Consider the following 144,179-nt stretch of genomic DNA (forward strand, 5'->3'; position numbering starts at 1 on the left):
AGATAGATGGTATTATAATAGTTTGTAAACTTTGTTTTTTTCTTTTAATTTTAGTTTCACTTATGATTTTTATGTTTTAAAATTTTTACATTTGAAATACTTATTTATAATTTTTTTTTATATACTTAATTTCAATTTTATTTTTTTTAATTGATATATGTTTTTATACCATATCCTTGAATTAGATGGTAGTTTAACAACTGAGAAAAATAATATAAATAAATGAAATGTTCTAAAAAAAATAATTTCAACAACATATATACAAAACAAAATATTTATATGAAGAAGACAGTTTTAACTACAAATCATCATCTAATTTGTATTTGTAATAAAAAAAAACGTATGAACCTTCATACAACATACAAGGATGACTTTGTTTAAATTTTTCGACATATAAGTTACATATGGTGGCAATTTTTAATAACTATTGTCGTGTGTGTATATATATATATATATATATATATATATATATATATATATATATATATACATACATACATGAAAATTTTGAAAAAAATCGTCGTTGAAATGAACACATATGATGATGATCTAAACTTTCATTAAAAATATATATTTTTTCAACAATAGTTATAAAATCATTGACAAAATGTGATTAGAATTACCTTTAAATTGGCCTTTTCTAATAGTGTAAATGTACCAATAAAACATTATACAATAAAATCGTAAAATTGATCCAACCCAAATTGCACAAAGGGGTTTAATTTTAAATTTTTTTATGTTGAAACTAAACTAATTTGAAATGCATATAATTTTATGTTTTATTCAAATATATTTTTAACAATAAGGAACTGAAATAAATCGCACTATGAACACCCCTATCTATTGATGTACAGTCTCTCAAGCGAGAGCAAAGATACTATCAAATGTGGTAAAATACCTATAAATAGTGTTGCATTTATATCTTTCAACCAAAAAGTTCTAAATAACCACAAATCCTACTTTAATAATGTTTTGATACATATTTCATCTCATCCTTCATCTGGCTACCCTTGTAATCCATTGTATATTATTAGTTGGACATATGTTTTTATTCACCTTCTTGACTATACTTATCATCAATTAACTTTGTAATTAAGACCTCATAATATAACTTAGAAAATAACATACGTTGACATGAATTCTAACAATTCTCGTATGCCTATCTAACACCATAACCCTCTTCATTGATACATCTCTACATAACATCCAAATCCAAAGTTAAATTGTGTAAAATTATATAATAAGTATCCAAACAACACTCCTCAAATATCACCTAGCAAACGAGAAGCCAAAGACAATTTTCATCCTATACCAACTACTCTATTTTCTTTATTAAACTGTAATAGAGTTAAGTACATAATCTTCTTTCATAAAAGGAGTAATCTAAAAAACTATATAAAAAATGGTTAAAAATCCATGTATGAGTTGAAAGTCTCACATTAAGTAGAAATGAGAAAGATGAGTGACATATAAAGAGAAAAGATTCGCAAACAGATAACCTTAAGGTTTTGGGTTGAAGGTAGTAGCGTGCTAGCTTATATGACAACTCATAACTCGTTTATGTTAAATCTTCCAATTTTATCCCCTATGAAAGTTTTCTAATAGTGATATCAGAGTTGATGATTTTGTCTTGGTGACTGGTGACTGGTTTAGACAAAGGTGATCATGTCTTTGGTTGTACAAATCCAACAACAGTTAAGGTAAGGAGAAATATGTTTACATAAATGTTGAGACAAAGTATGTCTCGAGATAAAATCAACTCATATTTGAGGTGAAAATTATTAGAATTCAAGTATAAGTTGAAATTCTCACATTGTGTAGAAATAATAAAGTTGAGTGACATAAAGAAAAAAATTCAATAAACACATCTTTAAAGTTTTAGATTTAATGTGGTATCATATTAACTTATAGTTCATTGATGTTAAATCTTCCCATTTATCTCCTATGAAAATCCTAGCAAAAACAATTGTGTGTATTAAGCAATAAAACATGTTTTACAAAGGAGTCCATTAATCTATTAGTTTTTCTTTATGAGTATTGTTTTCTGCATTCTATAAATACCATTGTCTATTTGTTTTTATTTCAAATTACTTATTTTGAAACAAAACAGTATCAACAAAATATATTTATAGGTATAGAAAATTGGAGCCAAATCAAAATGACATTCAAGAGGAGGAGGAGAAGCATATCCACATCATGACCTCACTTGGTCTTTACACACCACAATAATGGGCCTAAACCATTCCTTCCACATTTACTATGTGGGCCCTCCCAACCTTCATCCATCACCTTGACTTTTATTCCTGCACCCCCATGTTCTCAAGTTTCACTCCCATGTTGAAACTCCGATTTTACCCTTCTGAAAATAAATTAACATGATGGGCATTGGGCGCGTTGATGTTTGAGTGTTTGGGTTTGTGTAGTGCTCGGTGGTGTAATTTCAGGTGAGTTTATTATTTTTATTTTTTAATTTTAATTTCAGATTGTGTAATCTAATAATTTTATGGATTAAACATTTCAAAATGTTAAAAATAATAATTTTTTATTTTAGAATGTAGATTATTATAGAATACATAGTACATATTTGTATATATGGGGTGCACGGGAGGAAGAAAATGAAGTGGGAAAATGAAAAGTTAGAACAATTTTAGCATTTGACCACTCTATGATATTGCAACTTGAAACAATGGGGTACAGGAATAAAAGACCCCATCACCACCTATCTAAAAGGGAAATCTCATTTGAATTTCGGAAACTAATTTCTTATGCAATCAAATCCATATCTAACCAAGTACTTGATCATGATTCTCTTAGAAAAATATCGTGTCAAATGGTGAATTACACTAACAACACAATAAAACTTCAGAATTGTGAGAAATTTAGTGAAGTAGCAGAGAGAATATATAGGTGGCAGTGATGGACGTTGTGTATGAGATAAAGTGAATCCATGGAACACGTGGCAACCTTTTAGAATGATGAGGAATTGTGATTAAGGAACAAACAATGTGGTAGTGGAGCCTTCTCTGCCAATGGGGGTGGTGGCAAATGGCCCACGATGTAGAAATTTGAACCACAACACCCTTCATTTTATGCTTATTTATTTAATTGCTCCCATCAAAACACGACAAACTAGTTTCTATAGTTGCAGCTGTGTTGCGTTCCTTCGCAATCGCCTAAATCCACACCACTTTGCTGTAACGTTTCTTTGCCTCATCAAATCAAACTTCCCATAGTGCCCAACAAAACTATGCTCCAACAAATATCAATGCCTTGTCCTTGCTATTTACACACAAACACACTTTCACAAAACGCTCACATCATTATATCTCACTGCATTCGCATACCTCTCAAACTGCTCCAAATTTTCGATTTTCCAATAAACATATAAACACAATATATAAATCGATTTTACGAAAGTTAGACTTAAAGTCCAACTCTTAATATGATATCAGAGTCTATCTTAAAAAATGTTTCTGTTAGACCTATCGTGTCACATGTTATTGAATCACTTATAATATATAGTTCATACGCAAATTGATAATCTCGACGTGAGGTGATATGTTAAAAAATCCAAAATGAATGAATACTGTCTTATAAACTTCATTACATAAAATTATAAGGAAAAAATATTTGACTGCATGTTACCTAATGATACTGATTAAGTAACTTTAGTTTCACATGTGTGTACGTTTTAATAATAGAATGTTCTATGGAAAAAACAAAAACCGATTAAAATATTCGTAAGTAATTGTGTTTGTTGGATTAATCACTTATCATTAGATAAAAGTGACAAATGTTAGATCCAATTATTGGTATCATATTTTAGGTCACCAATTTGATTCACCACTGGATAAATAACTGAATGATATTATGACAGGTTTATTAACTGAATGATATCATATCATTTTGTAAGAAAATCATATTTATCTATTTTTTCTATAAGAGTAATGTTATTATAAACCATTCATGATTCTAACAAAAATATATTTTGACTTTTAGATACTTGACACGTAGCATAAAAATTATTAATAAACTTTATTTATGATCGAGGTGAAAAATACTAGCTATGAAATATTTCTTAATTAGGAATCAATATCTTTTATTGATTGATATAATTATTAATACTCTTACACATGATCTTTAACAATTTGTCTTATTTATAGATAAACTTTGCCATCACAAATATTTTTTTTTCTTATGTTTTACTGGATATTTTTCAACACTGCCTTCTGCTAAATTGAATATATATTTCATACTTTAACTATGTTTACTTTATTCTTGCCGTACATGGTTGATACACAACTACTCATAATTAAAGGTGGCATAATTAGCAGTAATTATAGATGTGAATGAAACAATTTAAGAGAAAACACATGAATAGAAGGGAAGAGATTAGTTAGAGTTTAAATTAAGGTTGAATTAAGGTTGAGTGGGGGAAGGATTTGGTGCTGAGAATAAGTGCTGTTTTAGATAAGCTAATTTTGATTAGGATGGATCAATTCAGGTACCATCATCAAAATTCCCAACTGCTTTTTTCTCCTTATCCTATTCCTCATTCTAAAATCAATTGAAATTTAGTTTCAGTAACATTACCTATACATAAAATTTTATTTAAAATTAAAACCTTGCCTTGTACATGTCATATCTAGCTGCAATAATATTGATATAATAATAATAATAATAGAAGGGGACAACAAAGAAGCTGTCTTGCTTTTCACTTCCTAACATAATATCTATGTCCCAATTGCTTCTGGAACTCTGAAACACAAACAACAAACCACTTCAAGACAAAAACAACGCTTCATAATATCCACACCTTCTTTTGTGTCACAAAAAATTTAGTCTCTTATTTTGTGCTCTCAAATAGTGTGAAGAAAAACTCCAACCATTCCAGTTGGAAAACATCACAATTTCACAAGCCCGGTAAGACCAATTAAAATCTTCCGCATGGTCATGGTTTGCATGATGATGGCTTTGGTCTATGAAAATTTGAATAGACATGCCAATAGTGATTTGAGAGTCAGAGATTGATTTTGTGTGCTTCTATAACAAAGTGGTTCTGGTTTTCAGTCTTCATCCTACAAAGTCTTAGATACTTTTAAGTATTCAGTATTCACCACCCCATTTGTGTTTTCCTTTTCCTTGTAACCAAGAGATGCTTCTCTGAGAGCCTTTATCTAGTGGGATTCCTGACAGATATTGCCATAACTCAAAAAGGTTAAGGTCCTTCTCTATTTCTTGTCGATAAGAGAAAAAAATAATTCAGAACTTTTCTTGCTTGCTTCAGCAGTAGTACTCTTCTCTGACGAGCATTAAAATTCTTCTGTCTTCAACACTCAAGTAACCATCCAGTGCAAGGAGTGTTACATCACAGAAAGGTTTTGACACGTCCGAGATGTTTCAAACCTCTATGTGCCTCTACTTTATTCTAAATTTCCAAGCTCATTTCTCCAAGCTTTTCAAGCTGCAGAGATAGATACTTCAGCTGAAATCAAAAGGGTACACAAATTCAGAGTTTAGCACTTGGAATTGTTGGTGTTTTTGAAGAGGTCGACACAGATAATGGCTCTTCATCATCGCTTGTTGCTTGACACAAATTCAAGCACGCCTGCACCAAGTAACGTGAATAGGACAAGAGAGACTTTCACAGGTGATGCAAATTTTGACACCAACATGGTGATTATCTTGGCTGCGTTGCTTTGTGCGCTTATATGTGCTTTGGGACTCAACTCAATTGTGCGATGTGCTCTAAGATGTAGCCGCAGGTTTGCTTTTGAGACCCCAGAGGAGACTGCCGCACGTTTGGTAGCAAAAGGCCTAAAGAAGAGTGCATTGCATCAGATCCCTATAGTTGTTTATGGTTCAGGTACTGTCGGTATTGCAGCCACAGATTGTCCGATTTGCCTTGGGGAGTTTGTGGATGGGGAGAAAGTAAGATTGTTGCCAAAATGTAACCATGGATTCCATGTAAGGTGCATAGATACATGGCTCCTCTCACACTCCTCTTGTCCTAATTGCAGACAATCTTTGCTTGAGCAACCGACCATTTCTGGAGCTGTTGCTGCTGGAACCAGTAACTATGCAGGGAATGCTTTAGGAGGACATGAACATGTGTCTTTAGCAGTGGCTGTGGAAGAGGTTCGTTAATTGCAAACTTAGCCCTCAACCAAGGAACGGATGAATAAATGGAGACTAGTTCGTTTTAGCCTTGAATTTGGAAATTGTTTTTTATGTTTACTGTGCATTTGTGTGGTATGAAAAATTGAAGATATTGGGGGTAGATATTAGTGTGGGAATACTGCATGTTTGGATTATAGTTTTAGATCTCAGTCTGTGTTTGTGCATGTTTTCCTGACATGAGAAATAGTGCTGAATCTTAAATGCTTGTTGTCTGCAAATAGATTGAAAAGCAAGTGATGCACACACACTTGGACACATGGATCAATGACATTGTCTCCAGAAAAAAAGAAGAGAAAAAAATCTTGTTAGTGAATGACTAGTTCAAACTTGGATCCATGGATGGCATTGTCTCCAAAAAATGGAAGAGAAAAAAACAATCTTATCACTGAATGACTAGTTCTAACTTTGTTCAACTTTCTTGACTCTAAAGCATTTCCTTATGATCTGAATAGAGCTACAGTGGGTTTCAAAATTAAATAAAGTATTTAATGCATATTTAGTTCATGATAAGCATTCTGATTGTAGAACTAACTAAATATATAACTGAATCTTTTAATGGCTTGCGACTTAGCAATCAATGTCAGAAGACATCAATCAAACATCCCATGAAAGATCACTTATTTTCTCTGCATGTCAAAGCAAACATGGATGCTCTTTTCCACTTCCATGTGAGTGGCATATTCTTTGATAAAGGGAAATTCACACGGTCCAAAATATTTCAATCGAAATAACCTTAATTAGTAGAGAAGAACAACCTTAATAAACACAGAGATTAACCAAGTCCTGAATAAGCACATCAAAAGGTCAGAGTTGGAAATCTGATTCCAAATCTAAATCGGAAACTTGTTAATAAGAAATAAGCATAAAAGAAGCGAGAACTTCTTTTAAATTACTATCTTTCCACGTTGGTACCATGTGCCAGGCACTTGTCAATTATTACTCAAAGTTTTTGCTTAGATAGATAGTTCTTACACCTTTTACGGTTATTATGCATTCAATATTTAAGAAAAGTTCAAAATTTGTTATTATGAATCCATGTGAATAAGAGATAAGGTTAATTTAGACTATACAAGTAAATGAATCTTCATCTTACATCGAAAAATTTACAAATATTTAATCTCATATATCAACTAAATTTATCTTATAAGTGGAGGCTATCCTCATCTTACATACACCAACATCTCTTATCATTTCACTCTACTTAGTCTATACACTAACATCCTTTGAAGTACAACATGCATTTCGTGAATTGAATCAGGATTCAAGAGCATGAGAACCAAAATGATGTCATGCTGATTTCATCACAATTGATAATTTGAAACCTGTCTTTATTCTTTTATAGTACTCTTGTCAATCAAGCAAAGCTTTATTTAAATTCTCTCATTTTAATCCACCGCTTGCAGGCTGAAAGACTTGGGCATTTATCCCAATTCCCATGTGTACATCTTCTTTAGTATCCACTACATATCGATGACAAGTATCATGTCACTAGATGAGTAGGGTACATACTTTGGTCAAGTTCTCTGGTCTTCAACTTCAAGGCTAGTAACATTAGGAGGTGGCTTAGAGAGAATGAAATAACAGATTCACAACAAGATTGTTTACACTTTAAAGCACATATTTTAGATGCATAATTTTATACATTTTGTGTTTCTGTCTTCTGATACCCTTTCATGATTGTTGTATTGCTGAAGCAATTGACATGTGTTCATTTATCACCGGGGTAGAAGTGAAGGGTAGCTGAGATGAGTTAGGCCTATTACAAACTCAATTTTATAAGAAATTGAACTTACAAATGCAAGTAACTCAAGAACAGATTTGAGCTGCTTCTACCAATCTAACTTATGTTTGAGATTATACATTTCAATTAATAGTTGAAGTGACTGTGCAAGGTTGGATCATTGGATGGTATTAGATGATCTACATTAATTTCAAGTGGTCTAGAGTTTAATCTTGCTACTCCTACCATTCAGATGCTATCATCACCTTAAACTTTTTGGACATCTAGTTTACACAAGTCTCTTGTTTAATTATGAGATAAACTAAATACCTATTCAAATAGTTGGAAAATTAAGTTTCTGTAGATCAAATGAATGAGACCAGAACTAGAAAACCTTTTACTGAACTTAGAGTTCATAGGCCATCATAGTGCCTACATGGCTACATGGGTTTAATTAACATATGGTCTACTCCAACATTAAAACCTTATTGATTTTAGCATGAATCATGATATGTGAACATTTTACCTACACAAATACGTTGAGTGGAAAGCAAATGAGAAGAAAAGAGAATCATTGACCAAGTTAGTCATTAGATAATGAAGAGTAGTTTTGCCCATTTATTTAGCTTTTTTTCCTTTCCCTGTTTGATTTGAAGGGCAATTTGAGTACAAGAGCATATAAAACCAAGTAATCATGATTGTTCTTCTGTTCACAAAAGGGAATAATCTCTCTTTCTTCATCCGCTCTAAATAAATATCCTTTGTGGGCTACTTGGACCCACAGTTTGAAAATAAAAATCCATCCCAGCACTAACCATGGATTGCAACCAATCAATGAGAAATGAGATACTCTGCAGCCTGAAATTGAAATTGAATTTTTTTTGGGCACTTCTCAAAGATACACCACTCACCAAATTGAAATGAGTTAATTTTCCCTTCTTACGTTGTGTTTGGATTCAAATCCTAAACGTGCTTATCCTAAGTTCGGAAAGAGGGTCCTATGGCCTGCATTAAGCATAGAATACAATTGATACAAGTTCAAATCCATTAAGTAGGTTAATTATTTACACGAGAAAGAGGGTTGCACGCGAAGGTAACATCTGTTTGCTTATGTGGAGAGTTGAGTGCAAGATTGAAACGAGGAACTCAAAGTAGAAATCGATTAAACAAGGCTCCATGACACCATGTTTTGGATTTGGATTTGGAACTTTACATGATTGAAAAGTGGAAACTGATATATTTTATAGTCTGTATATTGCAGTGAGATGGACCTTAGTATTCTGCATTATATAAAGACGACATACTTTACTTTTTCTTTACTTTAGGATATGTTAGTAAGTTGTTTGTAAAGAGGAATACAAGAGAACATAAATGTTCTATTTTTTGTACCATGTAGTGTTTACGTGGCTCATGATCCAGCTCTGCCGGGTACTAATTAATCTATGGTTTTTCATTTACTATACTATTGTTTTAAGCATAAAATCACGCATTATGTAATTAAAATTGATCCATAATTTATGGTAGATACAATACTCTTATTTATCTTTTCTTAAAAACCATAACCAAACCTTAATAAGCTTACTTAAAAAAAACTATCTAAGAAAATAATTAGTGAATAACTTGGTGCGTTGATGTAATGGTTTCACACGTTGCATTATAAGAAAATAATTAAATAATAATTAAAATTAGAGATAAAAAATAATTAATCATATTAATTAAATTAAATATTAATTTAGAAAAATTTAGAAATTAAAAAATTATTAATATCTAATTTGATTTTTATTATTAATAAAAAATATTATAAAATAATTTTTAAATTGGTATTTAAATTAGTTACCAAAATTTTTTAACTAATAATATTTTATATTCTAATTAATTTTTAAAAGTCTAATAAAAACTAATTTAAAACATAATAAACTGTTAGTAAGTTGATAACTAATAGTTAAATATTAATTTAAAAATTATATTATAAATTTTTATTAATAATAGAAATTATTTTATATATTAATAATTTTTTAATTTATAAAATAGTGTCTATTCTAATTAATATATTGAATAATTATTTTGATCTCTAAAATTAATTTATATTTAATAACTTTTTTAGTATTATATTATAGAAAAAATTTATGTATACAGAACGTGGATTCTGATTTTCACCTTCTGTAAAAATTTACCTATTTGATCCTTCACCAAATTTTATTTTCATTTCCATAATTTCCTTTTCTATTATAAAAATTTCCACTTTATTCTGAGTTATATTTTTGCATAAAAAATCTTTTAAAGTTATATAATTCAAAATTAAAAATAATAAAATAAAAAAATAATTTTCAAATTATATAATCTTGAAACTTTGTTTATTTCTGTATTGTATTTTTTTTTTTTTACTTTTAGATTGTTTAATGTAAAAGTCATTTTTTTTATGTTTTTTTTACTTTTAGATTGTGAACTTTGGAAGTCACATAAAAAAAGTTTCCATATTATATAATTAAGAAGTATTTTCTTATAAAAAAAACTTCAAATTATGAAATAAGAGAATTTTTTGGTTTGCAATTTTTTTTAAATTTTAAAATGTATAATTTGAAAGTCTCTTCTAAATTACATACTTTAAAAAAAATTATAAAAACATAATTTTTAGATTACATAACTAAATTATCTTTTTGGCTTAGACAATCTAAAACATTTTCTTATTTAAGTCCACTCATAACACATTACATAAACACAAAGGGTAGCACAATGGCAAACAACAACATATTAAAATAACTACTAAATAACCCATAAAATTAAAATCCAAATAGGAATCCTACATAGCTCAATAAAATCCTAAACCTTAAACGAAAACTAACCTCCAAAGAAGCCCCAAATCGCACGCCCACCAAATGCCAACCCAGATTGAAGGCGCAATCTCCCTTAGGTAGCAGCCGCCACCACCGAATTGAAGGCGCAAGAATCTCCGAACCCACAAGAATCTCTGAACCCAGCAGCACACGATAAATGAGGAAAAGAAGCTTTTGAAAAAACGCATATACTGATTTTTATTTTTTTAAGAAAAGGACAAAATTGCCCTTGCCATGTCATCAAATTTGCCACATGGAGAGGTTGTATACAGGCGCAGCCAGCTGTCAGTTGTTCACATATCACTGCTCTGACAGGAAAATGATTGTTTGAAATCTATCATTATGTTTGCGCTTGTATACAACCTTCTTACGTGGCAAATTTCATGACATGGCAAGGGCAATTTTGTCCTTTTCTTAAAAAAATAAAAAACAGTATATGCCTTTTTACGAAAGCTTCTTTTCCTCATTTATCGAGCGTTGTGGGTTCGGAGATTCTTGCGCCTTCATTCTGGGTTGGCATTTGGTGAGCGTGCGATTTGGGGCTTCTTTAGAGGTTAGTTTTCGTTTATGATTTAGGATTTTATTGCATTATAGTAGCTATGTAGGATTTCTATTTGGATTTTAATTTTATGGGTTATTTAGGGTTCCATTATGGATTTAGATTTTAGGGTTCTGTTTTGGGTTATCCAATGAATTTTTTGAATTGTTCGTCAATTCATCCGTTCCACAATTTCACAATCATTAAAGAAGACGACCAACTCTTTCCATTCTTCCACTCCCACATCCTACATCGTCATTCTTAAACTTAAACTTGAAAACTGCATGCCCCTCGTTTTTACCACCATCACTATTGCCACTCACATCTCTATTTTTACCATACTTTACATGCATCGAATAAGATAACCCAAAACGAAACCCTAAAATAAAAATCCAAAACGGAACCCTAAATAACCCATAAAATTAAAATCCAAATAAGAATCCTACATAGCTACTATAATGCAATAAAATCCTAAACCCTAAACGAAAACTAACCTCCAAAGAAGCCCCAAATCGCAGGCTCACCAAATGCCAACCCATATTGAAGGTGCAATCAACCTTAGGTAGCAACTGCCACCACCGAATTGAAGGCGCAAGAATCTCCGAACGCACAAGAATCTCTTAACCCAGCAGCGCTCGATAAATGAGGAAAAGAAGCTTTTGGAAAAATGCATATACTGATTTTTATTTTTTTAAGAAAAGGACAAAATTGCCCTTGCCATGTCATCAAATTTGCCACATGGAGAGGTTGTATACAGGCGCAACCAGCTGTCAGTTGTTCACATATCACAGCTCTGACAGGAAAATGATTGTTTGACATCTATCATTATGCTTGCGTCTGTATACAACCTTCTTACGTAGCAAATTTGATGACATGGCAAGGGTAATTTTGTCCTTTTCTTAAAAAAATAAAAATCAGTATATGCGTTTTTCCGAAAGCTTCTTTTCCTCATTTATCGAGTGTTGTGGGATCGGAGATCTTGCGCCTCTGGGTTGGCATTTGGTGAGCGTGCGATTTGGGGCTTCTTTGGAGGTTAGTTTTCGTTTAACGTTTAGGATTTTATTGCATTATAATAGCTATGTAGGATTCCTATTTGGATTTTAATTTTATGGGTTATTTAGGGTTCCGTTTTGGATTTTGATTTTAGGGTTTTGTTTTGGGTTATCCAATGAATTTTTTGAATTGTTCGTCAATTCATTCTTTTCCCCAATTTCACAAACATTGAACAAGACGACCAACTCTTTCCATTCTTCCACTCCCCACCGGACCACACAACATCCACCTCCTTCCGATTCCCACTCCCACATCCTACCTCGTCATTCTTAAACTTAAACATGAAAACCGCATGCCCCTCGTTTTTACCACCATCACTATTGTCACTCACATCACTATTTTTACCATACTTTACATGCATAGAATAGGATAACCCAAAACGAAACCCTAAAATCCAAATCCAAAACGGAACCCTAAATAACCCATAAAATTAAAATCCAAATAGGAATCCTACATAGCTACTATAATGCAATAAAATACTAAACCATAAACGAAAACTAACCTCCAAAGAAGCCCCAAATCGCACGTCCACCAAATGCCAACCCGGATTGAAGGCGCAATCTCCCTTAGGTAGAAGGTGCCACCACCGAATTGAAGGTGCAAGAATCTCCGAACCCACAAGAATCTTCGAACCCAGCAACGCTCGATAAATGAGGAAAAGAAGCTTTCGAAAAAACGCATATACTAATTTTTATTTTTTTAAGAAAAGGACAAAATTGCCTTTGCCATGTCATCAAATTTGCGACATGAAGAGGTAGCTGTCAGTTGTTCACATATCACTGCTCTGACAGGAAAATGATTGTTTGACATCTATCATTATGCTTGCGCCTGTATACAACCTTCTTACGTGGTAAATTTGATGACATGACAAGGGCAATTTTGTCTTTTTCTTAAAAAAATAAAAAATAGTATATGCGTTTTTTCGAAAGCTTCTTTTCCTCATTTATCGAGCGTTGTGGGTTTAGAGATTCTCACGCCTTCAGTCTGGGTTGACATTTGGTGAGCGTGCGATTTGGGGCTTCTTTGGAGGTTAGTTTTCGTTTAGGGTTTAGGATTTTATTGCATTATAGTAGCTATGTAGAATTCCTATTTGGATTTTAATTTTATGGGTTATTTAGGGTTCCGTTTTGGATTTACATTTTAGGGTTACGTTTAGGGTTATCCAATGAATTTTTTGAATTGTTTGTCAATTCATTCCGTTCCCCAATTTCACAATCATTAAAGAAGACGACCAACTTTTTCCATTCTTCTACTACCCACCGGACCACACAACATCCACCTCCTTCCCATTCCCACTCCCACATCCTACCTCGTCATTGTTAAACTTAAACATGAAAACTGCATGCCCCTCGTTTTTACCACCATCACTATTGCCACTCATATAACTATTTTTACCATACTTTACATGCATCGAATAGGATAATCCAAAACGAAAACCTAAAATCAAAATCCAAAACGGAACCCTAAATAACACATAAAATTAAAATCCAAATAGGAATCCTACATAGCTACTATAATGCAATAAAATCTTAAACTCTAAACGAAAACTAACCTCCAAAGAAGCCCCAAATTGCACGCTCACCAAATGCCAACCCAGATTGAAGGCGCAATCTCCCTTTGGTAGTAGCCGCCACCACCGAATTGAAGGCGCAAGAATCTTCGAACCCACAAGAATCTCCGAACCCCTGCAGCGCTCGATAAATGAGGAAAAGAATCTTTTGGAAAAACGCATATACTGATTTTTATTTTTTTTTAAGAAAAGGACAAAATTGCCCTTGCCATGTCATCAAATTTGCCACATGGAGAGGTTGTCTACAGGCGTAGTCAGCTGTCAGTTGTTCACATATCACTGCTCTGACAGGAAAATGATTAATTGACATCTATCATATTGCTTGCGCCTGTATACAACCTTCTTACGTGACAAATTTGATGACATGGCAAGGGCAATTTTGTCCTTTTCTTAAAAAAATTAAAATCAGTATATGCGTTTTTCCGAAAGCTTCTTTTCCTCATTCATAGAGCGTTGTGGGTTCGGAGATTCTTGTGGGTTCGGAGATCTTGCGCCTGCAGTCTGGGTTGGCATTTAGTGAGCGTGCGATTTGGGGCTTCTTTTAAGGTTAGTTTTTGTTTAGAGTTTAGGATTTTATTGCATTATAGTAGCTATGTAGGATTCCTATTTGGATTTTAATTTTATGGTATTTAGTGTTCCGTTTTGGATTTTGATTTTAGGGTTTTGTTTTGGGTTATCCAAAGAATTTTTTAATTGTTCGTCAATTCATTCTGTTCCCCAATTTCACAATCATTGAAAAAGACGACCAACTCTTTCCATTCTTCCACTCCCCACCGGACCACACAACATCCACCTCCTTCCCTTTCCCACTCCCACAACCTACCTCGTCATGCTTAAACTTAAACATGAAAACCGCATGCCCCTCGTTTTTACCACCATCACTATTGTCACTCACATCACTATTTTTACCATAATTTACATGCATCGAATAGGATAACCCAAAACGAAACCCAAAAATCAAAATCCAAAACGGAACACTAAATAACACATAAAATTAAAATCCAAATAGGAATCCTACATAGCTACTATAATGCAATAAAATCCTAATCCCTAAACGAAAACTAACCTCCAAAGAAACCCCAAATCGCACGCCCACCAAATGCCAACCCAGATTGAAGACGCAATCTCCCTTAGGTAGCATCGCCACCACCGTGTTGAAGGCGCAAGAATCTCCGAACCCACCAGAATCTCCGAACGTAGCTGCCCTCGATAAATGAGGAAAAGAAGCTTTCGAAAAAACGCATGTACTAATTTTTATTTTTTTAAGAAAATGACAAAATTATCTTTGCCATGTCATCAAATTTGCCACATGGAGAGGTTGTATACAAGCGCAAGCATAATGATAGATGTCAAACAATCATTTTCCTGTCAGAGCAGTGATATGTGAACAACTGACAGTTTGCCATACAACATCCACCTCCTTCCCATTCCCACTCCCACATCCTACCTCGTCATTCTTAAACTTAAACATGAAAACCGCATGCCCCTCGTTTTTATCACCATCACTATTGCCACTCACATCACTATTTTGACCATACTTTACATGCATCGAATAGGATAACCCAAAACGAAACCCTAAAATCAAAATCCAAAACGAAATCCTAAATAACACATAAAATTAAAATCCAAATAGGAATCCTACATAGCTACTATAATGCAATAAAATCCTAAACCCTAAACGAAAACTAACCTCCAAAGAAGCCCCAAATTGCACGTCCACCAAATGCCAACCCGGATTGAAGGCGCAATCTCCCTTTGGTAGAAGGTGCCACCACCGAATTGAAGGCGCAAGAATCTCCGAACCCACAAGAATCTTCAAACCCAGCAACGCTCGATAAACGAGGAAAAGAAGCTTTTGGAAAAACACATATGCTGATTTTTATTTTTTTAAGAAAAGGACAAAATTGCCCTTGCCATGTTATGAAATTTGCCAAGTGGAGAGGTTGTACACAGGCGCAACCATCTGTCAGTTGTTCACCTATCCCTGCTCTACATGAAAACTATGGGGAGTGGGTGTAAAAAGAAATGGCATGATACTTGTATGCAAACAAGATTAGTACCTTCTGCCCAACGAATATAAGAAGACTAGTAATTTTGTTTTATAAAAGTAAAACTAAAATAGTCAAATTAAAACATTAATTGAGGCCGAGTTTCAAATATTTTTTAATTGAAAGTATTATATAACAGATTATTTTTCGCATGTTATTGAAATTTTTATATTATCTACTAATTTTTATTTTTTTTATAAAAGTCAAACATTTTAATATGTCACATATATGATTAAATGACAATGTATTTATGCATTCTAATTAAATTTTATATAGTGTTTATAAGTTGAAAAAATAGTAACTCCTTAATTTTAGTCAAATCTGACTTCATAAAATCATTATTTCTAATAAAGTAAATAAATAAAAATTTGTGACCTTATAATCCGAAAATCAAAAGTACTTAAACATACCTAAAAAAATGCGTTATTCAAAAGTTTCATTAAATATAAAAAAAAAGTGTAATTTTATTTAAAGTTAAACCTACATTAACAGTGGGCTGCTTCTTCCTGCACCTCCATACAATTTTTTGGCACCTCCATACCTTTTTATCATTATGTAAAAAAATAAATTAACATTTAAAACTCTATCTCTGAATTATATAATCTGGAAGATATTTTCAAGTTTGAAAGTGTTATCTAGATTTATAGAATCTGGAAGCAAATTTTTAAAAAATATATATTCTAAATTATATAATCTAGAAGCTAATCTCAAATTCGAAAATAGTTACCAGATTATGTAATCCAGAATATATTTAAAAAAAATGGTATTCTGGATTACAAGTTTGGATTACATAATCCGAAAGTATGGATTTGAGAGTAGCTTATGGATTATGTAATCTAAATATATTCTGGATTTCATAATCCATTTATGTAATATGGAAGCTAATCACCAATCTTAAAAAAGACTTCTGGATTACATAATCCAAAAGTTAATTACAAATTTGAAAAAAGACTTATGAGTTATAAATTCCAGTATATAAATTACACTTTTAACTTTTTTTAACAGAAGAATATTTTTGGAATACAAAAATTTGTAAGAATAACACAAGAACGTATGGATGAACTTATGGAGGTGCATGAAGAATCCGTCTTAAAAAGTGTAGGGTTTGAATGGACTTGAATTTGAGTTGGGTGTAATGAGAAACTTTAACCCAATTTGCCTTTAAGCTTGATTAGGCTAAATCAAAATTTAGGCTACACTTGGAATAAGAGATGACTCATTTAATAGTTGGGACATATTTTCTTAATTTTTTTTTATAAATTTTAAATATTATTTTTAACTTGTATCTAAACTTATTTTAATTTATAAAAGAATTAATTTTCAAAAAGTTCTATAAAATACTTATAGAGAAATTTATTGATAAATACTAGAACTATTAATTAATCAAGCTTTAGATTATTTGTTCTTTTCAAAATAAATCTCGACTTTAGAATACTTTGTTTGAAACCATGGAAATAAAGTTACGTTTGTGGATTTCTATGTGAAAAATGGAATGATAATTAAAACCTACATTATATATGCTAGGCTATTAAACTGATTAGAAAAAAAATTCCAGTCTCATTACATGTCTATAAATAGTAAGTTATTTGATTAATTTCATGCATCCCAAGAAAGAGAGAAGATAAAAAATATTAGTTGATTGGTCTATGCAGCTTATACTTAACTCAATACATCTCAGTTGATTGGTCTTCTGCAAGTTTGGATTGGTTTATTTTAGAGAAATAATTAATTTTTTTAGGTAGTTGAGGGAGTTAAAAATTTATTTTATATAGAAAAAAAATTATATATATACAGAAGAAACAGAATTAAAATTTATCCAACTATACCTTTAAACTATAGAGAATAACTTGAATGGAGAACCCAAGGTTCAATATCTTTTAGGGCCAGTGGTTGCAAATTTTGGTTTTGGGTAGTCTTCAAATTATGTGTAAAGAAAGTGCTAAAAACTCAATTTGTAGTGTAGATGTTGATATATTGTGTTCTAACCAGACGAAGAATAAGCATACATAGAAGACTTAAAAATTTGGTAAGTCACAAGATTAACATTATTCAGAAGTAGAGATCCTCAAACATTGTGTGAAGAAAAATTCAATTACTACAACTTAACAATACAAAACATAACCCCATGATTACACAGTGCAAAGTTATGTTCACTTGGAGAGCTCCTCAGAAAAAGTGCTAGCTAGAGATTGAATGGTTGTGGTGGACACTGCCGTTGAGCCACCAATATACCATTTCTTGATGGCCTCCACCACATTGGCATTCTCTAACACAAACTTGGAGTCTTCTTTCCCCTCCAAAGATACCACAATCTGCATAATAAATTCAATACAAAATCAAGCCCTTTTAAGTAAAAGGTTAACTCAAAGGTAATCAGCAATAAGTTGATAACAATGCTTTACCTCAGCAGTAGCAGAATCTGCTGGGAAATGGTACGTGATGACTGAATGCTTCTTGAAGTACTTAGACTGGAAAAATTCAATGACTTTTTCCAAAGCCTCTTCTTCTTCCTCCTCATATTTGTCCTCAGCTGCCAACCTATCCCTCACAGCACTCTCTATCTGAACCCCATATTGTGCACCCTTGATCTCTTTGATCACCACAAGTCTAATAAACTTTTCAACCGGAGCTGTATATACATACATACATTGGTCATTCACTACAACTACTTAGCATTTAGAAATATATCAGTATGAATATATAATATATGCACTAATATGTAAGGTTTTTTACACTATCATTCAATCTCAAACTGTGATGTTTGATAATTTGTTAACCTTTATGATAATTACCTACAAAATCACATTAAGAACGTTTTGAGAGGACTATTAAACCATTTTCCTATTATTTCACTGATGATACCAATTAATGATTAGAAGGCCTCTTATTAAAGAGATATTCGACAGAACTTTAGGACTACTACGGATAAACACTTACCAGAAATGAGAGCATCGAAGAACTCATCATTCTGTTCCAGCTCCTTTGCTGGTTTTCCTTTGAACTGCTGCAAGTGGCTTACTACTTCAGGCTCGAAATAGACCCCGATTGAATAGAATTTCACATGGATAAAGTGGATCTCCATGTCGGTGATTCCTGATCAAAGAAGAAAATCAAGTTGTGTCTACTTGCTACTCATAAATGAACAAAAAATTGAAGTCTATGATCTATATCCCTTTCTGTCTTAAGTTTACTGCTTCAATTTTTAATTTGGATGAAAACATTAGCATACAGAAGAACACTATAAAACCTAAACCTCATCCCATCTTAAAAATGGAAAAAAAATAATTCAGAAGAGCAGAGTAGAAACATAGCTACAAGTAGAGGAAGTTTACCATGACCAAGCAGAGAGAGGGGTTTGGTAGTAGTGATCTTGGAAGGATAAGGGATTTCATCAACCAACACCTGTTCTGTAGCCACTGAAATGAAATTCAGAAAACAAACAATATTTCTTAGACATAAGCACCAACCAACAGATTAAAATCAATAAACAACATTTAGCAAGTCATCGGATTGAAGGAGAGAGATCTTACTAGTTAAATTTGATAGAGATTGGAGAGCAGAAGAAGAGTGGAGATGAACAAAGTGCTGTGGCAAAAAGGGTGAGTTAATTAGAGTGGATACATAAGGCTATTTATTTAGACCCTCCCTTCAAGGCTGAAAAATAAGGTGGTAGGTAGGTTGAGCAACTTGATCTTACACAGTTAGTCAATTACTAACTTTCTATATTATTTAAGGTTGGCTCTTCCCTAAAACCTTTTATCCATACACCATATTATTTAGACCAATAATCTGTATTAATTTGTACTAAAAAACATGTGTTGATCACAAACAAATGAATAATATTTCCATTACATCAAATATATATTTCATTTGCACAGGAGGGTTTTCAAAGAAATTAAACTGTAACATTTTAATGGTGTAGAGTTTTTTTTTTCCAAAGAAATAAAAATGATGAAATGAGGTGAGTTGAAATGGTTGAGTTCAACGATGAATGTTGACAGGTTTAATTTTGCATTCAAATTTGATGCCTTTGTTTGACTAGTTGAGAAGTTCTTAGGCCAGCCACGGGGTAGGTGGCACGAGAGCCACCGTTCATTCTACCACCAACCCATCTGTAAACAATTTTATATTTTTCAGCTTTATTTTTGTACTCTTCTGACACATTTGCATTATGAGTCTAAAGTGCAATTACTTAAACAAGTTGGGTTGGTGAATAACACCACCTTCTAATTACAAAGCCAAAACAATGTTCTAAACTCATTAGATGATATGACAGATTATTATGTGTATTCAATTATATTTTAAATAAAGTCTTTAATATGTCAATACAAAAGTATCAATCATTAATGAAGTTGCCAAACAATTCACATTATAATTTTTGTGAGAAGTTCTTCATATTGTTGGTTGAACATGGGAAGAGGGATGCTACTTTTAGATAACTACTTTTACGTCTTGCTTTGGATGTAAAGATTATATGAAAATAAATTATTTCATGACATTTTAATAGCATAAGATTAATTATTTTAATAAAAAAAAATTAAAACTTACTTCAATATAAAGATAATTTATAATCATACAAATTCAAAGAAAAAACAATAATTTTCTATGATATCGAAGTAAAAATTATATTTACGAGAATGGTTTAATCTCTTATATGAATTATTGTGGAACGTGAAATAATTTTTTTACATTTTTTATTTTAAAATTCCAAGTCAAATTTATCTAAAATAATTAAAATTTATTTTTAATTTATTTTTTTGGACACCTGCGTAATGTTTAATATTGATATGCCGCTTATAATTTTATCTGGAATGTAATCCTCATTAATTCAAGATTAAATTATTAGATAAATCTTTCTGTAAAAAATAATCGATTATAGGAAAATGAATTTTAAAACTATAAATAACGTTATTTTCGGTGTATTAAATAAAATACCAAGTAAATTTAAATTTAAATTCAAATGAATTTAATAAAAAATTGGTTATATGATAGAAAATCTTAATATCCACTATTTTTTATTTTTGACCATGAACCTCTTCAACTTAATTATTAGGGATGGTAATGCGGGGTGGACAATGCATATTGTTACCCAAAAAATACGGGTGGGTTAAGTAATTTAACCTGTCGATTCGTCTTGTTGTGGTTTGTTGGAAATGAAGAGTGTGATTGCAATTTTTTTCTAGGATTGATCTTCAGGGTTTGTTGATCTGGGTTTATGTTTCTAGTTTTTTTACTGGTTGACACCCTTAGTTGTCGTGGGGCGAGTTGGTTGGACTGTGGATTCTTGATGACACTGATTTGCTTGCAGGAAATACACTTTTTACAATTTGTGATTTGTTGAGTTACTCTTGTTTGTATTTATTTTAATTTTTTTGAGATATGTGGACAAAAATCAACCATGTTAATATCGGGAAAGAAAAGTTAAGGAAAGTTTGCTATAGAAATATTGATCGTCATGCTCGTGTGTTTAGGTGGGACACGAGGAGTTATAAAGATATATTTATAACTGTTTTCAACCATGACTACAAGGAAAAACTCTTGACTTTGTCTAGTACAATTTATATGACTTATCCATGAGGAGGTGAACCTCTTAATTTCAAAAGGCTTAAAAGCCACGTTTTTGCTAGCACAACTAACAATCCTTTATGGAAATCAGGAATTTCCACTAAAATTCTCGGAGGAGGTTCTGAACTTACATATTACTGTTATGAGATATTTGTTTTTGGTGGTTTTCGACTGTTTTAAGTCTTGGAGATAGTTATGCCTAATATGCTCACCAAGACGAAGTCTGCTTTCTCGGGGCAATAATGCGTGACTTTATTCGGTCAAATTATATGCACTTATTAATAATGATAGAATGTCATGATTAGTGGATTCCTACATAATTAGTTTGTAATTTGGAGAGTAAGTCTCCATACACTCGTATATATTAACTATACATTGGAGTGATGTAAATATACAGATAATAAAAAATCTTCATTTTCTTACCATCTTTTTATACACAATTTTCTTATAGACTCTTAATCCAAATACGCTTTCATCTAAAAGACATGTTTTTTAGATTCACTTTGAGATAGTGTTAGTGGTTAACATGCACTTAAAATGTTTACAAAATTGTATATCCTAATTTGGCAGGATTTATTCTTGTTCTGAATTGTTGGAAATGAAGAGTGTGATTGCAATTTTTTTCTAGGTTTGATCTTCAGTGTTTGTTGATCTGGATTTATGTTTCTAATTTTTTACTCGTTGCCACCCTTAGTTGTTGTGGGGTGAGTTTGTTGGAATGTGGATTCTTGATGCCACTCATTTGCTTGTTGTAGATACACTTTTTACGATTTGTGATTTGTTGAGTTACTATTGTCTCTATTTAAACCACCCCACCACTGCCACAACCACCACCATCACCACCACTAGACCCTTAGCTGCTGCACACCACCACCTAAACCCTAAACCTTACACTCTAAACCAGGAATCCTTTGTTCGTTTGGGAGACCTGAGAAATTGATTCATATTATATAGGTATGTATATTGAACCACTCCTTAAGTGGTTCCTGTTATTCAATCCTTATTGCTAATAAAAAAAAACCATAAATCCTAAACCCTAAACCACCACCACCAGAACCTTAGCTACTGTTAACCACCACCACCCCCATATCTAATGATCATCACATTCATATCTCTTTAAACCTATCATACTAAACATTTGACGACTTTTAAAAAAGACATATGCGTTAAATATAGATATTCCAAATTCGGTATATAATGTACTATTGTCATTTTTTATGCTTGAAAAGAGAAAAATAACACTATCTATTACAAACTAAATTCCTATGACTTACAAAAGATAATTTTTTTTTTCTCAAACTACAAACTAAGTTATAGAATTTTTTTTCAACTTTCACCGCCTCATACATTCACCACTATACAATATATAGTATACTTCTTTGGTAAATAATATGTCCATATTATGTCATCAACCTCAAATCATGTCAATTTACACTTTGCAGTTATATTTTTTTATATAACATAATTCATTTAATAAAAACAAACAAAACAATTAAACATATAATTTAATATTCTTTATTCTATAAACTCTCACTTTGATGAAAATTCTATTATATGGAACCTCTCTCCTCTGAAAAATATTCTCTCCAAGTTATGTTTTAACCTTTAAAAGTGAAGAAAAATCCAACGAATTTCAATCTTAATAAAAATCAAATTAGTTCAAGTTTACATAATTTTACATAAGTTTAAAATGATTAAATTCAACTATTAATTACTTACATTCCATTCTTCATTCATTTCAATCCAAAATACCCCACCATGATTTAAGTTACACTTAGTTTCATCAAATATTATGGTGAAAACATATCTCATTTTTAAATAAAAGTTTTCATGTGAGACATTACTATGCAACTTGACATCTATGCTGACACCTCAAGTAACAATAATCATTTACCATCACATGAAAAAAGTATTATTAAAAAAGAAAAAAAAAATACAAAAATATGGGGAGAGTAGACCAAATCCCAATGTTAACAAAAATGATATATAAGTAAACTATACTTATTCATAAATAATTCTAAGAACAGACTAGATGGTAGCATATTATACCAATGAAAATATTCTCTATAAATAAATCCTAAATTAACCAACTTATCAGCACACGCATTTCCTTCACAAAAAATATGAGTAACCCTAAATCTGATTTCCTCACAGTAATTAAGACAAGTATTCCATTGATTACAATGCATCCAAAGAACAACATTGGTCCTAACATTAAACGTAGCACAAACCAAAACATAATCACATTCCAGTCAGACATTAGTAAGTCCCCTCTTTTGAGTTTCCTACATATAACATGTATAACCCTATAAAACAAAGTTACAATCTAAACCTTTTACTATAATGCATTAGCATTTTTTTAACTAAATTATTTTACTTAAAATTCTAGCTACTTGGATAAGGTTTCAACAAGTTATGTTTTAACACAGAAAACTCAAATTTGTCCAAAAAAAAATTTCATGGATAAAGATAAACTTTTTGTAAATGAAAAAATCATGGATAATTTTCTCTCTATTAGCAACATTGAGATGAACTTGGATTTAAAAAAATGAAAAATCTCTCCTAAATATAAACAAGATAGAAAAAAAATATTTCAAAAATATAATATTTTTATTAAATTAAATTTCATATTTTTTACTTAACTAATAAAATATTCATATTTTATTTTTCATTTAAATCACTTATAATATTGGATAAATTTAAGATGACCCTATCAAAATGTTATCTTATCTAAGTTATAATTATATTAAAATCTATTACAATTTTTTTACACCAAAACAAAATTTTAAAAAAACTTAAAATATAGTATACATGTTGAGACCCTAAAAATAAAATAAAAATTTAAAATAATTAAAAAAGATTGGACTGAATCATTTTGTTACCTTGTATACAATATTACTCTAAATTTGTTTATCGAATTTTTCAATTTATATAATCCGATAAATACTTTCAAATTACACGACTTATAAAATTTATAAGTTAAATTTAATAAAATAATTATATTTTAAATTGTTTAATTTAAATATAATTTTAATTTATAATTTATAAGTCTTACCATAAAAATAGATTACACAATTCAAAATAAATTTTAATACAAGAATTTACGCTGCTCGAAACAAAAAATCAAAACCCAAACAACTAATAACCTTTAAACTTAATGATCTTCGCCTCAATTCAAATAGTGTGTCAAAATCTACTTCTAAACATCCACCTCTTTCGGTGAGCTCTCCGCACCTATCTCACTGAAAACCAATATTTCTACTCTATTGCCATACAATCCTTTTCACGGGTGCAAATGGAAGTTATGAAGGTGCAAAAAGAAGCATCCCAATAGTTATAATACCTCAACAAAGTCCATCTGTTTAGAAGCGCAAGATCACGATGAAAGAAAAGTCCACGAGGAAAGAAACATAGACACTACTTTTTCCTGAACTCCACACATTCTTGTTTCACCCCATAGATTTTTGTATTCTAAAAAAGTGTCTTTTTTGTAAAAAAAGTTAAAGTGTAATTCATATTTTTGGTTACGTAATCTAGAACTCTTTTTCCAGATTTTTAATTACCTTCTGGATTAACAGATTCGTGATTAGCTTCTAGATTATATAATCTGTAAGTATTTTTTGGATATGAGATTAGCTTCCGTAATATATCCATATCCATATCCATAAGCTACTCTAAAATTCAGAAAATACTTTCAATCTATGAAATCCAAAATACCATTTTTTTAAAGTATAATCTGGATTACATAATCCATAGATTATCTATTTATGTAATTCAGAATATTATTTTTTTTAAATACTTTCGGATTCCTCTAAATCTAAAGAAGACTACTATATCCGAAAATATCTTATTAATTATGTAATTCAAAATATGAAGGATGTGAGACTTTAAAGGTTAATTTATTTTTTTACAGAAGAACAAAAAAGTATTTTCACATTTAGTATGGGTGTCTCAATAATGTATGGAGGTGCAAGAAGAAGCAGCCAAAAATAGATAGTTGAATTATTTTTTTTCCTTTTGCTTCCTGCTCCCCTTATTTGCTAATTGCACCCTCATAGTTTGGGCGAAAAAGTATAAAATGACCATATGAATTTTGTACATTAACCATTTCTTCTTCACTTCTACTGCCATTTGAGTTTTCTCTGTTGTTTGCGAACCACCATTGACAATTTCTAAAAGGAGACATTCTATTGTGGCGCCAACGTCTGCTATCTACTGGATTTTTGACCTTCTGTTATTGATAACATGGTTACGCAGTAGATGTGTTGAAACTCAACTCCTCAATGGTATTTTAAAACTTATGAGGTGCTATTAGCAATTATAAAGTGCAAGAAGCAAAAACGTTTTTCTTTTCTACTGCATAATGTCTTACCATGTCTCTTTCTCTTGCTATAAGTATATGCATATATACATATAATTCTTTAAAATAAAATGTTAAGAAGACCTAGACCCAACCTAGGTCCTTCTTGGTACTAACAAAATTAATGTTTATTTTATATAATAAAAAAATTTAAACATATATCATGTATATTATGAAAATAAAATTAATACTTCTCTAGGTTAATATTTTCATAGTTATAATATGAACTCCTTTATAAGCTAATAAAATACTTAAAAATTAGCTAAACCGAAAGAAAAAGTCATACACCAACAAGAATTGAAACTCGTCAAATTGAAAAAAAATATTAATTTATCTTTGTTTTATATTAAAATTAAGTTTTAACCAGATAACAAATTTAAATCAGGATATTATGTCAAATATTTATCCTAATATGATATTATGTTAAATAATTATCTGAACATCACATTTTACTATATCAGTTCAAAATTTGGTTTCATTTTAAACTTCATTTTATTTTTGTTAAATGAAGGAAATATATTTGCTAATTTTGAGTTTTAAAAATAATTATTTAATAATTTGGTTTGAAAAATAATTTCTTAAAAGAACTATTTACACAAACAGTTATATAGAATATAATAATTTAAAAAATAACTATTTGATGAATTTAATTATTTGCAAAAATATATATTTTAAGAAATATTTTTTTATAAAATTTTGGTTTGAAATTTTCATAGAAAGAAGGAAAGATTTTTTTTAAAAAAAAAAATAGTAAAAAATGTTTATATAATTTAAATTATTGATTTATGAATAATAAATATAATAATTAAAGTATTTATGAATGTAATATTGAAACTTGACTTAAGATATTTTTTAATATAGGACTTGTTTTACATTTTTTACATTTAGTTAATCTGTATTTTATTTATAAATAAATAGCTATTAATATTATTATTTTTTAATTGAATACAAAACAAAATAATGACTTCTCTAAGTATTTAATTTTCTAACAAATTAAATTTTCAAATTTTTAATTTTCTAATTAATTAGTTCTTAAAATAATTACTTTTCTAAATTATTTTTAAATTATAGTATTTTCTAAATAATTATTTATAATATAATTAGTTTACTAAATTATTATTTTTTTAATATATTTATTTTTATAACATTATATTCCTTAATACAATCACCTTTCTAAATTTTTATTTTTAAAATATATTTTTGTACAATTTTACACAAAATATTTATTTTTTAATATAATATTTTTTATTTTATAGTTTTAAAAATGTATTTCCTTTATTTTTAAACAAATAAAAAAAATAAGTATAAAATGGAATCGAGTTATGAACTGCTAAATCATACTCTACTATTTGAGTAATTATTTGACACGGTATATTATTTGGATAAATATTTAGCAGAATATGATATTGAAAAAAATAAATTATCCAAATGTGTTGTTTTTTCAAAATGTTGTAAAAATATATTTAATGGAGTGTTAAAATTATTTTATTTTAATAAATTTGTCTTAAATATATGAAAAAAATAGTAGAAGAGAAAATCACTATCTATATATCTTTATTAAGTTAAAATAAGATTTTTTTTAGAGAAAATTAATTTCCTCTACTCCAATAAAAAGTAGTAAAACTATATTTTTCTATTATATCTTTTATTTTTTCATGTATTACATTAGTATTTTATACAAATTATTGTTATCTATCGAGAAATAATAGCTGATTTTATTTTATAATTTAAAGAAGGGATAAATATAAATATTTTTTAATTAAAACGAGACATAAAAACAAATAAAGTCAGTAATTAAAAAACAGTGAGTAATGTAATGTTGTTGTCTTTAACATTTAAAAGGTCAGATAAACAAGATTTTGTTTTTTTTAAGGTGGATATATACCAAGAAAAATAAATAATAATGCAAGCCTTAATAAAATGTAGTAATTATCCACAGGCATGCCTTTGAAAACCTTTATTTTTTCTTTAATTTTTTTCATCCAGTCATACACTAACAACAATTATGTGTTCAAGAAGTAATAACTTCTCTTTCCATGTCTTTTTTAATGTAAACTCCTATAATTATTGAAGAATCTAGCTTTAAGGAGTTTCAATTAAAAAAAAATGTGCCTAAGAAACATTAAATATACTTTATTATATACCTCTTTCACGTGGCAAAGCTTTATGCAAATATTACTTTTACAGTTTTGTTAGTCTAAAATTTTCAGCACCCACAAATAAAGATACTCTTTAATTTCAAGGAACCAAAAAGTTAAACTTATTGAATAATTTCTCTGAAAGTTGGATACAGATAAAAGTTTGTAATAATAAATGGTTTAATATGGTGTGAAAAGTTTACAATATTAGTGAAATTGAAGTGAAGTGGCAGCAGTGTTTTGATTTGTAGTTTGTCTGGTTTTGGTTTTGTGCAATCAGTGTGAAAGCGTAGGCGTAATTATGTAGAAAATAGAGAAATGAGTGAATGGGATTCATGCATGTTGTGGTTATGATTCAAGTTTTGTCCATTTATGGTTGCCTGCAATGGAAGAAAATAGTTTTTTTCTTTTTGTGTATTTCTTTCTGACCTACCCTTTGCTGCATGCGCAACACAGCACAGGTTAAGCCTACCAATGAACTTATCAACAATAAAGCAATGTTGTAACAGTGAAAGTGTCATTGAATTGCTAACAAAGCTTTTTACTCACAGTAAAGGAGAATATGGTTGGTGACACAACAGTAGTCTTCTTTTGAAAAAAATAACATCAGAAACTGATTAAATGGAAAATAAGCATAGATAAAATATTCCCGCAAATTATATAGCTCTGTCTTTTTTTTTGTAAGTTTATTTTTCTCTCCCATCTCAAAAGTAAAAAACAATTGAACAAATGAAAAACTCCCCCACTGTACTTACATACAATACTCTGATTCTCTGAGTTCCTTTGTTGTCTAGCTGCTGTTAAGAGATCTAAAATATATTTTAACAGCTGGTGATTACTCACTTCATGCCAATAGCATGCAATGTATAAGAATGTTCACTTGATCACCCATCTTCCACACATGACCCACCTCACCTTATATAGTTTTGGTATTTTTTTTTACACCAGGGTCTCTCTTTTGTTTTAGACAATAAAAAATAATTTATTACTAGCTATGTCTTCCTGCCTCATTTTGGTATTGCTTTGAGGGGGGCACCTTCCATAAAACACACATAATGTCCATTTTTTGGAAAAGCATCCTAAGGATGATGGAAAATTTCACAATCCACATCCCTACAATAGCTCTGCTCCACAGGTTTTGTTTAACTTCCTCCTTTTAGCATCAGGAGTACTATGTGAAGAGTTAGCACATGAACCATCATTTGTGTCATCACTTTTGTGGCTGAAGCACAAAGCATCTAACACACCTATTGGGCTTTGGGGTAGGCAAGTGACAGAACCACTTGAATCCTTGACAGAGCCCCTGTTGTTGGATGACAACTCTTGGATCATTTTAATGCACTTCAATAGTCTCTCCTGACAAAATCCAAATGACACAATGTTATTAGTATCAACCAACTAAACCTTCAATTGTATTTATCATTGATTACAAAACAAGTGATAAACTAAAAATGATCCCAGGATAACAAAGTAAAACCCATCATTAGTGTATATGATGTTTGTTTGGACCACCATCCTTACCTTTTCTACGTGTTGAATCAGAACAGAAATTGCTTCTCCTGTGTCAACTGTTTGGGCTTCCCCCATGACATTCATGGCCACTGCTGCTGCAATCTCTGATGGCTTGAATTCCAAGAAGTCAATTCCTGCATTGAATCCACACCATCCAAATTACCATCACTAATTCCACCCATTCACAGTTATTATCACTGCACAGATGAGCCACATTGAGAAAACAACCCAATTGTGCAATGAAGTGTGTGGGGGGGGAAACAGATCGGTACCTCTTGCAGTGTTTGATATTAGTTGGATAGATTGCATAACTGAAGACTTTAATGGACTTTGATCACCATTGATCTTGTAAAGGAAGTAATCAAGGAAGGTGAAAGGAGTGATTGATTGCATTCTCCACTTCAATGTGCTTAGAACTAGAAGCTCCATTCTCTGGATGGTCTTAGCCTCAAATATGAACTTCGATTCACCCACCTGAATCATAGACAACACAGATTATTAGCGTTTAGCACATGCAAAACTAATAATACATTGACTTAGTAGGTACCAAACACTGAAAATAAAATATACAAATATTTTATTCTACCTGTAAATCAAGAAACACTGGGACTTCTGTCTCATCTATTTTGGCTGCCAGAGATAAACACGCCACAGCCAACAATTGCATTGTCCAAACTCTTCCCTTCTGTGAGTGGAAAAAACATCAGATCACAGCCAGAAGACAATATAATGGCATAATAAAAAAATATTCTTTTTTTTTTCAATCTTGGACTTACTGGTAATTCATATGCAGACAGGAATCGATCCAAGTAATTTATAGATAGATATCCACACAGAGGACCAAATCCTAAATGCGATCGGACCTATAAAACAAGAATATAGGTTCGCTGGTTAGATCATGCTAAAAGACAATCGGATAAGCACTAAATAATAATCAGTTCAAGGTAAATCCAAGTCTGATCCTAGTTTTGAACATCTTGAAAGGCATATAATAAAAAAATTTCATTCAATCGGCCTTCAGAACATGCAAGTTAAATCACAAAAGGTCCCAAGGGAATCATCAATTCATCATTAATCACTGAAATGTGAAATTCAAACTAAAATTTCCAAAAGGTTCAGATTTCTTTTCAGGATATAAGAACAGTCCATGTTTCTATTTTTCACAAGAAAAAAGACCAAAACAGGGATGGTTAAAAAAGATCAGAGCTTTGAGTGATTAAGAAAGAAGAAGAAAAAAAACTCTTGAACCCACCTTGTGAATCCAATCAATGGCCTCCTTTCTGGCACCAAGGTCAAAAATTCCAGTCTGAAGCCTATTCAAGTAACGGACACCAGGCCAGAGTTGGCACTCTCTTTCCACCATCATCGCCAAGCACTCATCACTCAGCAATGGCAACTCATCCGGTTCATCAAAGTGGCGCCTCCGGGGACGCCAGATGTCCTCGTACACCCCCGTCATCGTACCTCCATAATGGCTGTCGTCGAAAACGGTGCTGTCCTCTGAGCAAAGGAGGCTCGAAACACAGTCAAAACTGGGTGCCATTGCAAGACCTCAAAAACAAAACTCAACCAACCACCCTCTTGCTCCAAATTCACAAGAACCAATCTTTTTGTTCAGATTATTGATGGGGTCTGTGCGTAAGTGCGTGATGTGTTGAATTTCTTTTACGAAAATTGTTAAAAGGAAGAGATGACAATCTGTGAAAATAACAACAAAAGCATTATAGAGCCACGCAATCCTCTCTTTCTCTCTCACACTCCTTCTTTCTCTCTCTACACTCAACTGAGAAGAGTGCCGCAGTAGAGGGCCTTATGAAGGAAACGAACACCCCTTTTTAGGGTAAAAGGCAGATAGAGAGAGAGAGAGAGGATGAGAGTGGAGTTGGCACAGAGGGGTCCTCCACAGTGTGAATTCTTCTAATACGATTTAATTCATAAAATACCAATGCTAATGCTAATTACCATTTTCTAATCTTACTCTCCAAATACAACTATAACACACACCTCTTAATTTATGAATTAACAAGAACAAACAAATTTATTATTATCAGTTAAATTTGAAGAGAAAAACTGTAATGATAAACATACAAATTGAATCCTCTTTTCTAACAATTTTATATTTGATCTGTCTGTTTCTCACATTACTGTTTTATTAAATTTGTATTGGAATATTTGGAGAACATTTATCAGAGAGACGTTGGGAGGTGAACCTGAATAATAAAGGCAAGTTTGTTATATAATAAATAAGCAATTTTCATTATTTTCCAAAAAACAAAGACGTTACTGTCTGGAATCTGATAAAATTTTTAAAATTTAAGCCTCTGCTGCAGTTTATGCTGTTACTAAATATTAACAGAGAACGTTTAATTTGACCAGAACAACATTCCTTCAAATTCCCAAAGTGTCTTAGTAATTGGTTCCAAAATTAACATTGTATAATGTAATTTCCAAATATACATAATGGTGCAAGTGTTGGTCCAACCACAAGGACATCCATTAATACACTGAAACTTTTGAAACACATTCATCATTTACTTCTTCTTCTTCCTTGTAGTAGTGAATTTTCCCCTGTGATATAATGAAGAAAGACAAAATAAATAAATAATAAATAAAAAATAAAAAAAATGTGTTGTTAAGTGAATGGTAATAGAAATGAAGATAAAAGGAGTAAAGTGTAAAAGTGAAAAGTTGCATAGTGTGTTGTTTTGTCCTGTGTCGACGCGTGTGCTTCGCTGACATTAGGCTAGAACCGGAAGCGTTGGTTTCGTTCTCAAGTCACTTTAACGTACTACATACATACTACAACCTGTCATTTCCCTCCAATCTTACCCGCCAAATATCACTGTTCATTCAATTTATCTAATTCAATAAACCACAATTATACTATCTAATTTCATTTTAATTATCAACAAAATAATACTTTTATTAAAAAAATACATTTTCTGAATTACACTATTTTCTTTTCTTTTCTATTAGATAAAAATAATTTTATTATTTGATAAAAGTGATAACACAACCTTTCTACTTTAAATTAATTGTTTAATCTCTAGACTAAAAAATAATCAGAGTAATTTGGAAATATGTATGTCATAATTTTTATTTTTTTAACATAATTATTTCAAAATTATTTATTTATTATATTTAAAAGATAGTTTAATGAAAATTTATTTTTGAGTTTTAATAAATTTAATTCATGAGGAAAAAATTGTTATCATTAGAAGAAGTGATGATAAAACAGTTAGAGGAATTTGCACGTATTAAAAATCTTGCTTTCATAGCTTGTGCTTTTGGTAGTGGTGGGGTAACAATTAATAATAGTCACTGTGTATAATGAAAATATTTTTAAACAAAAATAACGTTTTCTGATATTTTTAACTCTCTCTATATATTAAAATTATAGACATTTTTTTAAATTGGAAAATATTAATTTATTATTTTTTATAATATAAAATAAAGTGAAATTCTTAATAATAAAAAACTAATTTAAATATACGTGAATTGCTAAAAATTACATCAAAACAAGATCCAAATTTCCTTTATGAAAAATAACTTCTTATTAATTTAAGTTTTAAAAGGAAAAAACAAGTTTTCTAAGATTACAAATAATATATAACTTTTGTTAACATTTTATAGATTTTGTTTTAAAGTTAACAAAAAATAAGTAATTATTGTGTTTATATAAAAAATTTAAAGTATAAAAAAGAGTATAAACACGTCTAACGAAATTATAAAGTTGATGGAAAAGAATGAGTTAGAAAGCAAGATCTTTAAATTCCGAAAATAAAATAAGAAGATAACACTACTACAAGAAAATTATTATATAATAATTAATTTAGAGATAAAAATAACTAGATAATATATTAATTTAATTATAAGTCATATTATTTTATAAACTAAAAAAATATTAATATTTAAAATAGTTTTTATTATTGATACAAATTTATAAAGTAGTTTGTAAATTGGTATCTTATTTAGCCATTGAGATTTTAGCTACTAATTATTTTAAATTCTAAATTAATCTATGATTATTAGTGATTAATTTAAAATATAAAATAATTAGTAGCTAAAACTCTTATAACTAATATTAGATATCAATTTATAAAATACTTTATAAATTTGTATTAATAATAAAAACTACTTTAAATACCAATATTTTTTTAGTTTATAAAATAGTATCTAACTTAGTCAAAATATATATATATATATATATATATATATAAAAGATTATTAGTTGATTAAGTTAATGTCTTAATGTAAGAGGTATAACACCTTAATGTCTTAATGTTTTAAAATACATTTTTTTTTAGCATTACACAAAGCTTTTAGTCAACCAAACCTATGGTTTATAAAAAAGAGAGGAGGGAGGTGCATCTTAGTCCATATGCTAATGGAGTAGAGATCATCATGTATTAAATGGTTTGTAACTGACCAAATTTGACACATGTTGTTAGAAGGTATATGACACCATTTGGAGGCTTTAAAGTGGATGTTGAAATACTTAGATGAAACAATATTGTGATGTGTAGACATTTGCTCATTTTAAAGGATATGCATACAAACGTTATAGAAAAATGTTAATATTAATTGTGTTTTCTCTAATTCTTAGTTGTTTATCTGTATAGAGGTGAATAACCTTTATTTTTTTCTTTGTCTGTTATGATTCTAGTATTTATTGATTGATTATTTATTTATTTAGTTAGACCTAGAATGAGTGTACAACTTGTATATATTCAGACTATTCGTTCTGATTTCAATATAATAAAAGAGATATTCATTCTTATATCATTTGTCTTCCTTATACTCTCTTGTTCATCTTTGTGTTCTCTTTTGTTCATATCTGTTCTATTTTATAATATGGTATCAGAGCTCTGGTTGCCACATTTATATATGGGTGAAGTTGTTGATCCCTCACAAGATCCTTGTTTAGCTTACCATGTTATTCATCAGATAATCGATCATTGAATAGAGTTTGTTTTCTCGTTACACAACAAAAGAGACAAAAAAAATTTGGTAATCAATACAAGACAATGATTACTACTAGCAAAGGAGGTTGTAAAGACAATGCTACGACCTATGGCATAGGTGGTGGATATGGAAGAGGAAGTTATAGAAGAAGATATATTTACAAAATTTGCAATCATTGTGGAAAGACAGGACATACCATTTGATACATGCTATAAAAAGCATGACTTTCCACCTCATTTCAAATTTAAAAATCAGAACCATGATGAGAGTCATGCAGTTTTTCAGAATACAAATTTTAATAATAATGGGTAGAATCATGAAGGTTCAAAGTCAGAAGTGGAGTCTCAACAAATTGGTTTTACTCCTGAACAGTATCAAACATTGTTAGGTCTTTTACAACAGGTCAAATCCAGTGACAATGTTTCTAGTCAAGTCTCTGTTATTCCTTCCAACATGACAATACAAATTGGTAATAACTTTATTTCTTCCTTTAGTTCTTGGATTATTGATAGTGATGTTACTGATCACATTTGTTCATCTTAACTTATTTCCCTTCATATCAACAAATTCATCCTATTTTTGTTAAATTACCAAATGGTAATCAAGTCATTGTCAATTATTCTGGAAGTGTTTTCCTCAATCAAGATCATGTCATAGACAATATTTTATATATTCCTTGCTTCACCTTTAATCTTCTTTCAGTAACAAAATTGATTGATAAACTATCTTATGTTCTTACCTTTGATTCTAATGGCTGTCACATCCAAGACAAAAACTCCTTGAAAATAATTGGTTCTGCTAAGATGCAAGATAAACTTTATATACTCAGGATCCAATCTTACCAGAAACTTCAAATTAAACCCATCAAATCTACACACATCATCAATACTGTTAATGTCAGTGTTAGAGAGATCTAGAAATCCTTTGGCGTTTTCGATTAGGTCATATTTCAAATAAATGTATTGATGTTATCAAGAATAAATTTCCTTTTGTTAAATATAACAAATCTTTTGTTTGTGATGTTTGTCATTTTGCAAATAAAAAAAAAAGACTTTATTTTCCTATTAGTACATCTAAATCAAAAAAAAATGTTTTGATTTGATTAATATAGATATTTGGGGACCATTGATGAGCATATATTTATTCACACTCACTAGCCTTATTATTGTTAATTTTGTGTTTTTTAGAGTAAATTATCCGGAGGAAGCATCTACCTTTTGTGAATGGGCCAAATATGCAAAAGTCCAAGTTGCTTCTTGAACCAAAACAAGAAACAAATTCTAAGGAGAAGAAAGAGAAAATAAAATCTACAATATCTCAGAAACAGAATTGGAAGCAAATCTTCTGCAAAATACAAGAATTCTGGAAAGATGGAAACTTGGAAACGGTTAACAAAATATAAACTACAATATTCTTTCAAGATCCTTAGAGCAAAAAAGCCTATAAAAGGACACAAGCATCAAGGAGAAAAGGGGGAGCTTCATAGGGTTTTCTTAGTTTATTTTCTTCTTTGTAATTCTTTTGTTTTGCCTCCACATGGAAGGCTAAACCTTTTTGGTTGATTCTTTTGTAATTCCCCATTGAGTTCTGAGGTTTCGTTCAATAAAAATTTCATTTTTCAATTCTTTATAGCAGCTATTTTTATTGTCTAATCTTCGGGAAAACTAGTTTTTGTGAGAGGTTGTACTTGAACATGATTGAGAGTCTTCCTTATCTTAAACTTTGGTTTATTAGTTAGTTCGCATTGTTCTAATTAATTTCTTGGGCGCATGATTCAAGAGAGAGGAGATAAGCATTCTCATGGAGTATACGCATGGAACAAAGTGGGCATTGATTAAACTAGTAGATGCATGTTTTACTGGTGAGTTTCAGTTGAATCAGATCGGCGCATGTTAAATCTAGTTTAGCTATGTTGGAGGATTGAGAAAGGATTAATCTTTAGAGAACTTGTGAAGAATTCAATGGTGGAAGAACTTAGAGATCAACCGCTTTTTATTTATTTCAATCTCTTTTATATTTTCTGCATAATTATCTCTACCCCTTTTTATAATTATTGTTATTACTAACTTTTCATTGCTTGTAGATAAATTTTGAATTCGGTTAACTGAATCACTATTGGATTCGTTGGGAGACGACTTGGGATCATCTGACCACAATTATACTATCATCTCTAGTGTTAGACAAGTCTACGCTAGAATCATATTAATTTGACAGCAAAACGGCAGCTATAAAAAAAATGTTGAATATTAGATTTTTTTTAATTTTTAATTTTTTTGTTTTTTTAAGGTATACTAAATAAATAAAAACTAATAAGAAGAAAACAAAATTTAAATATGCAAAAAAAAATTAGGAAAAAAAAATTATGCAGATAAAAAGAAAAACCTGATAACCAAAATCAAATTGGATTCCCCGGCAACGACGCCAAATTTGATAGCTGTAGCGATTTGAATTCTCAGATATACTAAAGGAGCTTCAAGTCTTGGTTTATTTTTCTCTTCCAACACTTTTGCTCATCTAAAAGCCTTTTGTGACAGTGATTGGGGCACTTGCAGTGATTCAAGAAAATCAATGACTGGTTTTAGTGTGTATCTTGGGAATTCTCTCATATCTTGGAAATCAAATAAGCAAGGCATGATATCAAAGAGTTCTTGTGAAGCTGAATACAGTGCAATGACCACGATTACATGTGAAATTCAATGGCTAACTTATCTTCTTCAAGATTTTAAAGTTTCTTTTGAGCAACCATCTCTTCTCAGCAAGATACATTGCAGCAAATCCAGTGTTTCAAGAGCGTACGAAACATATAGAAATAGATTGTCACGTTGTTAGGGAAAAAAATTAAAGAAGGGTCTCATCCATTTACTTCCCATTTCCACCACAGAGCAACTGACTGACATTTATACCAAAGCTTTAAGTCCTCAATCTTTCAAGAGTATTTGTTCTAAGATGGGTCTCATCAATATTTGCACCCCAGCTTGAGGGGAGATATTAAAAGATATGGATACAAACGTTATAGAAAAATGTTAATATTAATTGTGTCTTCTCTAATTCTTAGTTGTCTCTCTTTATAGAGGTGAATAACCTTTATTTTGTCTTTGTCTGTTATGATTTTAGTATATTCAGACTATTCGTTCTGATTTCAATATAATAAAAGAGATATTCATTCTTATATAAGTTGTCTTCCTTATACTCTTTTGTTCATATATGTTCTATTTTATAATAGCTCATGACATAAAAGTCAGTGAAAGTTTTGTAAATGCAAATTATGTAAGGAATGTAGACATGAGAAAATATATTCATGGGTATGTGCTCACATTGTTTGGGACTATATTATTTTGTAAAACCAATTTACAATTAGTGGTAGCTTTATCCACTACCCAAACATTGTATAAATTGAGCTTAAAAATGAGTAAAAAAGACTTTATAATTAGAGAGGATGACAAAAGTTAGGTATCATGCAAAACTACGTGACAGTTTATTATGATAGTCAAAATGTCATACATTTAGTTAATCATCAAGTGTATCATAAAAGAATTAAACATATGATTGTGGATGTAGCTTTGGAGGATAATCTTACGAATGTGTTTACTAAGTTTATATGAAGATTTAAATTCAAATGTATTAGTTAGAGTTGATTAATTTTCTATTTTAAAATAATAGTAATTACAAAGATCTTTATCATTTAGTTTGTAATTAAGGTAAAGAATGATAAAATTTGATTCTAACACTGTCTTTGGATTAGGGGGTGGCACTGTAGTTGAGGACAGATGAAAGGGTGTCACCCCCGTTTGGATCAGGGCATAGATGAGGGTGAGGGAGAGAGGGAAAAGAAAGTTGAGTGAGTGAGTGATCTTCTGAAGGTTGAAGAGAAAAGAGAGATGAGTGAAGATAAAACCACATCATAGTATGTGAAATACCATTGTGCCCTCCTTTTTCTTCACTTTTTTGTTTAGTGAATTGACTTTACGTTGCACCAGTGTCATGCACCAGTGTCATGCATGACACCACAGTTATTCCATTTCAGAGATTCCTGACTTTGGCACTGTGAATCTCTTTGATCGCCATGAACGTGATGAATGTACTGCCTCATTGTTGTTAGCTCATAAATAATGTTGTTCATTCATGAGTTATATAAAGCATGGTTCTGGGATACACACATTGCAATTGAAACAAATATTTCATTCAAACAAACTTTTGCATTGCTTGAGTGGCCTTGGAGAGCTTCGTGAGTTAGTAGAGTGCAAAGGCAGTGAGTTTGTTATTGTATCTTCGATCTCTGGTTAGTCATCGTGTGAGTTTTCTACCATGCCTAATCGATTACCAGTGGAAAAGAACACGACACTTAATCGATTATGTCATTCAAAATAGTTGATAATTGATTAGGTTAAATACATAATCGATTATGTGTTGTTTTTTAGGAACATCATCGATTATCTGATGTGTGTAAATGAGTTTAATTGATTATGTTTGTTTTGTAACTAAAGGCATAGTCGATTATGGTGATGAAAACTCCGGCTAATCAATTAGGTTTTGCTTTTAAAACATATGGTAATCAATTATGTTCATAGTGTTTTTTTTTCAGATTTTTCAATTTGTGTTTTTTTTTAATAAAAAGTGGATTGTTTTCAGGTGTTTTCAAGAAAAGCTTCTTCTTCCTCCCAGTTGTGTTTTTGTTCTGCTCTTGTCCTGGTACGTGTGTTTATTTTTTTAATTTATATTTTGTTTATGTTTTAAATTTTTGATTTAAATTTATATTTTGTTTGCATGTTTTTATTATAAAATTAATTTGTTTAATTTATTTTACAGTAATTACTTATGTGAATAAGTTCGTAATTGACTTTAATATTTTTATTTTATTTGAAATTAAATAATTATATTAATAAATTAATTATCTTCATGTCCTTTGTTATTATTGTATTTTTGAAAAAAAATGAAATATAAGTTTTTATTTTGTTTAACATTATTTTAAATTACAAATTTGAATATATTTTTTAAAATTATTATTATTAATATAAATTAATTTTATCTTATTAATAAAAACTAATAAAATACATTATTTAAAATTAAAAATATTAATATAGTAATCAAATTTATGTTATATTATTGATAATTGAATTCATAAATTAAAAATATTTATTATTGAGAATTCATTTAAATGAATTTTGAGAGTGTTAATTAAATCCATTTTAAATATACAATAAAATTAATGCAATTATTTTAGTAAGAATTCCTTTTAATATTAGTAAGAACACATTTAATTTTCTTTTCTGTTTAACATTTTTTTTAATTATTCCTTTATTTTTAGATTTTTTTGTTTGCATAAGTAATTTTTGTTACATTTAATTGCTTATTGAAAAAAATAATTATTTTATTTAAAATTAATATTTTGTATATAATGGAAATATAAGATGAAACTCAATCCCAATTAAAGCAACTGTCTTGTTTTCTTGTTAATAATTGTTATCACAACAAATTTCAACAAACTTTTATTATTCTGTTCCTTGTGGGTTCGATATTCGTTCTTAGGGACACATTATTACTTCTGACAACGCGGTGGTCTACTTATCGTAAAATGTCATGTGTCGTTGTCTGAGAACAATTTGATTTTTTAGTATAATTTCCTAAATATTGTGAACATTTTAATTGTTTTGATATTTTTATAGTTCTTAATTTTTGTTTATTTTTTATTATTGTGTTTATCTTTGTTATTGTTTTTTTACATATTGGTTTTATTTTGTTTTATTACAACTTTGTTTTTATTTTATTTTATTTTAATTTTCAACTCTACTTTTATTGTTTTAATCTTTATTTTGAATTTATTTCCTGTTATTTATTTTTATTTATTTTCAGACTTATTTTGATTTTTTAAATTTATTTAATTAGAATTTATTTTTTCTGTTATTTTTAAATTTTTGAAAAAATATATTTTATTACTATTAGCGAATCCTTGTGCTAATCCTTAAATTAGTTGTTTTATATGATATTGAGAGGTCAAATTTTCAGAGACCAATTATTATTTGAAGCTGAGATTGAAAGAGCGACAAAAAGAAATAGAAAAACAAAGACAAAGGAGAGACAAGGAAACAATAGAGATGAATCCTCAACTATTTTTTTCTTTTCCCATTAATATTTTTTATGAAGTAAGCAACATGGTAGAAGAGCAAGCACCACCTCCTAGGAGAGTACTTGGAGATTATGCCCAGGGGCCAAGGCATTTTTCTAGTATTACAATACCTGCTACTACCAAGGCCTTGGAAGTAAAACCCGCTTTTCTCACTCTCATCAGTACCCATCAATTTACAACAATGGATCATAGTGTTGAACTAAGTGGTGTTCAATGTTTTAAAGAATCCAAACCCTTTGAAGGATGATGAAGCCTCGGCTGTGCTTGGTGCTGTTGTGCTGTTTTAGTCTTGTTCTGGGGTAGTTCTATGTTGTAATCAACACTTAGATTAAATCTCAAAGCAATTAGCATCTCAATTTTATCAAAGCAAAATGTTTTTCAAACTAAGTTGAAACAACCGATTGTTTACACTTAGGTGTTTTGAGAAAGTTTGAAAACTGTTTTTGAATGGTGTTTTTGTTAAGTAACAAAACAACCGATTGATTCGAGGAAACAATCGATTGTTTGTTTTAAAACCATAACAGAAAAACTGTTTTCTTTGACTGAGCTTTAAATGCTTTAACTGAATACGCTCCAGTCATTAAATGCTTTGACCAATCTATTTTAAATGCAATTAAGAGTTTGTTAAGATTTGATAACAAACTATATTCTTAGATATATTCTGAAAAACAGTTTTAATATATTAAGAATCTTGAAACAAAGTTTTCAACTAAGAAGAGTTTTTCAAAGTATTCTGAGATTGCAAAAGAGTTGAGAGATTGATCAAGGTGCTGAATAGGATTCTCTTGTATTGATTTCAGATATTCATCTGTAACAAGTGTAATCTGTGTAAACTGCTGAACAATTCTGTTTTGTATGTGTTGCTGAGATTGGCTATGTGTTCTTGAGGTGTTCAAGATCAACAATCTTAGTGTTGGCCAAGGAGAGTGTGTTTCTTGAGGTGTTCAAGGTCATTCTCTTGGTTGTTGTTGTAAGTGATCAAGGTGTGGTTGCTTAGTGGATTTCCTCAGGGTTTCTGAGAAGACTGGATGTAGCTCTGGGTTGGAGTGAACCAGTATAAACAGTTATGTACAATCTTTCTATCCCTAACTCTTTAATTTCAGTTTGTTTGTTGTTTGCTGGTATAAACAACCGATTGTTTTTTTTGGTATTACAGTTTTGCTTGCTGTTTTGGCTAACTGAATTGCTGAATCAATTGGTTTCTGAAATAAGTTCATTCTAGCTTTGAAAAGTTTGCGAAAACCCCTTTAAACCATTCACCCCCCCCCCCCCCCTCTAGTTTAAAGCCATCTTTTCTAACACATAGGCTTTCATTCAGATGACCATACCAATGAGCATTGCACTTATCATAGTTCATACGAAGAAGAAGCTCATTATATGGGGAATCAAGGAAGGCAAGGTGGGTTATTCGGAAAAAAAATTCAAGGTTGGAAATGTAATAAAAATCAAGGTTTCAATCAAGGCCCTTTCCAACAACATCAACCACTATATCCTTCATCCCAAGAAAGAATAAACAAACTGGAAGATATTTTAGAGAAATTTATGCAAACAACATTGTCCCATAAAAAAAAATTTGATATTGCTTTCAAAAATTTGGAGACACAATTGGGGCAAATTGCACAATAGTTGAAGAAATCCAGGGGGCAATGCAAGTTAATCACTACTAGAAGCGGAATAGTTGTAGGAAAGAGGATTGGTGATAATTTGATTATTGAGAAAGAGAGAAAAATTGAGGAAAGATACATGGAAAGTGAAGAAGAGAGAAAAAGTGAGGAAAAAAAATAGAGTAAAAAGGAAAAAGAAGAGGAAAAAGAAAAAAACGAGAGCGAAAAGGAAAAAGAAAAAAATGAGAGGGTACAGAAAGAAAAGAAAAAGGAGAAAAAATGAGAATAGAAAAAAAGTGTTCCAGTTTTATATTTACCTTATCCACATGCTCTCTTAAGAAAGAATATATAAGGACAATTTATCAGATTTTATGAAATTTTGAAACAACTGGAGATAAGTATTCCTTTCACTGAAGCTTTGGAATAGATGCTTACTTATGCCAGATTTATGAAGGATCTATTGACCAAAAAGAGAAGATTAAAGGAGCAAGAAATTGTGGTACTAGAAGCAGGATGTAGTGCCATTATTCAGAAATCATTGACACATAAATCTAAAGATCCTGGGAGTTTTACTTTGCCAGTCACAATAGAAAATTTTACAGTGGGTAAGACATTACTAGATTTTGGGGGCAAGCATTAATCTCATGCCTCTATCTATCTTGAAGAAAATTAGAGATGTTGAAATTTTGCGTACAAGGATGACATTGCAATTAGCTGACAAATCAATAAAATATCCACATGGAATAGTTGAAGATCTTTTGGTGAAGGTAGATGATGACTTTTTACAGCAAGTGCACCGCGTTTGTCAGAAGTAATAATTGTCCCTAAGGACGGATATCGATCCCACAAAGAACAGTGAATTATGAATTATCGAGTACAATATTCGCTAAATATAACAACAGAACAATAAAAAAGAGTTTGAAGTGATTATGTTGGCACTGATCAATAAGAAAACAAACAAAGAATTAGTTGCTTCAATTGGAAAAATTGGGATTAAGTTTCATCTCTCTCACTCTCATGTATTTTGATTAGCATGTTAATATTAAGTTCTTTAATTGAAATTGATGCCCGTATAAAAATCATTTATATCGATTCCTCGCATATAAAATCCTTAAGAATGTTCCCTAACTATCGATCCCTCGCATACTTATAAGAACAACTTAGAACGAAGCTCAGACGTTTAATAGCAATTAACATTTCAAGTCTATTCCTAGCACTCAAATATGTTAAGTATTGTTGTTTAGGTCCGAACCCTAAAAATACCTCCCGGTCAGATTTAAGATTCTCAATTTGTCACGGAGAATTAAAAGTAAAACAACAATACCAATAATCAATCAAGAACTGAATATTAATATATAAAATATCACCTCAATACATAAGAGTTTGAGCAGATTACTCCCAATCCCAAAGGGTAGAATTAGCCACGCATACTTCTATCACCTTCCATTCTCCCAATTGGGTTACAATTCACTCTATGGTGTTTTCCTCTCAATCTGGCACACTAAGGTTGAGCCTCTAGCCCTCTATTTATCCTAGTTTTCTAGGGTTAGGTTGTTTATTGTGTCGCGCTAATGGGCTAAATGATAAAACACATAAAAAAGGCCCAAACTTTCTTTGCATCTTTTTCCATTCTGGGACCTTCTATCTTTATCTTTTTAGCTCAAATCATTCATCTTTAATCCAAATCTCCAATCTTCCTTAGAAATCTGCAATTAACACCAAATTTGGGAATAAAATACTCTTATTCAAATAAAGATCATAAAAAATGTAAAAAGGTATAAATTCATAAATTATGGATTATTTTATATGTAAATTAGCAATAAATCCTCATAAGTGCCTATATTTTAATATGAAATATTACTGAAATTAGACACTTATCAGTAGACAAATTTTATTTCCCAGTTGACTTTGTTGATCAAGTGTGATCAAGTGCTTTGAAGAATCCAAATCCAAGGTGTTTGATGAAAGGCTGTTGTTGCTGCTGTGTTTGGGTGGGATCTGGGTAGAATAGAGTGTGATCCACTCCCTTGTTGAATCTAAAACTGATGTGATTTAAAACCTTTTTGAAATTAAGTGTTTTTCCAACTAAGTGAAAATCAACTTGTTGTTTGTCGAATCAACTGGTTGTTTTACTCTTAGGAGTTTTTGAAAAATGTTGAAAGGTGTTTGGTTTGGTTGACTTAACTGTCAAGCCAAAACAATCAGTTGTTTTGTGATTTCAACCGATTGTTTCTTTGAAAATCCTAACAGAATTCAGTTTTTAATGGTGAATCTGTTTTAAATGTTTTTCTAACTGAATATGCTCCTTCATTAAATGATTTGACCAATCTTTGGAAAATATAAATATTTTTTTATGTTTTCAAATATAGATAAGAAACAGTTTTGAGAAATTCATTTTTTTTGACACATTTTGTTTTCTAAGATTTAAAGATTCACATCAAGCTTTGGATTTTCAAGAGAGAGTGAAATAGGATTGCAATTCTATTCAATTCAGATTGTATTGTGATCAGGTGTAATCCTTTCTAAACCTACTGTATTTATGGTGTTGTGTTGCCAAAAAGTATTGTGTTCTTGAGGTGTTCAATATCAATACTCTTGGTGTGGTTTGCCAAAGGTAGTGTGTTTCTTGAAGGGTTCAAGGTCTCTACTTTGGTGGTTTGTGTTTTGTAATTTGGTTTGATTGCTTAGTGGATTTCCCAGTGGTATTATGGGGATTGGATGTAGCTCTTGGCTTAAGAGTGAACCAGTATAAGTTGTTTGTGTGATTCTCTCTTACTCTAAACTCCTTTTAATTCTGTTTTATAGTTTATTTGATATAAACAACCGATTGTTTCGAAGAAACAACCGATTGTTTTTTTGTGTATTGCTGCATAACTGCTTGAGTTCTTGGCTAACTTGATTCATGTTCTGGATTTATTCAAAGAATTTCATTGAACCTGAAAAAGTTTTCCAAAACCCCTTTTAAACAATTCACCCCCCTCTTGTTTAAGGTCATATATTCTAACAGACTTTGTAATCTTGGACATAAAGGTTCTTGGACGTCCATTTATGAAAACTATTAAAATTATGATTGATATGGACGAAGGAAAGTTGAAGGTCTGGGTTCAAGATTAAGAAGTTATCTTTGATGTATTTGAAGCAATCAAACATTTGATTGACCAGACAGATTGTTTTAGAATGGATGCACTTGATGAACTATATTAGGAAAATCAAAGACAAATTTCTACAGATGATTCGTTGATGAAGGCAGTCCTAAATAATAATGATGATTGAGAAGACTGGGAAGATAAGGAAGTCAAGGAATGTTTGCAAGATCTGGGAAGGCAAAAGAAGGATATAGTTGGCTTGAGGTGATAAATTGAGAGGAAAACACCATTGAGTGACTTGTAACCCAATTGGAAGAATAGAAGATGTTAAAATATGTGTGGCTAATTCTACACTTTGGGATTGAGAGTAATCTATTCAAACTCTTACGTATTGAGGTGATATCTGAATATAATATTTTGTTCTTGATTGATTATTGGTATTATTGTTTTGCTTCTAATTCTTGATCTAGAATCTTAAATCTGACTGGAAAATATTTTTATGGTTATGACCTAAACAATAATACTTAACATATTTGAGTGTCAGGAATAGACTTTAAATGTTAATTGCTATCAACGTCTGATCTGAATTCTAATGTGTTTTTATAAATATGCGATGAATCGATATTTAGGAAGCATCTTAATAATTTTATATGCGAGGAATCGATACAAATGATTTTTATACGGGCATCAATATCAATCTAAGGGCACAATATTATCAAGACTAATCAAAATACAAAAGAGTGACAAAGATGAAACTCAATCCCTATTTTTCCAATTGAAACAACCACTTTTTACCTTGTTTTCTTGTTAATCATTGTCATCACAACAAATTCCAACAAGCTAGAACTGTCTTGAGGCGTTGGAACTTTTCTTGTATGGCCCCCTTACCCTCGATGGGGGATTCACTCAAGTGGCGAATCTCCCTAAACCATAAGTCGCCAATCTAGACGTATGGTCTTTGTTCATTCCAAAGAAAGAAGGTAGTGTTCGGTAACTAACTGTTCGCTGGTTGTCTCGTTTCCTATCCAAACCTTCCGAATGGAGGAGTTGGGTTTCTCTGGACTACACTTATGCCATTCATTACCCTTGCCATTAGATCTCATTTCCATTTTTTTTTTATTTTTGCAGAGTCTCAGCTCTTTCCTCGAGCCCCACGGGATCCTCTCAATCTCGCTCTATCACTTATGTCGTTATCAAGAGGTTTGATCGCGTAGGGATTGGATGTACTCAAAGTCCTTTTATCACTCAATTAGCAAGGTTGTTTTATATTTAGTGAATATTTTACTTGATTATTCAAGTGTTCCTTGTGAATTCAATATCCGTCCTTATGGACACATTATTATCTTTGACAACGCGGTGCATTTGCCGTAAAAAGTCATCAGAGAGCACGAGTGTCTTCGTTGCACCTATTTGTGATTGTGGAGATTTTGCTATAGCAACAACTGAAAAAAAAATGTTGGAAGACGATTTTTGGGTTGTCCTAAGTACAAGGTAATATTTATTCAATTAGGTTTGATGCAAACTTAAGAATGTTATTTTAAAGATATTCATTGTTCAATTTTATTCTTTTCTTCAAAACATATTAGAAGTGACATGGTTTTAGGCTGTAATTTTTTCAAATGGTGTACTGAAGACGTTGGCGATGAAAGATATGCAATTATTGTCAGACAACAAAGGAATAACATATGTCTTTTAGAAAAAAGTTTGAAGGTCTCATAAGAAGGATTCAAATGGTTTTAGTGGGGATGTGTTTTCTTTTTCTAATTAACATTATTATGTTCTTAATTTTGTCATAATTTCAAAATTTTGAAGAAATTAACATGTCTTTATCTTTCTCTAAATAAAATGTAATGACATTATATATTTTTGCTTTTAATGAATGACTACTTAATGTTCATCCTATGTTTTAAATACCCATTTAGTTTTTAAAATATATTAATTTTTTTAATAATAATAATGAAAATCATGATTAATATTAATTTTCATATATATATATATATATATAATAATATTAAAATTATCTAAATACAATAATTTAACTAAAAAATAATTAAAATTAATAAAATAATAAATAATAAATCATATTTAATTTTTTAATGTTATTTATTTATTTATTTTAATTTTACATTATTTTATTTTTTATTTATAATTGAAATTTTACTTTATTTTAATTAACTAAAATGTGCACAAAATGAATTGTTATTTATTTTATTTTTTAGTACATAACAGTAAATTTGTAATATTACAATTTATACCATTAAAAATAATTTAAAATATCCTTACAACCATCACATCACTCACATACAAACACTCTCAACTTTGTTCTTAAATCCTCACACTTCCACCTTTTCCACACCCTTAACTTTCCACTTCCCAATCCAAATAAAGCATAAATTATATAATGTAAAAGAGATAAAAGATTGTTTAGTAGGTCAAGCATGTTGTAATAAATCAATTTATCTTCTTTTGTTATTTATAAACTAAACAATTAAGAAATTAATTATTGATTTGTAGTTTATATAAGTGCTATTATTAAGGAATTATCTTCCAATGATCTAAGTGAAATTGAATTTAACATTTATTATAACTTTGTGCATATAAATTTTATTTTTCATTTTATCATTGATATATCTTGTATTTTATATTTTAACGACCATACAAATGTCAAAATATTTTTTCAAATTCATCTGATGCAACAACTTGTTTGATTTATATCATTGTATTTAGGATGTTTGTAGAGCCAATACCATATAATTAATTTTGTTTACAGTACACTCATATAATTATATATTAAATTATTTTAATTCAAAGAATATAGAAATCAATAAATAATACAGAATCCAGAACTAAAAATTTAAAAATAAAATAACAATTTTAGTCAAATAAATAATTTAGAATTTTATTTATTATTACAACTTAAATCGTTTACCTATTAAAATAATTAATTTATATTTTAACAACAACCAAGACTCGTAAACAACTGAGTCGTGAATCTTTAATTAAATAAATAAATCTAATAAGATATGGCATGTTTTTCTTAGTCATATAATAATTTGATTTAATTTATAATAATAATAATAATACATTTTGTATTAATAAGTAGCAATAAATTTAAATTTAACTTTATAATAATTACTTACTGCCGCTGTGTACTTATTAAAGATTATGGCAATGGAATTTTTCTTATCTTTTAAGGAACCAACACACAGTAGTGGTATATTAAACAGACATTGAATGCATTGCACTTGCGTCTCTAGCAGCCTTCACATGTGTTAATATTTTTTTTGGGTCAAAAGCAGAAAAGTAAAACAATAAAGAAATTTCCCTTTTAAATAAGAAAAAGAGTAAAACTATTTTTTTTTTATAAGTTAGAAACAAAACAACAAAAGAATCACAAATTATGATCTGGTATGTTTCAAATAGTTTGATGTTGTTTAAAAGTTAAGATCAATAACATTTTAAATATATATTTTTTTCTTCGGAAACATTTTATAAGAATAAAACTGTGACAACATTTCCTATATCAAAACGAATATTAAATTAGCAAAAAATGATATTCCAAACATAAGTCCCTCCATTTATCTCTTCGAAATCCAGAAAAAGTGAATGAATAATAATTTGAGTGATTGCAAAATGAATATAATAGAATTAATCATAGATCCTCAAATAAATATTCACGCATTAAGATAAAAAAAAAATCGTAACAGTGTGAAAACCAGATCGCGTGTCCTATTGATATAAACTATTGAATACGTGAATAGAATGAAATGGAGAATTCTGTCTTGGGCATTAGTTTGAGTTCAAAATCTCCACCGACAAACTATGATCATGTTAAATATTTGGAAAAAATAAACTTTATCACATATCAGGGTTCCACCTATTTAAGTTGAGGTTAGCTGCTATTATTATACCAAAAAACATCAACAAAATAGATTTAAAATGTCTGTTGAATAAATTAAATTTTGTACGAAGTATGAGAAGGATAAATCTTTTTGTTTTCAATAGGAGGATTGTTTTCTATTTAAGGATAGTTTTGGGTGAGGATTATTTGTTTATAATTTGTTGATGAATTGAAACTTATAATTATAAAATTGTGAGTTGAGCAGAATACATGAAGCGAAAGAGTAGATTAGGGATAATAAAAAGAGGAATAATAGTAATGAAATCCTGAATCAGCCAAGTTACTGTTGGTGAAAAACAATGGTGTGTTGTTGTCTTTTATGTTTGTTCAGTGGGCAATTCACAGAAATCGCAAAAAAGATGTACTTTTACTCTTTTATAACTTTTAGGGGCGTCTTCTTTTGGGATCTAACAATATTGGTTTGCAAGTACGAAGTTGTTGTTAGCATTAAGAATTGACCCTCTTTAGTAGGAGTGTGAGTGTAGGACCGTAACAACGTGAATTACTGAATTCACAAACATGTAATAATTGGTCGGCAAAGCACAATCTTAACTAAAAACTAAAAACTAAAAAATAAAAACCCTTTTGTAATTAGACTTGTATTTTGGCTTAACCATGGTCCACGGATAGATGCATTCCGAGACAATTGCACATTGCATCTTTTCCATGGTAATGAGATATCATGTGTGTGGTGTGTGGGTGTCGTTTTTGTTTGATAGAGAGAGGGGTGGGGTGGGGGCTTCAACATGTTTTTGAAATTTCCAAAGCTAGAGTTTTTTTTAGTATTCAGATCAAACCGATTTTGAAGATAAAGTTGGTCCAATCCAACGTGTTTTTGGTTTCTATCATTCATTCACTCAGATGCGCCTCGACTAGGCAATGCTATAGTTTTTGGTTTTCATATATGCTCTTTGAATATTGTTTGTGGCCAAAGTAATATTTTTTTTTTCTTGGTTGCAGCCAAAACAATATCCTACGTTGGGGTTTTCTACGACAAAGCACCAACACAGAGATTTCAAATATAATATATAAATGTTTCGCTAAATGCATTTCACGAAATTAAAGTTGTCAATTTATAGCCTGTGAATGCAAACGAATGCGCGTACTCAATGATTGAATCATGGTGTCGTCCTTGCAATGAAACTGAAAGAGGGAAATTTGTAAAGCGCGCGAACAATGCTGGCATTCGCGCCAGATCTTAAAATTTTTATTCTCTATTTTGTTTCTTATAATGAATCCAAATCCAACTTCACTAACTTTGTGACCCAATTTCTCAACATATAATTATCTTTTACGAAAATTAAATAGTTTATAGTCATCATCATGTTTTAATTTAACATAAGTTAGTGGTTGATTCTTTTTGGCACCATTGAATTATATTGTAATAAGTAAAAATAATTAAGCCGTCAATTTAAATAAAAGCTATTAAATTAATTAACACGAGACTTGATTGAGACTTGTCAAAATATACGATGGAGTTCGTATTGTGCACTGACTTTGGGCGTATTTGATTTCCTATCATGCCTCAGTTAGGCCTGACTTGGTTCATTCATTATCAGTTCCAACACGGAACTTTTAAGTTAAGGTTAAATAATTAAGCCTGATTAAAAACTATTAAAACCACACTAAACTTAATAATTATGCGCTTGGGACAGGTAGATTTAAGAACAAAAATATCTTTTTGGAATTTATTCTAAACACTAAAAAATATTTTTTTTTAAACTAAAGAGAATCTAAACTTTCTTTTTGTTGATCTAAGACAACAGTGTTTTAGATATCCATCTGCTCCAAATTGAAGTAGGTAGAATAGAGTTTGGGTAGTTGCTTTCTTTGAAATGGAAGCTAGTTTTAAATAAGACCACGAGGTTTTTGGTTCTTTATTGTTTTGATATAACATTATAATCTCAAACATTAACTTTCACTTGGATCAAAATATATTTTATTAACCTTAAACTTTAACTGGAATATCCCTTGATAGCGCACTTCTAACAAGCCAAGGTACGTAATTATTGCTCTTATTTTTTAAAAGAAAAGATCTGCAATTCTTTCTTTATTTTCCTGAACAATTTCTTTAGCAAAACTTTGACTCTTACTATGGTTTTTAGTCACGAATCACGATCACTAGTCAATGTTGTAGGTCGAATTAGAAGGAACAGAAGGTGACAATGTTTGAAAACTTCGACCAATAGTTACTCGAGATCCTCCCTTTAGTGTAAGTGTTGGAAAATTTACATAAGATCCCTCTTCCCTGTTTTGTAGCCGTTTGACCATATATCATCATTTTGGATGAGTAATTATTAACAAAATCCATGGTAAAAATTTGAAATTGAATTGGACCACAAAACCATGGCAAGCTGAGTTTATTTAGTTTCACTTAGGATGCCCATTTCTTGGATTCAACAGGTAACAACAGACGTGTCTAAACATGGATTTCTAAAAAGACACTTTAGGACACAAATTTCTAACCCTTTTAATCTTTGAAATTCTCCTTTTTCTATATACTATATATCTGAATTTAAACTTTTTTCTGCTTTTGCAGTTTCCCTCTCATGTTCGTGCACAACCAAAACACACACACACACACACTTGATCTTATTCCACCTCTGCTTCACGCCAGTCTTTGTGCACATTTCAAAGTCTAAAAAACATCTTAAAGGAAAGAAAGACGTAATTGTGGTTTTCCCTAAACAATATAAGAAGTTACGGGAATAATTTTTAAGCAAATTTTATAATTACACGACAGAACACAAGTGAGGATGATGCTTCTCCTGATGGTTGAAATTCAAAAGAGAGTGTTGTTGACTGTTTGAGATCCGAGCTTAACAGGGTGTCATTCACACCTACTCTTTCGTCTTTTTAACTCATCCCTTACGGTAGTTTCACCTTTCTTTTCTCTTGGTTTCCGTTATTTTTTTTTGTGCATGCCCGAGGTAGAGGCAAATGTCTGTGCATATGATCACACATTGTGTTCCATTCTGACACACATGAACCAAGAACTGATCCACCATCGTGCTAACCAATTCCTTCATGCTCATGGCTACATAATTTTATGCTTATATCTTTGGTGCTTCCCTACTTGCACATCGTGCACAAAACTATTCCTTCTGCCAAAGGATACCGTTTTACGCTTTTGCCTTTGCTTCTTACATCTATACCTTCTCACGTTCAAACATCACGTGGCTATTAATATGCTGTCACATTTTTAAACAAAACTCTGCATCACAATTTGTGACATTGGATCCCACTGGGTGTCACCAATTAATCAAAATTTTAAACCAAATAACATTTCTATCACTACCCATCCACCTTATTTCAAAAATTCTTCTGCATAGATATATAATTTCCTTACTATAGCACACCAGTTTTTCCTTACTTAGTCATGCTTCGGTCCAATAACAGAAAATGATGTGTTATAATTTTAAAGATCTCATATTAACATTAAAGAACATTTTATAGATAATATATAAATGACTTGTAAGTGATTCTAAACTTGTAAATTTACTTTTAATTATAATATCATAATTATTTGAAGTTTATGTTAATAAAGGTTTGTTAGGCTTACACAATTTAGGTTAATTATTAAATCACTTTTAGTTAGTATTGTTCCATAACTGCATCATCTTCATGTATTGGTTTAATAATACGGATTATATGTAACAAAATATATCATGCATGTATAAACAATATATACTTCTAATGTAGAGATTTTATATTAAGTTATGCTAATTTAATTATATACGGTCATACATAGCTTACTTCAACATTTAAAAAAAAAAAATGAATGTTAGAAGTTTGTTTTAAATTACACGTGTTTTCTGTAGCAATTAAGTACAATGTTATTAACTGCGATATTAAATTTTGTTGAGTAAAATAAACATCATAAAATATATTTTAAACATTCTTAATATATATTATTTTTTGTTGTGTATAAAGGTATAAAATATTATGATGTATATAGTTGAGAATCTTTTTAAAAAAAAATAAAATTAAACAGCTGGATTAAGTAGTAATTTTACGATTTCTAAGGTGTGTTTATCATTAAAAATGGATAAAGGTGTATTAAGATGATAATATAGTAACGAAATAACGTAAACAAAATGCCAAATTCCGTGGCACAAGAAAGTAAAGTGTTTTCTAATAGAAGTTTTAGGCTTGACATGTTTGGCTTTATAAAAGGGGTAGAATATATTAATTAATTATTTCTTTTCGAACTCATAATGTTATGTGATGCATTATGGGTTGGATCACCGTTTATATGTGTATTATTTGATGTAATTTTTTTAATTAATGTGTATAATTGGTAGTGTGTTGAGATTAAGTGACCTAGGGTTCATAATCACTACAATATGGTTTAGAAATACCACGTTAGTGGTTCTGAATAGTAATAAGAATAATGATATCTGAATAATCAAAATTTGTTTTTTTAAATGGAATTATATGAATTTTAAAAGTGATTATTAATCAATATAATCACAGATTAAGCTTAATCAAATATAAAAGGAGTAGAATATATTAACTAATTATTTCTTTTCAAACTCATAATGTTATGTGACAACATCATGGGTTGGATCACGTTTATATATAGTAAATTTTTTTATCATTTTAACTTATTTTTAAATAATTATTCTAGATGTATAATCAATGGTCAACTATAATTATTATTGTCATCATTATTTTTCTCATCTCTCGTGTTAACCTTGTGAAAATATATTGTAGTACTATTATAATGAATAAACATGGTGATGAAACTAGTAACAATAACATTATTTTTAAAATTTAAAATTTATATTAATTTTAAAAAATAAGTTGAACACATTTTATTAAATCTATTTTTAGTTGAACAAGATTTATTTAAATTTTGTATCATCGTGTTAAAGATAACATTAGATATGGGAAATGGTAACGCTATGAGTTTGTTAGTAACTGATATGGGTTGATATTAATTATTTATTGTTATGTAATATTGTTTTTTATTGAATTTAAATATATGTATAAATTTAAATTTTTATTATTATTTACTTTAATAATATGTATCCTTATAGTAAATAGTAATTTTAAGTTTTTTTTAATTATTATATTAAATTTGTTTTAGGAAAATGATCGTTTGAAAATTATGAGAGCTATATATAACTTTTGATGTGATGGATTTAAAAATAAATATATATAATAAAAAATAAATTTGTAATTAAATTATATATAAAAGTATTAAAATAATAATATTGAGAATTGTAATTTAGTTGTATAAAAAATTGAAGTTAGTGAATATATTTTTATTTTTTTCTACTTACGTAGTGTTAGTGTTGCTTTCAAATTCTGTTTTTTTGCAAGCATTTAGTGCGCACATTTCATTATCAAAAGTGTTTAGTTGGGGAAAATTTGCGATTTCCAGCTTTATGCATTTATATCATTAAGGGCACTTAAATAGCCACTATGATGGGTGTGATTTTGGTCCTCTCTTGTTTAAAATATTTGGTAGCTGGGATTACACAGAATTTAATTCCCCATCCACAAACATAAACTAATTCCAGAAAGTGGAAGAAAAGATGTGAACTGGGTGAGACAAATCGAATTTGTCTTTCTTAAACAAATGATTTCCAGCTATTCAAACAAGTCCTTCAGATTCATCACCTCATTAAACTACTTACCCACCAAAACCATCCTCATTAGGGACATAAATGAGTATACTAAGATTAAACGAATAAAAGTAATTAGAAGCTCTCAATGAAGAAGAAAAAGAAAGAGAAAAATCCATATTTTGTGGAAACTGGGTTCTCTGTCTTATTCATTTTCATATGATAGAAGTGAAATAATGCAACCAAAGCAAACCACTGCTGCCTCGTTCTCTGCTACAAGCTTCCACAACATATGCCGTATTTTGTGTCTCCACCAGAACCCCAAATCTTCACTCTTTCTCTTTCTACTTCACAAAAATACCTAAACTATGGCACTATAAATTAACATCTACTAATTAACAAATTATTAACATACCACATACCCTTCTTTTTAATAGGATCCCACGTGGACGGAGATTGGGTCCACGCCTTTCATGCATCATCATTTTTTCCAACACTCCTGTCCTTTACTCATGCTTCATAACTAAGTAATGTTAATCACCAACATCATGAATTAAAAAAAAACACTACAATACACTGTTTTAGTTGTTTAATTACTGTTACAGGTAAATTAAAAAAAAATTGAGATATTGTAAGTAAGGAAGACTGTGTTTTCATCTTAACTTTTACTAGCTTTTTTTTTATTAAATTCTAAATACCTTCGTTTGTTAACTATAAATTAAAAATACTTTTTAAAATTTAAATGTCTTATGAAAAAAACATTTCAATTTAACATTTAACTTAAATAATATATACAAGAGATTATTATTATATTAAAATCATCTCAATTTAAACCGTTGGATAAAAGTTACGGAGCACATGTACCGCTAATAAAGGTAACTTTAACACAAAGGAGTTAAATTTTTTAACCACAAAGCAAACAGATATTAAACCAGGCATGGAAAGGTAACCAAACCTATACACTAAATTCAAGTTTACTTGGTGAAATAAAAATGAATCCTACTTGTAATTACAAAATATGGAAAGGAAATGAGACTCTATTAAGTGTCTCTTTTTTTATTCAACTACTTTATCTTTACAATTTGACCTTTCTTTTAAAAATTATAAAATGTGTTATTAACCTCTGCACAACGTGTCATTAATTCTTGAAAATGGTGGAAGTATTTGCAAAAACTTTCTGATACTTAAGTTAGTTTTGATTCTTAGATGTTCATTAATTATTTTATTATTGAATTAAATACATTGTTATTTATACTAACCTCTAATAGACTTAATGTGTCAATTATCTTGTCTTTCCTTCAAAATAAATATGCTAATTAATTTTTATAATTGAAATTTATTTTATAATTGTAACCTTAATTAATAGTTAATAAACAAATTTTGTTATATTTACATGTGACGCTTTTAAGAAACGAAATGATATTAAGCATTATTTGATAAGCCATCCTAAAGGTTATTTGCCCATTGAAATTTTCGGCCTATGAGTTCACTATGTAATAAAAAAAGCTTTGTTTAGTTCTTATCGTGAATATACAATAGGAAAGCAATGATACAAAGGTCTCTAATCTGGTTAAAGACAATGCATGGTTGTTAAAATTTCAACTTCCATAAATAGTTTGAGAAAAAAGTAGAACTGCGTATGTGAAAGTAGTTAGAATCCACAACAAAAATCCATGTTTACACATTACTGTTACCTCTCTTCCATTCTCTTTTGATTTCTCATTGAATGTATAAAGTTAGTTGAAAACAAACAGTAAACATGAATCCTTAAAATCGAAACTGTAAGCAGAATTGGAAGGAACAGGTTTGGAGAAAGAGCAATGGAGGTGGCAAAGTGGTTTTGTCTTGGCTTAAGCATTGTCCTTATCAAAATCCACAAGAAAATGGAAACAAGGATAGATATTTGGTTATTGGCGAGAGAGGGGTATGTGGTTGGGGAATAAGGTGGTTTGGTTCACACTCTGGCTATCTTATTTTTCTTGTCCCCTCCTCTTGTTCTTAATTACATAAACCAATAAACAACTAATCTCTATTATTTTGTGTCTATTAGTCAAATCCAATATTGGGTCACCCCAACTGTGTGGACTGTGGACTACGTATACTTATAATAACAACACATAGAGCATTAGCACAACAATGAAGACAATAAATTATAAAAAAAGAGTGAAAGAAAGTGTCATATGCCATTGCAGTTACCAAGAGTGAGGATCCTCTGCCACATACATCTTTTTATCTTTCTTCATTCTCCTCCTTCTTAACCCTCAAATTCATTATTACTACTCTAATACTTTCTAATTACTCTTTGCCTTCTTCTCTAGATCCACATTTTAAAAGATTTTAAATAAATACATTCTGTAAGACTTTATATAAATATTTATGAGGTTTTGCTTTAATCCTCTCACCTTCTCCAACAAAAAATAAATTATCAATATAAATATTATTAGTCAGCATTAATATCACGATGCATTACAATTTGGGGCAATGGATTTTGGGGGCCACTATGTGGGATTTAGGAGATGCCAATTGCTTCTGCACTTAGACAAATCCAAACATCCTCCCAATCGTTCACGTAAAATGGCTAAAATACCTTATGTAGTTTTAAATAGACGTGAAGAGACTCAAAATGTATTTTGGATTTGATATTTTGAAATACATTTTTTTATTTGAGTTTTTAAAATACATTTTAGATTTTTAATTTTTTTTTGACAAATTATTTCTCCAACTTCATATTTTTCATGTATATCTAATTAATTGTGAATAGTGGATTGAATCATTTTAAATTTTTTAAATAAAATATAATTTTACATTTTTAAATAATTCAAGTTGTACCCCTGCACTTTCATATATTCATTCTAATCGTAACATTTTGATTTTTCTCTAACTACAAATATTTAATTTTTCATCATTTAAATGTGTGAGATGATTAACAAGAAAATTTGTTGTATTCGACGTCCCCCAACTCAAATATGTTTTTAAAAGTTTTGTACTCAATTTTTGCATGTTGTTGATTTTTTTTTTAGGTTTTGTTACTTTCTATTGTACACCACAAAAAATACTTTAAACATCACCAGTCACCACAAACAATCATCACAAATAACCATCACTACTTTAAAATGAAAAATAAGACACCATGTTTTCATCATACTCGTAAAGATGTTGTTGGAATTAAAAAATTAAATGGACATGTTAGAGGAAAGATATAGAGGTGCGAGAAGAATTTGCCAATTCCATTTCTTGCATATATATTTATAGATTTTATTTCTTAGCATTTCTTTTCTAGAATGTATTTTTTCTATTTGGAATTGGACTTTGATTTTTTAAATCCATTCCAAAATTTCATTTTCATGACACAAAAATCTATTTTGGATTTCCTTGTTTAGAATTTATTTTTTAATTTTAGATTTTTATTTCCCTAATAAGGGGCAAATTTGGAATTTCAAAAGTTAATTACATGCAGCTCTAAAATAAGTGGGTGCAAAAAGCAATTGTCTTAAGAGATGGGCAGAATCTTTGGGCCTAGTGACTTTTTTTTCTTTGGGCTTATGTGTTACCTGGCTATAAAATTTGGGGTTTTACGTAAAGAATATATTTTGGTGCGAATTAGCTATGATGGAAAGATTTGAGACAGGTGTCAGAAGAAGAGCTAGATACTGAGCTTGCGAAGGTAAGCAAGTGCGCATCAAGCAAGGGAGCAGGAGGGAGGTTGATAGAGATGCGCAGCAGCATATAATAGCGATTCAATCCCCACTTCCCAAAATGGCTCCCACACTCTGCTCCTCTTCCACCTGTACACCAACAACACCATCGTCCCTTTTCTCCTCCTTCACGCTACGACGTCGTTTGCCCCTCGTCGGAGCCTTTTGCATGCTCAGTTTGGGATTCTCTAATCTCTACACCCCCTCGTATTCCTCTGCCCTCAAAACGGGGTGCGTTCTGTCTCTCTTGCGGTATTCGCTGTTCCGTCTTCGTAACATCGTCCACTTTCTCTTCCTTTCTCTCTCCATTGAGTTCAATTCAATTGCCTCTGTTTCAGATCGAAATTGGGTATCCGCAGCCACTCCACCGTCAGAATGGAAGCAAATAGCACCACTGTCCCCAGCATTGTTGTCTATGTCACTGTTCCCAACAAAGAAGCAGGTACTAGGCTTGGCTTGGAACATGTTCGGTTATTTAAGTTTTTTAACTTGTCTCTTTTATTTTCACGTGCGTTGGTGGTTGTGCAGGTAAGAAGTTGGCTGAAAGCATTGTCACAGAGAAGCTTGCAGCTTGTGTGAACAGGGTACCGGGTGAGAATTTCCCACTTGAGATCTGTTATAATCACTCACAACACACTGCAACTTTGTGTATCTAATGGTTTAAAATTAGTAATATCTGGGAGGGGTTTGGTACTTCTAGATATTAATTGTTGTAACAGAGTACTTTTTCTAATTATGTTATTTTTTGTGATTTTGTCCCTGGATTTGAATTGATTTGATAAATACTTTATTTTGGACAACGAGAACGAACAACAAATGTGCTTGCCATTGCATAACAGTTAACTACTAAGAATGTATTGGGCTGTGTACCGTCTTGAGTTAGATTTTTGTTTTCAATGAAATAGCAAACTCCAGAATAAAAAAATTTGCTTGTATTATGGGTTACTTTGTTTGCATATACCAATGTAGACGTCCCTCTTTTTTTAGGCTTTATGTTCACTTGATCACTTAAATTGAACGTGATTCTATTAATCGAATTTAGTTTCTCTGGTTGAAAATATTTTTAATATTTTTAGTTACACCCTTTGGGAAGCACAATTCTATATATATTTACCTTCACGCGTGGCCAGAACTTCTTTTTGCATTCTTTGTCATGCCACATGTTACATGTAGGTAACCAAGACTTGAATGAATTCCACCACTTGACATTTTTCTTCACTTTTAGCTTATATACTTGTTTCACTTATGGTGTGTGTGACCATGTCCACCAGTGGCATTGTTCTGGTAGGGTGGAAAAGGCCAGTTTTGATATGGTCTTGACTCTCGAGTCAATTCGCTTCCTAACCAAGTTGATTATGAGTCAACTTGGATACACTTCTCAATGCTTATTGAAGAAGAAAATAAATTGAATTTACGAGGTAAAATGAATCAAACTTATCTCATAAGTTAAAATTGCAGTAATACATGTCAACATTTTTAGAATTCTCCTCATTTAATTTCTTATTGGTTGGGATACATCAATTGATTTTTACTTATAAGAGAAGTTTGATTGATTTTACCTTCTTGGTACTTTTTATTTCTTTCTTTTAATTGCTTAGCTTTTATGTAAGTTGCATGCCTCGTCCGACTTTTAAAAGCTGAATGAATTATGCCTTCTGCAGGTATTGAATCAGTGTACCAGTGGGAGGGAAAGGTATAGCTGCAATATCTCCATTGACAATGAATGCTGTTTGAGTACTAATCTTTTTTTTTGAATGGGTGTTTGAATACTAAATTACTAATAGTAACAGAAACTTGTTTTAAATGTTTTCATCCTTGCATTAGAAGTTCTTATTTTCTAGCATGCATTAAAGCTCACCTGAACTTGTTTAAGAAAATTTATTGAATGTATTGTTGTAACTTAATTTCTAGGTTTGCCTTGCAATCTTTAAAGCATGCACTTTGACGCAGACGTGAGTTCTTCACTTTGGCTAATGTGTAAAATATAGGATACTGCGGCTGCATACACACAGAGAGAAAGGGGGGTTGGGAGAAAGCTAATATTAATGTTAATATGTCTGCATTCATTTTAAGGCGTTGACTCAAGTGTTTGAGTTGTATGGAGGTGTCAGTTCAAGTGTGAGAGAGTTGGCAAGCTTTTTTATTAGACACTTATGGTTTGTTCTGTTGGGCGGGGAAGAAAATAGAGAGGAAAGAAAACACAGAAAATAATTTTCTTTCTTCTATCTTGTTGAAGAGAAAGTAGGAAAAAAAGGAAAAGGTGATTCTAGAAACAAAATTCAGTTTTAAACTTCTCGCTTCCCTCGTCACTTTCATTCCTCCCAACCAAACATAGCATTAATGAAGAGTGCCCAACATGTATAAAATAAGAGTCAAAAGCACATCCAACACCGTTACACTTAAACGCTCTTCATTGTTTTGACAAATCCAAATTGCCAGTGTTTAAAAACATTTTCATCATAACATTGTAAGTTCTTATATTCTAGCATGCATTGTTTTATTTGAAACTACTGTTGTAGCCTGATTTTGCTAGCTTTATGTTGTAAATTGACAGATCCAAACTGATTCCGAGGAGCTTCTTATAATCAAGACTAGGCAGTCCCTTCTGGATGCACTGACGGAGCATGTCAAAGCAAATCATGAATACGAGTAAGGACAATAGATCTAGTAAATAATTTGGCCATAAAATTTAATTTTGCTTCATAAACTGTGAAGTTTGAGTTGCATTTTAGTATTTGATCCTAAACGAAAGTTTGGTGAAAGGAATTCTTAGACCATATATGTGCTAAGTTCAAGAACTTGGGCATTAATCCATGTAAATGAACTGGGTGTAATTATGGAAAACAATAGTGTGTATTCACATGCTTCTTACCTCGTCCTTTTTCAGTGTGCCAGAGGTTATTTCCTTGCCCATCACTGGGGGCAATCTTAAATATTTAGAGTGGATTAAAGAGAGCACAAGGGAGTGACTATAAAGTTTATAGCCAGAGTTGTGGTTTCCAGAGTTCTTCTGCTCTTGTGTGTTAAATAAAGCCGGTGGCATGTCATCTATGTAACTAGGCAATGAGAATATTATGTAGAGGATGATATAGGTCTTATCTTGTTGCTAATGGCTGTAATGGGTTGAATATGATGTTATGTGAATAGACCTTTTCTTTGTGATTTTATTCGCATTTGGCATTTTGTTTCTTATTTGTCTGATTCGTGTGTTTCCTGTACCATCCATTTATCTATGCTTGTGGGTTTCAAAATATTTCTTTTAAATTTTCTGCATAAATTATGTATTGGTATTCTATCCACTCTTCAAGCGCTATCAGTCCTTGGTTTCCACAAAACAGTGAAACACTCCTTAAACTCATACAATAGTTCTATGTGAAAAACCCTATATTGAGGTATTTTTTTAGTTTACTTATAATGTATTTGAACTTATATTGTGACATTAGAATTTATTTAAACAATACTGTAATCTTAATCAATTTTGATTTATTATTGTATTATAAGAAAATACATAATTCATGTATTATAAAATAAAATTATAATTTAACCTATAATAACTCTACCATACATATAAGGTGTTGGCTTATGGCAGAAACAATGGATATAACAGAGAATAGTATGTTTAATACGAGAAAAGGAAAAAAAGAAGAAGGAATACTGCTTTTATTCATCAGCTAAGTTACCAATATTTTAGTAAATTTAAATATCCTTAAGGTAGAAATCACTCATTGACAAATTCAAGAAAACATTTAAATCTGTGTGTCTTTAATCTGAAACATTAGATAAAATTTAAACATTGTGCAGTACTGGAGTATAATTAACAAAAGCTAACAAAATTTATTTGTATAAATAGGCAAAACATGCAGTGGCCTAAATTAATTACTCCATATAGGCACTAATAATAAAAAGCGCTAGCTAATAAATTAAAAAAGAAGAAGCACAAAAGCAGCACGAGCATAAAGGTGAAAGGAAAATATCCTGTGTTCATAAATATTACCGAAACTGCAACATTCTTTTAAGGAAAATGGCCATTTGTTAGAAAAGTAAAAACCATTCGTAATAGGAAGTTTGATTCCCAATTCTTAGAAACACATGAGATACTTCATCTTCTTCCTAGGCATTGAATCTTCATGATGGCAAGCAAGGTGCTGGATGCTACCCATAAGAACAGAAAACATAAGCCAGACACAAGTAAAACGATGAGGAAACGCGAAAAAAAAAGAACATAAGAGAAAGACAGAAAAGAAACTAATTTCGCATAAAGAAGATATTACAAACTTACAACCAAAAAAAAACCCTGAGAAAGCAGGTTTATAAAGCAGAAAAACAGAAACCATCTATCAACAGACTGATAAAACAGAAAATCAGAAAACCAAAAAACTATGCCAAGCAAAAACGTAAATGACAAACGGTTGAAGCAGAAGATGTTAGTCATTGTCTGGTGCTAGCGTCTGATGGCTATTGTCTGGTGATTTGTTTTTGTTGAAATTCTGAGACTAATTATAAGAATCATCTTTCAGTCTGCTAGTTTCTTCATCTCTCACTATGTAAAACACCTCTATTATTGGAGGAAGTTTTTCCTTGCTCAAAATCTGAACCTTAACACGGTCGTACTGAGAATTCAAGCCCCACAAAAACCTAAAGAGTCTCTCTTGCTCAATGAATTCAGCGAATGCAGCACGGTCAGCACTGCAATTCATCTTCAAATTTTCTAACCTGTCCAACTCATCCCACAACACATTCAAGCTCTTGTAGTACTCTGTCACGGAGAGGCTTCCTTGTTTAGTCTTGAAGAGCTTGCTTTCGATCTCATAACGTACAATGTGATCCTTCTTCACAGAATATGTTTCAGCAAGGTTCTCCCAAATTTCTCGTGCAGTAGAGAAGAACCTGCAGTTGAAGCCAATTTTTGGAGTCATGGATAACAATAGCCAGGAGATAATAAGGGCGTCTTCAACTTCCCATATTTGGAAATATGGATCAGTTTTTGGTGGAGCATTACCTTTAATATGACTCAACACTTCAAACCCTTCGAGAGTGACTTCAACTAGTCGTGCCCATTCAAGATAGTTATGACCATTGAGTTGAAATGAACCAGGCATGGTTGAGAGGGCATTAGGACTCAGAGACGGGAAGGAAGAAACTCCAGATGCAGCCATGGTGAAAATGGGTAGTGGCAAGGATTAGGGAAGGAACCCTAATGTCAGCAAGAAAGAAAGAAGAAGACAAAATTGAATCTTGTTCAGAATCTTTTCTAGAGTGCCAGCAATGGGACTGGTCTGATTTGTAGGGTAGCGTTATTATAACGTTATTAAAGAAAGATAAATGAAATATCGAAAAACCAATTGAAATATAATTTCATTTAATTCATTATGTATATTATTAAATTATTTGCGCAAACACATTGTGTATATGAATTTTTTAATTTAAACAATACAGCTGTAAAAATATACATTACACAATGCCATATCAAAATTATGGATTATGAAAATTACACAAAAGAAATTAACGTAACAGTGATTTAATCGAGAAATAAAAAAATATTAAATTTATGTTTATAAAAACTAAATTTGACTAATACTCATTATATTAACCCATTTAAATAAATTAATTTTTCTAAAACGAAAAAGCCTATACAATTTTAAAAAATAAATAAAAATACTAAACTTTTTAATACAAAATTAATTATTTTAAAAGATCTAAAATTGTAATTACATAATAATATCTTTGATCTAAAATCAATAGTTTATCAACTCAAAGCTTGAAAATTAAAAATTATGAGTTATTAAATAGTCTAACAAATACCAGTTAAATTACTGCCTATTAGCTAAAACTAATTTTCCTTGTTGCCCATCCATTAACTTAATAGTACCCATTTTTGTTATAAGTTTTAGTATTATACTCTTTTTCCTTAAGTGTAAATGTGATGAAGGACAATTTTAAAGAATTGCTTACTTTTACAATTTTTAACATCGAGTCCATAAAAAGTTGTTTACTTTTTCACTTCCATGTTTTGCCATACAGTAGACAATAGTAAGGCATATGACAATTTGTTGACTTGGGATATTACCATTAACACAATTATTGTTAACTTCTTTATGTCACTCAAACAAATAACGAAAACGCAAATGCAGAATAAGATTTATTTTCATCATATTTATAAATTTTGCTCTTAGAACTCAAACATATTATTGCGGAATCGGATAATTAAACATAGTTTATATTTCAAACAAACTGAGATTTTTAAACATGTTCCGGTTGCACGTTGAGTCAAGGACTTTTCTATACAATTTCAAAAGAATTGAATTTACAAAAATAATAGTATATATATAGATGTTAAGTTATATAAATAAAATTAATTTTAATCTTTAAATATAATTATTTTGTGGAAATTTTAACTAGTACATATTTTAATAAAATATTAATTTTAATTGCTTAAAATTATAATAATTTCAAAATACTTCAGTTCTATCTAAACACAATTTTTATTCTTACTCGACCTATTTTAATAAATTATTCAAACCAACTTATTATACCATGCTCATGCTCATCTTAGCTCCTCTACTCATCATGTTCTTATCCAATTCAAACATGATTGCTTTTTATTAATAATATAATAAATTTTCTCTCCTATGCTTACTCGAGAAGTTTTAAATTATGACTAAACTATCAGGAGGAACTAACATACGATAACTATGATATACATAAAAACAAGATCGAGAGGAATTGTTGCAGTAAGAATTGCAAATATCTTCATATTCTATATACCTCAAAGGAAAGATATCTCCAGTTTTCAGTAAGCAAAAATGATGAAAGTGGTGTGGATGGTGAATCCTCAGCAAATATCAGGAGTATTTTTTGGCATCATTGAAACAAAATGAATTTGATATTTTATGCTTGCAAACAATATATCTGTCAGTGTCATTCGCCATTATGGGTGCAATAAAAAATGTTCTCTCAGAGAATAATGTTGCTACAACGACACTTCAAGTTCTGAGAGGACCACATGCTTGAATGGCATCTGACCCATTCTTTTCTTAAATAGGTCCCACTTAGGAGTTATGACAATATGTGTCGTGGGACTGTGAAAGTAACACGAAACAGTAGGTAAAGCGAAGCGAAGATTGCAACAGATATAATAAATTCGATAACCCATTATACAGTATCCTTTCCAATTTCCATATCATATGACACATAAAAAAGAAGTCTGGTCTCTGTTCATACAGCATTATATCACAGATTGCCAATCATTTTATAAACTAGGGCGATTCTTAATTTAGCACAAAGAAATGATGACATTCAAAGCCCACCTCCATGAGAGGAAGAATACCACCCATCAACCTATAAGGGATATCAGGGCTCATCTAGCTGGTCCTGCAGGAAGTGAAGTATAAAGAAACTCAGATTTTGATATGAAAGGGACAATATTATTAGAAAGAGAAAATATGCTGTAAAGGGTGGGTTGCCTAGTGACATTTACCTGGACATCAGAAGTCCAAAGGGTGAGGTTGTCTCTTAAAAGCTGCATTATGAGCGTGCTGTCTTTGTAGGATTCTTCTCCCAAGGTGTCCAGCTCAGCAATTGCTTCCTCAAAAGCCTTTCAAACATGAAAACCGATACGGTTAAGTGGGTTTTAGAATCAATATAAAGATATTCTCCTGTTGCAGCTACTCAGAACAGTGGAAGTCAAGCATGAATGCAAAAAGAGAGAGACAGAATATCAGAAAACAAGGAATCATGTGAACCATGTAAGCCAATATGGATAAGCCTGGATTGCTAACAGACAAATTGAAGTGTATTCTTCCAGGGGAGAAAATCCCATTCTTGTTTAAAGTTAACAACACTTCCAGGTCGTCCAGTTTGGTACACAACTAATTAACTATATTTTACAATTCAATACAAATACAAATTTGCTGTAACTTCTCTTTAATTTTGGGAGAAGATCCAATTTAGCTGCAACTGAACAACAAAATTACCAGTTTGCTTCAGAACATGATTTTGCAATGGGGGCATTTATCACTGAGAAAAAATTTATTACGAGCCAGATGAAAAAAAAACATGTACTTGCTTCTGACTGAAAGTTCCCCTTTTCTCTTAACAGTTAAATTCAAGTGAAAAACCTAACAAGCTTCATGACCAAAAAAGCTTTACAAATGGGCTATGCAATTTATTGTTCACCCACCTCAACTACCATGAGTACACACACACATATAGGTAAGAACCACGATCTATGTTAGCAACCTTTTTCTGGCTTTCCAGCAAGTACAGAATAACGTGCAAATAAAAATCCTGAATAAATTCAAGAAAACAGATTCTTATAACAAGGCAAACAAGTGAAATTCACAAAATCACCAATCTTCTGACAAGATACATCTACACAACACAAGGCATATACCAAGTCAAACAGGATTCCAGGTAATATAAGTCCTTCCCGAACAAACCAGCAAAGACCAAAAAAATTGAAGTTCTTAATTATCCAAAAATGTTAAATGGAAGGGGAATCTCAGTAAAGTAAAATGATTTATTTGACGAAAGAAGAAAGTCAGCAACGTTGAAATCAAGTTGACCTGAAAATTTCAATGTAACATATCATGATTAACCCTGACCTGTTTAGCCATGGCACACGCTTTATCAGACTGGTTGAGGATTTCATAGTAGAAGACAGAGAAATTGAGAGCAAGACCCAATCTTATAGGGTGGGTGGGTGGAAGATCCGCATGAGCAACGTCCTAACAATAACAACAACCATCAATTGTTACTGAAAACGATAAAAAAATAATAGAGAGAGAGAGAGAGAGAGAGAGAGAAAGGAGGGAACTTGATTACCTGGGCAGCCTTGTAAGACAACATGGTATCCTCAGCGGCGGTTTTTCGCTCATCCCCAACCTTAAATTCAGCGAGATAGCGGTGATAATCGCCCTTCATCTTCAAATAGAAGACCTTGGACTCGGTAGCGGAGGCAGAGGGGACGAGGTTGGAGTCCAAGAGGTTTAGGATGCTGGCGCACACGTGCGAGAGCTCCGTCTCCACCTTGGATCTGTACTGCTTGACCAGCGACACGTGCTCCTCGTTCTTCCGACTCTCTTCCTTCTGCTCGATGGAGGATACGATCCGCCACGCCGCACGCAGGGAGCCGATGACGTTCTTGTAGGCGACCGAGAGGAGGTTGCGCTCCTCCACGCTCAGCTCCGACGCCGGAGTCCATCCCACCACCACCTTGTGCATGAAGTCCACCATCTCCTCGTACCGCTCCGCCTGCTCCGACAGCTTGGCCAGGTACACATACTGTTCTCTGCTCAACCCTTCTGCCATTCTCTTCTCTCTAACCCCTAACTGTTGCTGCTATGCTCTGTTCTGCTCTCTGCTCTGCTATTAAAATGCAACGTAAGTAAATAAAATTAAAAAACCAAAATACTTCTAATGAGATTGAGTTCAGACATGGTGTGTGTAGGATTGAGCTGTCTCCCCCACCCTTTCTGACTTGGAATTCTATTCACCTTTTTCTTTTCATCAAACAAAACCCGTTAGCCCATTCCCTTTTGGGCCTCTATTATATCATTCTCCAGGCCTTTTCTGCATTACATCTTTTTTTTTTTTATGACACAGAATAATAAATTATTTTCATATTTCAAATCGTTTTTAATTAAGTATAACACTACTGTGAAAATGTACCATGTATTTTTTTAAAATTACTATATATTCATAATAAGTTGATAAATATGTAATTATATAATTAATTAAGTAGGAATTTGTATAACAAGCAGTGAGTTGTGTTGTTTGGTGGTTCTCCTTTGTTCAAACCAATATGCATATGCGAGGAAAGTGTGAGGTAGAATCTTCTAACTTCATCAAATTATCAGCAATTTACCGTAGCAGGCACACCTCTTCGCTCCCATGGATATCTCCTCTCAAATTCACCAAACCCGCACAACCCAAACCGGATCCTCCGCCGGAAACCGCCGTCGAACCTCCGAGGAAGCGGAAGTTCATATCTCACGACGGCGCCATCAATTTGATAAAACGCGAGAAGGACCCGCAGCTCGCCTTGAAGATATTTAACATGGTTTCACAACAGAAGGGGTTTCAGCACAACAATGCCACCTACGCCACCATTCTCGAAAAGCTCGCTCGCTGCAACAAGTTCCACGCCGTGGATCGAGTCCTCCACCAAATGACCTACGAAACCTGTAAATTCCACGAGGGTATTTTCGTTAACCTCATGAGCCATTTCTCCAAATCCTCCCTTCACGACAAAGTGCTGCAAGCGTTTTTCTCCATTCAACCAATCGTCAGGGACAAACCCTCCCCCAAAGCCCTCACCACTTGCCTCAACCTTTTGCTCGACTCGAACCGCGTCGATTTGGCTCGAAAATTGCTTTTGCATGCCAAACGCGGTCTAACGCACAAGCCAAACGTTTGCATATTCAACATCCTTGTGAAGTATCACTGCAAGAATGGGGATCTGGAATCTGCTTTTGAAGTTGTGAAGGAAATGAGAAGCTCTGAGTTTTCTTACCCTAATTTAATTACCTACTCGACCCTTATGGATGGGCTTTGTCGAAATGGAAGACTCAGAGAAGCCTTTCAATTGTTTGAGGAAATGGTTTCGAGGGATCACATTGTTCCTGATCCTCTTACTTACAATGTTTTGATCAATGGATTTTGCCGTGAAGGGAAACCTGACCACGCTAGAAATGTGATTGAGTTTATGAAGAGTAATGGATGTTATCCGAATGTGTATAATTACTCAGCATTGGTGAATGGTTTGTGTAGAATTGGGAAATTGGAAGACGCAAAAGGGGTTTTGGCTGAGATGAAGAACTCTGGTTTGAAACCGGATGCAGTTACATACACTAGTTTGATCAATTACTTGTGTAGGAATGGACAAGTTGGCGAAGCTATTCAGTTGCTTGAAGAAATGAAGGAGAATAAGATTCAAGCTGACACTGTTGTGTTCAATTTGATACTTGGGGGGTTGTGCAGAGAAGATAGATTTGAGGAGGCTCTAGATATGCTTGAGAAACTCCCACAGCAGGGTGTGTATTTGAACAAAGGTAGTTACAGGATTGTTCTGAATTCCTTGATCCAAAATGGTGAGTTGAAAAGTGCAAAGGAGTTACTGGGGTTAATGCTGAGTAGGGGTTTTCTGCCCCATTATGCCTCTTCAAATGAATTGTTGGTTTGTCTTTGTAAGGGGGGGATGGCCGATGATGCTGCCAGGGCACTATTTGATTTGGTGGAGATGGGGTTTCAGCCAGGACTTGAGTCTTGGGAAATTTTAATTGGGTTAATCTGCAGAGACAGGAAGTTGTTGTATGTTTTTGATCTGCTTGATGAATTAGTGATCGCAAATACGTGATATGTATTGGAATTCTGAAATGAAGTAATGATATTCTGAGGCAACTGGTGCTGAGAATCTTTCGCCCGAGGGAAAGGATGATATAGAGGTTTTGTGTTCAGCAAGAAATAGGAATGCGATTGATGACGTTAATATGTGGCAAGGCATCCCCTATCAAATTTTTCAAGAGGAAATTTGTGGAATCAGATGTAAGTTTTGGATTTGTGTTTTTCTTTTTTAAGCTAGATCTTCCCAATCCCCACGATAGTAAAGATATTTATTGACAAGCTAATACAAAAAAAAAAAAGCTTCTACACATGTTTGAGAATGTCATAGTAAGGGAAAGAACACTTTTGGAATGATGGCCTATTATACAAAACTAAAACGATGACACTTTTAATTTCATATGCAAAACAGGCAAAACAATTTTTTCACTGGTAAAAGACTCCATAAATCTGACCCGAGAGGGACAAAAGGATGATATAAAGGTTTTGTATTCGGAAAATTAGCAATGCAAATGATGAATTACAGTGTGATGAGGTATTCTCTGTCAACAACAATTGAAGAGGAAATTTGATGTATCGATATTAAGTTTTGTTTTTTTTTTCTTTTTTAGCTAGAACTTTCCAATCCCCGCCATGTAAAGCTAGACCATGTACAAACCATTCATATAAAACATAAAGCCTCTGTATTTTTTAATACTTTAATTGGTTATTCTGCAGAGACACGTAGTTTTTGTACGTTTTTTACCGTTTGGTGAATTTTGACAAATACTTAATATTTATTTGCAGTGAATTGAAGTAATGATTTTCAGAAGCAATTGGTGCTCAGAATCTTTAGCTCGAGGGAAAGGATCATATAGCGGTTTTGCATTCAGAAAAATTAGCAATGCGATTGATGAAATTACAATATGGCGAGACATCCCCTATCAAAATTTTGAAGAGGAGATTTGTTGCATCAGATCTAAATGACATTTATGTGCTCTGTCCTGCATTTTGTGTTAATTTTTCCGTGTCTTTTAATTAAGTTTACAGTCCTTCCTGCATCAGGAAGTAGCCCAATGAACAGTATGCTTTCATGTGGAGCCTCCATGCGTCAAATTTGATGTTGTTAACAAGACCTTACATCGTTGATAAGGGGTCATAATTTTTTCTACAGGTTAATGAAATAATTAGTTTGGAAATAAAGGAAGCACAGACCCACAGGCTTGACATTAATGGAACAGTGAGAACGAATTCTCCAACAAAATTACAGGTTAAGATGAGAATTTTAGCTTGTTTAGCTCTGTCCCAAATAACTCTCAGACAGGTAGATCAGTTGGTCTCTTGGGATTTAATTAATTAGTAATTTATTTTAAATAATTATAAATTAGAATTTATAATATTATGTTATTGAGATTTTACATTTCTCTATTGATTTCTTTTATCATCTCTATTGATTTGATTAATTTTTTTAGTAAACAGTAATGTCAACTAAATATTGGTATAGTTTAAATTTAATATAAAATTCAAAAACCAAACTGGTGTTTTGTGCTTCGATTTGAATCAGTTATTTCTTTGTGCTTCAATTTAATATTGGTATAGTTTAAATTTAATAATAAAACATGTAATGTCACAATTTAATTAAATATGTGGTAACTGATAAATAGTTTAGTAAATAAAACAGAATTGTTTAAAGAAGATATGTTAGCTTGTCTTTTCTTATCTAAAGAAAATTATAGACGAGATAAAGTAAAATTGAGTAAACCAATCCACATTGTCATTTCATATGTTGTGGTTGGATTGAGGAATATGCAACGCTGAGGTACAAACAAAACAGCATGTAAGCAAAGAAAATCAACTCACAAACTTGACAAATACATTTTTGCCCTTCATTTTTTGGGTGCATATAAGCTTTTGCACTATGCAATTGAGAGATTCCATGCAACAAAGACACAAAGAGGGCATAGAGATTCCCGAGCATGCACTTATTTCGTGTTGACCATGGTAGTTGGAGTTTGAGCAATTCAAATTAAATAGGTGTGTGCACATTGAATTTTCACGCTTCCCTTACTTTCTTATTCTCTGAGCTTATTTTTTTCCTCTTAGAGCTTTGTTTCTTCTTCGGAGTATTGGAGATATTTTGTGTGGTAAGATAACCTAAACCTAATTGATTTTGATACTTAAAACATAGTTAAAATAATTGATTTTTAATATCTCCATTGTTGGATAATTATTATGGATTTCTTATAAGGTGCATCATAATCAATTTTGTTGTATATGTATTGCTTCCATCATTGATTTTGTTATACAGAGCCGGTTTTGTTTTATGTTTTCGTAACGAGCATAATCAATTTTTTTCAATATATATTAACTAGGTGAATCGATTTTTTTTAACCCGCCTTAATAGATTTTATTCCCTATGTAATAACAACCTTAATCGATTAGCACTATAATTGATTTTCTCTGAACCTTTTACCGTCTAAACATTTTGTAAAATAAGGGTGGCAATGCGGGCTGACCTACGTCGCGTTTGGCCCGCAAAATGCGGATCAGGTTGGCCCTCCCGCACAAGGAGTGATAGCTCATTTCATTGCCTCTCCGCATAAGAGGTAACCCGCAGGTTTGCGAGCCAGCATGTATAAGGAAAATATTTTTAAAAAAAAATCAAATTTCATTAATTATAAAAAAAACTTATTTATGCTATTGAAAAATTAAATTTTTATTGTTTTAATTCATTCAATGAAGATAAAATATATAAATTTAAGTATGAGGGTTGTTAAAAGGTTTGATTCCCCATTATAACAGCTTTTTTGGTGTACACAAGTTTTTTCCGATTCTATCCTTATTTAATATATCTCATTTTATTAGTACAATAGAATATTTTGTCATTTCATATAAATTACTTGAATTTTTTTTTAATTTTTAAATTGATATTAATGTATAGTTTTTATATGTTGACTTCTCACTCTTCCCTTGATTCCTTATTATAAGGCAACAATACTAAGAGAGAATACTCTCGCACATTTACACACCAAATCTCACATATTAGATAAAATAACCTCCATTTTCAATCACCATCTGCGCTCCATTTCAAGCAACTATATCATTATTTTTTTGTATTTACCATCAAGTCAATCCTAACCTTAACGTGAACATTATCACACTCTCTTATCACAAAACTACCAATGGAAGAAGAAAAAAAACTTGAAGAAGAGAAACTCAAACCGAAAAAGAAGAAAAAAAAGTTTATTTAATCAATTCATCATTTTTCTTTTATATGTTAGCTTTTGTTATTCAATTTTGACTCATCCAAAATAATTTTTGTATGTATGTAAGATTATTTTTGTATGTATATTAAATTTCTATCATCATGAAAGTTGAGTAAAATACAAATACACTGGCGTGTTGCGTTTGTGTTCCCGCTAGTATATTATAATGAAGATGACTACTTTTTTTAACGATTATTTTATTGAAATATCTTTTTTATATTATTTTTTATTAACAAATTTTAAATATAAGACTTTACTTAAAACTAAATTCATTGTCACTCTTAATATTAACTTCTTTAGATGATTAAAATAAAATATTTTTTTTTTTAGTACATTAAGTTTCATGTTTTTAAAATAAAATAAATGTCACACTGTAATAATGAGTGAGTGGGATGAAATATTTTTTTACTCAAAAAATAAAATAATTACTTTTTTATATATGCAAACTAGCGGGCCAACCCGCCCGCCCCACTTTGGCCCGTGCGGATTGTGGGTTATGCGGGACGAGCTTAAGCAGGTCACCAAGCTGAACCATTCCGCATTTTTTAATAAGTTGCAAACCAGCCTACATAACTTACCTCACATTATCATCCCTACCTAAAAGTGTCTTTTTTATGTTCTTATTTTATTTTTATGCCAAAGTTGATATATTTATTTGATTATTAACCATTTGAAAAAAAAATCACTAAGATTACTATAGAATTTGCGGATGGATAAATTCTGTTTTAAAATTACGATAAATAATTTATACTATAATATATTTTTTTTTAAAAAGATTGTACAATATATAATTGCAAAGATGTAGCTAAAATTTATAATAAAAAATAATTTAAATAAATTATATCATAATTAAAATTATTATAAATTAATATTTTTTTATTAAATAGTTATATTCTGATATAATTTTAATTTTAATTAAAATAAAATAAAATTTAGAATTAAAAAAATTGAAAATGAGTGATTAAAGTTAAAAAATAATTAAAAAAACACTAAAATTCAATAAAGGTTTCTTGGGTTCGGAAACATGATTCATGTTAAAAGGAAAGGAGCTTGGTGCTATCAACCTCACTCGTGACAGAGACAAGGCCCTTCAAATACATCCTTTTCCAATTGCCTCATTTTATGGTTGAACCGGTTTTAAGAAGAAAAAAATAATTAATTAATGGAAGCCAAATTATCAAAAAGATGTTATATTTTTCATCATGGACTACAATGTTATATAAAAATCATATCTTTATAATAATTTTATGATGAAAATTAGTTATTAAACTATTACAATGAAAGTAAATTCATGAAATGTGTGGGTAAAAAGTGTGTTGAGTTTAATATAACTGAAAAGAGAAGTGAAAGAAAACGAAGTTGAAGTTTAGATTCTGGAGACCAAACAGACACATACATTTTCATAGGAATTAGCACTACACTAACCACCAACCCGAGCGTGAGCGTGAGTGTGGTGAAAATCACAAAGAGAGCACACAGACTACAAAAACAACTTTGAAGTTCAACAGAGAAAAAAAACCGCTCTCTTCTTCAACAGCACTTGTTTGTTCCATTCTCCCAAATCTCACGCTCCTAACAACCTTAACATGAACCCTTGCTTTAAGCTTTAAACTTTCAACTTTTAACATATATCCCAAAACTATGGCATCATCAATCTCAGGCATTTACACCTCTTCTCCCTCTCTCAAAAAAATCCCAAACCAATCCCCACCGTTGACCCACCCTCTCCGCAAAGATCACGTCTCCTTCCACACGCGCCGCGCCGATCGCACCCTCAGCCTTGCGACGCCGCGCGCGGTGGCTCGGGAGGTTTCCGACGGGGCGGCGGTGGCGGCTGATGGGTTGGAGAAAGATCCGCGTGCGCTGTGGCGGAGGTACGTGGATTGGCTGTACCAGCACAGAGAACTGGGTCTGTACTTGGACGTGAGTCGCGTCGGGTTCACGGACGAGTTCGTAACGGAAATGGAGCCCCATTTTGAAGCGGCGTTTAAGGCGATGGAAGAGTTGGAGAAGGGTGCGATCGCGAATCCCGATGAGGGTCGCATGGTGGGGCACTATTGGTTGAGGGACCCGAAGCGCGCGCCCAACACATTCCTGAAGACGCAGATTGAGAACACTCTCGATGCTGTTTCCAAGTTCGCTAACGACGTCGTTAGTGGTAAGGTCAGTTCAGTAGCTTCTCCTTCCTCTCTTTCTTTTTTTATCTTAAGTGTCTTGGATTTTGTTGAGGTGTTAAGGTTTTGGTGATCAATGTACTTTGGCAGATTAAGCCTCCTTCGTCTCCGGAGGGTCGATTTACTCAAATACTGTCTGTGGGAATTGGAGGTTCTGCTCTTGGACCACAGTTTGTTGCAGAGGCACTAGCTCCTGATAATCCTCCACTCAAGGTATCTATTTCTATTGTTTGAGAAATTATTACATGGACCCAGAACACTAAGGTCTCGACTAATCTTTACCTCACATATATTGATTTTTTTCTCGCAAATTGAAAAGCTTAACTGTGTACTATTACATAAAAATTGGTTAGAAACTTCGATGGTTGGTGGTCTAAAGTTTTCTGATATAATTTTTCACTTAATAAATTTTAGTGCCCAATTGCAAGAATGAGTAATGCTAGGGAATTTGCTCGTCATTCGTCAATTTGGTTTTTTCATTTCTCGCAAGCATTTAATGATGGTGTTGCCTTCTTCTGCTTATCTACAACAGATAAGATTTGTTGACAACACGGATCCTGCTGGAATTGATCATCAGATTGCACAGCTTGGGCCGGAGCTAGCCTCAACACTTGTGATTGTGATTTCAAAGGTTTTGTGGAGATTATGCATTTTTTTTACTATGATTCTTACATCAATGCATGGAATATGTCTTTTGACTTGAACATTTCAATTATCTTTAGAGTGGAGGTACCCCAGAGACTAGAAATGGTTTGTTGGAAGTGCAGAAGGCCTTTCGTGAAGCAGGCTTGGATTTTTCGAAACAGGTTTAATCTCAGGTTTTCACTTTTTTATATTTTTTATTTCCCCATATTATAATACACTATTATGTTTGAAACAGAAGTTCTGATACCTGATGGTATTATGGTGCTGCAATCGTGATAGTTTTAAGATTGAAAAAAACTAGATTGATCTGCAGTTACCAATATGTGGATTCTCAAAATTTCAATTTTCTGTCTCCTATACTTCTATTCTCATAGCTTTGCTTACACTGTCCAGGAATAGCTCAAACTTCCGGAGTTACATTATATTTTTTTTTCCCTAAAGTTGTGGGAAAATTTAAATGCTGTTGACCCTCCATCATTTGCATATCTGCTGTCAGTTCCGTTTCAGTTTTTAAAATTATTAAAATTTTCCAATGTATGCTATAATGCAGGGTGTTGCTATAACACAAGAAAATTCTTTGTTGGATAACACTGCCAGAATTGAGGGCTGGTTAGCTAGATTTCCCATGTTTGATTGGGTGGGAGGCAGAACGTCAGAGATGTCTGCAGTTGGCCTGCTTCCAGCAGCCCTTCAGGTAAGTGGCCATAAATGTAGATTAATTGTTTGTGTATATTCATTTGATATTATGTATTTTCTTACAATTCTTTTAATTTAGGGCATTGATATCAGAGAAATGCTTGCTGGCGCATCATTGATGGATGAGGCAAATAGAAGTACTGTGGTATACATAATTTTTTAATCATCCTTTTTCTTGTTGTATTCCATCTAAATATTAGTTTCAGAATTGTTCTCATGTAATGGAATGATTTTTATGTCTGATAATGCATGAGTTACCCTACGTAGAGCTTGCTTGTACTACTTGATGACTTGCCAATGTCATACCTATGTTACATACTTTTGATTCTTCATGTGACAAATACGTTTATATGTTGCTTGAGTTTGAAGTTTGTTGAAATATGCATGAAACAGTTACAGCACTGATTAATATTTGCATTTCTACAGTTAAGGAATAATCCTGCAGCTCTGCTGGCTTTATGTTGGTATTGGGCTACAGACGGTGTAGGATCCAAGGTGGGAATTATGATCTATCACCATCTGTTGTCTGTTTTATTTGACTATTTCTCAATGTTTACTTTTCCTCTGTAGGATATGGTTATTCTTCCATACAAGGATAGCCTGTTATTATTCAGTAGATACTTGCAGCAGCTGGTCATGGAATCTCTAGGCAAGGAGTTTGACTTGGATGGTAATCGGGTATGTCTTATTCTTAAGTGCATCAAACTAAATAACATTTCTGTGCTCTGTCCTGCATTTTTGGGTTATTTTTTTATGTCTCTTTTAATGAAGATCACAGTTGTGGCTGCGTAAGGAAGTAGCCAATGAACCCTATAGTCTGTTATTTTTAATTCATGGCTTGTGTAGGTGTCATGTATACATTGGCATACTTTCTTGTGGAGAGCCCTTTTGTCACATCTGACGTGACTAACTTGTCCAGACACTGTTAACAACTGATCTTATTTTTCTTTTAACACTGGATCTGCCATTCTGTTATATCAAATTCACTGTGTTTAGATCCCTCACGAGTTAATAATATACCAGAATCGAACTTTTGGATATTGCAGGTTAATCAAGGAATTAGTGTTTATGGAAATAAAGGAAGCACGGATCAACACGCGTGAGTTTTAATGAGTTTTCATACTTAATTTTTTGAATTTTAGTTTATTGATTACTTTCTACTAACACTTACCCCCTTGCAGATACATCCAACAATTGAGGGATGGTATACACAATTTCTTTGTGACATTCATTGAGGTGCTCCGTGATAGACCCCCTGGTCATGATTGGGAACTTGAACCTGGTGTCACTTGTGGTGACTACTTGTTTGGTATGCTACAGGTATGATCTACTAATCGAGCATAATTCCTTACCGAATTTTATAGTTTTGTTTAAGAATGTTGTTAGGTTGCTTTACCCTTCATGCTAAAATTAGAGTTTCTATAGGGAACACGGTCAGCTCTGTATGCCAATGACAGAGAGTCCATCACAGTTTCTGTACAAGAAGTGACACCAAGAACAGTTGGTGCTCTTGTTGCACTCTACGAACGAGCAGTAGGAATTTATGCCTCGCTTGTCAACATAAATGCTTATCATCAACCTGGTAAAATATAATTTATTTAACCTGTCTGAAGTTTCTTTAATTTGGATAAGAATTTTTTTGCCAATGTCTGACTTAGAATTTTACCCTATCTTGTATTGGGGGCGATTCAATGTTTAATGATTTGAAATTGAATAAAGAATACTGAATTTACAATTGGTAGTGTATTATGTTAGCATTCAGCCACATCTAAGTCTGAACTATGACAATGTTTAGGTGTGGAGGCTGGTAAAAAGGCAGCTGGTGAAGTACTGGCACTTCAGAAGCGAGTGTTAGCAGTGCTAAACGAGGCAAGGTACGATGTTTGTTAAGTACCAAGGTTCTTTTGGTCTTAACTGGGATGACCATTTTGTGAGGTATATCACTAGATAATATTTTATATGTTTCTGTTTTCAGCTGCAAAGATCCCATTGAGCCATTGACACTTGAAGAAATAGCTGACCGTTGCCATGCTCCTGAAGATGTAAATATATGATCCCTCCTTATCCCATCTATTAAGAATCATTGGAGAGGTTCAGTAACATTTTTCACTTGTTTGCAGATTGAAATGATTTACAAGATTATTGCGCACATGGCCGCCAATGACAGAGCATTAATTGCCGAAGGCAGCTGTGGATCACCTCGTAGCATCAAGGTTTTTCTTGGGGAATGCAACATTGATGAATCGTATGCTTGAGTTAGACTAACGAAATTCATAATTTCACACTTGGTTGGGTTTGAATACGGATCATTAGAAGAGAAGTTGCCGCCAATAATTTAGTTTCAATGTTGCATCATTAACGGAAGTGGAGATTTCTGTTAAGACATTCTTGATAGTGTTCGAGTTATTTTGGTGTTCTGAATTGAAACTACATGTAACCCAGTGGGGTAACTATAATTAAATAAACTGTTATTTCGGCTGCCTACTTTTTGGTGATGGGATTAAGGCAGCTGTTTGGTGCAATCAACTAGGCAGTGACAATTAAAAATAATGTAACCAGTAGCAGTAGCTGGTTATGCAGATTTAGAGGCATCACCTGGAAAAGAAGGGGATGGTTAAATTTTCGTGCCTGGAATAGTATGAAATAATTTTATATTATTCAATTATAGTTTATTAGTGAATTTTAAGGTAATGATAGCTATATATGGTATGCAAAAGTATTTTATAATGGTAGTTTTATTCTGATCTGGCAGGATAGAATAATGGAAAATGATGACAATTCTTGAAGTTGTATATTAAATGATATAAAAAAATATTAAATAATAATATTGGGAATTTGTAACGTTGTATAACAAAGGTGGGTTCTCAATCACTATCCATAGAATAATATCCGGTACAGAAGATCAGATTCGCCATGAAATAGCTACTTCACTGTAACAAACGTACCCAATGTTCGGTTTCTCAAACAGAATATCCAGCAAAAGCTCAAACCACACCGCAGTCAACTACCAAAAAGATCGAACTCCTAGATTCATCTTCATTTACAGTTTAACGCTCTAATCTCCAGTACTCCATTTTATTTGAAGTCACATTTTAAAAAAAAATTGCATTTATTTAATTATAATTTTTAAAGTTTACGATAATATTGATTAATATTGTTATTTATATCTTAATTTTTTACTGAATTTTTTATATAATTATTCTTGTAATGAAAACTTGTTACCAACACAAAGTTGTAATAAAATATGTGAAAAACAACTTATTTTGTTTTAATTGTTATAATTATGCAATAGAAACACTTTCAATTTTTTTTATCATCACCACTCATTATTAAATTAAAATTAAGAATTTTATTGGTTTCTCCAAAATAATCTAAACGACGCTTAAGAACGACAAAACGTGTAATATTATTTTTACTTTAAGAGGCTTTTTTTAAAGGTAATGTTCGGTATAAGTTTTATAAGAATATTGTAAAAAAAAGTTGATTTTCAGAAATATAAAATACCCGTACTAGTCACAACCGTACATGTTCATCGAAATAAAAGTCACACATAAATATAGTTATTAGAAATAAAATTTTATTCCTCGAAACCAGCTTCCATGAGTTAAGAGTACTAATCACTGAATTTTCATGCGTTAAAAAAATTCTCAAATATCATTTAAGTTTAAGGTAATTTGTAATTTTAGTTTACCTAAGTTTAAAGTAAATAGACCTGTACAGGTATAAAAGGAACTTGGCATATTAAGAAAACCATACAACTAATTAAGAATCGATAATCTCACCGTAAGAAAATATATTTAAAAAAATCGTTCTTCCTGATCTCGGGTCCTTGTTAGAACTTCCGAATCCAAGGGGTTCTCAAACGTGATTTTAATAGTAATATTTACAATGTCAAACTCCATTAAAATCAGTTGATATTTACAATGTCAAACTCCGTTAAAATCAATTGATCTGTTCAAAGAAATTGAATTTGAAATCAGAGGCGCCAAGTAAATTGCAGAAGCAGCGGAACAAGAGTTAAATTACTAACTACATCACAACTTTGCTACAAGCAGCTCGGGCAAATCAGAGAAGCTTCGATATAACATGACAAGAAGTCCAGAATGCTTTAGCTGCAGCCCCAAGAATAACAGGGTTTTGATATAACCTGTAAAGAATGTGAGATGCAAAAATGAAACTATAAAAAAAGAGGAAAAAATTAACTGGGAATGACTTTTTTGTTATACCAAATGTAAAAAACATCTATGATGACGAATAAAGATGAAACACAACGCATATTGAACGTATGGTATCAGACAGAGCAGGTAAATCGACGGGCAAGATATGTCAAGATTATTAATGCAAGTTATTCCTTAATGATGAAAAAAAGGTGGGGAGTTGGAATAACCACTTACCCTATGGCCGTAGCCCCCCACGATGCAACATTATAAATAACCTTGCTCCCATCCCAAGCCTTTCGTAGCTTTCCCTTTTTCTTTTTCACTGAGAATGTCTTGCTAAGCGCTAATAGAACAAACCACAGATAGTCAGAAATTATTCCAATTGTTTTAGCTAACTTACAATGTACTTGTCTCAATCATGGTATTTGAATCCTGAATCAGATAGCTTATATTTCAAATTGTGAATCGTTTCGTATAGCAAATAGTAAGATTCATAAACATTTAAAAATATAACATAAAACATATAAACATGTAAAAATATAATTAATAATCACAATCATGTTCAAGAAGAGTGGTTGTGTATTACTTACCAGATTATGTTAATATTATAATGGTTGGATTGGACTGGGTTATATGGTCCAACTCCTTTGTTAAATGAAAGAAAAAATTGAAATTAGGGTTGTTATAAAACCAATTCAAGTGACCTGACTCGATTCACACCTAAACCCAGAATAAAACTCAAGTTGCGATATGAAACCGTTTCGCGATTCATACAATTCACACGATACAACTGCGACACGGGAGTGAAAACAATTATTCTTTGATTCGTATCATGGGCATCTAGAATCGTATCATATGATTCATATCGTGAATCCTACGATACTTACTACCATGTCTTAATAACATCATAGAAATTTATGTGGAATGAAAAAGGTATATGATAAACAGTTATTTCTTGCTTATCACTCATATATACAGAAGAATAACAAAAGGTATATACTAGGAAGAATGCCAACAAACTCACCGTCCTGGAGTTGGATAGGCGATAAATCCTACAAAGACCAAAGAAATCAATGAGAGAAGAAATTTCAAATGCATTAGGTAGAATATATTTGCTGCAACTAATCGTAAATGGATTTCACAAAACAACATTCTTCACAGCCAAAGAAGAGAAAGACATTCCTTATTACACAAAGCAAGTGATCATGGTAGTCAAAATTGAGATCTTACTCAAGATCGGAGAGGGAAATATGGATCATAAATCAAGAGATCATAACACTTACAAATTTAATGCAATTTATATATACACACAAAATCATTATATCTTACTCAAAATTCATAATTGAACTTCATTTAAGGAAGAGAGGCAGCGATATTTGCACACAATTTCGTGATGTTTCTAGCTAGCCAGTGGCAGTTTTTCACTTAAGGAGGACAGACAGTCACAGTTTCTTCAGTTATGCAATTGGGCTTTGAAAGGAAAAAAATGGGCTTAAGTTTTGGGTTACAAATCAGGTCATGCACCCCAACCCAATAAACAACCTAGAAGCTTTACCCAAAGAACTCTCGCGAGGAGAGTCAAGGCTGCGAAAGGCACCACTGCAAGGTACATCAAGCCCACGAAAGGCACATCCACAAGGAACATCGAGGCCATGAGAAGGGCCGCCACAAGGTACGTTGAGTCCGTGAAAGGCATCACTGTTGTAAGGAACATCGTTGCAAGGTGCATCAAGGTTGTGAGAAGCGGCATCGCAACAAATGTCAAGGTTGTGAGAGGCATCATCGTGAGGAATGTCGAGCTTGCGAGAGGCATCGCTGGAAGGGATTACATTGCAAGAATCGACACAAGTTGTGATTTACAATGGCAATCCATCAAAATTAGGACTTTCAGATGACACAAGATTGGAGAGGGAGAAGAAGATCGTAGACTCGTACACTCCGGATAGTGATTTTGACTACCATGCAAGTGATTGTTACCCAACACATGAATAAGAGATTTTGACTACCATACAAGTGATTGTTACCCAACACATGAATAAGAGACTTTGACTACCATGCAAGTGATTGTTACCCAACACGTGAATAAGAAGGGCTAAAGAGGAGACCATGGAAAAGGCCTCGAAATTAAGTAATTGAGACTTCTTGAGCACTGCCTATCAAAATAGTAAATACCAAGTTGCAACTTATTTCCTAACATTTACATCCTTGTGGAGAAAATATGCATTATATAAACTTAAACTTCATTATTAAATATTAAATCCAGCAGTTTCCAGTTTGATTTTGTAAAGAAATATTAGTGGTATAGGTATATCATATTATCAAGTAGTCATGTGCCTGAGATGGTTCAACATCAGTTTATGAAAACCACAATAAAAACATAGATCATTTTTGCAACCAAAATAGAGTGAGTGTCAAATAAAGCAGTCAACAGTACTGCTAAAAGATAAAAAAAAACACTAGGCCGATGAGAATTCATTAACTGGGATAATGGAATATATATGTATGTATTGGTAAATAACACTCCTTTTATTTATTTAGTAGTTTTTAATCTAAATATTAAAAGACAAATGGAAATAAAAATATGTAAAGTGCCAAAAAGTCCTCAGTGTTTAAAAGGCATAGTCAGAAGGCATCACAAAAATTCCATGGAGACATGACATGTATAGCTAATCTGTGCAAAGAAGTCAAATACATGCCAATTCAGAAAAGTAAAAAAAAAAATTCCAATTAGTATAGTTCAAAATTGGAGTGATTTGACAATATATGAATGAATTGCTTGACTTTGTCATTCCGAGGACAGAAAATGGAGGTTTCTCGGTCAGGTTGCAACAGATTCAAATGAGGCTTCAAAACCAACATGAGAAGCATACCTATTCTAACTAACTTGCAATTATTTTAGTGCAAAAATAAGTTCACATGAAGTATTATTTAATACATATCCTGCTGTATTCGTATCCAATATTTCTTAAATGTTTTATATTCCCATATCACATAAACATACTCGACTTGTCATGATTTGTATACATTTCTACACAACATGGATGGAAAAATATATAAAAGAGAACTTCAAAGATGATTCGAAAAGAAAATTCCCCAAAAGCTTTCGAGGAACATAGAAATCATTTTCCCCAATTGGAATTTGCATATTTGGAGGTATAAGCAGATACAACAAAGCAAAAAAGTCCAGTATACATTGAAGTTTGAAGCAAAAAAAAAATATTCTCACAGTTTTTAAATTATTGCACACGAAAATCATTCAAATGGTATCACAATGAATTAAACAAAGCAGGAGAGAAGTAAAAACATGTACACAGAGTATAGAGAAACTGAACAAGTACATACATATCACATACCTTAGTCTGCTTAATAGATAGCAAATATGCAGCCATGAAGCATGCAATGCCCTCCACTATATCCTCTTGTCTAACAAGGACATAATCTTCTTGGTCTGAGTCATCTCGTTGGCCTTCCCAGAGATCCTTTTCACCAATCATATCCCAAGAATTACCTTCTTCTGCCACAACCAAACACTTTTTTCTTTTATTATCATTCTAAAATTGAAACAATGGAGAGAAAACATTGATTACTTGAAATCACCAAAATGCAGAAGATACCATCTATATACTGCGAAACTGATGCCTGAGCACATTCCAACTTTTGAAGAAAGGCAGGGCATTCAACTCTTGATTTGAGCAGATCACATAACTGCATTGAGACACATGGGATGTGGTGTTAGGAAGAATAATCAGCTGTATTTTATCCATATTACCCATATTGAGGTAGGGCTAAAATCATACTATTAACAATTATTCAGTACCAATATCCTTAAGTCTACAATGAACAATTTTTATAACAAAACTTATATGCAATTATGTAATCGCTTTTGGTGTTAATCTAATAAAAATTAGAGTGACACCTTTGTAACCCACGTAGTAAAGGCTTGTCTTCCCTCATCAGAAACACCCACGGAAGTGTATCTAAGTTTTTGTCCCAACTTTTTTTTTCTATTTTCCAAATACTAATAACTAATTTTATTAAATGTCCCTTTGACCCCGTATAAACACTCCTCCTGCCAAAGCATCCATGACCAAATCAAAATCCCTAGCAACACAACACAACACACCACGGACTAGAGAATCCACTATGATAAAGCGCTCGTATCACTAGAACAGCGGTAGTAAATACATGTAAATTCAACATGTTTTTTTGTCATGAATTCTGTCAACAGCAGAATAGTGATATTGATATGCCCTTTCATATTGGACGATAAGAGCATAAAAATTCCGTACAAACCGAAACCCTAGAAGCGAAAGAGGAACTACCTGGTCGGCATGAGGATCGGTCGACGCAGTGGCCTCAGCTTCGCCGTCAGTCTCGCAATCCTCTTCTTCCAACTCAGCAGAAGCAGAAACAGAAGCAGAAGGAGAAGTAGCGTTAATCAATTCGAGAGCTCTCTGACACTGCAAGAGCACAGCCTCAATGGTCTTCCTCTTGACGCGAAGCGGGTCCGGGTCCGGGTCCGGGCCCACTGAAGCTTTGAGATCCATTTGCGTGGTTTAATGGAGAGAGAGAGGGAGGGATAAAGATTGTTGGTTGGTGTCCATGGGATTTACATTAAATGCTTCCAAACACGGTCTTTGTTTTGGATGGCTGGTGCAGTGTTTTCTGAGGCGGCGACCACCACGACGATGACTACAACGACGACGGATGGCGTCCGGGTTTAGGGCTGTGTATGGTTTGTCAATGAAACCAAACAAAGGATTCCATTCGAATACAAATACAACACAGTTCTACAAATATGGGTTACGTGTACTCCAATTGTTCCCTCTACCCGCTCATTTGCGTTACAACAACAACAATCCTCTTTTCTAATAGTGTTTTCACTTCTATACGCACCTTAATTACATTTATTCTTATTATTTATTTTAATTTCAGTTTTATTTTTATATTCAATTGAATTTTTTTATTTTTTAAAACTTAGTGATATGATATTTTTTACCTCATCAGCAACAAATAGTTAGTAAAAAAATATTCACCATTTTATTTCACAAATAATATAATTTATAATCAACGTGATAGTTTTATTTTAATCGACCAAAAAGTTACAACATTGTGGTTTAAAAAATTGAAAATTTTGAAAGGATTATACTAACACGATTTAAAAAAATTGATTAAACATTTAATGATATAAACCTATAGAAAAAAATTGAAAAAAAATAAAAATCTTAAATATACATTTAAAAAATAAAATGGAGTAGACTCTTTTTTTAACTCACTAATATTATATTATAAATATAATATTATATATTATATCTTTTTGAAGTTGGGGTATGCTCCAAAATGTGAAAATGAAGTCTTCATTTGTTTTAATTGCTGCTGCAACTTTTGATTTACCACCATTCCAAAATAAAGGTTTTTAGAACACATTCTAAAAGATATTTATTCCAAAATTATTCTTTTCATATTGGTGTATCACAAGTAGTTAGTATTAAGGCTTTGTTTAGATTAGAGGGTGTGGAGGAGTGGAAAGTTGAGAGTGTGGGTGAGTAGAAGTGTGAAGAAAGTGTGAAGAAAGTTGAGATTGTTTGGATTGGGGTATCTTAGAGTGGATGTCCGATGAAAGTTTATTGAAATTGGTGAGTGATGTGATGGTTATAAGAATATTATAAATTATTTTGAATAGTAAAAGTTGTAAGATTACAAATTTATCCTTCTATATAAATGAAGAATAAATAATAATTAATTTTTTTTTATATTTTAGTTGATTAAAATAATTTAAAGTTTAATTTATAAATAAATAAAAAAATATAAAATTGAAATAAATAATTAATTATAATTTAAAATTTAAATATAATTTTATTATGTAACATTTTATTAATTTAATTATTTTTTTACTTAAGTTAATTTATTTACATAATTTTAATATTATTTATGATTTTTTAAATTATGTTATGTTATATAAATATAATTATTTTTAATAATAATTTTTATTATTATCAATAAATATATATATTTTTTAAAAATAGATATTTATAACATTAACTAGTTGTCAAAATATATAATATAAAGTTATTACATTTTATCCGAAAAAAGACAAAGACATGTTAATTTGTTTGTAATTTTGAAATTATGTAAAAATAAAAAACATAATAATGTTAATTAGAAAAAGAAAAGACATCCTCACTAATAACATTTTAATCCTTTTTAGAAGTTAAATATTTAAATGAATTTTGTATTCACATTAATAAATCAAAATCTAAATTATTATAATATATAATTTAAAATATAATAATTTTTATTATTATAAATATATAAATATATTTTTAGGTATATTGATATTTTCATTTTATTAAAAACATATTTAATATTTTTATTTTTATTATGAATATATTAAATATTTCTTGGATATTTAAATTTTATTTAAAATAAAATTAAATGATTTTAATTAATATTTATTATCATTATTTAAATATATTTGGAATAAAATATATTTAATATTTTTTATGTTTTATGACATGTGCAATATAGTTTAAAAATATTGGAATGTGAATGGTAAATATTATGAAAGAATGAGGATATATAGGTAATCTTATAGATTTAAGAATACTTCCAATATGTTTATATCCAACTACAGATTCTAAGAAGTTAAGAAAGGCAGGTAAACCTCAAAAACCAAGAAATAAAATATTAATAAAACACAAATTTCGAAACAAAAGCGTTGCACTATTTTTTCTTCGCAAATTTGCGAAGATTTGCGGTGATTTATGAAAAATATGATTAAAATAATGTAAATAATAATAATTATTATTAAAATATTAATAAATATATAAAATGATAATTAAAATAAAAATATTAATAATAAATTTATGAAATAATAACTATTATTAAAAATTATAAATAATAATTAATAATGATAAATAAAATTAAAAAAAATAGTACAACTAAATTAATTTATAATATATTTTATAATTATTAAAAATTTACATAATATTATTAAAATGTCAAAATTACTCTTAATTTATTTGTATAAAATATTTAATAATATTATTAATAAAATAAATAACAATAAAATATATTTATTTATATAATAATATTATTATTAATTCGTATTGGAATAGAAGCGTAATTAAGTGGACGAGATTTTACGAAAAAAATTATTACAATTTATAAGGGAAACCGGCTATTTCGTTTTTCGATGTGAATTTTACATAATAGGGAGGCTGTTTATTAATTATAAAAATAACTATATAAATTAATTAATTATTTTTTATTATTCATATACTTTTAAAAATAAGGGTGTATTTTACATATTTTTAAAGAACTAAAAAATTTCATACAACTATCACAAAATTCAATAAACTTTTCTCACAAATCTACTATAATATACTCCCATCCAAACAACCTCACTTTCCTCTCAAATCACTTCAAATCCACTTCCTCAAATCTCTTCCCCAAACCAAACACACCATTCCTCTCTTCTCTCCTTACTTCTCCGCAACTTTGAGAAGAAAGCCTGAGCCCCCTCTCACACCCTCTCATTTATGGATCCAAACACGGGGTGCACTCTCACTTCCGTCTGCAGAAACAGTGCACCCCCTGATCCAAACAGACACTAAATGACTATTCCATAAAGCTTCAACCACCTTTCCATGATAAAAAAAAAAAAACGAAAAAGAAAAGCTTAAAATAATTTAGAATCATTTAAAAAGTCAATATAATAATATATACAAAATATTTTTTCCATAAATTCAAACTAAAATTTTATGATTTATTTGATACTTAATTTAAATAAATAATTTATTACATACAAAAACAAAAATGTTATATATATATATATAAAAAGACTTAAAATTTATTTAATTTTTTTATTTTCTTCTATTAAGTAGATTTCATTTGAACATGGTTTTTATAATTTATTAAATAAGTTAGCAATTTGATCATAGATTATATGGTTAAATGATAGTACAGAATATATACTGCCAGTTTAATTAGATTGTGATGTGACTGTTTAATTTTATCATTTAATTAAAATAAGTGAATTATGCAACAAACATTTACTCATTCACTTAATTATAAATTATCACACAATAAATACTATTAAATTTTATTATAGTATTTAGTTAATAATGTAAAATTATTCGAGCGGAATATATCAAATTAAACTCATTTATCAATCTCCTAATTAATCTCAAAACAATAAAATTGAATTAAGCTCGGTATTTTATATATATATATATATATATATATATATATATATATATGAGTTTATATTGTCCATTTCAAATAACACTCTACGTAGTAAATAAAATACTGTTATGAATGGGACCTATGGCCAAGGCCCAGTACTTATTTCAAGCCAACAAAAATCACATGTCACTATTTTTATCAGGGCTTCTTCTTCCTGCACCCCACGTTTATCTTCCTGCACCCCCATAACTTTTAAAACTCCAACATTACCCTTGACCTAAAATTTGAAAAGAGCACCTTTCTGCATTTCCACAATCACTGATCATCTTTATCCTTGGATATCAACAACAATGTCAAATTTAAATAAAGTTTACTACAAAACACTACAAAACCTAGTATAATTGTTGACCCAAACACTAAATAAAGTTTAAATATAATACCAAGCAAAACACTACAAAACATTGACCCAATATAATTGTTGTTTACTAATTTGAGTAACACAAACACAAAAAGCAACTCATTATTCCAGACACATCAATCCGGTACAATACCGGATCCATAAATTCGGAAGCTTACCGGATCCATAAATTCGGAAGCTTATCAGAACACGAAATCCGAATCATTCCTGGAATCAGAAATTTGGGATTTTACTAGATCCATAAGTTTGGAATGTGAAAAACTGATTACGGAAACATAAATCCATGGAAAAAACGGATCTGTAAATCCGAAAAACAAAGAAATTTACTTACTTCTTTGTGAAGAGCACTCTAAATCACCAAAAAGAAATGTGTGAGATTGAAAGAAGAATGTTGTGGAGGTACCGTTGCTATGCTGCTGTGGGAGAGGAAGAAAAACGCTGCGCAAATGAGAAAACTGCCTTCATTTTAGGGTTTTTTCATATTAGGGATATGTTTAGAATTTTGAAAACTAATAAGAGTGATTTCGTCTTTGTATAAGAGTGTGGGGTGCAGGAAGAAAAAAGTAGGGATGCAGGAAGAAACTGCCTTTTATCAGTTATCAATGGAGTACAAAAATGAATGACTGTTTCTTCCTGCACCTCCATACCTTCTTCTCTCACCTCCATATATTTTTAAATTTCCAAAACTGCCCCTTTATATTATTCTGGATTATGTAATTCAGAATTCATTTTTCAAATTTGTAATTAGCTTCCGGATTACATAATCTATAAGCCTTTTTTCATATGCATGATTAATTTCTGGATTACATAATCCGAAAGTCTTATTTAGCTTCATAAGATGGATAAAAATGTATTTTCATTTTGTGTATGGAGGTGACAAAAGAAGATATGGAGGTGGGAAGAAACAGTCAAAATGAATATACAAAACTTTTGTAAATAAAAATATTTTTTAATTAAATACATGTGCCTACAATAAAAAAATTAAAAGGGGCGTGTTAAACTCAGTATAGTAAAATTTATATCTAATGGCCAATATCTTTTATATTTTCATTTATTACTTAGTACTTTAAAAGCATTTTTCACCAATACTTTAATTTTCAATGAAAATAACTTGACTTTTCACCAACACAAACACTAAGTAGAATATTTTCGTTGACATTTGGTCCATGAAATTCCTTACGCTTTAGTATTTACTAATTGTATTTTCAGAAACAAATTCCGGAAGATTTTTTTTCCTATTTACTAAGTATTATTAATTTTAATATTTTTAAAAATTCTATTATATCAACATAGTTTTTTCACAAATATTCTATGATTTGTTTAACATAAAATATTTCTATTTTTAGGTACTCTAAATATCTTCTAACTATAAAGAGAAAGAAAAATTTATATAATTGACTGTTTTTGTGATATATGAAAATTTTATAATAAGAATACGAGAGTAACATACAAAACATAAGGAGAGTGATCAAATAATCATTTGTTATTGAAATTTGTGTAATGTTTTCCATTTAATTGGTTCGTGTTTTAAGGTTGAAGTGTCCATGTGTTATAGATTAGTAAGACTCGTTCTCAATTGAGGATTTTTGTTTTTGAATGACCATCCAAACATTTCTCGCCTAACATTCCATTTAGAGAAGAGAGAGAAACACAAAAGCAAAGACAAAGAAAGACACAAATACTATTTTCACTTTCACGTTTTTTCTTTCTTGTTTTTTTCCTCCAACACCTCTTAAGATGTTCTCCTTCTTCAAACTTTGTTGCGTTTGATTGATTCCAAAACCAGGTATGCTACATTATTCATTCAAATCAATGTTTTTTTTATCTTTTATAATTTGTACACTTTTTGTTGTTGTTAATGTATGTGAAGACAATTAATTGAATGTCATTTTGATTAATATGGATGCAAGGTCTGATCAATTGAACGTGGTATTTTTGCTAGGTAAGCATTTTGATACACTTCTGTGATTTTGGGATCACAGATATGACCAACACAAATGCAGAATTGTCTCAGGTAAAAAAAACATTTAATTGTTAATTGTCAATAACTTTAAATGCATGAAAATTTTTATTATATCTTTATTTGAATGGTGAAAGAAAAGTCATGTAATTATTTGTTCATTTTATAGGGAAATGGTAGTGCTTCTTTTTGTTCTATTAACTCCCAATCTGGGTCACAAGACCATCCACAACGTTCTCCAAGTGGCACTGGCAATATGGTAATAGTTATCCTCTACAGACATATGATTTTGTGTGAATTTGGACCAATTAAAAAAATTCTTGCTTAACGGAAGCATGATTGTGGCATTATAAATTTGTCCATGTTGATGATTTACTTGAGTAAAATATTTTGTGACAATCCTTCTTCTTCAAGCTTTTCTTTTATTAGAGTTCAAGCATATTATAATTAAACATACGGTGATAAAAGGCACACAAATTGAAAAAATAAAATCATTGTTGAATTTAGCTATTTTGAAGTGAATAATGTTTCCATGTTCATGTTATCCTTCAATTAATTTTATATAATTTCATTTTTTTGTAGATTTTCAAAAGTGGACCACTTTTTATATCATCTAAAGGTATTTTTTTTCTCTATTAACTTACATATTTTGTTTTAAGGAGCTAAACACTTATGGTTTGTAGTAGCAATTTGGAGCAACTTTAATGTCTTTTCTTTTATGGTATGAATGATACTCATAACTCATAACAAAAATGTTTAACCGTAGAACAAAAATGAGTGTAAAATACGGATGATTATGTATAATTTTTTCTTGTACATATTAAATTACTCTCTTTTTATGTATTTCATATCTTTGTAAACATCACCTCTCTTATGAAAACCCATAAAAAATTTATATTTGTAAATTACAACAATTCCAAAATGTAATTTTGTATTATCTTATTAAATTCAACATCACAAAATGTTGTATGGTGTGAGTTGTTCGACACTCGTCCTCTATCAAGGTCGTGAGATAATTCCTTTTAAGTATGAAATATAAAAATTTGAAGTATTTTACACTTATTGGATAATCATAGTCCAAAACATAATGTGTCTCAATACCACTCTGGTTAAACCATAAAAATTTAAAAATGGTAGCATTTGCTCATAGATGTTTTTTGGTAATGCTAATGATACTTTTGTTTATCCTCATTCTTTGATTAATAAGAAATAATTCATTCATTTGGAACAAATTAATTAATGAACCACATTGTCATAACATTTGAATTTAATATATTAATTACATGTGTTGACATATAGGCTTAAAAACATATAGGGAAGAGATTGCCTTGAAAGTATTAACATGTAAATGATCTAATTAATAGTTTTTTTAAGGCTTGAGAGCATTTTGGATGTAGTTGTAGCATGTTTTTACTAAAGTAATAAAGTTTCATATAGGTTTTCGTTATAAAGATGAGATTTGTATAGTAAAGATGCAAGGGGATAGTTATTTACGCAATAAATAAGCAAAAGAATTCATAACACCACTATTTTCTTTTTAAGAACAAACAACATTAGCCTCTTTTTTTTTTTATCTCTAATGACTCTTCTTTTAATCATTCCAATGTTAAATTTTCATATTTTTATAAAATGTATAGTATTATTGGAATGGAAAACTATATTTATACTCTTGGCAGGTTTGAGGAGTTTCTGATTTGATTATGATATAGTGTGTATTTCTTAATGTATAGGAATTGGATGGACATCTTGGAAGAAAAGATGGTTTATTTTAACACAAACTTCACTTGTTTTCTTCCGAAGTGATCCAGTAAGTAAATTTTTTAGTATCTACTTTGTTCATATTGTTTAATTGGTTTTCTTTGTATTGTGAGATTCATTCAATTTGAGAATAAATACTTACTTGTTGGGTTTAGTTTTTAAAGTTTTAGGTACTTTGATTATGATTATGTTAAAAGATAATAGAAGTAAATTTATTTTTGTTTACATTAAAGTTTTTGGAGTATTTATAATTATATTTATTATGAAAGTCATCATTATCTTATAAAAGTCATAATATTTTATAATTATTTATAAAAAGAATGTTAATCATATTTTCTACATAATGACTTTATATGATTAAATTTTAGGTGCATGTGTATATTTTCTCACCTGAAACACTATTACATTATTAGTTATTCTTATTTGAGTAGGCATAAATCTTAATAGGATTTGCCTTGAGGTTGAAATGATGTCGATTATGATAAAAAAAAAAGTAGAATGTTAATTAATTATGTATAAAGTTAGAATTTTGAATTTTCTTACTATTTTTTTATAGGGTGATGTAATTTTGCTTTTACTATAAGATTTTGTTATGATTATGAACATTATTATATTTCCAAAAATTCTTTATATCATTTCATTATAAATTGTTTTAAGTGAGTAGTGTGAAATAAAAATAAACCTTATAAACATATACATATGTAAATCTAACATGTTTATTAGGAGGATTTTTTCTTCTAAACTTGTTAACATATTCATATTTCTCCATCATTGTGTTTTATGCTTTGTAGAATGCAATCCCTCAAAAGGGGAATGAAGTTAATTTGACCCTTGGAGGCATTGACCTCAACAATTCAGGCAGGTTGGCTTGTTTTTCACATCTACACATTATTGTGTTTTTTGTTTAAATTTTATGATTGCATTCTCAAAATAGCAACATTGTAAAGTTTCTTGACCTCATGTAACTTTTTTTATAAAATTTTGTAGTGTTGTCATAAAAGCAGATAAGAAACTTTTGACTGTACAATTTCCTGATGTTCATGATGGACGAGCATTCACACTTAAGGTGCTTTATTTTCCTTTTCATAAATTTTCAATGAGGAGATGTTTTTTCATTAGAAAGATATTTGCTTATGTGATGCTCTATTTTTTTTTTCTTTTTAATTGTATGTTCTTTATATGCATGATATACATAACCATCGATTTAACACACACAAAGATAAACATAGATAAATATTGTAGGATGAATTTTTTTTGTTTTATCTTCTAAATATCATTCCATTGTTGGTGTTGTAGGCTGAAACTATGGAGGATTTATATGAGTGGAAGACTGCACTCGAAAATGCTTTAACACTGGCACCCAGTGCTACTAATGGAACGGAGCAAAATGGTATCTCCAGGAACGATCAGAATGATTCAATTGATATTTCTTTGGACCAGTGTATGCTCTTATTATAATTGTGCTTTACCTATGCATTTGGCCAAAGTTAATACCCAGTAGTTCATACACTACAAATGTTGTTCATAATCTATATACAATGGTTTAATAAACAATTTTATTACCATCATGTAAATATTTATTACAACAAATATTATTAAGTTTGTTTCCTTCCTATTTGATCTTTGATATGAATATTACACTTCTATTTCCACCGTGATAGTGATAATGTTGTTAAATTTATATTATGTGATTGAGTCTCTTATGTGCATTTGGGTTGTTTTTATAACATGTTTTGTCTTTTTTTTTTCTTGAATAACACTTATGATTTGTGTTGAGTGTCTCAATTATAATTTTTTATGCGATAATACTTATGCTTAATATAGTAAAAGACTATCACTTTTAATTTTCTTTCATACGATTTTCCACACTTTTATAGTGAAAGATAGAGAACCAGCTAAATCTACTGTTATTGGTCGACCAATTTTACTTGCTTTGGAGGATGTTGATGGAACTCCATCATTTTTGGAGAAAGCCCTAACATTCATAGAAGAGCATGGTGGGTTTTCTTTCTCTCTTTATCTCGCTTTGTATATATGTATGTAAATGCATGTTTAATGCAACAAAATAATTGATGTTAAGTGCATGATAAATATAACTAACGGAAATTGTAGCTCTTTATTTTGCTTAAAAAATTTACCTCATTTGGCCTAGTTAATGCATTGGTGTTTCTTAGAGAAAGTAAGATAAACCTTATCAATAAAAATTGGTACTCGATTTATTCCACCGATCGATGACTTTGCTTCTAGGTTTTATTTATTGTTTTTGTTATAAAGGGAGGTGCGAATAAACATTATTTTTCTTAAGTGATTACCAAGACAAAATACTGAGTGGTATTTGTAAATGGTTAATGTGTTTCATATGAATCTAAAAATATTATAATATAGGAGCAAATGTGGAAGGAATCTTACGACAAGCAGCTGATGTTGATGAGGTTGAACGTCGAGTTCGAGAATATGAACAAGGTTTGTGCTTTTCTTATACCTAATCTTTTAACTATATATTCTCACATGTTGAAGCATTAAGAGCTCCAATTATATTTCAGCCTTTGTCAGATGAGTACTTTAAGTAATAGGTTGATGAAGAATAACTCCTCGTAACATAACACTACTCATTTAATGAAATTTTTCTTTGGAATATTAAGTTAAACTTAAAATCTACGTAAAATAATTTATACTATATTCTAATAAAATTTATTGAATTTATATCGTTATCCATAAATATATTATCTTCCGCTATAAATTTAGATTTCACTTAATATGTTCTTCTTTCCATAAACATTTAATATGCATGGGTCAATCTTTTAAAAGTAATAATACTATGGATGAAAATTTGAAGTTCTGCCGTTTTCCCCTTTTCTTGATCAAAATCACTCATAAGATTTTATGCTCATGGGTATAACACATGGTTGCAGGAAAAGTTGAGTTTTCTCCAGATGAGGATGCACATGTTATTGGAGACTGTATTAAGGTATTTTCATGGTAAACCAAAGTGATGATTCCATGTTAGTAATACATTATTATTATTTCTTATTTCCATAAGTTTTTAGCATGTACTTCGCGAATTGCCATCTTCTCCAGTCCCCGCATCTTGTTGCAAGGCACTGTTAGAATCTTGTCGTAAGTGTTATCCCGTCCTTCCATCTTTACCTCATTTTGGTCACATTGTTTATGTCGTTGTAAACTTTATTTTCTCTAATGCTTGTCAAATCAAAAGTTTTTCCATTGAAATTTAGAATGCATGAATTGGCACACGAAAACTTTTAATTTTAATGCAATTTTTTTGCTTTTTTTACAATTTATTCTCTGATGGTTGTTTAATTTTATTTAGAAATTACCGCAATAATTTATTTTTTTAATTTATGTAGATATCATGATGAAGTTTAATTATATTTCATTATTTGAAATTGCTTCAATAATTAGGATCTGAGCGTGGTAGTAGGGTTGCTACTATGCGTGAAGCAATAAATGACACTTTCCCCGAACCAAATCGCCGCTTATTGCAAAGGTGTTTGATTGATAACTTTATATTTTTTCATTTAATTTCTTTTATTTATAATCCATTTATTGCTTTTTTTTGGGCTATCTTATATGCTTAACTTTAAGGTTTATAATATTAATACTCTTATTATTTAGTTATTAGTTTAATCATCAAATTATTTCTTGATTTGGTATAGTCTTGGACATTCAAAATCCTGTATATGTTGAATTCATGGTTTATGATAGAGTTGATTAAACCAAAAGGACAAGCATACTAGTGTACGTGCCTTTTAAATGTTTGATTATTGTCCACTAAAAGCACCAAAGCTCACTAATTAAGCTCGCAAAATCTATCAGTTTAACCTACAAATTGTATATGATTATGCAAGTTTAAAGAAATATGGTTTGTATCCCTTAGGCCCCAGACTTGGATCCATATACCCACCTCTGGACTGATAGAACTACTAGTCACATGGATACTTTTTAGTTTTATTGGCAATGTCTCCTTGATGTAACTTTTGATTGAATACTTACTTTGATAATGGGTAAGTTCATTTATTATACTTACACTTTGGGTTATATAATGGAATAGATTTTTATTTTGCACCATATATTTCTATTTTTCAGATAATGTTTTGATAATGCAAGTTATTGATTTCATTCTTGTACAGAATACTCATGATGATGCAAATTGTGGCTTCACGCAAAGCTGTGAATAGAATGAGCTCCTCAGCTGTGGCAGCTTGCATGGCGCCTTTACTTCTTCGGCCCCTTTTGGCCGGAGAATGTGAAATTGAAAATGATTTTGATGTAGGTGGTGATGGTTCTATTCAACTTTTACAAGCTGCTGCTGCGGCAAACCATGCTCAAGCAATTTGTATAACCTTATTAGAGGAATATAGCAGCATATTTGGGGTAACTATGTTTTGATTTTTTTTCATGGCTTCCATACACAAACTATGAAACTGTATCGTATTCTTAAACATTCTTATACGTTTTATGCTTGCATGTTCAATTGAACTTGCCTCTGGTACAATTTATTTTTTCTAATTTAGAAGTAGTGCATTACTTACGTGTTGGTTGAATTCCTTTTCATTAGAGAATACATTACATGAAATATTTTTGCAAATATTGAATGGATGATTGTCAATTTGAAACTGCCTAGTGGAGTTCTTTCCCTCTGTCTAATTTAACACATGCTTTTTTTTAATGGAACCAATTAATATCAATGTATCCATGCAGCTGACTCCACCTAATGGGCTAATGCTTGATTGTTATTGTTTTTCTCTCTTCACATTGCTAAGTTCTCAGTGTTCTAACAGGAAGGTTCCATGTCCCCGGACATATACACTGATTCAGACGAAGATAGTGGATCTGAGAGTGAGCGGGCAACTGATGATGATTTGTCCTATGATGATGATGATGAAGAATATGATGAAGAAGAAGATTATGAGGAATCAATACATGATAGTGATGGAGATGGTGATCTTGGTAGTGAATCGTACACTGGAACTGAAGATTCAGAGGCCGATGATGCCCATGATGAGGTTCAAACCTAATTTTATTTATTTCGCGATCACTGAAAAAGTATTGTCCAAAATTCTTTCGGGGCTTTTATGGTTATTTGGTACTATTTCATTCAAACAAATCTATGATTAGATAAGAAGTGATATGGTTATCATTAATTATTCGTATAAATGTAGAAAGGATAATCTAAAAGTAGTATGTGCACTGAGAAGGAAAGAGATATGTAATCTCTTTGTGCTAAACAATGAACATAGCATAGTAATTAATTTGCCTTGGAACTTTCCACAATTTCTTCTTTCAATGTTTAGTTCCTATCTTCAATTGGGCCCCAACCCTAGCTTTTAAACTACTCCAATAACTTCAATTATTATTTGAACTGATTATATAATGTTGATGTGGTCATTGAGCATCCTGACACTAATTCCTCCAAAATTGTTACTTGTGTTGTTGCAATCACTACAACCTGTATGTGGAGAACTAGGAGGAGAGAGGAAGGGCGAAAATTTTATTTGATTGTTTTTGGTAATGAACAGGAGCATGACCGTGCTAGTTCAAGTTCAAAATCCTCAGTTTTGACTGAAAAATCCAAAGCCACTCAAAAGTTAGCATCAAAGTCACTAGAACGCTCACTGGCTCAACAAAAAGATTTCAAAAGCTCTGAATATCTCACGAGTCCAAAGAAGACTGACTACGGTGATCAGTCCAATAAGCCTGTTGATAATGTTGGAGATGTTATTGATGAAGCTACGTTGCTTAATTTAAATTCTCCTAGCCCTGCTTCATTTATAAAAAAATCCAATACCATGTCCAATGGCCCAGCACCTCGTCATCGCAACACATTGGGCCGCACCTCAGTAAGTAAATCTTTAAAATTTGGTGAATTGATTATTTTCCTTGTCAATTATGCCTTTATCACTTTTCTTAAGTTGATTAAAACTTTCTCTTTTATTTTTAAAATTTACTTCCATTTAGTTGCTTTTCTTTGAGCTAAATTACATCCGTATAATAAATTAGTGGTTTTTCTCTTCTTTTGCATTCTGTGCAGGCAAGGAAGAATCTCTCCATGGAATCCATTGATTTTCCTATTGAAGAGGAGTAAGTAATTAACATGTATCAATTATATGATTATCTTCCTCTTATGTAGTTCCTATTTTATCTAATTTGCTGCCTATTTATGCATCTCTCAATTATGCAATTGAAGGATCAAACACTCCTGCCTAACTGCTTTATTATATATTTGTATTCTTGAATTTATGTTAACAAGAATCTAGTATCATATCCATATTTACCTGGAATTTCATGGAAAGATCAAAATAGGTATGTTTTCGTTCTTATGTTAAGAACCAGGAAAGTTGAGTAGGAAAGAAAAAGTTCCTTCTCTTAACTGTCTTTCCGCGTCCAAATTTTTTGTTAGAGTGACCTCGTCCATAACTTCTGGAAGTTTATAGCCACTTAAATATAAATTTAGAGAAAGCTTATTTCAGTGGTTCTAAATGTTTACCATAACTTGATGTTAACACTTTGATTTAAGGAGCAGAGAATGTGCATGTCTATCGTTAGTTTTTTCATGTTTCTGTGTGACTAATTTATATTTCTAACGGTAGGGATGAAATTGAAAGGCTTGAAGCTGCCAGGTCAGAATTACAAACTCAAATTGCAGAGCAGGTATGTTCTTCAATTCCTTTCTAGATCAGATTGTTTAAATATCTATCAATTTTTTCAAGTCAATTGATGAGTTTGGGTTGCCCTTGTAGGTGAAGGCAAATGAAGAGGTGCAATCTCAAGTGGAGAATCAAAAGAAAGCCTTGGACGAGCGTCGTCTTTCTCTTGAGCAAGATGTATGTCCATTATGAGAGATGTTACCGTCTTCCTCCATATAAAAAAATTGAGATTTTGTTTCCTAAAGTTTCTTTTCGCAGGTTGCTAGACTACAGGAACAGTTGAACAAGGAAAAGAATTTTCGGGCAGCTCTTGAGGTAGGACTCTTGTTTAAGATTTAGCCAATATTGGTGATAAGTCTTGTCAAATTCAGTGAAAGACGGTTTGAATTTTGATCATGCAACTATTTCATAATATTCGAATTTTACACAGAACAAAGCAGAGCTTGAAGCATTAGCTCTGGTAGAAGCAGATCTTGCCAATTTAGAGTCAAAGGTTGAGGAACTTGCGGCGAGGCTTAATGCACAAGTTAAGCAGAATATTGGAACTACTCCAGATTTCTCTAATCAACCACGACAAATGTCAAATCAAGAAAGAAGATTGTATGTTTATCATTACTCTTTTGTTTAATATTGCATTTCTTCTTCTTCTTTAACAATCTAGAACGCCTAATTGCTTCAATGTTCATACAACTTTTTTTGCTCTCAATATTTCTTTCCACGTTTGTGTAGAAGTTCTTTTGGCACTTAACTGTTCTATTTGCTTTGATGGTTTTTGTTTCCACTCAACTGTTTCTTTTTCCATCGAAATTGTACGGATAACTAAATTTTACTTTTATTACTAGAAAATACAAGGCAGATGCTGAAGCTGCTGCCTCAACACAATCTGATAGATCAGGAAGTAAGGTAAATCTACAGTGGAGGATTTATTCCAAAGTATCTGCCACATGCAGAAATGTCAATCTTTAAGAGCAATATTGCAGGGAGAGACAATAAACTCATAATTAAGTATATGATTATGATACATTTAAAACCAAAAGTAATTCAATAATATAATAAAAAAGGCTCAGATCTTGTTTTCTCTTTCTATGCTGTCATAGGAAATCAATACCCCAGACATGCTTTATCTTGTTACTTATTTGAACTCCATAGAACATTTTGTCTTTCTCCCGAACATATTTATGGTGTTTATAGTTGCTAGCTAAACAACCAATTGCATCTTTCCTTGGGTTGTTACCTCTAAGCTTTTCTCGTTTTAAAGCCAAAGATGGTCTTTCATTTCATGTGGTTTTTATACTAGAAAATAAGTATATTTGCTAAAAATGATGATTGTAACTCGCAACTTTTATCATTTCTTAAACCAAGGTTACGATAAGGACTCAACAAGACACTCATACAGTCGGAGCAGAAAGTGATACTGAGCGAAAGCCAGAGTCAACACCTTTACCAAATAAACACCCACCAAGTAGCTCCAAGCGATCTAGTTCAAAGGGCGAGGTATGTTTCTTAAACTTTATCTAGTTTAAGCGATCTAGTTTGATCTAGTTCAAGTAGCTCAAACATTTTCTTTATTGTGTAATCATAACTACTACCAAATACCCATTATTCATCCAAAAGTCAATAAAATGACAAGTCTATAACATTAATTTCAAGTAGCTCCTATTCTATCAAATTAATTTCATTATATAACATTTTCTACAAAAAGAATGTAAACGTTCTTTATCCATGTTATTTTGGATTCCAACATCATTTTCACTTTTACAACATTTTATGAAGAAATGAAATAAAGTTATTTAATGCAAGGTAAAATTTGAGTTGTTATGGAAGATAGTGACCTACCAGTTAGCCTCGTGACTAAATAGTTTCTTGTGTATCACTGGGATAAACCTTGATATTGCCAATTGATAGGACTAGATAGACTAGATAGACTTATTTATTCAAAATGCTTTCAAAACAGGGAGCAAATTCCTCTCCTTCTGCACTCACAAAACTGACATCCAGACTGAACCTTTTGAAGGTGGCCCGAAATCAGATTGCAAATGAACTCCAAAACTTGGAAAAAGGGCGAGACTCAAGTCGCTCGTCGCACAATGTGGAAAAAGGAAAAGGATCTGAGCGTCATCAATCAATTCCATCCCCAAAAACATATGGAGGGTCTGAAATTCACTCTGTGCCAAACCCTGAAAAAGGTAAGGGGTCAGAATCATCTGACAAAGGATCAAGCAAAGGAAAATCATCTTATCAGAGTTCATCAGACAAACTGAAAAAATCGGACAGTCATCCGGCCCACCACCACACCGATGGATGGAATCAACAACCAAAACACTTGGAAAGAGGAAGGTCAGAAGGCCATCAGACTTATAATGTGGAGAAAGGCCGGTGATTGTAAGGCCACTGAGTCTTCTTTTGTTCCAAAACAAGATCTACATGCAGTCAGTGTTATTGTTGTCCATGTTGGGATTTGCTTATGTCTTTCAACAATGTTTTGTGTGATTTATAGAATACAGTGAGAAGACTCCCTCTTTGATAAGATTGCCACACGACCCCTCCTTATTCAAACGAGATAAGCATTCATTTTCCCCCAAAAGCACCATCTGTAAGACACGGTTAAACCTTTCCCGTGACATAAGCCAAACTGTTTGTAACCTAACATGCTGATTTTTACTTGCTCAGTAAGCAGCATGATGATTTGCATTTACATTATCGTATTTGTAACTGCAATAACGTTTGTGTTGTTTGGCATAAGGTGGCCACGCACTAGGCAGATAACCTTGTTCCAAATTCCTTTGTTCTACCAATTTTTTTTTTTTTAATTCAGAACCTCATTATTATATCTACATATAATTGGATTCAAGGAATCTCTTAATTTTGATACAACTCAAAGCTTCCCGTGACTCCTTACCAAAACAAATATTTTTTTTGTTGGTAAATTGTAGTGCGTGTGAGAAAAATGTAGACACACTCTCTTCTACGATTAAATTAATTAGGAATTACAAATATTATGGATTTTATATTATGTTTTACAGTATGTTTTTTTAGTAAAGATATAAAATATAGGACTATAATGATTAGTTGTGTTTTATTTGCATGATTTAAATTAGAGTGTTTTAATGTTTGATGATATGTATTTTAAAGCATTTAAGTTCATGGTTAAAATAAGGTTATTACATTTAGATAAAAATGTACAAAATCGATAGTTTTAGTAGTAATTTAATAATAATGTAATCTTACATAGATATCGAATATTGTAGAAATTGATTTGAGCTTATAGTGGAGATTAATTAAGGGTGACGTATATATTTGGATGTTTTATAGTGGAGATTAATTAAGAGTGACGTATATATTTGGATGTTTTGATTTAATTAGAGAATGTGATATTAGAATTTGTTATATTATTATTGCTTGTTACACCTTCATATTATAAGTATATTTGTTCTGACCCTGATGTATCAACTTTGATTTTTAAAATTATGACTTTGTGCTTTGTATTCTATACGAATTATAGTTTTTAAGATGCGTTTACTAATAATACAATTGTAATAAAAAAGTAAATTATATATTAAAAAAGTAAATTATATATTAGTAGTTTTTTTTTTTTTATCAGCAATAAACAATGAATAAATGTGAGTCACTTTAGGGGCTCAATTCCCTATCTAGTACCATTTACATCTTTATTTTCCTATCTAGCACCCTTTTGTTTTTATTTCCCTATCTAGCACCCTTTTGTTTTTATTTCCCTATCTAGCACTCTTTTATTTTTTATTTTCCTATCTAGCACCATTTTAAAAATAAATAAATAAATAATAAATTATTATTTTTTTAATAATTTTAATTTTGAATGCATTAAAAAATAAATATTTTTAATGTTTAAAATAATTAGAAATATAATTAATGAATAAATAAATGAATTTTTACAAAATAAAAATAAAAAAGTAATAAATTAAAAATGTTTAGTTTAAAATTATTTTTTTTAAAATGAAGAAAATAAAAAATTAAACTATACAACAACATAAAAGTTGAATCTATAAACATAAATTAGTATTTATTTTTATTATTATTGATGATATAATCATGTTAATTTCAAGTAAAAAATACAGGACATAATTATTAAAAAATCAAAGTCAATTAGTATTAATTAATAGTGAACACATAAATAATATTGAAGTGTCTACCCTAAATGCAAAATTCTAAAAAAAAAGCTAATGCAAATGCTACAATTAATGCTACACTGAATGCATTAAAATATAAATATTTTTAATGTTTAAAATAATTAGAAATATAATTAATGAATAAATAAATGAGTTTTTACAAAATAAAAACAAAAAAGTAATAAATTAAAAATGTTTAGTTTAAAATTATTTTTTTTAAAATGAAAAAAATAAAAAATTAAACTCTACAACAACATAAAAGTTGAATCTATAAACATACATTAGTATTTATTTTTATTATTATTGATGATGTAATCATGTTAATTTCAAGTAAAAAATACAGGACATATTTATAAAAAAAACCAAAGTCAATTAGTATTAATTAATAGTGGACACATAAATAATATTGGAGTGTTTACGTAAATGCAAAATTCTAAAAAAAACTAATACAAATGTTACACTTAATGCTTAAAAATGAGAAGAAAAAAATGCAAAAATAAATAAGTCTAGAAAATAAAAACAACAACAATAAAATAAAAACAAAAACCATAAATAAATAAATAAAGATGGCAGAAAAAATAATAATAACTAAAAACATAAAAGGTATAAAATAAAGGAAAAACAAAATAAGATAAAGATAAAAGATATAGAAAAAATCAAATAAATCAAAATAAGATAAATATAAGAGATATAAGACGATACTAAATAAGTATATGTTGATCATAAAAAGGAAAATAAATGAGAGATGATCATTCATTTAATATGTTTTTAGTTATTATTATTTTTTCTGCCATTCTTTATTTATTTCTATTTATGTTTTTATTCATTAATTATATTTCTAACTATTTTAAATACTAAAAATATTTTTTTTAATGCATTCAAAATTAAAATTATAAAAAAAATTACTGGATTGTGCAATTCTCGTCATTAATTATGTTTCATTTTGCACAAACTATTTAATGTACCACTGAAGAAAATATCAAATGAATGATCATCTTTTATTTATTTTCCTTTTTATGATCAACATATACTTATTTAGTATCGCCTTATATCTCTTATCTTTATTTTGTTTGAATTTTTTTATATCTTTTATCTTTATCTTATTTTGTTTTGCCTTTATTTTATATCTTTTATGTTTTTAGTTGTTATTTTTTTTCTGTCATTCTTTATTTATATCTATTTTTTGTTTTTATTTTATTGTTGCTGTTTTTATTTTCTATACTTATTTTTTTGTCTCATTTTTAAGCATTAAGTGTAATATTTGTATTAGTTTTTTTTTAGAATTTTACATTTAGGTAAACACTTCAATATTATTTATGTGTCCACTATTAATTAGTACTAATTGACTTTGTTTTTTTTTTTATAAATATGTCCTGTATTTTTTACTTGAAATTAACATGATTACATCATCAATAATAATAAAAATAAATACTAATTTATGTTTATAGATTCAACTTTTATGTTGTTGTAGAGTTTAATTTTTTATTTTCTTCATTTTAAAAAAAAATAATTGTAAACTAAACATTTTTAATTTATTACTTTTTTATTTTTATTTTGTAAAAACTCATTTATTTATTCATTAATTATATTTCTAATTATTTTAAACATTAAAAATATTTATTTTTTAATGCATTCAAAATTAAAATTATTAAAAAAATAATTATTTATTATTTATTTATTTATTTTTAAAATGGTGCTAGATAGAGAAATAAAAAATAAAAGAGTGCTAGATAGGGAAATAAAAACAAAAGGGTGCTAGATAGGAAAATAAAGATGTAAATGGTGCTAGAATTGAGCCCACTTTAGGGATTATATAATTTAGAAGATGTTAGCAGTTGTAACATGATTACGTTTAAAAGTTAAATCTCCCTTGCATAATTTAAAATTTATGGATTGTAATTGTAACATCCTAAACATAATTACAAAGCCACAACAAACCATGAAACCAAACATGCAAATCAATAGAATTATTCCGAGGTTGTTAAAAGCACATTTATTTAACCATTTATCCAACTAAACGGGAACAAAGCATATTAATGTTTTTAAAATATATTTAAACAATGCAAGCTAATATATAACTCAATATAATTATCCTAAGATTGGTAAACAATATCATAATAGAAACTCGTAACCATGATGCAGAAAATAATGCATACATAAAAGTAGAAAAATATATCTTTGTAAGCCCTATACCAACTAAGAAAAACTCATGTGTCAACAAAAATTCCATACCAAGAAAAAAAAAACACCTGTTCACAAAAAATTCATTAGTATCGTGATAAATTCAGCATTTGAAGGGTGAAGACAAAAAAAATAAAAATAATGAAAAGGTGTCAACTTAATAGACACGAGTATTAATGTTTTTCATAGTAGTTTATTTTCTTAGTAGCAGATGTGTAAAATTACATTTCTAGCATATAAACTCAAACGTTTACACTGTTGGTAGACATATTTGATGAAATTGGAATATAAAAATATGAATCTCCAAGTTAACTAATCCGTAAATAAAAAAGAATCAAAGGTTACAAATGGTTCGTGATCATCTGAATATGTATCTCAACCAATGAATGAATATTGAATATAGGGAGTGGTCCGTATGGTGTGAAAATCAAAATTCAAAAGTCCTTAAGCAGTTTCCTGACTTGTTCGAGGGTGACAAAGAGCACAACGGTAAAAGGGCCCTGCCTTGAGATTGTAGGGATGAAACCCTTATAAAGGGCAAGAGGTCCTTCAGCCCGAACAGTCTTCAGAGCACAATCCAAGGCCCCATTGTAAGCATCAACCTTCATGTTCATCACCCTTGTCTTTATAACATCAATAGGGTTCGACGCAACAGAAGCCACAAAACCCGCCGCAAAACTCGCTGCCACGTGGGTCCCAAGCCCATCCTCCATCCACCCGCGTCCGAGGATAGTTTCCTTAAACTGGTCGTACGAGGCCAACTGAGAAGCCGTCACGATCATCGCCCGATTCACCGTTAGCGCCGAGCCGCGCCACAGGCTGCCAACCCCCTCCTGATTGCTCATGCGCCGTATCGCGTCGAACACGCCCTTGTAGTTGCGCCGCTCCGCCGCCGGAGCCCGCCCATCGGCCTGCATTCGCACCATGGCCACGTCTGCGGGGTTCCCCACGGCTGCCCCGATCCCTCCGGCGACGAGACCCGCCGTTATCTTTCGCGAGAGGGGAATGGTGCCCTGCTCGGGGTCGGTCCATTGGCGCTTGAGCACGTCGTAGAGGCCCATACGGGTGGTGGAGTACAGGGTCTGGCGGAGCATAGTGGCGGAGACCCCGGAAAAGAGCGCGGCCACGCCCTCCGACTGGACTATGCGGACACCGACGGATATAGGTCCGGAAGGTGGCGGAGGCGGCATTGGAGTGGGCGCGTGAAGCGCAAACGCGGGACGGAGGTTGTGCGTGTGCGTTTCTTGAAGCTGCATGCGAACTTTGATGAGGTCTAGTGGGTGGGTGGTGCAGCCTGCAACGATGGAAGCAACGCCACCTTCGAAAAACCCTTTGAGAGTCATGCTTAGTTGGACAGAAAAGTAGTAGTGTAGTGTATATGAAGTGTATGATTGAAAGTCACAGAGAGAAAGAGAAAAAGTGCTTAGTGTTTTTGGTTTTGGTGTGGAGAGAAGGAAGGGTTTGAAGATGAATATATAGTGGTTGGGTTATTTGTGCGCGTAAGAGAGTCAAAGTAAGAGACGCGCCGGCACAGTTGGACTCTTTCCTTCTGTCGTCAATCCCATAAATGCAAAATCAAATATATATGAAAAATCAAATCTACACAAAACTCGGAAACTCGTTTTATTTTAAATTTCAAAAGATTTTATTAATAAAATAAAATCCAGTATATTTTAAAAAATTGAGATTTGAAAAGACTTTTCAAAAAAACTCCGTTAGATTTTAAACTTTTTTTTGCGACTATACTATTCTTTACATTCTTTTGAAAATACTTCTATGTTTTAGATTTTTAATTTAGACTTTCAAATATTTTTAAAATGTGAAACAGTATTATTTCAAACGATTTTATCAAGTTATAATTTCATGCCTTTAAAAAATACAAAATATTTATATATTTTCTTTGTGAATACAAATGAATTTTAGTGGCAGCTAATATTTATTATTATAAAATAATAATATTATGATAATAAATTATTTTCAATATTGAATAATATAATATATTTTTAAAAATATTCTAAAAATTCTAAAAACAAATATTTGGAATTAAAAATTTAATAAAAAAAAATTCAAACATCTATTACCAGATCCAATTGCTTATTAAATTAATAATCAGTTTGTCTCAATCTGTTAAAATCCGATTCATTCACAAAAAGTTTTAAAATTTTAATTTAATACACGCCTTAGTCTAAATTCAAACAACACACCTATGAAAAAATAAAGAGTAACTAGTAATAATATTTCATTATGTATTTGAATTTAGATCTATAAATATATTGTTTTCGTCATTTTAATAGTATATTTATAAGATTTCTTTATTTACTATTTCCATAATATATATATATATATATATATATATAAAGTGAAAAGTAGTAGTATATAATAAGAGAATAATTATTGAATTTTGAAAAATACAGTTATAATTTATCAAGTTCTAATTTCATGCATTTATAAAATAAGTAAATTTTTTTAAATGGTATATTTAAATTTTTATGTTATTGTTAATCATATAAATGGGACATTTAATATTTAAATTTATTTTTTATTATATATTGACATTTATTTATATTTTTTTAGAATGTAAGAATAAGATTAAAATTGAAAAAATCAAATTGTTAAGATTGAAAGATACTTTGTGAATTGGTGGGACACCAAAATCTTCTTAGTGGACCTATATCACTTTTTGTATGATCACAATTATATATATTTCTTAGACATTTGAGGTACCAATAAATGTATAAATGTGTATTTAGATGGGAGAGAAGATGTGTGAGGATTTGAGAAATGATATCTGGGATTTAAGAGAAAAATTTGAAGAAAATGAATATGTTTGGATTACGGTATGTTAGAGTGAATGTGTGATGAAAATTTATTGAAATTTGTGACTTATGTGATGATTGTCAGAAAAATTTAAAAATATTTAAATAATGAAATATGAAGTATTTTTTTGGATAAATTTGAATTAGTTAAAATTTTGAATATTATTTTCAATATCATTAAATAATTAATTTTTAAAAAATACGAGTTTTTTTTCATTAAATATGAATTTTTTTCATAAAAATAATAAATTTGTGAGTGACAGTGAGATTTAAATTTAAAATTTTTTATTTAATAAAAGATTAACATTACAATTTTTTTATATTTAAAAACCAAACTAATTTATTTATGTCTTTATTTTTTAATTAATAATAATATGATATACTTTTTTATACAAATAACTATATTTATTTTTAATATATTATAACTTTATTTTTATTATTAATAATAAATAATTATTATTAACAGTATTATTAAATATTTTAATTAATAGAAAAATATATAATTAATTCTTATTAATAATATTATTATTTAATAATTTATTTAATTTATATTTATTATCATTATTTTAATTTTTTTTTTAATTATTATTATTATTTATAATTTTATCATATTATATATTATTATAATTTAAATATTTAAATATTATATTATTAATATTTATTATTACTATAAATATATAAATAATTTTATATAATTATTATTTATTTTATTATTATATTATATAATTATATAATATTATTATAATGAATTAAATTATTAAACTTATATGCGTGATTATGAATATTATATTATCAAATTTATATACTATATTATACATAATTATGTATATAATTTTTATAATATAATAATTATTTTTTATTTTTTATTAATTTATATATATAATATTTTTTATTTTAGTATAACTATAGATAATATTTATATTTTTATTATAAATATACTTAATATTTTTATTTTATAATATGATCTTATCTTTTATTTTATTTTTATTTTATTTATTTTCAATTGTCAAAATTTGGAATAAATTAGATAATGAGGATATGATTTTCACTATTTACAAAGATCTTCTTCCTCACTTCTGGACACCACTCAATATAAATAGTCGATATTAATGTTTATTCTTTTTCTGAACAGTCCTTAGATAATAAATGTATATTTTATTTATCTATATATTTTATCTTATCTATATATTTTATGATAGACTTTTCATTCTTATTTTTGCTGATCCAATTCTATAATAGATTATTAAAGATGTAACTTTGATTAGTGATTTGGTTTTGAATAAATAAAGGGTGTTATTAGTTAGTTTGGTGAGGTGTTTTATTTTATGATTAATTGAAAAAAAATGTGTTTTATTGTATGATTAACAATGAATACTGTATAAAACAGAACATATATTAATTATCAACTTTGTAAAACGAAATAATTGAATTAAAATTGTATAAATTCCTCTCATTTTACGTGTTAAATTTAATAAAAAAACGGAATCAAATGATTATGTATATATTTCAAATTTTGACATATATAATGGTAATATAAAATAATTTTAAATTAATATAATTTTTTTGTAAACATAAAGTATTTGAAAATAAATAACAATGAATGAGTTTTACGAATATACTTTTTAATTAAAATTTAGGAATGATTAAATTTTAACTATCCTATAAATATTGGTATTTCCAACTGAGTCATTATTAGAAAATTGTTATATTTAGTATCCTGAAAATTTTTGTTGTAGATGATGTAGTTGTTATCGTTAATCACGATTGTTTATATGTCTTCATGTAAAAAATGAAAAAAAATTAAATAATTAAGTTTCAAATCTTCCATGAGTTTTAGTATTTTCAATTAAATTTATATTAAAAAACTTTGTTTTATTATGATCAAGATCTTTATATTTCTTAATAGAGTCTTTATCGTTTGATTTTGATTTCAATTGAAATAATGTGATCATATGATTTTTTGCAATAGTTTTAAGCATAACATTACGAATTTGGACAATAAAAAAGAGAGTATAAAACCTTAATTATCTTCATAAAAAACGATATTGATCAATTTTTTAAAAATTGAATACTAAAACAAAAATAAAATCAACTACATGAAGATACAAAATAATGTCATTTAAATAAGTAAGATTTAAGAGTTTCATTTTTTTAGTCAAACTTTGTGATGTTATATTTGAGACTACAATATCAAATAATCACATTACCCGAGTAAATGGCAAGGATTCAATTTAAAAATATAAAAATTTGGATACTACATAGAACAAAAAGTTTTAATAAACACTTAATTAAAAATATTTAAATTTATTAGACACTTAAAACTTATGTTATTTTTGTTTTCCATGAAAAAATAGATTACTCAATAAATAAAAATTAAACACTCAATAAGATAAATTAAATTGATAAAAATTTAAAACTCAATTAAACCTAAAATTTACCCAGTAATATAAATAAAGTAACAGTTAGTGTGAATGATATTATCTTGACAGGTATATAGTCTACAATTAAATAAAAAGTATATATATATATATATATATATAATATTTAAATGAGAATATGATTACTCTTCATATGTGTATATGCTTTACAAATAATATTTATATGCTTTATAAATAACCAATAATATATATGTATATATATATATATATATATCCAATATTTTTATTGGCTACACTTTAAATTTTTCTTATATTATTCTTTTTCATGATGACAATCTCAATCTTATCAATGGCGTGATAAGGTTTTAGTGTCCGCAAAAAGTATCTATACAAAGTTTTTTTAACGTGCAAGTAAGCTATTTTGATATTAAAAATATAAATATTATAATAAATACGTATTTTCTTTTAGTTGTGATGAATCTATTTATAAAATTATGTTTGAATCTTAATGGATCTGGATTAACACGAGCATTCTTGATAATATATTATTAGTCTGATACAATTTAATTATTGTAAAAAAATATTAACCAAAATATTGTTTTAGGAATTTAATTGTTGTAAGAAAATCTTAATCAAAATACTATTTTAGGTGGCCCTGTTCGATTATGCTGCCGAATCAATCTCAAATACAATTTAATTTTGTTGATAAATAACAAGAATTGGGAGAAATTTATGAAGTGGCGTAACTTTATAAAAAAATATTAAAATGAATAGATTTATAAAAAATTATTTAGATAAATAAATTGTACTTCAAAATACGATTTTAAAATAAACAAATAGTATTCTAATGCATGACTTTGCTTTATTCATTTTCTTTACAATTTTTAGAGAAGTTGTACGTGTGCGCTGGAATTTTAAGTTTTTTCTTTTAAATAAATTGTGCTAACTTAATGACTCTAACTTTTTATTATTATTATTATTATTTATTCTAACCTTGTATGTGAACAGGAAATTTTACAATTTTTAAAACATTCACGTATTTTAAATTTAAATCCATCTCATTTTAAATTCTTTTATTTTTAAAATATTTTATTTGGATTGATAATTTAAATTTAATAAATTTTTATTTTTATTTTGACATGTTATGTCCCAAGTTACTCTCATTTAATAACAATATATCCATTGTTAATAGCATGGGGTGAGGTTTGTAAAATGTTTTTGCATGTGTTTGGGTTAGAAAAAGAGAAAAAATGAAATCCAATGGAATGCTGCAAATAGAAAGGACATGTGTATAAGTCTCCTCCATTTTTATTAGTCGCCACATTCTTGTATTGAAATCCTGATAGCCGCCACATTTGAAATTGGAAAGAAATAAAACGTTAGAAATAATAATCGCTAGAACAATTTTTATATTTTAAAAATAAAACTCGTGCATACCGATTTATTTGAAAGTTGAAAAAGAAATAATAAAACAAAATCATACCTTTCAGTACAAGTCCTTCGTTTTAATGCTCTCGTCAGGTCTCTCCTGCTTCAATTACAGAGGCAATAAGGAACCGCTTCCACACCTTTGGTGGGAACAAAAATGAAAGAGAAGAAAGCAATTGTGAAAGATAAGAAAACTGAAAAATATTATTGAGAAGTGAAAATTACATAAAATCCTAAAAGGGATTTAAATACAAGGATGCAACTATAAACATAACAACATAAACATAACAATAAAATTGGCACTAGTACAAAAACAACACATTAAGGACGGTTAAAAAGATTATATAAAAACAGTTTTAGAATCGTTGTTATTGTGAGTGTCGTTATAAATCATTTATTTATAACGACGATTTCAGAATTGTCGTTATAAAATTAATTTAATAACGATTTTAAAATCGTCATTGTTCTACCAAATAACAATAATTTTTTTTTAAAAAAAATACACTTAATGATGATTCTCCACTAGAGTCGTCGTTATATATGCTTTTTAAAGACGATTCTAATGAAGAATCGTCGTTATAAGTGTATTTAAAAAAAAATATTTTTTATTATATTTTTACTCTAATATAATTTTGCATAAAATATCAAATTTCCAAAACAATAATACATGTAATATCATAATTCAAATATATAAAAGTGTACAAAAGGTTCTATAAATATATGAAAAAATTTGATGTAATTCTAAAGTGTTATACATAGTTACCTTAAGGTACATCCAAGTGAGTTTCTTTGCATTTGCACTTGCATTTCTCCCACCACTTAACATGTTATACTCAAAATAAGCACTGAAATAATAAGATTTCAAGTTAGAACACACGCATAAGATTATGTAATGTAATATATGAGTATTAAATAAATTTGTGAATGTATAATGTAATCATAATGGTTTGATAAATCTTTAATTTATACTAGAAAACATCATGTACAATTTCATAATTTTTAAATAAGTGTAAGTATGAGAACTAAAACCTCAAAATACCTAAAAAATACCCAAATAATACTAAAAAATAAAAAAAATGATAGTAATTGATGGATTTTTGGAATTCTAACAACTAGATTTGTTACCTCGTTTCGAACAACTTTCATTTTTTACGCATCTTCATCCACCTTCTCTATCAAAAGTTATGATCGTTTGAAGTTTTGCCACAATAATTTTTGACAACTCCAAATCTATCACTCTTCTCTTCAATCTGAGGACTCCTCCATCAAATATACACTAAATTAAGATCACACAAAAAAATTTGGATCAAAAATCAATTTCTACCTATTTTTAATGAATTTTACAATTCTGCCTTACCTTGTTCGTCCATCTAGTATCTCAAGACCCATTTTATGTTTATTATATTAATTCACAATGCAAATATTATCTAATTCAAAACCCTCTAAATCAAAATTGCCAAAGGTCGAACACCTCAGACTCAGAACCAACAAACACGTTCTATTCACAAATTTATTAAAAATAGTAAAAAGTATTAAAACCCTAACCTGCAGAAAAGAATTGCACAGATGAGATGAGGAACAAAAGCAACGTTCTTCTTCGATAGTAGTGCGCGGTTGTAGGAGGAAGGGAGGCGGGCAACACAACCTTAGGGTTGGCCGTGCGAGCGTAAGGGGGGTGGCGTGTTTGAGGGCAGGTGACAAAGCAGCGCCTAGTGCAATGAAGGTGAAGTGAGAGTGAGGGAGGTGAAGGGATGAAGGTGAAGTGAGAGTGAGAGGAAAAAAATGAAGTGAGGAGAGAGTGAAGGGAGCCCGCGCAGAAAAAAAACACTCCAAGAGACATATAACAACGGTTCAACCAGGAAGTGAACCGTCGTTAAAAATAATAGAAACACACATATAACAATGGTTCAGGCGGGAACCGTCATTAAAGAACTGAAATTTTGCGAAAAACTACAAAAATGTCATCATCTCTTTTATAACGATTGTTCTTTACGGACCGTCTTTATAGGACGTCGTATAATTTATATTTTATACTAGTGTGGAAAGAAAAAAGTCCAATAGAGAATGTTGAATTGAGTAGTGGGTAGAGGCTTGGCGAAGAAGTTTGCAGCTTGTAATGAGGAAGAAATAGGGAGAAGTTTGAGAAGGTCTCTGTTGAGTTTCTCCCTGACAACATGGCAGTTGATCTCAATGTGTTTAGTGCGTTCATGAAAGACTTCATTGTGCGAAATCTGGATAAGAGATTGGTTATCACAATAGAGAAGAGTTGGATGCTGATGTTGAATGTGTAAATCATGCAACAAGTATGTTATCCATTGAAGCTCACAAGTGGTTGCAGCAAGGGCATGATATTCTGCCTTAGATGAGCTTCTAAATATGGTTTGTTGTTTTTTGGATTTCCAAGATATGAGAGACTCCCCCTAATATATAGAAAAACCAATTATGGATTTGTGAGTTTCAAGGCATGTAGCCCAATCATAATCACTATATGCCTTTAATTGAATAGGAGATTTACTGTGTAAGAATATACATGTGCCAGGAGTTCATTTAAGATAGTGAAGAATGCACATTGTTGCTAATTGATGCTCATTGGTTAGGTGTGAGACGAACTGATTTAGGTGATTAACTGAGAAGGAGATGTCAGGTCGGGTGTTGGTCAGATAAATGAGATGTCCTATCAGTCGTCTATAAGAAATTGATTGTACATCTCCAAGGGGAATGCCTTTTGTGGACGAGAGTTTAGTATTGTAAACCATTGGTGTAGGAGCAGGAGCACATCCTAGCATGCTAATGTCTTTGAGCAGGTCCAAAATGTACTTTCGCTGACTCAAGTGAATGTTAGTCACTTCAATACCAAGAAAATAACAAAAAAAATTTTCTAAAATGGTCTCTAATTTAGTTACTAACTAATTAATTTTTGTCTCTAAAATTGATTTCTATTTCATGATTTTCTTGTAGTGAATGAGATGTAAGAAATTATTTAAATCCATTAATTTGCCACTTAATTTTTATTTTATTTTTTTAGTAAAATTGATAACTTTAGTTCAAATAAAATGTATACTATATTAACAACTTCAGTTGAATTCTTTTTTTCTTTCAAAAAGTATAACTAATATTTTTTAAAATAAAAATATGTATATAATATTTTAGAAATAGTTTAAAATTACATGAAATCAACCATGCTGTGAAATTTTTTATTTTATAGATAATATCAAAAATATAATTTTGTTTTATTTAAAAATATTTTAAATAAATTAGGTTAAAAATAATTTGTGTGATAAATTTAAAATATTTAATATTTTTTAAATATTGTTAAAGTTAAAAATACTTTTGTAATTCATAAACATAATTTCAAAATTTTTAAAACAATTTTTTTAGTCCTATTTATTTAAAATACTTCATATATATTTTTAATATACCAAAACTTGATTTAAGATAAGTTTTTTTTTTTCAAAACAAAATTTAGTTTTAATTCTTCAATTTTATATATGATTTTTTAAATCAAACAAAATTAAATTTTTGATATTATATATTTATAAAATAAAAAATTTCACAACATTCTTATTCTTATTCAGTTAATTTAATTTTAAATGATTTTTAAATAATTACTATATATCTATTATAAAAAATATTAATTATCATTTTTTAAAGAATAAAAAATTCAACTGAAATTGACAACCGTTTAAATACAATACACTGAGATCACTAACATAGTGTATGATCTTTATATTTTATTTGAAGAGAAGTTGCCAACTAGGTTAACAATTTGATTAAAAAAAAATTAATGAATTTAATTAATTTCCTGCACCCAATTTCACTACTTCATATATTAAATGTCTATTTTTGTCAATTTTCTGGCACTTGACTATTTCAGCAATTGGGTTATCAAATTTTGTTGAATTGAATTTGTCTGTTTCTTTAGTGGTGTGAAATTATTATGACCTTTGTTTCTGTTATATCAAACCAGATTAAACCTAAAAGAAGGTGGAGGACTAAATCCACGGTGGTGGACGTAGTTATGAACGCATGAAATGCAGAATTTTGTGAAGAGATAAACCTAAATAGCGAACGGTGTAACTGAATTGTCGTGGAGGCAAGCTTTTGTTCCACGGAAGCTTCTTCCATATAATCTCTGAAAAGACATCCTATCGAAACCCCACCCAAAAGCTAAGATTAATAGTTCCTCTTCTCTGTCTTCCTTCTTCGTTTCACGATGGGAATTGTCGATCCAGACGTATATTTCCACTGATATATATCTGTGATCCACAAAAACCATCTTCCATATCTGGGCGAAATTAAAGAAATGGAAGTGCAGCGGATGAGGGACTTGTTAACACTTTGGTCCACGTTGAAAACTAAACGTGTTGCCCATGTCGGTGGAAACCACACCGCTGCTAGGTTTTGCACTCGCTAATACACCTTTTTGCCTCTCCTTTTTTTCTTCTTCTTGTTAAACACAAACACACAGATAATTTTTTTTACTTGAATTTCTGTCCCACATCACTTTAATTTTTCTATTATCATGAATTCTACACGTTATGTCTTCTTCCCACTTTTGGCATTCTTCATATTGGCTTCTTTGGTATTCATTATGAGATCACCCTTGCTGAGAGAAATCTCCTCCACCAGCACCGACGAGTTTCTGTCGGTTATACTCCGCGAATTAACCCAGCAAGGGGTCAGGGAGGAAACACAAGAGAAAGCAGTTAGCGAAGCGGACTCCCCCGTTCCGGTTGCGCCCAGAAAGATGTGTGGTTACACGAGGGAGGCGAAGAAAGCGGCTTTGCAGCAACTGGAGGACGTGCTTCTTGAGCCGCCGAGAGCGGCCTCTGGGAAGTCGCGGAAGTACTTTAAGCGCACGCGGTTCTTGCCGGATTTGATGGCTGACTCTTTGGAGAGCTACCCTCGGCGCGTTTTCATCGACGTTGAGTCGTCAGGGGAAGAGGAAGGAAACGGAGCGAAGTGGTTTACGGAAAAGTACCCGACGAGGAACACGCATTTCGAGATGTACGATGTGAAGCTGGTGGCGGAAGAAGTGGAGGAAAAGGAGGAGATAGGGATTTCGGATTGGTTGAGGAAGAATGTGAAGGAGGAAGAGTACGTGGTGATGAAAGCTAATGCTGAAGTGGTGGAGGATATGATGAAGAGCAACTCCATTGGGCTGGTGGACGAGCTGTTCTTGGAATGCAAGTGTAACCTGGGAAGGAGCAGAAGAGGAAACAACTCTGGAAGAGCCTATTGGGAGTGTTTGGCTCTGTATGGCCAGTTAAGGGATGAGGGTGTGGCAGTGCACCAGTGGTGGAATTAGGGTAAATAAACTATTCGTCACTTTCACGAACAAAACACTGTACTTTCGAGAGAACTTTCATAACTACTACTACATCTTCCTGTGTGTGAATGTAGAGAAGGATCAAGAGAAACAATTTTCTGGTTCTGATGATTAATGTTTCATTTATGCTGTTTAGGGTTATTTATGAAAGTGTACGAACGATTTGGAAGGGTCGTTTAAAGTAAAGAGCCATTAGATTCCACAGTGAACCAATTTAGGCTTTATTGGAGGATCACATGAGTAGATCTTTACTCCCCAACATCTTTCCATGTTATAGTTTTGTCACTGTTAACATCGTGTAGCTTTAAAAGTTCTCTCATTAATTAATATAACTTTTATTATTATTATTGAAGTGTCTCTTTTAATTTATTTATTTATTATTGATAAAAAAATAATTTTCATTATTATTTATTAATATAAAGCATTTTTTAAATACTTTTTATATAATAATATGTTATAAGTTTATAATAATTATATTTTTTAAATTAATATATGGTAAATTTATAGATGTCTTATAAAAAAATAAAACACTAATTTGTTTGGCAGAATAATATATGTAATACAAATATATTAACACAATTACATTCTTGTATTTAAATGCATTTTGTTATATCTCCTTTCAATTCAATGCAAGTTCTTCAATTTTATGTTATCTTTAATGCATGTCTTTACTTGTTAGGCTGCAATGTTTTCCCCTGAGTAATTGTCTTGTATGTCATATTTTCATGTAGATGTATGTTCCCAAGTTGGTGTTTTCACTGTAGCTTACATGTATAACGTGCGGATTCGGTTTTGGAGTTATGTTTAGTAGTTTTGGGGATACCATTATACAAGTGTTTTTCAAATTCAAATTTTTGGTTTAAAATAATAGTTTAATTACTTTTAAAAATTTAACTTTTCGATTTAAAACAATAGTTTAACTGTATTTTTCAAATTTAACTTTTCACTTTAAAATAATAGTTTAGCCGATTTTTCAAATTCAATTTTTTTTAAAGTAATAGTTTAATGTTAATATTATAAAGGATAAAAACATTTTTTTAAATATGCTTAAAATTTATCTTTTTACATTATAAGTTTATAATAATTGTAATATTATTGAATTAATATATGTTTTTCGAACTAACTATTGGATGCTCCTTAAATACGTTGGTATAATGGTTTTGGGTTTGTATTTAGTTAGGATTATTGGCGATTCGTTATCCGTCTTTATGTGAAGAGGTAAAAGCAAGTTTGCACGGACCTGAAGGTGTCTGGGTTCTTTTTAATGCTTTAGACTTTTTTTTTTGGAAGGTTATGCTGAGATCATAACTTAGTGTATAGAGTTGGAATATTTTTAAAATTCTCTACAATTTGTTCTTACTCAAAGGCGATTATGGGTTTTGGATTGGTTTAAGAGTTAGAAATTCTCCTTTGAACCAACAGAAAATAATTTTTCGATCCAATGTTCTTCTTCAATTCTTTCATTCATAAATAGTTTCTTCCTGAATCTGAAAATTTCTCTGTTTTTCTCATTTAACTGATTAGGATGTTGGTTAAAAACTGTTTTCCCCCTTTTATCATTGATTTATTTATTTATTTAGTTATTATTCTGTTTAAATAAAAAAGAAAATAATGTTTTGTGTTTCAGCTTCTTTAGACAAGATATGAGGGCGAATATTATTTTTTGTTTTTGAAATATATTGGTCGTCCAACCTTCGTGCCCCCATACCATTCGTCACTGGCCTTTGTTCGACCCATGTTTTAAGTCTTTACTCAGTGATCTCTAAGTAATGGATCTTGGGTTACGATAAATGAAAGATTGACGTATTTCTCTTACTCAGATTGGTGATTGTAACGGTACCGGTATGGTCGACCGACATCATGACGTGTCTTGGTCTTCCTGCCCAAGATGACCGAGACACACGTTGACATGTCCCAGTCTTTCTGATCGAGCTGGCAGAGACACCACGGGCGGCCCGGTCGACCGACACGTGCAACCATTAACTCTCAAACCAAGGTTAGTGAAGCTAAACCATCATTAAGGATTAGGTAATGCAACCCTAAGTGAGATCCATTCCACTAATCAGACCCAATGAGGTAAGTCCATTAAAATAATATAAATAACACACATTCCAAGGAACAAGGTACGTCATTTATTACTGTGCAACTTACTTGAGTGCCGATCACCCGCTTTACTGACTTGAGCGTCAAAGTGCCTTCTGCAGGTATCCCCCCATTCGGTATTCACCCGAGACCGAGAGCCGAAGGAGAAGCACGAAGGCGAGAAAGATCCTAGTGAAGCCCTAGCAAACTGCCCGACCGAAGGAGGAAGACGAAGACTTCAATAATTCTCTAAGTCTCATCTCCCTAGTAAGAACAATAACCTTTATGATGTATGATGTATTTGAGAAATTGATGTTTGGTGATTCATGTTTAACGTTTTGTCCAAGTTTGGAAGTTGTTGTGTGTTTTTGTGCAGGTTCTATGGCTTTCATATCTCTCTCACGGTTTGATGTTTATGGCTCTCAGGTGTTTGGCTTACTTCTACTTGTTGGCAAAGAACCTGCTTAGTTGTTGGAATATTTTGTTTTCTTTCGTGAGAATGTGATTCCTTTAGAGGGTTGATGTAATTGTATTTGTTGTGTTCATGCCTTGTGCTCTGTCTATGTCAATCTAGTTGACGTATTATAGTGTTTGTTCAGCTGGTTGAGTGTTAAGAAATTTCATATAGATTTTTCTGTATAAGAGTTGAGACACCCCTGAAGTGTCTCATTTTATTTTATTTATTCTTTGTTAATAAAAAAAAACAAGCTAGGACATCACAATTACTAAGATAACATGTGATGTTAACTTCAATATATTATGATGAAGTGGTGCTCACTTACCAAATTGTGCAAATGAACATGTTGACTGAAAACACCAAATGGAGGGATCATTCTAAGAATGTGAAATGCTAAAAATTTACTATTCAATTACAGTTAAATCATTGATGTGTTTTTTTTTGTTAAACTATTGTTTTGTCCGTTTATTGAATTACAAATGGGACAATAAATTACATTGAGATTTTGCAAACTCAAATAATAGTACAAAAATATAGAAAGGACGAACGAGTGCCCTAGGGGATCTTCATCTCATAAACTATCAAATTTCCTACATACATACGGAAAGAGGCAACAAGTTTTTAAATATCTTATCTTATTCAGTACATGTAGACAATTTTTTTTAAGTCATAAATAGATATTGGAAGTTGTATTTTGATCCTACATACGGAGAAGGTAACATGTTTTTACAAATTTTATCTTATTCAACACATGAAATTTTAGTTTTTTCAGGTTAGAAATAGGTGTTGAAAGTCAAATCTCAATCCTTCAAATGAAATTTTAGTTTTTTCAAGTTAGAAATAGGTGTTAGAAGTCAAATCTCAATCCTTCAAACAAAAATGTAAGCTTTTAAATATCTTATTTGGTACATGAAATTTTATGTTATGAAAATAGATGTTGAAGTCACATTGTAGTGTATACATATAAAGAGGTAAGTAGGCATAAGAAGTCATATTTTGGTATTAGAGTATTGAAGTATAAAACACTTCTTTACATGTTAAACTAAAACAAAGTACAAATGAAAGTGTAGGGGTTGGTAGGATAATGACATAGTTTTAAGCAATTCTTTGCTCAGATTTAAAAATTTGTGTAGTGATAGGTAAGATTTTGATCTACCAAATTTTTAAGATTAATTAAGAAAATTAGGATTTGGCTATTAACAACTATCTTACATAAATATAGAGAAATTTTATTACAATTAATCCAAAATAAACATATTATCTAAAAATAATTTAGTGACTAATATAATAAATCACAATATGCGTAACTATGGTCAAAATAATAATTAATTAAAGAATAAATAATAAAATGAGATAACAAAGAACACGGACCTTAAGACGTAGAGAAAATATGACGCGCTAAATGTTCTAGCAAAAGAAGTTAGCATATTTCTTAGTTAGAATAATTATAATCCGACTTATGTTGTAAAAACTTTATATGAAGATGATCTTTGGAGATTTAAACAATTACTCTATCACCTAATTTTATGGTAATACAGTCTAAAAAAATATTTTTTTGTGATGATAAAGAAAAGAGAGAACGAAAAACAAAATTATAAATATATCATTAAAAAAATGGTATCTTTTGCAAAATCACTTTTAAAATTGGGCTAGTGAAGTGTTTCCAAAAAGTGTCATTTTTATAAGTTATAATACGTTTAATGTCGAGTGCTCCGTGAAAAATAGAGCATAGATTGCGTAGGTATGGAATTTTAACGAGTAAAAAAGCTATGTATACTATAAGCTTTTATCGCACTTTTTATATGATTATTTTCTGTCTCTTTTTATCATGATACTAATACTAATGTAATCTCAGCTTAACTTTTGTTACTCTATTTTTTTTCAAAAAAAGTGCAATTTGTTTATTAAAAGTTTACATAAATACTATTTCTCAATGATAGTAGCCAAGAATTACTCGATTATATCATCTCATGCATTACACCGAATAAATCAAGTCCGTTACTCTCATTTTTTTGGTAAATCTAATGGTGATTTATATGGCCTCTTGCGTGTGTCCAAAATACAGATAAAAACAAGGTGAACCCATTCACGGACTCACGATTTTCGTGCATAAACTAAACAAGATTCCTAAAGAAAAGACAATTTCCCTAACCACTTATCACGGGTTGGAAGTAAATGGTCCCATATATTACCCAACTAAGCAACATCCTTACTAATTCATATCGCATTATTAACTTTATCAAACATCATTAAAATCATGAATTGGTTACAACATGGAGTGATAAATATTTTTTTCTATCAAATGAAATAATATAAAATTATATCATGCCATATAACATTTATAAACTTGTCTTTGAACTAACACTTTCAAAGGTAATATATATTACTCCTATTTCACATTCAATAACTTCTTCTTCCAAAGGCAAAGACACAGAAGGCAAGCTTATTCACCAAAAGATAAGAAAAGGACTATTACAATAAAACAATAACATCCACCTAATTAGTTACAAACCTCACGGGCTATGCCAACCTTATTATTCACGGTATCAAACAAAATCCTCAGATTCTGTTGCTGAAAGTTCGCAATTACGTTCAAAACCGAGTTCACATTATCCGGCGCCGCCGCCATCGCAAGACAAGCCAGTGATCCGGCACTGCTGTGAATCAAGCTGTTCTCCAATGGCAGCTTCAGGTCCAATTCCTCGAAGTGAAGGGTAATTGGCGGTGCCAGTGTTTCGTACGTCTTCACAAAACATGTGTCGAAAGCTCCAATGCTCGAGAACGTGCCACCCACCTGCTTCCTGAACTCTTCCCTCACCGCGTTGTACACGGGCTCTACGAACCGAGTTATCACGGTGCCCGAATCAATTATGGTTCCGGATCCGTTATATGGGTTGAACTCAAGATACTCGCTGGGGAAAGGTACGAGGACGCGCCCCACGCTGATTCCAGTGAAGTTCACGTAGTAAAGAGAAGGCCGGTGGGGGTTACGCAGAAGCGGGGTGGTCCGGATGCTCTTGGGCTGGCCCACAGGCCCGAGTTTGAGCGACCCGGAGAAGTAGTACGATTTGAAGCTTGGGAGGCAGTAAGAGAATACACCGGAGTAGTTTGTCCCGGGCTGGGAGAGAAGCGACAGTGAGCCGCGACCCAGACCCAAAAGCCCTTGGGCCGGAACTGAGGCTCCGGTGATGGCGTTGACGCAACCGAAGGAGTAGTTAGGGATAACATCAGCTCCTAATCTGAAGGAGTCTTGGACGAGCGTGGCGGAGAAAGAGGAGCCAGCATAGGACTGGTTGAAGGAGCAGGCGCCGGTTCCTGTGGCGGGGCAGGAAAGGCCACGGACCTGACCGCACTGGGGTACGGAGCAGTCCAATGGGCTGTAGCTGGTGGAGGCTTTGGGGGAGAAGGTGGTGGTAGAGCAGCCCGTGCAGCCGGAGCAAGGGACGAAGGCCTCGTCGGTGCTGGTGTCCAAAACCATGAACAAAAGTTGACCGGGGGTTCCCAGTTTGACCCTGACGACGTAGTTACCAATGTTGAAGGCTTGGCCCGAAGCGATTGGGGCGGAGGAGACGGTCTTCTGAGCTAACAAGGTGGACAAGTACCTGACCCGGAGTGGGTCTTTTGAGGCCATGGTTACAATTCTGGTCTCCCAGGAGTCTGCCTTGGGTGGCTTGAACGGTGAGCATTTGCTGTAGATGGGAATGACGTTGAGGTCGGACTCATCCGGTTGAGAGGCACAAGGGTCAGTGGCATTGCCACTCATTACCCAAACTACACACAAAAACAAGGCAATGCTGAACTTAGCATCCATTGTTGGTGTGGATGAAGATATCTACTGCTACTACTAATAGCTATTAGAGTGGTTGGTGTGCATGCATGGCGGGGAGTGAGACCATTAATATAGAGGCGGAAACAAGAGGTGGTTGTAAATTTACATAAACATCCTTCTCACATTGCAAATTTAATTATTATTCTTAACTTTTGATATTATCTTTCCATGCATAACTCTGGACCTCCAGGAATATTCAATGATACTTTCACAGTGTCTTTATTTTATATGAATTTGGGAAGAGCTATAGTATGGAGTTGAGTGCATTGATAATTTAAAGTGTTACAGAAGGGTGCTGTTTGGGCAGATGTGGAGTGTTTTTAGTGTTGGTACGTTATAGCAGAAGAGTGGTGTTTGTTGAAATTATTGGACCTTTAAATTTGTTTTGATTAATTAGGCATTGTAATTGAGTGATTAAGCTAAGATTTTTGAGAAGCAGAAGTGAAAGGATAAGAATTAGAAAGAGGGAAAGAAAGTAGTGGTGATCTGAATAATTGGCGGGATTAGGATAATTTTTGTCCTTACATTGATATTGCAGGAGATGCGGTCGGTCACGGGCACTCCAACACTTTTTTCATGCATACATGGGCCCTCATTTCGAAATGAGAAATGATACTTTCTTGCTTATAAATATAAACAATTTCCTCAAGTTCCTTTTCTTGCTCCTTACCTCACTTCTGCTTGCCAAAGTAAGTCAATTACCCAGTTTTTTCCATTTTTCATTTTTAAAATGTATATATTATAAAAATATTTAATTCCATAAATTAAAAGTATTAATTTTTTACATATTAAATTATTTAATTATAATAAATAATTAAAAAATAATTTATAAAAGTTAATGAGTGAATATTGATATATTTCAAACAACACAGTCATATTATAATTTTTTAAAGGTAAATAGTCGGTACAATAAATTTGTATATTTCATTTTTAGTATAATAGAAAATAATTTTAATATAAAATTTTAATTTTATTAGTTTTGAATCAAATCTGTTAGTCGTTTTATTATATGTTTGGTGTCTAATACTTGTGACATATTATGATGTAAAACAATTAAGTTAATAATTAATGATAAACATGAGAGGGGTGTAGAATAGTGTCTTGCCCGGTTGTGATCATCAACTGATATGATTGATTGTTTGGAACGACATTATATTAGAAATTTAAAATGATTGATAAGTTTAAATTTCGATTCAAAATTTAATTTATTTATGTTGTTATAATTAAATTAAGTTGATTTTAAAAAATTGTGATAATTTAAATTTAATATAAATAATGTTTTAATTCATCTTTATAAATAAGTGAATGCCAATTTTCAAATATTATTTGTTGTTTTGATTTTTAAATATTAATTTGAGTGGTGAAAAAAATTTTACATGTACTTTCGATTCGACTAAGCTTTGAGAAAGACTTCTTCAAAATTAACAAGGTAGAGAAGAAGATACATTCTTAATCCATACAAAACAATTTTCGTCCATTATAGGACCGAGTAGGAACAAAACATAAATTCAATGATACTTACAAGAAATATGACCAACGATCAAAGGATCACAGACCCAAGAGTATCCAAAGCACATGACCCTTATCTTTAGAAGGAGAAAACGGATATGAAATAGAGAATTACTGAATAAATTTGTATTCTCAAATAGGAGAAAGAGGTGATGAGAAGGAAGATCAAAGGGACAGACCCACATCTTTTCGATAACATCTTCAAACACTTAAACTCTCACAACCGTCTCAAATATATTGTACATGGCCGACTGAGATGGTTGACCAAAATCATACCGAGACCATCTAAAGAGTGTAATCTACATGTCGAGATCGTTTACATGAAATACATTGTCAACATTTTCTTATAACATCTTCAAAAATTTAGGTTGAGATCATCGAACAAGGAGATCATACATGGTCGAAATGACCTACATGATATTGATATGAGTCTACTTAAAACTGAGATATATGATCAATACACTTAGACTCTTAGGACCATCTAAATTGTACTATTCATGATCGAGATAACCTATACATCACTAAGATCATACGATATACATCGAGATCATCCAAATTAACAAACATTTTTTATGGATTGAAAGAAAAATAAAATTGACGAGGATTGATTAACTCTTGTCTGAAAAAGGATTTTTTTTTTTACATCACACACAGTAAATTATTATAATAATATAATATTTTAAATTAAAAAATAAATTAAATATGATTAAAATATTATTTTATTGATTTGTGAAGTTAATGTTTTTTATTTTTTGTAGTGTTAACATATCACCAATATCTATAAAAAAAAATCTGGCTCTATTGAGTGTTGAGTGTGGAATGTATGTGAAAGAGGTGATTGGGTACAATAACTTTGTTGTTGTGTGTTCATACAGGTAATATGTTGACCATGAGAGAAAATAATACAAATTTTAAAAGACAAATGGAAATTTTTTTGAAATGATAAACTTAGGAACACTCTCTCACTTTTTTTGATTTTGGAATTTCTGCTCACTGATAAGGGATTGTTTCTTCTTAAACAAAGTACGGATGTACTGAATAAACTCAACAGTACACCTAGTTCTATAAAAAATGTGGAATTTACAGTATAAAATATGTGTAATAAGATTATGTAAATCATACACTCTTTAAAAAAATAGGATCTTGAGATATGTTGGGGCTTAGTCAATAGTATTTATGGAGAATCAATAGAACACGAGTGTAAGTAAGAGAATCTCAAGACATGTGCAAAGGTCTCTTTGAATTTGGTAATTTATTTCAAGTGGAACATTATTGGTTTCACAAACTCAAATTGGTTAGGTGACAAAAGAGGATAGGAAAAGTATAACTAATTTTTTAACTATGCAACACAACCTTCTCACAAAATAATATAAGTTATAGCTCTTTCACCACGTGAAACCAAATTTGTCATCAATAGGGACATGGCAAGCTCATTGACTCCTTCACAAACAATTGATGTAATATTTTTTATATTTAAATTATTTTGAATACAATAAAAAATATATTTAATAGATCATGTACTAATTATTATTTTTTTCAAAAAAAAAACTTACATATTATTAAAAAAAGTATTTACTTTCAAGATGTGTCAAATATATGGTAGGAAAAAAATGAAGCATGAGTATAACATAATGGACTTGGTGGTCATGAAAAGAGAAAAAAAGTCAAATATGTACTTAGTACGTTTTTATCATTTTCTAACTATTTGACTGTACTTCGGCTGTCAAAAAAAGGTTTGATTGCACTTTTCTATGAACAGAATACTGTTTTTGTGTAACTTTTTAGGTCCAAATGAGCAGAAAAAGTTAAATTAAAATAAATTATAAAATATAATTTAAATATTTAAAAAAATTGAATTCAAATTGTCATTTAAAGAATCTGAATCTAATACTAAAAAAGAAAATTACAGTTTATTTACAACACTAATTGTTAAATAGAGACAAAATGAACTTTAATTATTTTCTGCCTAATTAACTAATTAATTAGCATTTTTCTGTGAGGTTCTCCTTTGTCTGGAAACCTACAAGTTGAAAAGGCATGTTTTATAATGATATAAGTTTAGTATTATAAAGTAGGAAAAAGTTGTATTAACACTGCACAGTAAATAACACTATTGAACAACCCTTTGTAATAATATTATAATATTTAAATTAAAAATTATAATGAAAATAGTTAAAATATTAATTAATTAATTAATTTATTTATTAAAAGTATGTTTTTCTGTGTATGCAATGACAAGTACCAGGTCCTTTAAAGTATACTACATGCAACATATCTTGAAAACTGCACATTTTGGAATTGTGATTTGATTAATTTAATTGTTATTTTTTAATTATAATTTGATGAATTGTCAATATATTATTATTTTTTTCAAAAACAACTCTTTTATAAGTAAGATGTTTCAAAATCTCTAATACTTAATGTCTTAAAGACATTGTTTAAGAAATAAATAATAAAATTCTCAATTAAAATACGTTTAAAATGCATACCAATCATACTAAAATGTAATAGTAATAATTGTTTTAATAGTTTTTTCTACCAATAATTTCTTAATAAATATCTCATAAATGTTCATGATCACTTGCCTTCTTCCTTTTTGATACATGTCATTTTTATTTTATTTTAATATATTATATAGAAAAAAATCATCCTTGGTTACTATTAATGGGTTGATCTTGGTTTTAAATTTTACTTTTATTTCCCATAAATTGAAGACATTAAAATATTTACAATAACCCATGATCTTGTTCAATAAATTTCCTTAACATCCAAGTGGGACTTAAATTCAAAGTTAGACAACTCCTTTATTCCTTTTCTTGTAGTTTCAAACTTGTAAAATAGACAATTCAAAGTCAAAAAAAATGTCACAAATAAATGTTAGACATTTAAATGCATTGAAAATATTCAATTAAAAATAAAAATAGAAGAGAGAGAGTTGTGAATGGTAAAAATTGTTATGAATGAAGTCAAGTATCCTTTGCTTACAATGAAAGGGCATGTTTGGGCAGTAGCACCGACCCACACCTAAGCTGATAATTACTTGCAAAATGGTTAATTCCGTGGAATCTCTTCCACCAAAAGCAAGAATTAGAATGAAGCCATTTTTACGACCATCATCCTGGGCCCACCTCCACCGCCTCATGCCCCAATCTCAAATCATCAAAGCCCCACCTTCACGTGCCTTGCATTCTATTACACCAACCCATACCCGACCCGTTTCCAGATTCTGGACCCGAATCAAGGAACAGTATTTGAGATGACGAAGAATCCAACGAACCAACGGAGAATTCACGCTTTCCAACGACCAAATTCCTTTCCCTCGACAAACCATCGGTATCAATAAATAATTAATAAATTAAATTAAATTATTAGATACCCTCTTTATTTACATTTACCGCGTTTTCTATCATCTCTTTCTTCTTCCTTCCTTACAAACTTTTTCTCCATCCCAACCTAACATAGCAACAAAACGACCACCACACTGAGTTTCGCTCCGTCGTTTTCAATTTCCAGTACCATCCCCACTTTATTCGCGATTATGATCCACGATCCACGTACATTTCCAACTCACGGACTCTACTCTCCTCGTTAATCCCACAATCACGGGTTGCCGCTTATTTCTCACGGTCCACTCATTTGGGGTTCGGTTGAGGATTTCTTGGGGTTTTCCGCACGGCAGTTGGACCAATTTATGTGTGTTCCTCATAGTAGCTGCTTAGGGTGTGTTGGTGGCGCTGGATGTGTGTGGGGTGCAGGATAAATGCGTGTCACCGGGGATCTAGGGTTTTCGAGCCTGATCCTTCTGGTGCTTTGTCTAGTGCTGCCGGTGATCGGCCTCATAATTATCCGTAGATGGCAGGTTTCGGAGACTAGGAAGAGGGAGATTAGGAGACTTTTGGTTTTGGCCGCAGAGGAAACTGCCAGGGCCGAGAAAGAAGCATCATTTGCGTATGGCACGGCGGTTTCTGCCACTCCAAGCAATCAATGTGCCTTGTGCTATTTTCCCGCCACTGCGCGCTGCGCTCAGTGCAAATCCGTTCGCTACTGGTGCGTTTTGCAATTGTGCTGAATAATTTAAATAAGAGTGTTATTTTTAATGTGGCATGGATTATGGGGTTCATTTATTCAGAATCCGACTAGTTCAGTTCTTTTATTAAATATTGTTGGAAACTGGGAATATGATTTTTTATCTCGTTTTCTGGAGTGCTGTATCTTGTGGTTTCTAAAACAAACTCCACATTTTTTAAATTGTGTTCACTTCACCAAGATAAATATACAAAATATCTGGCTTTTTAGTTAAGTACTATCCTACAGGAGCTCTTGTTCATGTTCATCTCATTCTTCGACGACAGTGAGATCACTAGATTGTATTTTTTTTACATGTTCATGTGGAAACCTTTAGGAAGAGAAAATGTTTTTTTTAAAATAATTTTTCTTTAGTGGGGAGAATATTAAGCCATAGTTTTGGTTTTTGGACTATCCCATTTATATACTACGGTGAATGGTCTAGCTGACTCTGACATTATGTATTACCTTGGTCCCAATTCATTGTTTTCGGTCTGCATGTTTCACTGTCTTTCAATTTATAGTGTTGCATGCTTGGTTTGTGATGTTTCAGTTCCTTTGAGTGCCAAACTGTTCATTGGCGGCAAGGTCACAAGTTAGAATGCGGTCCTCCCAGCACAATCCACCGAAGTTATGATGTAACAAGTGATCTTGGCAGCAAGGTGGTAGAACAAGGCTACTCTGGAATCTCTGGTGAGAAGTCAGAATGTGAAAACACAGACTATAAATCATCCTTTGAAAAGCCTCCAATTTCTGATATCTGCTTTTCTCCAAAAGTTTTATCTGGGAATGATGAGAATATCAGATTTCAGTCCCTTGCAGAAGGACATATAACAGATTCCAATTCGGACTTGTCCAGTAACTCTTTTTCTGGATTCTCAGCTTCCACGGGTTCCAGTGATTCATCTGATGATTCCTCTGTCTGTGAGAGTGTCATTTCAAATGAGCATGACAGATCAGATGGACATATTTTTGTTGATTCCACCCTTGACATTCCTGACAACACTAATGACAATAGCGAGGGTGTAACCATGTCTTCTTCACCGAAGTTTGCTAGTTTGGTTGATTCAATAGATGGTTTTTCTACAATGCATAAATCAAATCATATTGGACCTGGTTTTAGTAAAGACGAGAGTAAGTTTGCATCAAATGACAATTCGGGTTCAAGTGTGTATAAGGGGAACACAAATGACCCTTCTACAGTGATTCCTGGATTCTGGGATAAAGCACTTGATGGGATTAAAGATGATTCTAAGAATGACACTCATCCATCCTATTCTGATAAATCAGCGGGTAAAAGGATTGTTTCTGAATCTTCATTTCACTTTTCATTCAGTGCCATTCCTCCTTCACATGTACGAGATACCAAGATGAAGGGTTCTGTATCTGATAATGCTTTTCCAAATTGTATTGGGTCTGAGAATGACAACATGAATTCTTCAAAGGGGAGGAATTTCTCTTTCCCCAACAGCAAAGTTTCTAATGTGAGGAGTTATGTTACTCCAAGTGGTTCTGAATCTGATCATTTGGAATCTAAAGACAGCTCCAGGCCACCTTCATCATCTTTCTCCCTTCAATCCTCCAGTGTTGGCAAAGATTCAGTTTGTGCAGATGCTTTGAGCATCCATAACTTGCAATCGACTGTCACTGAGGTATCAAATCATGTTGTGGAAAACCATTGCAGCACCTTGAAGTCTACTGAGATTAGATGCCTGAAGCTTGACCATGCTGATTCTAATTTAGCTTCTGAAACTAAAGAGCATTCTCATACTAGTACAAAACATGGGAATAATGAGGTTGAATTTGGAACTTGTGCTGTCACTTCCTCTCGTGTTGCTAGCTGTTCTGCAAATTCTAAAAGTGACATAAAAACTTCTGTTTTGAAAGTTGTTGATCAGTTTAGAGGATCAAATATGTCAAAGAACTTTCCATTATCTGTTGGTAGTGATATTGGTGAAAGACACAATGACAAGGTTCTTCTAAAACATTTTTTTTTTGCATTCTTTTGTGCTTCGAAATATTATTACCTCATATTTATAGTTGTTGCAGGTTTTTTTCCCGTATGAATTGTTTGTCAAGCTTTATAACTCGAACAAGGTGGAGTTATGCCCATTTGGATTTATAAATTGCGGAAACAGGTATTTTCAAATTATTTAAGATAAACATTTAAAAGATAATTGGTTCCATCTTATATGTGGATTTATACTTTTGCAGTATAGCTCTGTAGTGTGTATTATTGTCTCCTTGCCTTGCTGATAAGGATATTATATTTTACATTATTATTCAATGATTGATTTGAATAGTTAGGTTATTCGACTTGTGTTGAATCAATTGCTCCTCCACTGTGCTTGGTGGAAGATTCACCTTTTTTTTAACTTTGCAGTTGTTATGCTAATGCTGTACTTCAGTGCTTAGCATTTACACCGCCACTGACTGCTTATTTGCTTCAAGGATTACATTCTAAATCATGTATGTATGCCATCAGAAGTTCCATTATGGAATCACACCTACGTTATTTACTGAATATTGTGTTGTTAGTTGTAAGTGTTTCTGTAGCTTAAATATCTTCTATGCAAATTTTAGGTGCAAATAAAAAATGGTGTTTCACCTGCGAATTTGAAAGATTGATTTTGAAGTCAAAGGATACAAAATCTTCAGTATCTCCTGTGAGCATAATCTCTCATTTACAGAATATTGGGAGTCAGCTTACTAATGGAAGAGAAGAAGATGCACATGAATTTCTTAGGTATTTTTTCACCTTTTAATCCACGTAATATAGCCTGAACATTGTTTTGTATTTCCTTTTAAATGAATGATGACACACTTGACAATTGACAGGCATGTTATTGACACAATGCAATCTGTTTGCCTTATGGAAGCTGGGGTTAATGCATTGGGCTCCTTGGTAGAGGACACTACTTTAATGGGTCTAACATTTGGAGGTTACCTTCGATCAAAGGTAATCTTTATTTCTATCTGGAAAAGTAATTCTCAATTATCTTTTATGTTTTTCCTTTTCTCCTGTCATAAGTGTAATACAGTGTTGGCATGTGTAATAGATAATTTTTTTATTATTGTCATCCTGACATATGCTTATTAAGGTAAAAGGGACAAATGAACATTGACCTCATTAGGCAGATAAAATGCATGAAATGCGGAGCCGTCTGCACATGTTTATGAAATAGATAATGATATTATTATTGTCATTATAATCTGCTAATTGGAAGTAAAAGGGACAAATGAACATTCTCCTCATTTGGCAGATAAAATGCATGAAATGTGGAGGGAAGTCTGAGCGTCAAGAAAGGATGATGGATCTGACTGTTGAGATAGAAGGGGATATAACAACCCTGGTGGATGCCCTTCAACGGTTTACAAGCACTGAGACTCTGGATGGGGAAAACAAGTACCACTGTGTCAGGTTGGGTGATTTTTTGGCTGCCCTTTTTTTCATACAATGAAAATAAAAAGAACCTTTTCTGAGTGCATTTTGACCATTATCTTCATAGGGAGAGTTAAGGGACTACAGATTTTTTAGGGTAGATTAAATCCAAAATTTTAGAATTTAACTGTTGGCACATAATAGGATCATGTAGATCTGTTACTTTGACATTCGGCCTGTTTGAATAACTTTTATCATAAACACTTTTAGGAGAAAAAACTGAAACAAGTTAAAAACCATCTTTTAGACAAGTTAATATGAAAAAACTTTAAAAATTAACCTGTGCATGAATTAATTTTAGTTAATGGAAAAATTCATTTCATTTTTCTTTTCTTAGAAAGTGTCTGTGGTGAAACTTATCCAACCAGACCTCTTAAATTGGATAAGAGAAGTTAGGTCTGGGATGTCTCCTCTCAAGGGAAGAACAGCCTCACCCCAATAAAATGCCTCTTAATTTTATCATCTTTTTATGTGCCATTATGAGTAAGGTTTTGTAAGTTAATTCTGTTTCCTCTCAAGAATCAACTTAGTATTAACTAAAAGATGTTGCATAATTAGGGAAAATGTTTAGGCATGTGCTAAATGGCAAGTGTTAGAATGCCTTGTACATGGCCTACCTTCATTGAGCCTATATCATATGGATCCTAGGCCATTATAAGTGGGCAAGTCCTTTTAGTGATCTTCAGTTAAATCAGAATTTGAAAATTAACGCTTATGGTTTTTGGTTTAAATTTTTTCTATGACGGATTCACTATTAATGCATTATTTTTCTTTGATTCTTGGCTGTACATAGAAGAAAGCATTGCACAACCTAATCTCACAAGTTTACACAGCCTGTGCCATAATGTTTGGCATGCAAGATAATCTGTCAAATCAACCTTGTAAAGCTTATTTTATTGTGGCCACCAAGTTATGACTCTAGCTTTTTACAAAATTATGATTTTTGGCATCCATTCAAAATGCTATCGTCTCTCATATCATTATTTGGTCTTTGGGTGGTATGCAAATGTTTTCTTATTTTGGATTTTAGTTGGAATTTTGTTTGGAGAACTTGTACTCAAAAGTTTTTCCTTGTGTTATTAAACTATTTCCATTTGAAGATGCAAATCTTACGAGAAGGCCAAGAAGAAGCTGACAGTTTCAGAGGCACCCAATGTTCTTACTGTTGCATTAAAGAGATTTCAGGTATGTCATGAATTCAATTCCAAGACAATGTTATTTTGCCTGCATTATATGCAGCATGTATGCAGAGTTTTGCTTAGTTGTTACGTCTTATTGCAGCATGGGAAATTTGGGAAGCTCAACAAGCCTATTCAATTTCCTGAAATACTTAACTTGGCACCTTTCATGAGTGGGACTAGTGATAAATCACCCGTATACAGATTGTATGGGGTAGTTGTTCACTTAGATACCATGAATGCTGCCTTTTCGGGTCATTATGTGTCCTATGTGAAGAATATCCAGAACAGGTGGTTCAAGGTTGATGACAGTGTGGTAAGTCCCTTTTGCGTTTGTTCCCAATTATAAGAGCAATTCACTTTTGGTTCCCAAATGTACTTTTCTAGGTATGATTTTCTTAATTAGTAGTGCATGGACCTTCGTGTTTCATAAACTGAATATATGATAGCACTGGGTTAGAATATCGGAGAAAGAAATGGAAAGCATTTGATAGGATAGGAACATCTCCATCTTGACCTGGATTGAAGGCTAGAGATACTAATGCTGAGATGAGATGTCAATAAAGACTCCTCCAGGTGTCTGAGAGATCTGGACTCTCTCTCCCAACTACAGTTAAAAACTGAAGATGCTTTCTACTCTCCCTTTTCCTCCTAGTTATACCCTTATTATCCTTTGAGTTACTTCTTTAACCACTAATTGACAGTGTAACTGTTGGAGTTACTGACTAACAGTTTTCTAATACTCTAATCATAACAGATACTGTTATTTCTATTGCTAATTGATTCAAGTCCGCTGAGGAGTGAACAATGTAGAACCAAAATTTATCAAGAATGCTTTACAAATTACAAATATAAAATTAAAAAAAAAGTCAGGGATATAAGTGGGATGCTATAGTGCTACTGTAGTGGCAGACCATCCCCTGGCTACTACAGGGGCTGCTGTAGTGGAAAGGTTAAGAGTGTATTTGGGAAAGATGGAATTTCCCCATTTCAGTGGTTTTCCTATGTATTTCAGCTGTTTATTAAAAAATAATCTTGTTTAGGCAAATCAGTTTGAAATATGAAATTTGTACGTACTGATATATTATAATTTATTAGTATGAGTATATCATAATTTAGTTATATCTCTTGTCAATCCAGAATTTTTAATACACCTCTTCATGCCAAAGACTAAACATCTCAAGCATGGAAATAAATATTTATGGATGGTCTAATAGATATGATGGATCTAATTTCGTTAGGATCTGTAGTCATCCTAGAATTTAAACTCACAAAACTGGCTTGAAAATTGATATTTGCATCTATCTATACATTATTAATTTGGTTATATTTATAAGCGAAATGAGATTTCAAACACAACTTAAATTCCAACATGTTTTTTTTTCTTCTAAAAGGTAATAATATCTTGTTGCATCTTTGAGTCCAACTTTTTGCTTAAATTGGGACAATTTATTTTACTTTTAGAAAGTAATTCCCAAACTACCCATGCATTTGAATAATATATTAATAATGAAACTATATGGCCTTTTGGCAATTTTATGTATAATCTGATTTTTTGGGTACCCAAACACACTTTGTTATCCTAAAATCACTTAAGCAAAGATACTTGAACAAAAACTGTCTGATTATAATCGTATTATCAATAATCGATTATCAAAATAATCCAATTCTCACAGCTGTCCCAAAATAAGTGTAGCCAGCTGTTGCGGATGCCGTAGAGTGCTATGAGGCAGAGGCTATTCCAAAAAAGCCCTATGAACTGCGACATCCCCTTGTTTCTCTTGTCTCTTCTCAAACCTCTCTCTGCCTCTCCTATGTTGCTGTTGCTGTTACCTCTGTCTTCTCTGGCAACTGTGTCTGGTCTCTCCATAGTCTTTGGCAAGTGACGCCCTTTTGTTTTGTTCTGTCTTCCCTGTCTTGAGCACCTTATTGCCACAATTAAACTGAAAGAATTCATGCAAAGGTACACAAATGAAAAAGGTGGTGCAAGAGGTTCAGCAGGATTGGAAGCTCTGCAAGCCAGTTTCCTTCCAAAATAATTTTGTTCTGGGATGAAATTACTGTCGTGTTCAGTGGATGAATGTGTCCTTAAATCGCTGTTGTATTACGAAACAAAAGGAGATGTACAGAACATTTGTTGTGGTTTTTACTTGTATTTTACTTGATTTAACCATCTGCCGTATGTATGTCTTGCAGGTGACGGCTGTTGAATTGGAGAGAGTCTTGACAAAAGGAGCATATATGCTTTTATATGCTAGGTAAGCCAGCTTTTCTTCTGAAGTCTGGCCAATCGAACCAGCCAGTTTTTAAGACATTAATTGGTGGCTTCAATGATAATTTTAACTACATTTTCTCTTGGCTTCTCTGATTGTCTGAATCACGTTGTAGGTGCTCGCCAAGGGCTCCAAGATTAATTAGGAACAGAATACTATCCTCGGATTCAAAAAGTAAAGTTAGCGGAAAGACTCTTGCAACGAAAGCAAGATATATATCTACGAATTCTGGTGTTGCTGAAAATGTCGATAGTTCCATCTCTCCAGATGGTTCACCTGCCTTGGAGTCTTTCTATTCAAAGTTTCACCACCTGAAAAAGATTTTAGAGGAAGACTCGTCGAGTGATAGTTCATCCCTCATTAGCAGCAATTCTGATGAAGGTTCTTGCAGTACAGATAGTACCTGTGATTCAGCCAGTACAGATGACTTCACTGATTATCTATTTGGTGATTCGGGAAATGGGTGGAGCAGTGCGTGGAAGAATTCAGATTCTGACACATCCTGGTCATCCTCATCTTCCCCCTTAAACTCTCGACATTCCCCCCTCTCTGATATGGACCGATACGATTCTGTTTCTCCTGATGCAGCTGGTTTGTGCATTTCCACAGGTTCAAGTGTGGAGAAAGACCGTCCTGTATACAATTCTTGTTTGCATTCTAACACAACTTCACAGCATAGAGGGTTAGATAGTGGTAGGATTAGTAGCAAGATTAGTAGTAGAGAGAGTGACTCTTTTGTGAAAGTAGGATCTAACCTTTGGAACGATACAGAGTGTGGTGTATTATGTAGAAAGTATAGAAGGAATTAAAATTTAGTAACCTCTGGAGTTTGGAGCAGTAAATAATGAGTGAGGGGATGCTCTATCTAATTTACCAACTTTGAGGCGGCCTTCTTTTTACAAAGCAAAATTACCCACATCACTTTCCCAGTAACTTAACCAGGTGTAGATAATACATACCTCTAACTTTGTTATAAAACTTCACAGGAATTTATTCTATTATTTTAAATAGGGATACTTTAAATAAAGGAAACCAATATATTATTTGTCTTATACTTGCATTTATTTACAATTTGTTATCAATTATGATCCCTCTATCGAATTCGTATGAATAATAAAGTGGACTTGATGTTTTTTAATTCAATTATCTTGGAAATGTTTTTATGTAAAATTATTATTCTATTCGGCGATTGGCATGAGATATATAAAATGTCAAATGCAAATTTTTAAGCAGAATGTAAAATACTACCAAGTTAAAGGTTTAGTTAAAAAAACTGGAATTTGTCAATTTTTAGTATTTGTTTGAATTAAAGATGCAAAGTGAACAATTGAAGAAAAAGAAATAAAGTATAAAGTAAACTTGGATTAAATTGGATGAAATAAGTTGTAAATTTGTACTCGATTTAAAAAAATAAAAGATGAAAATTTCATAATTTAAATAATTACTGAAATGTTCTTGTTTGGAAAGTTAAATAAAATTAAATATGAAAAGAATAGGCGTGTATTTGAAATGTTCTTATTTTAATGAAACTGGGAATATATTCAATTATATTAAGAATATAATCAATTACAACCTTAAAAAATATGAAAATATAATGAGTTTTGGTCAAAATAATCGGTTATAATGTATATCTGCAGTTGTAAAAATTGAAGATTAACACATAAGAGGATTATTGGTATTGTTCCTGGTGAAGTAAGAAGAAAAGCAAATATGAACACAAGTGATGCGTTTCACGCAGATGTCATGGCTTTAGATATGATGGGATAAGCATCTTTGGATGCATGTTTTGGCAGATCAGCAAATCCAAGGTTTCTACTTTCAATTTTGGATGATTTTGACTCAACTCAACCATTCCGCCATAGATTGTTTCTTCCTGCATTTCCATAACTTTTCTGGTATCCCATACGTAGACAGAAAAATCATTTTGGCTTTAAAAAATACATTTTGAAATATAAATATATTTTATTTACTGTAGAATGCAAAAGATATTTCTAAATTTTACAATAAAAAAAATACATTCTAGAATTTTCTAAGAATAAAATAATTTTTTGGATTGAAGTATAAGAATATTAAAAAAGTTATGGAAGTACAGAAAGAATCAGATTTTTTTAAGAATAAAATAATTTTTTGGATTGAAGTATAAGAATATTAAAAAGGTTATGGAAGTACAGAAAGAAACAGCCCCACATAACATAACAATTAATGTCTCAATTAACACAGCAATTGGGCCAAACCCTTTAACTCTTCACACTTCCTACGACCTTTGTAATATTTCGCGTATTATAAAGGAGCTAGTTTAATTATTTTCCTTTTTTTTCTAAATACTTTTATACCTTTCTAGATATTACTGACCTTCCTACGGGTGTTTGGACAATTTTTTTTATTCATTAGAGTCGTGGTGTCTGATAATCATGATTCTTATTAGGAATGACAAATTCCGATTGGTTCATAAAAACACGAGAAGATTGTAATCACCAAACAGACATGTGCCCCAATAAATTACAATCAGTGAAACTTTTGGTAGAACATTGTAGATCCTCCAAAATGCTTACAAATGGAATTTTGATGTAATTTTGTGTAATTTTGTGGGAAGAGAACAAAAAGACCTCGTACAAAATCTCTCTGCAAAAATCAAACATAAGATAGGGAAATATCGAAGTTCAGGTTCACTAATTTCTTGAATTCTAGATGCAATTTTATAGTTCTACTTTTTGATAATTTCACTTTCTAAATTTTCTGCTATCTTATATTTATTTTAAATTTTTGAATCGTTAACTTTACTTTATGATTTATTGTTCTGTATTTTATTAGAATTAATCTCTTTCTCTTGCATTTATATTTTTCATTGAATTTTTCCTTAAATTGATTTAACAATAATTTTTTTACTTTACACTTTTCATTTAAAGGATACTATGCTTGTACGCCAAAAAATTATTTTCATGTTTTAAATGTTCTAATTTTCTTCAATAAATTATTTCCTTTTGGATCAATTCTCTTTAATATCAAAATTATACTTTTAAAAATTCTGTTAATATATTTTTTGAGTAGTATATCAGATTAAGTAGATTAAACAAATTACTAAATAAAAACTAATTTTAAATAAAAAATAATTAATTATTATATTAATTAAATTAGATATTATTTCATAAAATATAAAATTATTAATTTTTAAAATATTTTAATATTAATAAAAAATTATAAATTAGTGTGATCGATATCTAATTAGCTATCAATTTTAAAATATAAAATAATTAATAATTAAAACATTGTTAACTAATTGAATACTAATTTAAAAATTAGTTTATAATTTTTTATTAATAATAAATTTAAATATAAATATTTTTAATCTATAAAATAATATTTAATTTTGTCAATATAACAATTAATTATATTTTATTTTTAAAATTAATTTTTTATTTAATAATTTTATTGTAGTTTTGTATTCTATACAAAAATTCCTAACCTATTTTCATCATTAAAATCTAATTGTATTACAAATTTAGTTTTCTTTAATGTTTAAATTACTTCAATGATTTAAATTTAAATTTTTTACATATTGTCAATCTACATAAAAAAACCATCTAATTGTTTTATTTATTTTTAATAAAAATAATATAATTTTGGATTATAAAAAAAGAGAGTGGGTAAGAAATTGTAGAATGTGTGGGTTTTTGTGATGGGAGAGGATAATGAATGAGGTAGTTAATGCATGATAAGATAGAGGGAGAATGAAGGTGAATTGAAGGGTGAGACATTTTTCTTCTCTTAAGCAAATTAGTGTTGTCATTTCATTTTGTATTGCAATAAATCCAACATGTGCTTCAGAGATTGTACTTTGCAGATCCAACTTGACCTTCTCATGCATTATCCGTTACTCACAACCAATGCACATCATTTTCTGAGCCCCACCAACATCAACTTCATTTTGGACTTGCATGGCGGAAAATCCATTCATTCAATTTGGATTTTTCTTATGAATTCATTATCATACACCACCTACCTACTAATCAATTCACTTCTACAATAACATATATTCTATAACCAATACACTTTTACTTTTCTCCCTCACTTCCTCTTCCTTCCTCTCACTTGAATCCAAATTTCTCATAATCATCCAAATTCATGAAGAAATTAAATAAATATACACATCAACATGTTCTAATCTCTTTAAAGGTTTGTGTGGATAACTTTAGGCTACCACCATTGTCATAATCATTTTAGGTTGTTGTAATTATTAATATTATTATAAATATTATTATTATTATTTCCGTTATCTTTGGTGTTGTATTTATCATCATGTATACTCTCTATTTTTTTTCATTTTCAATATGTTATTCTGTTGGCAGTAGTCTCACATTTATGATAATAATTTTTATACTTTTTATACTCAAATTTGTATCACTATTTTTATCATTGTTATCGATGTTATTGTCATAATTAACATTTTTTTATCACCATGTTATTTTCATTATAGTAAATATCATTGATTCGTCACCATTATTGTCATCATTATTGTAACAGGATAGAGAACAATGTTTCAGATGATGAAAATTGTTAGCATGAATATCAGGGGGGATATGAAAGAGTATTAAAAGAAAGTATGTAAGAGATTTAATTAGTAAAGAGAAGGCATATATGATTTGTTTACGAGAGACAAAGTGTGAGGAGCTCAATAGGGAGAGTTAATTACTCCTTTGGAGTTCTAATGATATCAAATGGGTTGAAATCGATTCTAGCAATAATGCAAGTGGAATTATGACAATGTGGAGAAGAGACTGGTTTCGGTTATTAAGTTCTTACAATGGAAATAATTGTTTTGTTATAGAAGGGGAGTGGAAGGTTGGCGTGAACGTTTATAGCTCTGGCTCGTTGAGGGAAAAGAAGTTAATTTGGGAGGAGATTAGCGAGTTTAGAAGGAGACACAATAATAGGGTGCGGTGCGTATTAGGGGATTTCATTATGTTCAAAGGCAGAAGGAGAGAAAAAGTTTACTTTTTGTGACTAATTATAATAGAGATATAAGAGGGTTCAATGACTTTATTACTAAAACTGACCTGGTGGATATTCCGATGGTAGGTAGAAAATTTACTTGGTACGAACCGAATGGGTCAGTTAAGAGTAGAATTGATAGGATTTTGGTGTTGAGGGAGTGGTTGGAAGTTTGGCCAGATAGTAAACAATTTATCATCAGTAGATTAGTTTTTGACCATTGTGCTTTAGTGTTAAAAGACTTGCACATGGATTGGGGCCTGAAACCATTTACAAGTCTAGATGTTTGGTATAGGGACGGAAGGTTTAAGGATTTTGTACGAAGTAAATGGCTTAGTTACGAGGTGAAGGGTGGAGGGATAACTCTCAACAACTCTGTGATTATAGACCTATCTCGTTGGTTGGATGTCTATACAACATGCTCTAATATGCAGATGATACTTTGTTCTTTTGCGAAGCAAAAACTAAAAGCGTATTTAACTTAAAGAGCATGTTTACCACTTTAAGGTAAATTTCTTGAAGAGCAGAACTGGTGGGATGGGAGTCGATCGGTCTGTGGTTCAACACTTTGCAACAATTCTCAACTATGATGTGATGAAATTACCTTTTAAATACTTGGGGATGCTAGTGGAAGGGTGTCACAAGAGAGGTGTGTTTTGGGATGGAGTGTTAGAAAAAATCAAGAGTATATTGGGTAGATGGAAAGGTAGAGTCCTCTCGATGGTAGGGAGGATTATTTTGATTAAGTCGGTCATTTCGTCTATTCCGTTGTTTTATGTTTCTTTATATAAGTTGCCTACTTTGATGCTGAAGAAAATTGTGAAATTACAGAGAAACTTTCTCTGGGGATGGGATTCAGAAGGGATTAAGATCACTTGGATTTCTTCGGAAAAAGTTTGTAAGCCACGTAAAACTGGTGATCTTGGTATCCTGGATCTTAGATTATTCAATGTGGCATTGTTGGGAAAATGGATTTGGCACTTGAGATCTAACAAGGGCAGTTTGTGGAAAGAGATCCCTGAGTCTAAGTATGGAGGTTGGAGATGTCTGAAAGCACAAAGAAATGTTTATAAGCAGTCTTATGGTGGAGAGATCTGAAGGGAGTTTGGGGGTTGGAGGAATGGGGAAGGAATTTTGAGGACTGCTTTGAGTGGGGCGTTGGAAATGGGAAGAAAGTCAAATTTTGGGAAGATATCTGGGTAATGAAGATCTGAAGAGCAAATTCCCGAAACTATTTTCCTTGAGTAACTATAAAGACGCTAATATAGATTCTTTTGGGGTTTGGACTAATGGTAGTTAGGAGTGGAAGTTAGTTTGGTGAAGGAGCCTGCTCGAATGGGAGAAGAATATGAAATTTCAGCTTCTAGTATTTTAAGGGATAATTTTGAGGGGGAAAGTTTGTCTTTGTTTGAATTCTTATGGAAGATTAAGGCTCTACCTTCAGCTTAAATCACAGCTGGGAGGGTGCTGCTAAATTCGATTGTTTTCAAGGCTAACTTGGAAAGACATGGGGTAGTATTCGTTAGCAACTTATGTTGTTTTTGCGGGGTGAAAGTGGAAACTGCAAGACAGTTGTTTTTTGTTTGCAAAATTGTCTGACTTGTTTAGAACCAATGTTATGCTTGGTTAGGATTGACGTCGGTAGATCATCATGATCCTTTTTCACACTTCTAGCATTTCAAACTTGTTAATGTACCTGTTATGTCAATGTTGTATGGGGAAGTGTTTGGATTGCAGTTGTTGGTGAGATTTGGAGACATAGGAATAAACACATTTTTAAAGGTGAAGTGACTGATTATTTTGAAATATTTTCCTTGGTTCAATTTAGGGTATGGTCTTTGGTTACTTCTAAATTTTTTCCTACAAGTTATTCTTATTCTGATTGGTGCCTTGATCCTCTAGTTTGTTTGTATTTGATCAAGAGACTTTGAAACTCCAGACCTTTTATTTTTTAGAAGGTTGGGATGAGGTAGTTGTTTTTCTGATGTATCTTCATTTCAGTTTGTTACTTATTTTTTAGTTACTCTAATAAGATATTTGTGGTAAGCTTTCAGAGAAAAGTGTTTTACATTTTAGTTTTATACAAATATTAAACCACCTCTAAAATGGTTAATATTTATTTATTTTTTCTTGCTGATAAAAAAAAATCATTATCATATCAGACAAATTTCTACCACTCTCATCATAATCTTTTCATTATTATCATGGTTAATACCAACATTTATATAATTATTAACATTGTTATGGTAGTGTTAACATCATTATTGTTATAATTTTTTTAATATTGTTTTCATTCATATCATACCATCACTATCTTACCTTAACTTGTCATATTGTATCAGATTAATATTTATCTTACTTTAT

The 144,179-nt window shown here is 31.0% G+C and overlaps 13 protein-coding genes across 21 annotated transcripts; 7 read left to right on the plus strand and 6 right to left on the minus strand.

Annotated features, from left to right (window-relative positions):
• Window positions 1–4,853: 4,853 nt before the first annotated feature.
• On the plus strand, window positions 4,854–6,398 carry LOC137821113 (RING-H2 finger protein ATL74). The gene is made up of 2 exons (XM_068625544.2): window positions 4,854–5,378; window positions 5,471–6,398. The coding sequence occupies exon 2, from the start codon at window positions 5,563–5,565 to the stop codon at window positions 6,145–6,147; it is 585 nt and encodes a 194-aa protein (XP_068481645.2). The 5' UTR covers window positions 4,854–5,378; window positions 5,471–5,562; the 3' UTR covers window positions 6,148–6,398.
• An 11,567-nt stretch (window positions 6,399–17,965) lies between these two features.
• On the minus strand, window positions 17,966–19,760 carry CHIL (Chalcone-flavanone isomerase family protein). Its single transcript, XM_068624097.1, has 5 exons — window positions 19,474–19,760; window positions 19,276–19,359; window positions 18,881–19,036; window positions 18,346–18,572; window positions 17,966–18,255 (listed from the first exon to the last, which is right to left on the minus strand). Coding segments are annotated over exons 1-5 (630 nt in total). The 5' UTR covers window positions 19,475–19,760; the 3' UTR covers window positions 17,966–18,093.
• Window positions 19,761–28,623: 8,863 nt separating this feature from the next.
• Window positions 28,624–31,427, minus strand: LOC137820184 (cyclin-D4-1). Its single transcript, XM_068624098.2, has 6 exons — window positions 30,771–31,427; window positions 30,295–30,381; window positions 30,105–30,203; window positions 29,791–29,992; window positions 29,528–29,652; window positions 28,624–29,362 (listed from the first exon to the last, which is right to left on the minus strand). Exons 1-6 carry the CDS (start codon window positions 31,059–31,061, stop codon window positions 29,120–29,122), a joined length of 1,047 nt encoding a protein of 348 aa, XP_068480199.1. The 5' UTR covers window positions 31,062–31,427; the 3' UTR covers window positions 28,624–29,119.
• Window positions 31,428–58,358: 26,931 nt separating this feature from the next.
• Window positions 58,359–61,658, plus strand: LOC137820187 (protein CutA, chloroplastic). Of its 2 annotated transcripts, none has more exons than XM_068624103.1 (6): window positions 58,359–58,718; window positions 58,805–58,908; window positions 58,995–59,057; window positions 60,128–60,159; window positions 61,021–61,115; window positions 61,354–61,658. In XM_068624103.1, the coding sequence occupies exons 1-6, from the start codon at window positions 58,528–58,530 to the stop codon at window positions 61,433–61,435; spliced, it is 567 nt and encodes a 188-aa protein (XP_068480204.1). In that variant the 5' UTR covers window positions 58,359–58,527; the 3' UTR covers window positions 61,436–61,658. The 2 variants fall into 2 exon arrangements, with proteins under 2 accessions (XP_068480204.1, XP_068480205.1); XM_068624104.1 differs by having other exon boundaries at window positions 58,361–58,697.
• A 3,913-nt stretch (window positions 61,659–65,571) lies between these two features.
• LOC137820186 (14-3-3-like protein B) lies at window positions 65,572–68,019 on the minus strand. Of its 4 annotated transcripts, XR_016515777.1 has the most exons (6): window positions 67,902–68,019; window positions 67,290–67,829; window positions 67,070–67,192; window positions 66,646–66,752; window positions 65,944–66,060; window positions 65,572–65,837 (listed from the first exon to the last, which is right to left on the minus strand). XR_016515777.1 is itself a non-coding variant. In XM_068624101.2 (5 exons), exons 2-5 carry the CDS (start codon window positions 67,773–67,775, stop codon window positions 65,817–65,819), a joined length of 747 nt encoding a protein of 248 aa, XP_068480202.1. In that variant the 5' UTR covers window positions 67,776–67,829; window positions 67,902–68,019; the 3' UTR covers window positions 65,572–65,816. The 4 variants fall into 4 exon arrangements, 2 of the variants coding, with proteins under 2 accessions (XP_068480202.1, XP_068480201.1); XR_016515776.1 differs by having other exon boundaries at window positions 67,290–67,970; XM_068624101.2 differs by lacking the exon at window positions 66,646–66,752.
• A 207-nt stretch (window positions 68,020–68,226) lies between these two features.
• On the plus strand, window positions 68,227–71,023 carry LOC137820185 (Pentatricopeptide repeat (PPR) superfamily protein). The gene is made up of 2 exons (XM_068624099.2): window positions 68,227–70,010; window positions 70,593–71,023. Exon 1 carries the CDS (start codon window positions 68,269–68,271, stop codon window positions 69,820–69,822), a length of 1,554 nt encoding a protein of 517 aa, XP_068480200.1. The 5' UTR covers window positions 68,227–68,268; the 3' UTR covers window positions 69,823–70,010; window positions 70,593–71,023.
• A 3,341-nt stretch (window positions 71,024–74,364) lies between these two features.
• LOC137820509 (glucose-6-phosphate isomerase 1, chloroplastic) lies at window positions 74,365–79,238 on the plus strand. 2 transcript variants are annotated; one of them, XM_068624633.2, is made up of 14 exons: window positions 74,365–75,214; window positions 75,316–75,438; window positions 75,758–75,856; window positions 75,948–76,031; window positions 76,421–76,564; window positions 76,646–76,711; window positions 76,993–77,061; window positions 77,137–77,244; window positions 77,613–77,665; window positions 77,748–77,886; window positions 77,992–78,148; window positions 78,362–78,440; window positions 78,542–78,608; window positions 78,687–79,238. In XM_068624633.2, the coding sequence occupies exons 1-14, from the start codon at window positions 74,693–74,695 to the stop codon at window positions 78,819–78,821; spliced, it is 1,845 nt and encodes a 614-aa protein (XP_068480734.1). In that variant the 5' UTR covers window positions 74,365–74,692; the 3' UTR covers window positions 78,822–79,238. The 2 variants fall into 2 exon arrangements, with proteins under 2 accessions (XP_068480734.1, XP_090151177.1); XM_090295051.1 differs by having other exon boundaries at window positions 74,407–75,214; window positions 75,948–76,043.
• Window positions 79,239–80,346: 1,108 nt separating this feature from the next.
• Window positions 80,347–85,608, minus strand: LOC137820815 (uncharacterized). Of its 2 annotated transcripts, XR_011082698.2 has the most exons (7): window positions 85,049–85,608; window positions 84,341–84,431; window positions 84,080–84,240; window positions 81,751–81,778; window positions 81,317–81,371; window positions 80,961–81,069; window positions 80,347–80,713 (listed from the first exon to the last, which is right to left on the minus strand). XR_011082698.2 is itself a non-coding variant. In XM_068625076.2 (6 exons), exons 1-6 carry the CDS (start codon window positions 85,271–85,273, stop codon window positions 80,632–80,634), a joined length of 696 nt encoding a protein of 231 aa, XP_068481177.1. In that variant the 5' UTR covers window positions 85,274–85,608; the 3' UTR covers window positions 80,347–80,631. The 2 variants fall into 2 exon arrangements, 1 of the variants encoding a protein (XP_068481177.1); XM_068625076.2 differs by lacking the exon at window positions 81,317–81,371.
• Window positions 85,609–91,315: 5,707 nt separating this feature from the next.
• On the plus strand, window positions 91,316–102,550 carry LOC137822566 (rho GTPase-activating protein REN1). The gene is made up of 23 exons (XM_068627479.2): window positions 91,316–91,345; window positions 91,461–91,550; window positions 91,874–91,910; window positions 93,022–93,098; window positions 93,841–93,911; window positions 94,037–94,115; window positions 94,346–94,490; window positions 94,927–95,046; window positions 95,435–95,512; window positions 95,962–96,017; window positions 96,097–96,166; window positions 96,470–96,554; window positions 97,198–97,441; window positions 97,849–98,073; window positions 98,587–98,907; window positions 99,099–99,148; window positions 99,658–99,718; window positions 99,808–99,891; window positions 99,973–100,029; window positions 100,145–100,314; window positions 100,557–100,617; window positions 101,077–101,208; window positions 101,669–102,550. The coding sequence occupies exons 1-23, from the start codon at window positions 91,316–91,318 to the stop codon at window positions 102,092–102,094; spliced, it is 2,769 nt and encodes a 922-aa protein (XP_068483580.2). The 3' UTR covers window positions 102,095–102,550.
• Window positions 102,551–106,336: 3,786 nt separating this feature from the next.
• On the minus strand, window positions 106,337–107,564 carry LOC137821886 (mitochondrial uncoupling protein 4). Its single transcript, XM_068626679.2, has one exon. It carries the CDS (start codon window positions 107,381–107,383, stop codon window positions 106,475–106,477), a length of 909 nt encoding a protein of 302 aa, XP_068482780.1. The 5' UTR covers window positions 107,384–107,564; the 3' UTR covers window positions 106,337–106,474.
• Window positions 107,565–116,801: 9,237 nt separating this feature from the next.
• On the plus strand, window positions 116,802–118,338 carry LOC137821226 (uncharacterized). The gene has a single exon (XM_068625720.2). The coding sequence runs from the start codon at window positions 117,185–117,187 to the stop codon at window positions 117,968–117,970; it is 786 nt and encodes a 261-aa protein (XP_068481821.1). The 5' UTR covers window positions 116,802–117,184; the 3' UTR covers window positions 117,971–118,338.
• Window positions 118,339–122,838: 4,500 nt separating this feature from the next.
• LOC137820589 (aspartyl protease AED3) lies at window positions 122,839–125,000 on the minus strand. The gene has a single exon (XM_068624738.2). It carries the CDS (start codon window positions 124,339–124,341, stop codon window positions 123,031–123,033), a length of 1,311 nt encoding a protein of 436 aa, XP_068480839.1. The 5' UTR covers window positions 124,342–125,000; the 3' UTR covers window positions 122,839–123,030.
• Window positions 125,001–129,147: 4,147 nt separating this feature from the next.
• On the plus strand, window positions 129,148–137,878 carry LOC137820141 (ubiquitin carboxyl-terminal hydrolase 16). 3 transcript variants are annotated; one of them, XM_068623992.1, is made up of 11 exons: window positions 129,148–129,915; window positions 130,487–131,906; window positions 131,983–132,071; window positions 132,317–132,402; window positions 132,517–132,679; window positions 132,772–132,892; window positions 133,197–133,354; window positions 134,476–134,560; window positions 134,657–134,869; window positions 136,750–136,811; window positions 136,942–137,878. In XM_068623992.1, the coding sequence occupies exons 1-11, from the start codon at window positions 129,629–129,631 to the stop codon at window positions 137,633–137,635; spliced, it is 3,378 nt and encodes a 1,125-aa protein (XP_068480093.1). In that variant the 5' UTR covers window positions 129,148–129,628; the 3' UTR covers window positions 137,636–137,878. The 3 variants fall into 3 exon arrangements, with proteins under 3 accessions (XP_068480093.1, XP_090151244.1, XP_090151245.1); XM_090295118.1 differs by having other exon boundaries at window positions 129,151–129,915; window positions 134,476–134,869; XM_090295119.1 differs by lacking the exons at window positions 133,197–133,354; window positions 134,476–134,560; window positions 134,657–134,869; window positions 136,750–136,811; window positions 136,942–137,878 and adding an exon at window positions 133,072–133,128 and having other exon boundaries at window positions 129,151–129,915.
• Window positions 137,879–144,179: the final 6,301 nt, after the last annotated feature.

This window comes from Phaseolus vulgaris, chromosome 9 (assembly GCF_051622355.1).
Source record: "Phaseolus vulgaris cultivar YP4 chromosome 9, ASM5162235v1, whole genome shotgun sequence".
NCBI lineage: Eukaryota > Viridiplantae > Streptophyta > Magnoliopsida > Fabales > Fabaceae > Phaseolus > Phaseolus vulgaris.

What these genes read in the sequence shown, in the direction of transcription:
- LOC137821113 (XM_068625544.2), top strand. Translation starts at nt 5,563, where the DNA reads ATGGCTCTTCATCATCGCTTGTTGCTTGACACAAATTCAAGCACGCCT.
- CHIL (XM_068624097.1), bottom strand. An exon ending in CTTCGATGCTCTCATTTCTG is followed by an intron (nt 18,573 to 18,880) that starts GTAAGTGTTTAT and finishes ATGTATATACAG; the next exon opens with CTCCGGTTGAAAAGTTTATT. An exon ending in CAGATTCTGCTACTGCTGAG is followed by an intron (nt 18,256 to 18,345) that starts GTAAAGCATTGT and finishes TTTATTATGCAG; the next exon opens with ATTGTGGTATCTTTGGAGGG.
- LOC137820184 (XM_068624098.2), bottom strand. Translation starts at nt 31,061, where the DNA reads ATGGCACCCAGTTTTGACTGTGTTTCGAGCCTCCTTTGCTCAGAGGAC. An exon ending in CAGTGTTTCTTGATTTACAG is followed by an intron (nt 29,993 to 30,104) that starts GTAGAATAAAAT and finishes TCTATGATTCAG; the next exon opens with GTGGGTGAATCGAAGTTCAT. An exon ending in TGATTCAACACGTAGAAAAG is followed by an intron (nt 29,363 to 29,527) that starts GTAAGGATGGTG and finishes GGATTTTGTCAG; the next exon opens with GAGAGACTATTGAAGTGCAT.
- LOC137820187 (XM_068624103.1), top strand. Translation starts at nt 58,528, where the DNA reads ATGGCTCCCACACTCTGCTCCTCTTCCACCTGTACACCAACAACACCA. An exon ending in TGCGTTCTGTCTCTCTTGCG is followed by an intron (nt 58,719 to 58,804) that starts GTATTCGCTGTT and finishes CCTCTGTTTCAG; the next exon opens with ATCGAAATTGGGTATCCGCA. An exon ending in TGTTCCCAACAAAGAAGCAG is followed by an intron (nt 58,909 to 58,994) that starts GTACTAGGCTTG and finishes GTGGTTGTGCAG; the next exon opens with GTAAGAAGTTGGCTGAAAGC.
- LOC137820186 (XM_068624101.2), bottom strand. Translation starts at nt 67,775, where the DNA reads ATGGCAGAAGGGTTGAGCAGAGAACAGTATGTGTACCTGGCCAAGCTG. An exon ending in TGTCTTACAAGGCTGCCCAG is followed by an intron (nt 67,193 to 67,289) that starts GTAATCAAGTTC and finishes TGTTATTGTTAG; the next exon opens with GACGTTGCTCATGCGGATCT. An exon ending in TTTGGACTTCTGATGTCCAG is followed by an intron (nt 65,838 to 65,943) that starts GTAAATGTCACT and finishes CACTTCCTGCAG; the next exon opens with GACCAGCTAGATGAGCCCTG.
- LOC137820185 (XM_068624099.2), top strand. Translation starts at nt 68,269, where the DNA reads ATGCATATGCGAGGAAAGTGTGAGGTAGAATCTTCTAACTTCATCAAA.
- LOC137820509 (XM_068624633.2), top strand. Translation starts at nt 74,693, where the DNA reads ATGGCATCATCAATCTCAGGCATTTACACCTCTTCTCCCTCTCTCAAA. An exon ending in TGCTTCCAGCAGCCCTTCAG is followed by an intron (nt 76,565 to 76,645) that starts GTAAGTGGCCAT and finishes CTTTTAATTTAG; the next exon opens with GGCATTGATATCAGAGAAAT. An exon ending in AAATGCTTATCATCAACCTG is followed by an intron (nt 78,149 to 78,361) that starts GTAAAATATAAT and finishes GACAATGTTTAG; the next exon opens with GTGTGGAGGCTGGTAAAAAG.
- LOC137820815 (XM_068625076.2), bottom strand. Translation starts at nt 85,273, where the DNA reads ATGGATCTCAAAGCTTCAGTGGGCCCGGACCCGGACCCGGACCCGCTT. An exon ending in CCGATCCTCATGCCGACCAG is followed by an intron (nt 84,432 to 85,048) that starts GTAGTTCCTCTT and finishes GTCTCAATGCAG; the next exon opens with TTATGTGATCTGCTCAAATC. An exon ending in GCCTATCCAACTCCAGGACG is followed by an intron (nt 81,070 to 81,750) that starts GTGAGTTTGTTG and finishes TTGTTCTATTAG; the next exon opens with CGCTTAGCAAGACATTCTCA.
- LOC137822566 (XM_068627479.2), top strand. Translation starts at nt 91,316, where the DNA reads ATGACCAACACAAATGCAGAATTGTCTCAG. An exon ending in AATCGCCGCTTATTGCAAAG is followed by an intron (nt 96,555 to 97,197) that starts GTGTTTGATTGA and finishes ATTCTTGTACAG; the next exon opens with AATACTCATGATGATGCAAA. An exon ending in GATCTAGTTCAAAGGGCGAG is followed by an intron (nt 101,209 to 101,668) that starts GTATGTTTCTTA and finishes CTTTCAAAACAG; the next exon opens with GGAGCAAATTCCTCTCCTTC.
- LOC137821886 (XM_068626679.2), bottom strand. Translation starts at nt 107,383, where the DNA reads ATGACTCTCAAAGGGTTTTTCGAAGGTGGCGTTGCTTCCATCGTTGCA.
- LOC137821226 (XM_068625720.2), top strand. Translation starts at nt 117,185, where the DNA reads ATGAATTCTACACGTTATGTCTTCTTCCCACTTTTGGCATTCTTCATA.
- LOC137820589 (XM_068624738.2), bottom strand. Translation starts at nt 124,341, where the DNA reads ATGGATGCTAAGTTCAGCATTGCCTTGTTTTTGTGTGTAGTTTGGGTA.
- LOC137820141 (XM_090295118.1), top strand. Translation starts at nt 129,629, where the DNA reads ATGCGTGTCACCGGGGATCTAGGGTTTTCGAGCCTGATCCTTCTGGTG. An exon ending in TGCAAATCCGTTCGCTACTG is followed by an intron (nt 129,916 to 130,486) that starts GTGCGTTTTGCA and finishes GTGATGTTTCAG; the next exon opens with TTCCTTTGAGTGCCAAACTG. An exon ending in AACAAGTACCACTGTGTCAG is followed by an intron (nt 133,355 to 134,475) that starts GTTGGGTGATTT and finishes TTCCATTTGAAG; the next exon opens with ATGCAAATCTTACGAGAAGG.